This window comes from Anomaloglossus baeobatrachus, chromosome 3 (genome assembly GCF_048569485.1).
Source record: "Anomaloglossus baeobatrachus isolate aAnoBae1 chromosome 3, aAnoBae1.hap1, whole genome shotgun sequence".
NCBI classification, from domain to species: domain Eukaryota; kingdom Metazoa; phylum Chordata; class Amphibia; order Anura; family Aromobatidae; genus Anomaloglossus; species Anomaloglossus baeobatrachus.
In genome coordinates this window covers 20,670,362-20,814,540 of record NC_134355.1, presented here as the reverse complement: position 1 = coordinate 20,814,540, position 144,179 = coordinate 20,670,362, and the positions used below count along the sequence as shown (strand labels likewise).

At 50.7% G+C, this 144,179-nt stretch overlaps 1 protein-coding gene and 1 long non-coding RNA gene across 2 annotated transcripts; both read right to left on the bottom strand.

The window, feature by feature from the left end:
- Positions 1-10,957: 10,957 nt before the first annotated feature.
- On the bottom strand, positions 10,958-11,773 carry LOC142297148 (ankyrin repeat domain-containing protein 9-like). The gene has a single exon (XM_075341423.1). The coding sequence runs from the start codon at positions 11,771-11,773 to the stop codon at positions 10,958-10,960; it is 816 nt and encodes a 271-aa protein (XP_075197538.1).
- An 18,613-nt stretch (positions 11,774-30,386) lies between these two features.
- LOC142294874 (uncharacterized) lies at positions 30,387-128,245 on the bottom strand. Its single transcript, XR_012751313.1, has 3 exons — positions 128,162-128,245; positions 69,764-69,899; positions 30,387-30,625 (listed from the first exon to the last, which is right to left on the bottom strand). It is a non-coding gene; the product is annotated as an uncharacterized LOC142294874 (long non-coding RNA).
- Positions 128,246-144,179: the final 15,934 nt, after the last annotated feature.

Genomic DNA, 144,179 nt, shown 5'->3' with positions numbered 1-144,179 from the left:
CCTGTGTGATACTGTCTGCTGAGCTGTGTATCTAATCCTATCATGTGTGATACTGTCTGCTGAGCTGTGTATCTAATCCTCCCCTGTGTGATACTGTCTGCTGAGCTGTGTATCTAATCATCTCCTGTGTGATAATGTCTGCTGAGCTGTGTATCTAATCCTATCATGTGTGATACTGTCTGCTGAGCTGCTCTAAGGCATTCTGTGATACTCTCTGTTGAGTTGTGTATCTAATCCAATCAAGTGTGATATTTTCTGCTGAGCCATGTATCTAATCTTAACATGTATGATACTGTCTGCTAAGCCGTGTATCTAATCCTATCCTGTGTGATACTGTCTTCTGAGCTGGGTATCTACTGTAATTCTATCCTGTGTGATACTGTCTATTAAGCTGCTGTAGCTAATCCTATCCTGTGTGATCCTGTCTGCTGAGCCATGTAACTAAGCCTACAATGCGTGATAGTGTGGAGCTGCTGTATCTAATCCTCTCCTATGTGATGTCTGCTGAGCCGTGTATCTAATCCTATCATATGTGATCATGTCTGCTGAGCCGTGTATCTAATCCTATCATATGTGATCATGTCTGCTGAGCCGTGTATCTAATCCTATCATATGTGATCATGTCTGCTGAGCCGTGTATCTAATCCTATCATGTGTGATCCTGTCTGCTGAGCCATGTATCTAAGCCTACAATGCGTGATAGTGCGGAGCTGCTGTATCTAATCCTATCATGTGTGATCATGTCTGCTGAGCCGTGTATCTAATCCTATCATGTGTGATACTGTCTGCTGAGCTGTGTATCTAATTCTCTCCTGTGTGATACTGTCTGCTAAGCTGTGTATCTAATCCTCTCCTGTGTGATACTGTCTGCTGAGCCGTGTATCTAACCCTATCCTGTGTGATACTGTCTGCTGAGCCGTGTATCTAAGCCTATCCTGTGTCATACTGTCTGCTGAGCCGTGTATCTAAGCCTATCCTGTGTGATACTGTCTGCTGAGCCGTGTATCTAATCCTCTCCTGTATGTGATACTGTCTGCTGAGCTGTGTATCTAATCCTATTCCTGTGTGATAATGTCTGCTGAACTGTGTATCTAATCTTCTCCTGTGTGATACTGTCTGCTGAGCCGTGTATCTAATCCTCTCTTGTGTGATACTGTCCGCTGAGCTGTGTATCTAATCCTATTCCTGTGTGATAATGTCTGCTGAGCTGTGTATCTAATCCTCTCCTGTGTGATACTGTCTGCTGAGCCATGTATCTAATCCTCTGCTGTGTGATACTGCCTGCTGAGCTGTGTATCTAATCCTATCCTATGTGATACTGTCTGCTGAGCTGTGTATCTAATCCTATCATGTGTGATACTATGCTGAGCTGTGTATCCAATCCCATCATGTGTGATACTGTCTGCTGAGCTGCTCTAAGGCATTCTGTGATACTCTCTGTTAAGTTGTGTATCTAATCCAATCAAGTGTGATATTTTCTGCTGAGCCATGTATCTAATCTTAACATGTATGATACTGTCTGCTAAGCCGTGTATCTAATCCTATACTGTGTGATACTGTCTGCTGAACTGCTGTATCTAATCCTATACTATGTGATACTGTCATCTGAGCTGGGTATCTACCGTAATTCTATCCTGTGTGATACTGTCTGCTGAGCCATGTATCTAAGCCTACAATGCGTGATAGTGTGGAGCTGCTGTATCTTATCCTCTCCTATGTGATGTCTGCTGAGCCGTGTATCTAATCCTATCATGTGTGATCATGTCTGCTGAGCCGTGTATCTAATCCTATCATGTGTGATCCTGTCTGCTGAGCCATGTATCTAAGCCTATAATGCATGATAGTGCAGAGTTGCTGTATCTAACCCTCCCCTATGTGATGTCTGCTGAGCCGTGTATCTAATCCTATCATGAGTGATACTGTCTGCTGAGCTGTGTATCTAAGGCTTTCATGTGTGACATTGTATGCTGAGCTGTGTATCTAAGGCTTTCATGTGTGACATTGTATGCTGAGCTGTGTATCTAAGGCTTTCATGTGTGACATTGTATGCTGAGCTGTGTATCTAAGGCTTTCATGTGTGACATTGTATGCTGAGCTGTGTACAGGTCTGGACTGTCGATTTGTCAAGGTGGACATATGCCCGCTGGGTTGGCAGCATTGTATTACAAAGTGGGCCACCGGCCCTTTAAAACTTCGGCGTGGAGCCCTGTGTGCCCGCTTGCTCTGACAAAGGTGTGCTGCGGTGCCCACAGGGCTCCTTCTGTCTGATGCTGGAGAATGCCTGCGTCAGAATGTATTATTGTGGGCAGAGTCACCCTCTCATCTCACCAATCCTGGGGATCACACTCCACTGCACGCCCCATGCCCATCGCCCTATGCTGGACCCGCTACAGCTCTCTATCCTGCCCATCCCAGGGATCTAGGTGAGGTTTAATATTGATTTTTTTTTCATGTACATGCAGCAGTCGCAGTATCACCTATATAATGTACATACAACATTTGCAGTATCACCTATGTAATATATATACAGCAGTCGCAGTATCTCCTATATAATGTACATACAACATTCACAATATCACCTATGTAATGTATATACAGCAGTCGCAGTATCTCCTATATAATGTACATACAACATTCACAATATCACCTATGTAATGTATATACAGCAGTCGCAGTATCTCCTATATAATGTACATACAACATTCACAGTATCACTTATTTAATGTATATACAGCAATCGCAGTATTTCCTATATAAGATACATACAGCAGTCGCAGTATCACCTATATAATCTACATACATTTGCGGTATCACCTATGTAATGTATATACAGCAGTCACAGTATCTCCTATATATGATGTACATACAACATTTGCAGTATCACCTATTTAATGTATATACAGCAGTCGCAGTATCTCCTTTATAATGTACAGTACATACAACATTCGCAGAATCACCTATTTAATGTATATACAGTAGTCGCAGTATGACCTATATAAGATACAAACAGCAGTCACAGTATCACCTATATAATGTACATACAACATTTGCAGTATCACCTATGTAATGTATATACAGCAGTCGCAGTATCCTATATAATGTACATACAACCTTTGCAGTATCATCTATTTAATGTATATACAGCAGTCGCAGTATGTCCTATATAATAAACATACAACAGTTGCAGTATCACCTATATAATGTGCATACAACATTTGCAGTATCACCTATATAATGTACATACAGCAGTTGCAGTATCACCTATGTAATGTATATACAGCAGTCACAATATCAGCTATATAATGTCCAAACAGTAATCTATATAAATCATACTGTGACTGCAGACAGTGTCACCTATGTAATGTGTATATATAACTGTCTTGGAATCACCTACATAATGCATATACAGCAGCCTAAATACATTATAAAGGTGTTACTGCGGCTGCTGTATATACATTACAAAAGGTAATACTGCCTTAAGTCACAATGTCACCTGTATAATGTATATAGACTGCTGTATATACACTATGTAGGTGATACTGCAATATCTATTTGTTATATAGGTGACAATGCGTATCACCTATATAATGCATATATAACAGTCTGTCCCCAATGTAATGTATATACAGCAGTCGCTATAGTCAGCAGCTGGGGTGTCTCCTATATGAAGTACCATATATACAGTACATATAGTGGGGAATCCACACTACACACACTGGCGTATCTCTATACTATATAATATATACATACAGTAGCTCCACTCTATAGTTCTTAACACTGAATATATTGTTGCTCTGTGCATGTTGTGTATATTTCTCCTCTTCTATATACAGGGTGTAATTCTCAAATTCTCAGTATCAGCCCTAACTATGTACAGTATTTGTGTATATACAGTGGTATGCAAATGTTTTGGCACCCCTGGTCAAAATTAGTGTTATTATGAACAGTTAAGGAAGTTGAAGATGAAATAATCTCTAAAATGCATAACGTTAAAAAGGACACATTTCTTTTGAATTTTAAGCAAAAAAAATAGCTATATTTTCATGTTTTACATTTGTAAATTAACAAAAAAAGGCAAATGGGTCAATGCAAAGGTTTGTGCACCCTGCATGGTTAGTACCTGGTAGCACACCCTTTGGCAGTATCACAGCTTGTAAACGCTTTTTGTAGCAGCCTTGTTTCTACCAGTTCTTGTTTGAAGGATTTTCATCCTTTCTTCCTTAGGCCTCTTTTACACGTCCGTTAAAAACCACGCACATTTTTCGCGGACGTGTCAGAGGTGCGTTTTGCCTTCCGTGAGCCGTGTTTATGGGCTACCTGTGTTCTCCGTGTGTTATCCGTGATAACACACGGAGAACAGGAACTTTCTGCTCACCTGCCCCTGGCTTCGCTGTCCGTGGTGCTGATCTCCGGTCTCCGGTCCTGCCGACTCCCCGCTGCTGCCGCTTCCGGCCGCAGTGAAGTGAATATGCAATGAGCATAATGAGCGGTGGTCGGCAGCAAGTGACAGCAGCGGAAGAGACTGCAGGGCTGGAGAAGGTGAGTAAAGGTTTGGGGTTTTTTCACGCCGACATATGTCTTTTCTCCGTCGTGGGTCACCTGGAACACATCCGTGTGGTCCGTTTGTGTTACGTGTGACACGTTTGCATTCCGTGTGACACCCGTGATGCCGGAGAGAAAACGGACATGTCGGAGTGTGGAGCAAATGGACACACGTCAGCACGGAACGGACACACGCTCCGTTCGAAAATACTTACGTGTGTCCAAAACCATATGAAAACATATGTCAATGTGTGTACGTACCTCCGGTACGTGAGAAAACTGCCAACCACGTACCGGAGGCACGTACATGTGAAAGAGGCCTTAGAGACATCTTCCAGTTCTGTGAGATTCCTGGCTCATCTTCCAGTTCTGTGAGATTCCTGGCTCGTCTTTCCAGTTCTCTGAGAGTCTTTTCTTGTTTTGCATGCTCTACTCTTCTTTGGAGACGTCTTCCAGTTCTGTGAAATTCCTGGCTCGTCTTTCAATTCTGAGAGACTCCTGGCTTGTCTTCCAGTTCTGTGAGATTCCTGGCTCGTCTTCCAGTTCTGTGAGATTCCTGGCTCGTCTTGCATGCACTGCTCTTCTTTGGAGACGTCTTCCAGTTCTGTAAGATTCCTGGCTCATCTTCCAGTTCTGTGAGATTCCTGGCTCGTCTTCCAGTTCTGTGAGATTCCTGGCTCGTCTTCTAGTTATGTGAGATTCCTGGCTCGTCTTCCAGTTCTGTGAGATTCCTGGCTCGTCTTCCAGTTCTGTGAGATTCCTGGCTCGTCTTCTAGTTATGTGAGATTCCTGGCTCATCTTCCAGTTCTGTGAGATTCCTGGCTCGTCTTCCAGTTCTGTGAGATTCCTGGCTCGTCTTCTAGTTATGTGAGATTCCTGGCTCATCTTCCAGTTCTGTGAGATTCCTGGCTCGTCTTCCAGTTCTGTGAGATTCCTGGCTCGTCTTCTAGTTATGTGAGATTCCTGGCTCATCTTCCAGTTCTGTGAGATTCCTGGCTTGTCTTCCAGTTCTGTGAGATTCCTGGCTCGTCTTCTAGTTATGTGAGATTCCTGGCTCGTCTTCCAGTTCTGTACACCTGTCACGTCCCCACCAGAGCGCCTGCAACTTCTACTTCAGTCACCAGGCGACACCGTGTTCCCGCCGTGGATAGTGCTGGTGATAGGAGAGGAGTAGGTGCCAGTGGCTCTGGTGGGCACAGGCTCCGCCTATCCACTAAGCTGAGTTTCCCTGGGACCAGCGATACCACTGGATGACTGTAGGTGGCAACTGTCTTCCAGCTGAAGTTACCACCTTTCAGCTACAGACAATGGGAAGACACCGCACCCTTCTAATCACCCCTCCTGTCTGCTAGTCGCTGCCAGATGTGTTTTTGTAGTACTGCTTGTCTCTGGTTCTCGCTCTGTTTTGAATATTGATTCCTGTTTTGACCCCTGCCTGCTCTCTGACTATTCTCCTGCCTGCCGTTTTTGTACTTCGCTGCCATCTCCGGTTTTGACCTCAGCCTGATTCCTGACTATGCTCTTGTCTGCCGATTTTGTCCCTTTTCTCTGTCTCCTGGTTTGACCCTGCCTGACAACTACTCTTCTTGGAATTACAGCCTTCCACAGGTAGCGATCTCTGTGGCTTTGTAGTAATTCCAAATCCCTGTATAGGGGTTAAAGGGTTTCAGGCTTCTCGGGATCCTGCTTAGTGAGCGGCTTGCCTCTAGCCTGTCCGTGAAAGCCATCTTGACACTGTGGTTCCAGGCAAGCGTTACAACACCCCTACAGCGCCCCCTCCATAATACACCCTCATCACCGCCCCTCTCCATAATTTCTTTCCCACACTGCCCCATGTATAAATACCCACACACACAATGCCCCATGTATAATATACATCCACACAATGCCCCTCTGTATAATATCCCTACAACACACACTACTCCTCTGTATAATTCCCCCCACACACACTGCCACTGTGTATAATTCCCCCCCCCACACACTGCCACTGTGTATAATTCCCCCGCACACACACTGCCCCTGTGTATAATATCCCCCACACACACGCCCCCTCTGTATAATATCCCCCACACACATTGCCCCTCTGTATAATATCTCCCCGCGCACACACTTCCACACTTCCCCTTTGTATAATATCCCTCACATATGCTGCCCTCTTTTTTTATATATATATATATATATATATATATATATATATATATATATATATATATATATATGCAGTCATATGAAAAAGTTTGGGCACCCCTATTAATGTTAACCTTTTTTCTTTATAACAATTTGGGTTTTTGCTATTTCAGTGTCATATATCTAATAACTGATGGACTGAGTAATATTTCTGGATTGAAATGAGGTTTATTGTACTAACAGAAAATGTGCAATCCGCATTTAAACAAAATTTGACCGGTGCAAAAGTATGGGCACCCTTATCAATTTTTTGATTTGAACCCTCCTAACTACTTTTTACTGACTTACTAAAGCACTAAATTGGTTTTGTAACCTCATTGATCTTTGAACTTCATAGGCAGGTGTATCCAATCATGAGAAAAGGTATTTAAGGTGGCCACTTGGAAGTTGTTCTCCTATGTGAATCTCCTATGAAGAGTGGCATCATGGGCTCCTCAAAACAACTCTCAAATGATCTGAAAACAAAGATTATTCAACATAGGTGTTCAGGGGAAGGATACAAAAAGTTGTCTCAGAGATTTAAAATGTCAGTTTCCACTGTGAGGAACATAGTAAGGAAATGGAAAAACAGGTACAGTTCTTGTTAAGCCCAGAAGTGGCAGGCCAAGAAAAATATCAGAAAGGCAGAGAAGAAGAATTGTGAGAACAGACGAGGACAATCCACAGACCACCTCCAAAGCCCTGCAGCATCATCTTGCTGCAGATGGTGTCAATGTGCATCGTTCAACAATACAGCGCACGTTGCACAAGGAGAAGCTGTATGGGAGAGTGATGCGAAAGAAGCCGTTTCTGCAAGCACGCCACAAACAGAGTCGCCTGAGGTATGCAAAAGCACATTTGGACAAGCCAGTTACATTTTGGAAGAAGGTCCTGTGGACTGATGACACAAAGATTGAGTTGTTTGGTCATAGAAAAAGGCGTTATGCATGGAGGCAAAAAAACACGGCATTCCAAGAAAAGCACTTGCTACCCACAGTAAAATTTGGTGGAGGTTCCATCATGCTTTGGGGCTGTGTGGCCAATGCCGGCACCGGGAATCTTGTTAAAGTTGAGGGTCGAATGGATTCAACTCCGTATCAGCAGATTCTTGACTATAATGTGCAAGAATCAGTGACGAAGTTGAAGTTAATCAGGGGATGGATATTTCAGCAAGACAATGATCCAAAACACCGCTCCAAATCTACTCAGGCATTCATGCAGAGGAACAATTACAATGTTCTGGAATGACCATCCCAGTCCCCAGACCTGAATATCATTGAAAATCTGTGGGATGATGTGAAGCGGCTGTCCATGCTCGGCGGCCATCAAACTTAACTGAACTGGAATTGTTTTGTAAACAGGAATGGTCAAATATACCTTCATCCAGGATCCAGGAACTCATTAACAGCTACAGGAAGCGACTAGAGGCTGTGATTTCTGCAAAAGGAGGATCTACAAAATATTAATGTCACTTTTATGTTGAGGTGCCCATACTTTTGCACCGGTCAAATTTTGTTTAAATGCGGATTGCACATTTTCTGTTAGTACAATAAATCTCATTTCAATCCAGAAATATTACTCAGTCCATCAGTTATTAGATATATGAAACTGAAATAGCAAAAACCCAAATTGTTATAAAGACAAAAGGTTAACATTAATAGGGGTGCCCAAACTTTTTCATATGACTATATATATATATATATATATATATATAAATCTCAGCACACAGACTGCCCCTCTGTATATTGCCCCACACACACTTCGACTCTGTATAGTGTCCCCCACCACACAAATACTGCCCCTCAGTATAATATCCTACTGGTATATATGTCCTTCTCCTGGTATATTTAACCCCCTCCTTGAAAATATGTCCCCCTCCTTGTATATATGTCCTCCTCCTGGGCCCATCCTGCTATATATGTCCCCATCCTGCTTTATTTATCTGCATCCTGGTATATATGTTCCATCCTGGGCCCCTCCTAGTATTTCCCCCGGGCACATTCTGGTATATATGTCCCCATCCTGGTTTCTGCACCCTTCCTGTATATATGTCCTGCTCCTGGTATATATGACACCTTCCCAGCTCCCACGTTGCACAGCGTCCTCTCTGCACTACGATGCATTTCAGCTGGATGTGCGCCCTCTGATGCACATACAGCTGAAGCAAAGCAGGGGCTAGGGTTAGCGCCCCCTCCCCCCACCACTCATCGCGATCGCCCCTGGCCGGGCCCCTCACTTCACTGGGCCCCATACACCAGTCATGATTGTCATGCCCTGAGTCCATGCATTATGTTCTCTGCCAAACCAAATTCACGATAAGTGCTTGTATATTGCTCTCCCTTACACTCCCCAATTCATTATAAGACCCTTTATTATCCTCTTTCCATCCCTCCCCCCATTCATTATTAGTTCCTTTATTGTGCCCTCTTTCCTTGCCCAATTCATTATAATTTTTGTATTGTGTCATCTCCCCTTCCCCACAATTGATTATGTGCTCCTGTATTGTGCCATCTCTCTTCAGCTCTCCCCAATTCATTGAGGCCCTGTACTGTGCCCTCTCTCCTTTCCCAATTAATTGAGTCACTGTATTGTGCCTTCTCTCTCCCCCCTCCCCAATTCATTATAAGTCCTTGTATTGTGCCTTCTATTTCCCCCCCTTCCCAATTCATTATAAGTCCTTGTATTGTACCTTCTCTTTCCCCCCCCTCCCCAATTCATTATAAGTCCCTGTATTGTGCCTTGTCTCTTCCCCCTCCCCAATTCATTATAAGTCCCTATATTGATTCCTCTCTCCCATTCACCCCCTTTTTCATGCTCTCCATTTCTGTGTTAAAAAAAAAAATCACTTACCATTCCTGATGTTCCCGCACCCCTCCTGTCACGCCGCTCTCCTCCTCCGCATTATTATTTTATATTGGGGTATTCAGGGCATTATTACTCCAAAAGTGTCACTGGAAGAGAACCTTCAGAGGGGACAAAGAGGGAATCTAAGATAATGCGGCTGGTGACCACCTCTCGAAAAGGTTGGGGACCTCTGATCTAGATTGATACATTGTTACAAAGCCAGACGTGTGGACAGTAAAGAATCGATGCCTCAGGGTCTAAGCAAGAATGTATTAATTCACTGACAGCAAGCAGGAAACTAAAGAACCCAGGAATTATAAAAGAAAATAGGTTAGAAAGTTGCATAACTTTTAATAATTAATATAAATGTTAGAAATCAGTATATTATGTGTATACATATGTGAATCAGAACCTCTGGATAATACCTCTTCTAGCTGGAAGTAATAAGGATCAAATATCTTGAGAATCAGTGAATAGAAATAAGCCAGAAAAATACTTGAAATTCCCCCTAAGGTAAAGCTAAGGTAAAAGATGAAAGATTTTTACATCCTGACGAGAAACCAGAGCAGATCGGGAGGAAGCGAGTCCATTGTAAACTGAGGCAGAGCAACTAGATGTCGTGTACAAGGGCTCAGCAGCGCAGCAAAGCCCCTGCAGGATTGTAAGGCTGTGTGCACACCTGTTCAGATGCAGAAATTTCTGCAACTGATTTCTGCATGTCTTGGCACAAAAACGTGTGTTTTTGATACGTTTTTGCAGCATTCTTGATGTGTTTTTGCAGCGTTTTTGTGCGTTTTTGATGCAAAATGTGAAATCTGCTCCTGGGATGGATGGAAATCTGATACTTCTCTAGACCTAGAACGTCTGAAGGTTGGATACATTTCTATCCAGTCTGTGAGGACTGATACATTGTAACAAGCCAGATCAAATCAATTCATAACAGGAGGGAGATCTGTGCCGCAGAATTTATCTTACAGAGGATCCATACGGTTTCCATTCACTGACTGCAAGCTACAATCTTAAAAATGGGCGAAGAAGCAAAACACGAAGCATTAGGTCTGCAGAGGATTGAAAATTAACAATCAGAGGTCCTGAAAATACATTTAAAGCACAAAGAATGTTTCATATTACTTATAGCACCAACATATTCTACAGCGCAGTCTCACTGGTCACATCAGTTCTCATCCTCACAATCTTGATAAGGCTAAAACTATATAAAGTATGCTTAAGGAGTTCTCTAGGGCTTCAATGTTTAGTTGGTGTCACAACCCCCTACCTAAAAGTTGGCTCCTCAACAATCACTAATAGGTTTTCTATCCTAAGAATAGGTGATAAATGTTTAAAATCTGGAAAATCCCATAAAATATCACTTCTTATTGAATTTCTGATACTGTCCTAATGTCCCCTAGTATCCAAGGGTGAACCTGTTCTTTAAGCTATGAGGAATAGGAAGACTTTCTATAGACTTCATAAGCTTTGATGGTGGCAACTGCATCAGAGCCTTCTTCATGGACATCAAAGCTAGAGGAGCCGGCTGTTCTCCCAACAGATAGGCATAAATATCTTCTCCCAGTACCGTCTCCCAGTATTCCCCATTCTCCCGCAAGGCTTCTTTCATTTGTAAACTCTCAGGGGGTGTAAAGAGCAGGAGGAAATCTAAACACTGCATCTTCAGTTCCATGTTGTCCCTCGAGCTCCATATTTGGGTCAAGATGTCATCCATCGGCGTTTGTCCATTGTCGTCCAGTCTTGGTTCCGCTCCATAGCGTAGCAAGATTAAGACCAGATCGTTTTTGAGATGTTCACAGGCCCGATGCAGAGGGGTCTTCCCTTCATTTATAAAAAAGTAATTCTCCAGGTTTATGTAGGAATGGAGGAGTGGAAGCTGTTGACAGGTCTCCATAATCAGGGTTAGGATTTCTGGCCGGTTGTAGGTGACGGCCAACCCAAGGTGAAAAGCGTAGCTTGGGAATTGGTCGCCTTTCAGTCCCGAAACCTTTAGGCAATCCTCGGCGAAGCGGATCAAGAGGTATCGAGCGTAAGGGATCACAGAATAGAAAAGGGTGCTGGACGGAGAGTAGAATTGGTCTTCGAATTCTTCTTCCCATTCGAATAGTATTTGGACTCTCAGCTTCTCCAGCTTCCATACTGGATCTTTGCACTTGATCCTCCAACTAAACCTCTCTGACGCATGACAGGGGTTTGGCTCTGTAATGTCCATCTTCTATCCAGGCCAAAAGTAGAGGTAGCAACCGGGTCACCCTGTCTCCAGAATCCCCCGGCCTGGTCCTGCAGGTGCCGAGGTCCACAATGGATTATCAGACGCTCGGTCGTCAGGACGGAGGTGGCAGCTGTCTTAGTTGTGAATAAGCTGAATCTATAGATCCTGAAGATCATCTCCACCTCCCCACCTACTTTCTCTGGGGAGGGGACACGGCAAAACACGAAAATTAAGCCCTGAGCGACTTTGGCCCTGTCCCTTTAACCTCCTTACAAGGCAATTTTTTTTTAGAGGTCATCCACTCTTTGTGACCTTTTTCAGTCTTTTTCTGTATCATTTTATATAATTTCCACCTCTGTAGGGTACATACCCTGGGGGGGGGGGATATCACAACGTATATAAAGTCCAGAGCCGGAATCTCATACATTCCCTATAATAAAAGCACATATGTACGTGCCATACGTATAAGGACAACACGAGGAGCCTTAAAGAGCTAGGTCCACATTTGTTTCTTGCAAGTAGGTAAACATTACGTAACCAGTATGACCAGTTACTGCACCGGCTGAGGACATTTTTTTCTTAACCCATTATCTACCAATGTCCTTTTTTTGGGACGCCTAATCTTTGCTTCTAGCAACTAAGATTTTATAATTAGGTCCAATAATTATTTAATAATAATTATTATTAATTATGATTAGTAATAATTACTTATTAATTTAATAATTATTATTAATTATAATATGGCAAATTATGTTTCTGATTCATTAGGACCCAAATCATTAAAAATCTGTCATTTAATAAAAAAAAAAAAAAATGAAAATTGCTAATTTGGCAAGTAATGGGTTAAAAAAAGTTTAGCAGCAGATTTTGTTGCAGAAATACCTGGGATTGTTTCTTCAATCAAAATATCCATGTGCTGCTCCCCAAAAGAACCTCTCAACAACCCCAAAAAAATATTCTGGGTGGAAGAGGATGAAGGAAAGGCCGATCTGCTAAACTCCTTTTTTCTACAGTATTTATACAAGAAAATCCCATTTTAGATGACCTGATCAGGGAGACCATAAATTCCCCAATAAATGTCAATTAATCCCCAGGAAAAGATGGCATACACCCCCCATACTCCAGGAATAAGTGCGGTGATATACAGACCATTATCACTAATATTCACAGACTCCATAATAACCAGGTCTGTACCACAGGACGGCGCAGAGCACATGTGGAGCCAATATTCAAAAACGGGGCAAAATCTGGAACTGGAAATTATAGGGGTAAAATCCTTCTGGGTTTCCTAAGAAAAAAAAAGAATAACCTCATAATTCAGTATCAACATGAGTTTATGAGGGATTGGTCCTGTCAAGCTAATCTGATCAGCTTCTATGAAGAGGTAAGTTATAGACTGGACCAGAGAAATCCAGTGGATGTCATCTATATGGATTTTTCAAAGCTGTATGATACATAAAATTGATGGGAATATGGAAAAATATATGTAAATGGATTAAGAACCGTCTCACAAAGGGTAATAATTATTAATGAAACACACGCAGTCACAGTTATCAGCATGGTACTACAAGGGTCAGTATTGGGCCCTCTTCTTTATAACATTTATTAATGACTTTGTAGGGGGAATACAGAGTTTAATTTCAATATTTGCAGATACTAAACTATGCAAGGTAATTAATATAGAGGAGGATAATTTAATATTGGAGAGGGATTTGTGTAGGCTGGAGGTTTGGGATGTTTTTGGTTGTCATTATAATTTAAAAAGAGAAAACACAGTAGTTTGACAATAAATGGCTTCACCCAACCACTAACCTTGAGGGGGAAAAAGATGGTGTTATCATTCATATTCTCTGAAAAAAGGCCAAGAAAGCAAAAAATGTGCCGGGGTATGTAAACTTTTGAGCACAACTGTACATCCACATGGGCAGACAGACAACACCGTGCAAGCAGATGAGTAAGAATGCTCTGCCCGCCAGCCCCCATCTTCTGCAGAGCAGGCAGGCTGCATTTACCCGAGCCACAGCTCGGACTGCTTCCTCTGAGGGGCATAGACCCCTGCTGCCATTCACTTCTGCAGGTCACTCAGGTCCTGCAGCCTGTCACTCCCATGCCCTGCAGCTACAACACTCCTAGGATATTATACAGTAACTGAGTGCTGGTAGACGTTGGATCAGACAGGAGAGGCTGCACTGCGAAAAGTGAAGACGGACGCGATGGCGGTGCAGTCCTGTCCTCTGAGGTCCGGAGCACCTTATGTGGTCTAAAGTCTTCATCTGTCGAGAAAGCTGGGCTGTGAGTGTGAGTGTGAGTGTCTGTGCAAATATTGTGTATGTTAAAGTGACAGTATAAAGACACCCAAGACAGATTTCTCAGAAACCTTTAGTTTCCTTCCAGAATCCACATTTTCTATGAGATACCAGACTACAAAACTGTCCTACAAATCTGGGCCATTGATTGCAAACAAGATTTGTTTTTTTGCACATCCAAAAAAGTAAATCCATTCAAAACCATGTGTCACACCGGGACGAGGGAACGTCCGGGCTGCGGCGCAACACAGAGGGAAAACGAGGAGAGGCGTTAAAGGAAGGCCCTGGTGATAAGGAGAGGGGAGATGGGTCACCATCTCACACTCACCTGTGGCTGATCCCTGCACTCCCTAATGTTCCTAGATGGGTACTTCCCTGCGTTCACCATCACGTGCCTAGGCCCTCACTGACCCTAAACTTACCCTGGCAAATGAGTAGAGCAGCAAGACACTAGTCCCACTACTACAATAAGACAACATGAGAAAGGTAAGACAAATAAATGGGAAAAGACACAATAAATGTCAATCCTATGTTTCTCCAGCAGGAAATCTCTCTGCTGCAACTAAAATGACAACTCAGCTTCTCCAGAGACTGGGTCCGTCAAAGTGGTCAGTGTTATGATTCAGGGACCGGGGAAGATCAAATAATGCGGAATCCCAAAAGGTAACAGAGTGGCTGGAAACTTAACGGACTGCAGACCTAATCCTGACACACAACTAACAGTAGCCGTGGGACAAGCCTACGATGACCTGGACGCCTCGACACAGCCAGAGAACTAAATAATCTCACAGATAGAAATATAAGAAAGCTAATCTGCCTCGGAGTAGTCCCCAAAGATAGATAGATAGCCCCCCCACATGTAAAGGCTACGGTGATATAGAAAAATGCAATACAAAGCCAGAAAAGACAGATTCAGCAAAGGTGAGGCCCAAACTATCTTTATAGGAAAGGATAGGAAAGAGCAACTGTCTGCAGCCGTAAAACCCCTAATATACACCAGCACTACTGATATGGAAAAATTCTGAGGTCACACAACCTCTCCCCTACTGTACCAGCACTCAGATGTTACTGGGATCCAAAAACACTAATACAGATGAGGGACTGAATTAATACCAAGCATGACAGACACAAACCTTGCAGAATCATGGAACTAAGTATACAGTCACTCCCAGCAGGGAATGATCCCATTCCACCACAAACTCCACACAGACAAAATAGGAATCAAGCATTAGTATTAAAGCAGAAAAAAACAACAAGAAAGTGGAAAACAAACAGCAGAGGTACAAAGACCACTTATCTGAGAGGAGTTCTGGAAGTGAGCAGAGCTGGTTACAGAATGTCCTTAACACACAGGAGACATTGACCACCGGCAAGTAACAAGAGAAGACTACTCAGTTATATAGTCCCAATCTGACCCTGATTGCCAGTCCTCTGCAGGTGTGTCGCTTTCATTCCATACATCAACTGCACCGCCAGCACTGACCACAAGAGGGAGCCCCAAACTGAAAAACGTATTCACAACAGGTCAGTATTGACAATGTTTCACCAGCATGGAATAAAGCCAGGAGTGGATAAATATAGCGGAAGGGTGTGATGACATGATAAGTGATCAGGCTATGAGTAATCTCAGCCAGAAGAGCTTTCTCTTAAACCCTTCAGCATCAACTGAAAGTAAATCCATTCCAATACAAGATGTAACCGGCAGACGAGACACATTCGGGACAGCATGTTGAAAAGATGAGTACACCCCAAGGAAAGTCTTAGGAGTAAAATTTAACCACAGGTAAGTTTAATTCTTCATTACACTGCTTTCCTGTAGATGGGAGACTATAGAAGGGCAATATTTAACAAAGAAAACCTATTTCCATTCCCATTTCATGCTGTCAGCAATAGCACCACATGGAAGAGAAATGTTACAAACCTGAGAAAGAAAATAATGTATTTACACAAGAAAGGTGAAGGTTACAATAAGATCAGAAAGCTTTACTTCTCACTCAGAATACTGGAGAAAAAGTGGTAGAAAAATGTAACAAAGATGGAACTGCAGCATCTCACAGAGACGTCCAGGCGACCATGGAAGTCATCACCTAAACAAGAACGTCTTTGGAGAAGGTTGAAGATATCTAAAGAAGTAAAAAGTTTAACCGGGGTGAGTGTTTCAAGTGACACAATACAGCGCACATTACAGGGGACCGGCATATATGGGGGTCGTCCGTGGAGGAAGACGGATGAAGACGCTTCAAGTCCAGGCACAAAAAAGTTGCCTACAATTTGCTTGGGCCCATATGAAGATTCTGGGTCTCCATACTCTGGAGGGACGAGACCAAGAGAAAGGTTTGTGGGACTGATGGCTTCAACACTGACAGCATTGCAAAGAAAAATGCACGGTGCCCTCAGTGAGACCTGGTGGTGCCGGTGTCCTTATGCGGGTACATGAGCTGCTGGTGTCGGAGTCTACTTGTCATTAATGGTATCATGAACTCACAGATATGCTGCCCTATAGTGACAGAGAAGATGCCGACATCACACCGTGCCCTCGGTAGACAAGCAATTTTCCATCATGACAATGATCCAATACTCACATCTGCCGCATTTCTGAAGAACAGGCGACCATGATTCAGTGGCCGAGTGTCTCCTGATCTGACAACCAAGCTCCTATGGGGGATTCCAAGGAGACAAGTTGTCATCACTCTAGAAGAGCTCGTTGTATCATGTCACCACCTTGTTCCTTCCAGGGAGTAGAGCGGTGAGTATCCATTATTTAGTGTAGACGAATTTCTGACTTTGGGCAGCATTTAAGTTGTGTTACACAATCCTATTAAACTTTTTCCCCATATACTGTGTATTTTTTGTACTACACAAGTCTCCGAAAATTTAAAAAGAAACAAAACTTCGTTTTTTATATTATCATCCTCCAGGCATGGCAAAGTTATGAATTCCTGTAATGTACTTAATTCACGTTTTATCCATCCTTCTCTCTCATGCTGCAGTTCTGTTGCAATGTTCAGATCAGGCTCCTTTAGAAGCTGCTTTGAGCTGCTGCTCAGCATTATTATATTCAAGCAGCCTGTGCACCATACCTTCCCCTGTCTGAGCCGCTCTGCTCCCCACCCCCGTACTCAGGAAAGCTTCACTACTTTAAATCAGAGGGGTGGGCACAATTAATTTTCCTGAGGAGCCACATGAGAGACTGTGACAGGTGTGGAGGCCGGACCAAACGAATTATATTATTATATTAATTGTATCAATTAATATTGAGCAGAATTCTGACACCTCCCCTATATGATCCCCCACATAGCCTCCTATATACAGTATGAGCCCCCACATAGCCTCCTATATACAGCATGAGCCCCCACATAGCCTCCTATATACAGTATGAGCCCCACATAGCCTCCTATATACAGTATGAGCCCCCACCTAGCCTCCTATATACAGCATGAGCCCCCATATAGCCTCCTATATACAGCATGAACCCCCACATAGCCTCCTATACACAGTATGAGCCCCCACATAGCCTCCTATATACAGTATGAGCCCCACATAGCCTCCTATATACAGCATGAACCCCCACATAGCCTCCTATACACAGTATGAGCCCCCACATAGCCTCCTATATACAGCATGAGCCCTCACACAAGCCTCCTATATACAGTATGAGCCCCCACATAGCCTCCTATATACAGTATGAGCCCCCACATAGCCTCCTATATACAGCATGAGCCCTCACACAAGCCTCCTATATACAGTATGAGCCCCCACATAGCTTCCTATACACAGTATGATCCCCCACATAGCCTCCTATATACAGCATCAGCCCTCGCATAAGCCTCCTATATACATTATGAGCCCCCACATAGCCTTCTATATATGTCGCAGGCGGAGGAGGGGACGCTGCGCTCACCCACTGCTCGGGTCCGGCTACTGCTGCTGCTCGGTGGTGGCTCGAGCGGTGGGCCGGATCCCAGGGACTCGAGCGGCGCTCCTCGCCCGTGAGTGAAAGGGGGTGGTTTGGTTTAGGGATATTGTCCGTGACGCCACCCACGGTTGTGGTGAGGTTGTGACACCACCGCTGCTCTGGACGGGGATCCCGGGAGCGATGACAGGGAGCAGCTTGGATGTTGGTTCTCCCCTCCGTGGGTAGGGGGTTGGTTGTCCCGGGGCCCCGGTGAGGGTTAGGATGACAGGCGGGTTACGGGGCCTGGTGAGGTGCAGGGTTGCAGGGGCAGCGCTGTGCCGCACGGCACGGTGGTACTCACTCAGCCAGTAATTCACACGGAGTCTCTGGTCAAACAAACGGCTGGATGGACGGGTCCCACAGACGGCTGCGGTTGTTCTCCTCCCGGCAGGTTGATGGTGACTGCCTTTCCCTGCACCTGTGTTGTGTTTGCGGTTCCAATGGCTTCCCACCGGTAACCCGCTCCCCAGCTTGGATGGGTGCTGAGGAAGCCCCTTTTGCCCGCAGGCTCTGGCCCTGGGAACTGTAGCCTTGGCGGTGATTGTGTTTCCCATTACGATGTGAGCTGTTGCCTTCAATTGGGTCTTGACTGCTGGGAAACCCCGGAGGTTCCCTTCGCTAACGGATTTGACCAGTTTTACGGCGACTCCTAGCCTGGTCGGGGTCCGTAAGCCCTGCTGGATGGTGCTGGCTTCTCTTTGCTCTCCGATCCGGTACCGTCGGGCCACCGCCCGTCCACGGTCCGTACGGTTCGCACCAATCAGCCTCTCCTGCAGCCGGTCACCACCGTCTGCCAACCTTGCTGTATGTGCCTGGGCCACACACCCGGACACGGTCAGTCTCCTCTACTACCACTTCACTTCCTCTCACTCCAAAACTGAACTCTAAACTCCACTGACTCCTTTTCCCGCCTCCAGGGCTGTGAACTCCTCTGTGGGCGGGACCAACCGCCTGGCCCACCCCCTGGTGTGGACATCAGCCCCTGGAGGAAGGCAACAAGGATTTTTGTGTTTGACTTCGGTGTGCCTTACCGGGGTGTGGGGTGTGTTGGTGTAGTTCTGTGATGACCTGGCTTGTCCAGGGCGCCACATATACATTATGAGCCCTCACATAGCCTCCTATATACAGTATGAGCCCTCACATAGCCTCCTATATACAGTATGAGCCCCCACATAGCCTCATATATACAGTATGAGCCCCACATAGCCTCCTATATACAGCATGAGCCCCACATAGCCTCCTATATACAGCATGAGCCCCCACATAGCCTCCTATATACAGCATGAGCCCCCACATAGCCTCCTATATACAGCATGAGCCCCACATAGCCTCCTATATACAGCATGAGCCCCCACATAGCCTCCTATATACAGTATGAGCCCCCACATAGCCTCATATATACAGTATGAGCCCCACATAGCCTCCTATATACAGCATGAGATCTCACATAGCCCCTATATACAGTATGAGCCCCCACATAGCCTCATATATACAGTATGAGCCCCACATAGCCTCCTATATACAGCATGAGATCTCACATAGCCCCTATATACAGTATGAGCCCCCACATAGCCTCATATATACAGTATGTGCCCCCACATAGCCTCCTATATACAGCATGAGATCTCACATAGCCCCTATATACAGTATGAGCCCCCACATAGCCTCATATATACAGTATGTGCCCCCACATAGCCTCCTATATACAGCATGAGCCCCCACATAGCCTCCTATATACAGTATGAACCCCCACATAGCCTCATATATACAGCATGAGATCTTACATAGCCCCTATATACAGTATGAGCCCCACATAGCCTCATATATACAGTATGAGCCCCACATAGCCTCCTATATACAGTATGAGCCCCCATATCACCTCATATATACAGTATGAGCCCCCACATAGCCTCATATATACAGTATGAGCCCCCACATAGCCTCATATATAAAGTATGAGTTCCCACATAGCCTCCTATATACATTATGAGCCCCCACATAGCCCCTATATACAGTATGAGCCCTCAGATAGCCTCCTATATACAGTATGAACCCCATATAGCCCCCTATATACAATATGAGCCCCACATAGCCCCCTATATATAGTATAATACGCACATAGCCTACTATATACAGTATGAGTTGTCTCGGTCCGCTTACCAGACTGGAGCAGCCAGAGGGCCGCACTTTGCCCACGTCTGCTCTAAATGTTTGAATATAGTGTCCAGATCTTGCTAAGCAGCAGTTAAAAGCAGCTTCTAAAGCAGCAGGAACTGGGCATTAAAACAGTACTGCAGCATAATACTTGCTAGAGAAGTAGCAAAATGATGAAATGAAGTACAATTATAAAAATTCAGAACATCGCTGCACTTGTAGGATAACTAAGTTAAAAAAAAAAAGTTTATCTCCTGTTTAATGATCAGGCAGAGCAGTGATAAAGCACTCTGCCTAATCATTGAGAGAACTGTGCTGCTGTGCACTGGACATTCCTGACAGAACAAATCATTGGAGAATGACCAGGCCTCCCTCAGAAATTGATTTATTTCAGCAAAAAAACCTGTAATAATTGGAATGAAGAGCTTCCCTTATCGCTATTAATCCTCTGAGGTGTTTGTGTGGGTGTTGTCCTCATTGATTGATTATAAGCTATAAGGCTATGTGTCCACGGGAGAATGTAGCTGCGGAATTTTCTGCATCAAAATCTGCAGCTTTCCTGCAAAATCCGCACCTTTTCAAAGGTGCGGATTTGCCGCGGATTTACCGCGGAATTGCCGCGGATTTGATGCGGATTTTGGTGCGGATTTTTTTTTTTCCCCAATTTTAAAGCCAAAATCCGGATGAAAATCCGCAACAATAATTGACATGTTGCAGATTTTTCCGGACCAAAATCCGCATGAAATCCGCTGCGGAAAAATCTGCAACATGGGCACAGCATTTCCAAAATGTCATAGAAATGGCTGGGAAGTACCTGTGCTGCAGATTTTTGGGAAATCCGCGGCTTTTCCGCGAGAAATCCGTGGCAAAATCCACGCATTTTCAGCAGCGTGGGCACATAGCGTAAGGGTTTGTTCACATGTTGCATATTTGCAGCAGTTGTTTCGTTTTTCTGAAAAATTCCAGTTAGATGAATAGAGTCGATTTCTGGGAAATTCGCCCCATGTGGAGGAAACAATGGAAGAACTGGGGATGTAAAACCCAGGACCCCAGCACTGCGGCTGACATTGAGGGTCCAAAACATATACTGTATATAGTGTCAGGTTTACCATATATATACACTGGAGATCAAAATTAGAGAACAGCACACAAGTTCCTAAATGCCGCAGTCATTGTGTCGTCCTATATGATTATCTCCTAACATGAGGAAACTCGGAGGATTTTCCGCTTATTTCATAAAATGAATTTATTGTAAAGCAAATAATAAAAATGTAAATGAGATAAATTAAAGACACAGATCAAAATTAGAGAACACTGTCAGACACCTGCGAGTTATTGATGTTAATCTGCTCCTGGGGCTAATTTCCTTATTTATCTGAAAACCCTATGTATCTGGCTCCTAACTATGCAGTTTGCACTGAATTTGAAAAGTTCCAAAGTGACTGAAACCCTCCGGCAGCAGGTTGTCCAGATGGAGGCCAAAGGGGTGACCCTATCAGCAATAGCAAGAGAAGTTGGTAAAGTACATACACTGTGGTTACTGATCACAATCCCCTCACCTGGCTGAACAGAGTCTCTGGGGACAATGGACGCTTGTTACGATGGAGCCTGGCTCTGCAGCCCTATAACTTTACCATACAATATAGAAGGGGCAGCCAACACCAAAATGCAGATGGACTGTCCAGGCAAGAGGAGCCTTGAGTCCTGTCAGCCATGCCTGCGTGTACTTAACCAGCGACCTGTAGAGGTCCCTAGTACGTACACAAGTTGGGGGGGAAAGGGATTGTCATGATGTATGTGCTTTTCTCCATCCCATATTTTTTGTATAAGATGCCATGTGATGTATTTTACCTTCTCACTGTATTTGCTGTAATACTATGTCAGGATGTGATGTCACTTTCCTTTGGTTGTACTTACTGAACACTTTGAAATGTCTTGGGATGTAAGTAACCATACCTTCCCCCCATCTCCTGTGTCTCTGGGCCCATAATGCAATTATCTCTTGTCCACACAGCCAGGGGAACTTCCCATTGTTTCGTAAGCAGAGGATAACGCCAACTACACAAACCTGTAGACATCTCGGAGCCAACCTTCTAGAATCTTCTAGTGGGCCCAACCATTGCATAGACCCCTACCCTTGAGGGGCGGGCCCACGAGCTCAGACAATTCACTCCTGTTTCTAAGTGCAGTTGGGAGCTGAGCTTTGAAGAGGAAGGGAGCGAGATCTGAATCTGCGGACAGATCTCGCCATCCAGTGGATTGTGTGGGAATTCTGGGACTCTGAAAAGGACTATTACATCGTGATCTGGCACTTTGGATTATCGGGAGGTGCCCCCGAATCTGTTTTATTTGGACTTGTCGTGTGCTGTTCCTGTATTCCTGTTAGTAAACCTGTTGGATCATCCTCGGCCTGTTGTCTCTCCTTGCTCTGCTGTACACCCCGTCACAGGTAATTTCAAGTCTCTGATTTTGAGAAAATTGCATCTTTACAACATCACAAACTCTTTCAAGTCCTCCAAGAAGGCTGGTCGCCCTCGCAAGACAAATGCAAGAGAGGACAGGATAATGCGGGGAATCTCCATAGGTAATCCTTTCACCACTGCAGCTGGAATTGCTCAGCAGTTCAGCACTGAACAGGGTAAGGATCTGTCTCGTCATACAGTGTCACAACATTTAAGGGCATTTGGACTGAAAGCCCCACTCTGCAGTGACCAAACCTCTCATTAACAGAAAGAATCACAAGGCTAGACTCCCCTTTATTTGGTGAGGAGCATGTTGTGTGGACAGAGGACAAATGGCCACAGGTCATTTTAGTGATGAAAGCAAGTATAATTTATTTGGGTCTGATGGGAAACATTATGTTCATCAACAAACTGAGGAAAGACTGAAACCAAAGTGTGTTAAGAAGTCAGTGAAAGGCGGTGGAGGAAGGGTCATGGTTTGGGGAATGTTTTCTGCAGCAGGAGTTGGACCTCTCATACAGCTACATGGCAGAGTGAATACAAGTGTGGATCAGAACCTTTTTCACAACACGTGGTTCCTTACTTGTGTCCATCATTCAATCATCAGCAATGATCATGCAGGACAATGCCCCCTGTCACACAGCAAAACGGGGAAAGCAGCTCCTGGAAACAATGAAATGGCCACAGCCCAGAGTCCTGACCTAAACCCAAAAGAAAACCTCTGGAAAATCCTTTGTGTCAAAATTATGGCCAAGAAACCCACAACAAAGAAGTGTGGAAGAGACTGGAAGAAGAGTGGACCAAAGTCCCCCCAGAGCAGTGTGAGAGGCTAGTGATGTCCTGTGGCCGCAGATGTGCTGACGTCATTCACAGCGACGGCCGGTGCACGTCCTACTGATTGTGACTGTTGTTACCTGCAGAACATTTACTGATCATCTCTCTACAGTCATTATATACAAGAATATGCAGTTATTGCTGCTCTCTAATTATCAGCATCACGCTCTGGAGAAAATAAAGGTTTTATGTTAATAAACATTGGATCTTTTGTAAAACACTGCTCTAGTGGCATGGTGCACCCCTTACCCTGCTCTAGTGGCATGGTACACCCCTTACCCTGCTCTAGTGGCATGGTGCACCCTTTACCCTGCTCTAGTGGCATGGTGCCCCCTTACCCTGCTCTAGTGGCATGGTGCACCCCTTACCCTGCTCTAGTGGCATGGTGCACCCCTTACCCTGCTCTAGTGGCATGGTGCACCCCTTACCCTGCTCTAGTGGCATGGTGCACCCCTTACCATGCTCTAGTGGCATGGTGCACCCCTTACCCTGCTCTAGTGGCATGGTACACCCCTTACCCTGCTCTAGTGGCATGGTGCCCCCTTACCCTGCTCTAGTGGCATGGTGCACCCCTTACCCTGCTCTAGTGGCATGGTGCACCCCTTACTCTGTTCTAGTGGCATGGTGCACCCCTTACCCTGCTCTAGTGGCATGGTGCACCCCTTACCATGCTCTAGTGGCATGGTGCCCCCCTTACCCTGCTCTAGTGGCATGGTGCACCCCTTACTGTGTTTTAGTAGCATGGTGCACCCCTTACTCTGTTCTAGTGGCATGGTGCCCCCCTTACCCTGCTCTAGTGACATGGTGCACCCCTTACCCTGCTCTAGTGGCATGGTTCCCCCCTTACCCTGCTCTAGTAGCATGGTGCACCCCTTACTGTGTTTTAGTAGCATGGGGCACCCCTTACTCTGTTCTAGTGGCATGGTGCACCCCTTACCCTGCTCTAGTGGCATGGTTCCCCCCTTACCCTGCTCTAGTGGCATGGTGCCCCCCTTTCCCTGCTCAAGTGGCATGGTGCACCCCTTACCCTGCTCTAGTGGCATGGTTCCCCCCTTTACCCTGCTCTAGTGGCAAGGTGCACCCCTTACCCTGTTCTAGTGGCATGGGGCACCCCTTACCCTGCTCTAGTGGCATGGTGCACCCCTTACCCTGTTCTAGTCGCATGGTGCACCCCTTACTTTGCTCTAGTGGCATGGTGCGCCCCTTACCCTGCTTTAGTGGCATGGTGCACCCCTTACCCTGCTCTAGTGGCATGGTGCACCCCTTACCTTGCTCTAGTGGCATGGTGCACCCCTTACCCTGCTCTAGTGGCATGGTGCACCCCTTACCCTGCTCTAGTAGCATGGTGCACCCCTTACCCTGCTCTAGTGGCATGGTGCACCCCTTACCATGCTCTAGTGGCATGGTGCCCCCCTTACTGTGTTTTAGTAGCATGGTGCACCCCTTACTCTGTTCTAGTGGCATGGTGCCCCCCTTACCCTGCTCTAGTGGCATGGTGCACCCCTTACCATGCTCTAGTGGCATGGTGCCCCCCTTACTGTATTTTAGTAGCATGGTGCACCCCTTACTCTGTTCTAGTGGCATGGTACGCCCCTTACCCTGCTCTAGTGGCATGGTGCACCCCTTACCCTGTTCTAGTGGCATGGGGCACCCCTTACCCTGCTCTAGTGGCATGGTGCACCCCTTACCCTGTTCTAGTCGCATGGTGCACCCCTTACTTTGCTCTAGTGGCATGGTGCGCCCCTTACCCTGCTCTAGTGGCATGGTGCACCCCTTACCCTGCTCTAGTGGCATGGTGCACCCCTTACCTTGCTCTAGTGGCATGGTGCACCCCTTACCCTGCTCTAGTGGCATGGTGCACCCCTTACCCTGCTCTAGTAGCATGGTGCACCCCTTACCCTGCTCTAGTGGCATGGTGCACCCCTTACCATGCTCTAGTGGCATGGTGCCCCCCTTACTGTGTTTTAGTAGCATGGTGCACCCCTTACTCTGTTCTAGTGGCATGGTGCCCCCCTTACCCTGCTCTAGTGGCATGGTGCACCCCTTACCATGCTCTAGTGGCATGGTGCCCCCCTTACTGTATTTTAGTAGCATGGTGCACCCCTTACTCTGTTCTAGTGGCATGGTACGCCCCTTACCCTGCTCTAGTGGCATGGTGCACCCCTTACCCTGCTCTAGTGGCATGGTGCACCCCTTACTCTGTTCTAGTGGCATGGTGCACCCCTTACCCTGCTCTAGTGGCATGGTGCACCCCTTACCATGCTCTAGTGGCATGGTGCCCCCCTTACTGTGTTTTAGTAGCATGGTGCACCCCTTACTCTGTTCTAGTGGCATGGTGCCCCCCTTACCCTGCTCTAGTGACATGGTTCCCCCCTTACCCTGCTCTAGTGGCATGGTTCCCCCCTTACCCTGCTCTAGTGGCATGGTGCCCCCCTTACTGTGTTTTAGTAGCATGGTGCACCCCTTACTCTGTTCTAGTGGCATGGTGCACCCCTTACCCTGCTCTAGTGGCATGGTTCCCCCCTTACCCTGCTCTAGTGGCATGGTTCCCCCCTTACCCTGCTCTAGTGGCATGGTGCACCCCTTACCCTGCTCTAGTGGCATGGTGCCCCCCTTTACCCTGCTCTAGTGGCAAGGTGCACCCCTTATCCTGTTCTAGTGGCATGGGGCACCCCTTACCCTGCTCTAGTGGCATGGTGCACCCCTTACCTTGTTCTAGTCGCATGGTGCGCCCCTTACTTTGCTCTAGTGGCATGGTGCGCCCCTTACCCTGCTCTAGTGGCAAGGTGCACCCCTTACCCTGCTCTAGTGGCATGGTGCACCCCTTACCCTGCTCTAGTGGCAAGGTGCACCCCTTACCCTGCTCTAGTGGCATGGTGCACCCCTTACCCTGCTCTAGTGGCATGGTGCACCCCTTACCCTGTTCTAGTGGCATGGTACGCCCCTTACCCTGCTCTAGTGGCAAGGTGCACCCCTTACCCTGCTCTAGTGGCATGGTGCACCCCTTACACTGCTCTAGTGGCATGGTGCACCCCTTACCCTGCTCTAGTGGCATGGTGCACCCATTACCCTGCTCTAGTGGCATGGTGCTCCCCTTACCCTGCTCTAGTGGCAAGGTGCACCCCTTACCCTGCTCTAGTGGCAAGGTGCACCCCTTACCCTGCTCTAGTGGCATGGTGCACCCCTTAACCTGCTCTAGTGGCATGGTGCACCCCTTACCCTGTTCTAGTGGCATGGTACGCCCCTTACCCTGCTCTAGTGGCAAGGTGCACCCCTTACCCTGCTCTAGTGGCATGGTGCACCCCTTACCCTGCTCTAGTGGCATGGTGCACCCCTTACCCTGCTCTAGTGGCATGGTGCACCCATTACCCTGCTCTAGTGGCATGGTGCTCCCCTTACCCTGCTCTAGTGGCATGGTGCGCCCCTTACCCTGCTCTAGTGGCATGGTGCACCCCTTACCCTGCTCTAGTGGCATGGTGCCCCCCTTACCCTGGTCTAGTGGCATGGTGCACCCCTTACTGTTTTTTAGTAGCATGGTGTACTCCTTACCCTGCTCTAGTGGCATGGTGCACCTCTTACCCTGCTCTAGTGGCATGGTGCCCCCCTTACCCTGCTCTAGTGGCATGGTGCCCCCCTTACCCTGCTCTAGTGGCATGGTGCCCCCATTACCCTGCTCTAGTGGCATGGTGCACCCCTTACCCTGTTCTAGTGGCATGGTGCCCCCCTTTACCCTGCTCTAGTGGCAAGGTGCACCCCTTACCCTGTTCTAGTGGCATGGTGCACCCCTTACCCTGCTCTAGTGGCATGGTGCACCCCTTACCCTGCTCTAGTGGCATGGTGCTCCCCTTACCCTGCTCTAGTGGCATGGTGCACCCCTTACCCTGCTCTAGTGGCATGGTGCACCCCTTACCCTGTTCTAGTGGCATGGTGCTCCCCTTACCCTGCTCTAGTGGCATGGTGCACCCCTTACCCTGTTCTAGTGGCATGGTGCTCCCCTTACCCTGCTCTAGTGGCATGGTGCACCCCTTTCCCTGCTCTAGTGGCATGGTGCTCCCCTTACCCTGCTCTAGTGGCATGGTGCACCCCTTACCCTGCTCTAGTGGCATGGTGCTCCCCTTACCCTGCTCTAGTGGCATGGTGCACCCCTTACCCTGCTCTAGTGGCATGGTGCTCCCCTTACCCTGCTCTAGTGGCATGGTGCTCCCCTTACCCTGCTCTAGTGGCATGGTGCACCCCTTACCCTGCTCTAGTGGCATGGTGCTCCCCTTACCCTGCTCTAGGGGCATGGTGCACCCCTTACCCTGTTCTAGTGGCATGGTGCTCCCCTTACCCTGCTCTAGTGGCATGGTGCACCCCTTACCCTGCTCTAGTGGCATGGTGCACCCATTACTCTGCTCTAGTGGCATGGTGCGCCCCTTACCCTGCTCTAGTGGCATGGTGCTCCCCTTCCCCTGCTCTAGTGGCATGGTGCACCCCTTACCCTGCTCTAGTGACATGGTGCACCCATTACCCTGCTCTAGTGGCATGGTGCGCCCCTTACCCTGCTCTAGTGGAATGGTGCCCCCATTACCCTGCTCTAGTGGCATGGTGCCCCCCTTGCCCTGCTCTAGTGGCATGGTGCACCCCTTACCATGTTCTAGTGGCAAGGTGCCCCCATGACCCTGCTCTAGTGGCATGGTGCACCCCTTACCCTGTTCTAGTGGCATGGTGCCCCCCTTTACCCTGCTCTAGTGGATAGGTGCACCCCTTACCCTGTTCTAGTGGCATGGGACACCCCTTACCCTGCTCTAGTGGCATGGTGCCCCCTTACCCTGTTCTAGTGGCATGGTGCACCCATTACCCTGCTCTAGTGGCATGGTGCGCCCCTTACCCTGCTCTAGTGGCATGGTGCTCCCCTTACCCTGCTCTAGTGGCATGGTGCACCCCTTACCCTGCTCTAGTGGCATGGTGCACCCATTACCCTGCTCTAGTGGCATGGTGCGCCCCTTACCCTGCTCTAGTGGCATGGTGCTCCCCTTACCCTGCTCTAGTGGCATGGTTCACCCCTTACCCTGCTCTAGTGGCATGGTGCCCCCATTACCCTACTCTAGTGGCATGGTGCACCCCTTACCCTGCTCTAGTGGCATGGTGCTTCTTTTACCCTGCTCTAGTGGCATGGTGCTCCCCTTACCCTGTTCTAGTGGCATGGTGCACCCCTTACCCTGTTCTAGTGGCATGGTGCACCCCTTACCCTGCTCTAGTGGCATGGTGCTCCCCTTACCCTGTTCTAGTGGCATGGTGCTCCCCTTACCCTGTTCTAGTGGCATGGTGCACCCATTACCCTGCTCTAGTGGCATGGTGCTCCCCTTACCCTGCTCTAGTGGCATGGTGCTCCCCTTACCCTGTTCTAGTGGCATGGTGCACCCCTTACCCTGCTCTAGTGGCATGGTGCTTCTTTTACCCTGCTCTAGTGGCATGGTGCACCCCTTACCCTGTTCTAGTGGCATGGTGCTCCCCTTACCCTGCTCTAGTGGCATGGTGCACCCATTACCCTGCTCTAGTGGCATGGTGCACCCCTTACCCTGTTCTAGTGGCATGGTGCTCCCCTTTCCCTGCTCTAGTGGCATGTTGCACCCATTACCCTGCTCTAGTGGCATGGTGCACCCCTTACCCTGCTCTAGTGGCATGGTGCACCGATTACCCTGCTCTAGTGGCATGGTGCAGCCATTACCCTGCTCTAGTGGCATGGTGCGCCCCTTACCCTGCTCTAGTGGCATGGTGCTCCCCTTACCCTGTTCTAGTGGCATGGTGCACCCCTTACCCTGCTCTAGTAGCATGGTGCACCCATTACCCTGCTCTAGTGGCATGGTGCTCCCCTTACCCTGTTCTAATGGCATGGTGCGCCCCTTACCCTGCTCTAGTGGCATGGTGCACCCCTTACCCGGCTCTAGTGGCATGGTGCCCCCATTACCCTGCTCTAGTGGCATGGTGCACCCCTTACCCTGCTCTAGTGGCATGGGGCACCCCTTACCTTGCTCTAGTGGCACGGTGCACCCCTTACCCTGCTCTAGTGGCATGGTGCGCCCCTTACCCTGCTCTAGTGGCATGGTGCTCCCCTTACCCTGTTCTAGTGGCATGGTGCACCCCTTACCCTGCTCTAGTGGCATGGTGCACCTATTACCCTGCTCTAGTGGCATGGTGCACCCCTTACCCTGCTCTAGTGGCATGGTGCCCCCATTACCCTGCTCTAGTGGCATGGTGCACCCCTTACCCTGCTCTAGTGGCATGGGGCACCCCTTACCTTGCTCTAGTGGCACGGTGCACCCCTTACCCTGCTCTAGTGGCATGGTGCGCCCCTTACCCTGCTCTAGTGGCATGGTGCTCCCCTTACCCTGTTCTAGTGGCATGGTGCACCCCTTACCCTGCTCTAGTGGCATGGTGCTCCCCTTACCCTGTTCTAGTGGCATGGTGCTCCCCTTACCCTGCTCTAGTGGCATGGTGCACCCCTTACTCTGCTCTAGTGGCATGGTGCACCCATTACCCTGCTCTAGTGGCATGGTGCACCCCTTACCCTGCTCTAGTGGCATGGTGCACCCCTTACCCGGCTCTAGTGGCATGGTGCCCCCATTACCCTACTCTAGTGGCATGGTGCACCCCTTACCCTGCTCTAGTGGCATGGTGCCGCCCTTTACCCTGTTCTAGTGGCATGGTGCACCCCTTACCCTGTTCTAGTGGCATGGTGCACCCCTTACAGGAAACCTGCACATGGTCATCAATGGGGATTACATTATTTCTGAAAAAAGCAACTGATCAGACATTGTGCTCTAATTTTCTTCTCCTTTGTAGGTGTTTTTAGACTTACATCGCTTACTCAAAATCAACCACTAGATGGCGATGTTTACTTATTTATTTTTTAATGCATGAATCCGAGGACACAAGGTTCATCTGCAGACATTACTCTGCTTGCTGCAGTTAGGACAATGTTGACATTGTAAGTATCATGTATCTTCAGAGTATTGAAGCCCGAATTTTCATTTTTTCTTGTTAGGTTTTTTCCTTCCTTTCTTCATAGAGCGCTGCTTTTTTTTGTTCTTGTATGTTTTGTTGTTTAGATGCCACCTTTTAGTTTTGAGTGACGCTGTTCATGTTATGACATAAAGTCCTGAAAAACAGGGGAAAAATATGCGGTCAAATATTATTTTTTATTTTTGGAAGTGAAATGACAGAAAAATCAGAATTGCCAAAATATAGAAACGGGATAGTAAAGTGGGGGGTCGGTGTTCCCCCAAAATGTATAGGGCCTTGAAGAAGTTCTATGTAATGAGAAAAAAAGCACTTTTTAAAGAAGAAAAACAGCGCCTCTACTGTCATTGTGGCCATATCTGGTAGTGCAGCTCCGCTCCACCAGATGGGTGGGATTTGGTAGATGGTTTGGGGTCCCCCACTACTGGGATCCCCTTATCAACTTAAGGGATTCCTTAAATTTCATTCATGTGTTCTGTAAAAATTGTCTGGCAACCACTATGACCTCCATTACAGCTTGTATTGAGGTTGTCACCCAGATTTACCAAATTGCTTTTTTATAATGTGCCACTAGGTGGCGATCAAGAGTAACGCTTCATCAGGTTGATCCAATAATGAGGACTTCTATTTATGTGGACAACCAACGATCTCTTTTATATAACAAAGTACTGAATCCAGAAAATGAAAGGATATGGAAACCTTCAGAGGACGATTTATCTACTTAACTGCATGTATTTTGAGCTAAAAATAATATTTGCAATTGGGTTTTATTACAAAATTTGCACCGTTTGCCTTTTACGGCTCATTGATGGCTATTGAATGAGTTAACTGAGAATCATTCAGTGAGTTCAAACGGATGAGAAGTTTGTATCTAATTTATGGTGTAACTTCATTCTGCGGCTAACAAAGTGTTTGCAACCAGCAGTGGCTAATGGCGACACAATTTGTGAAGTAAAATAGTGGGACTTGAGATCACAGTGGACGCAGGTTCAGTGTAATGTGGCCAGGAACCGCCTCCGCTGTCGTTTAATAAACTCCTCTGATGACCATGAATCACACCAATTTCAGCTGAACTTTGATGTGGTTATAAATCAGCTGAGAGGAGCCCAAAAGAGGAGAGATAAAAGGGTCATTGCAGAACGAGCTCACTGACAGATTCTGAGTGCACTCAATCTGGAGCCGGAAATGTGCAGGGAAATAAAGAGCCGCTAGAAGACAAACGGGAAACATTTGTAAGGAAAACACAATTGCAAAATTATTTTGTAGCCCAAAATGCAAGCAAAACTAAAGGCACCCCAGAGGTACTGTGTAATGTTCTGCAAAGCAGCGTCACTTACAAGGTGCTGGTGATAGTGATAGTCATGGAGGCAGGAGATAGGGGCAGCGGGGGTGATGGCATCAATGGTGGAGGACGTAAAGGGGGCAACTGGATTGAATTTGGTGATGGTGATAATGGCAGTGATGGTGGAGGTGGTAATGATGGAGGTGGTGATGGTAGGGTTGGTGGAGATGGTGATGATGATGGTGGTGAATCTGGAGGTGGTGATGGTAGTGATGTTGGAGGTGGTGATGGTGGAGGTGGTGATGATGATGATGGTGGAGGTGGTGATGGTAGGGTTGGTGGAGATGGTGGAGGTGGTGATGGTAGCGATGGTGGAGGTGGTGATGGTAGCGATGGTGGAGGTGGTGATGGTGGAGGTGCTGATGGTAATGTTGGTGGAGGTGGTGATGGTAGTGATGGTGGAGATTGTGATGGTAGGGTTGGTGGAGGTGATGATGATGATGGTGGAGGGGATGATGATAGTAGTGATGGTGGAGGTGATGATGGTGGAGGTGATGATGGTGGAGGTTGTGATGATGATGGTGGAGGTGATGATGGTGGAGGTGGTGATGATGGTGGAGGTGGTGATGATGGTGGAGGTGATGATGGTGGAGGGGGTGATGATGGTGGAGGTGATGATGGTGGAGGTGATGATGGTGGAGGTGGTGATGATGATGGTGGAGATGATGATGATGATGGTGGAGGTGATGAATATGATGGGGGAGGTGATGATGGTGGAGGTGATGATGATGGTGGAGGTGATGATGGTGGAGGTTGTGATGATGGTGGAGGTGGAGGTGATGATGGTGGAGGTGGTGATGATGGTGGAGGGGATGATGATAGTAGTGATGGTGGAGGTGATGATGGTGGAGGTGGTGATGATGATGGTGATGATGATGATGGTGGAGGTGGTGATGATGATGGTGATGATGATGATGATGATGGTGGAGGTGTTGATGGTGGAGGTGGTGATTATGATGGTGATGATGATGATGATGGTGGAGGTGTTGATGGTGGAGGTGGTGATGATGATGGTGATGATGATGATGGTGGAGGTGGTGATGATGATGGTGGAGGTGATGATGGTGGAGGGGATGATGATAGTAGTGATGGTGGAGGTGGTGATGATGATGATGATGGTGGAGATGGTGATGATGATGGTGATGATGATGATGATGATGATGGTGGAGGTGTTGATGGTGGAGGTGGTGATGATGATGGTGGAGGTGGTGATGATGATGATGGTGATGATGATGATGGTGGAGGTGGTGATGATGATGGTGATGATGATGATGGTGGAGGTGGTGATGATGATGGTGGAGGTGATGATGATGATGGTGGAGGTGGTGATGATGATGGTGGAGATGGTGATGATGATGGTGATGATGATGATGATGATGGTGGAGGTGTTGATGGTGGAGGTGGTGATGATGATGGTGGAGGTGGTGATGATGATGATGGTGATGATGATGATGGTGGAGGTGGTGATGATGATGGTGATGATGATGATGATGATGGTGGAGGTGGTGATGATGATGGTGATGATGATGATGATGGTGGAGGTGGTGATGATGATGATGATGATGGTGGAGGTGGTGATGATGATGGTGGAGGTGATGATGATGATGGTACCTGCAGTATTACTCGTATGAAACCTCATGAATTCTTGACTTTTTCTTGCAGTTACAATGATCTGGTAAGTGAGGCTGAGTAGCTGTCACCGTTAGTCTTGTAGAAGGTGTCGGTGGTCACGATTGGATGGTTGGCTCGCAGAGTTGGCGATGGCCCATTATTGTCTTGCGCAGTTATTATGGCCAGTGATGGAGTGCACCCGTAATGCAGGCAGGATCAGAGGGCCGGCATTTACAGAATAAGACTACACAAATCTCCCCGGAGGTGACAGGTCTGCAGAAAAGGGTCCATGACTCCAGGACCTCCACGGTGTCCATCTTCATATGCAGAGACTTGGTGACTGGTGTAGAGTCACCGGACCCAGTCACCAGAACCTCCTGCTCTCTGCAGACCAGTATCGGATTGTCACTTGTTGTACAGAGGAGGACGCAATATTTTGAAATTTCTTATTAATCACTTATCTTGCACATTTTCATACTGCGGCATCAGGTCTTGGAAGATATTGAGGCTATAAAGTCATCTGCATTTTGCCGGCCGGTGCATGTGACGGCCTTTCTCTGCCATCACCTTCTAATTTGCAGCTGTTCGCTGTTATGTAGCAGAGGCCAATGCATTGGCAGAGCTGTAAACAGCGGGAAAAGTAAGTATTTGATCCTCCTCTGCCAATTTTTGTAAGTTTTCCACCTACAGAAAATGGAGAGATCTGAGTAATTTTTATCATAGGTAACTTCACCTGTGACAGAATAAGCCCCCCCTCCCCAGAAAATCCCATTGTACGATTTATAAATAATTAATTTGCATTTTATTGCATGAAATAAGTACGGTATTTAATAAAATAGAGAACAGAACTTAATGTTTGGTAGAAACCTTTGTTTGCAGAAACAGAGGTCGGATGTTTACAGTCGTTCTTGACCAGGTTTGCGCCCACTGCAGCAGAGATATCAGCAACTCCTCCATACAGATCTTCGTCAGATCTTTCAGGTCACTCCTCCATACAGATCTTCTCCAGATCTTTCAGGTCACTCCTCCATACAGATCTTCTCCAGATCTTTCAGGTCACTCCTCCATACAGATCTTCTCCAGATCTTTCAGGTCACTCCTCCATACAGATCTTCTCCAGATCTTTCAGGTCACTCCTCCATACAGATCTTCTCCAGATCTTTCAGGTCACTCCTCCATACAGATCTTCTCCAGATCTTTTAGGTAACTCCTCCATACAGATCTTCTCCAGATCTTTCAGGTCACTCCTCCATACAGATCTTCTCCAGATCTTTCAGGTCACTCCTCCATACAGATCTTCTCCAGATCTTTCAGGTCACTCCTCCATACAGATCTTCTCCAGATCTCTCAGGTCACTCCTCCATACAAATCTTCTCCAGATCTCTCAGGTCACTCCTCCATACAGATCTTCTCCAGATCTCTCAAGTCACTCCTCCATACAGATCTTCTCCAGATCTCTCAGGTCACTCCTCCATACAGATCTTCTCCAGATCTCTCAGGTCACTCCTTCATACAGATCTTCTCCAGATCTCTCAAGTCACTCCTCCATACAAATCTTCTCCAGATCTCTCAGGTCACTCCTCCAAACAAATCTTCTCCAGATCTCTCAGGTCACTCCTCCATACAGATCTTCTCCAGATCTTTCAGGTCACTCCTCCAAACAAATCTTCTCCAGATCTCTCAAGTCACTCCTCTGACTCGCCCACCCCAGGGCTATGGGACACCCGGTGCCGGGCCGGACTAGTCCGGTGGTAGTCAGTGGTGGCTGGGCCCGGCTCCGTGGCCCTGGTGGGTGTCAGTATAATATGTGGCTGATGACTTTAAGTTTGTGTTCGTGACGCCACCTGTGGTATGCGGCTATTAAGCCGCCGCTGCTGTGTAAGGCCTCCGGGGTGATGAAGTGGCAGCAATGGTGGTACTGCTCCCCACAGGTGGAGCGGTGCCCCGGGACACAGTTGGTGCTTGTGGAAGTCTATGGTGTTGTGTGACTAGCACGGTGCAGGGCCGACAAGCAATGAAAGAAACAGGCACAAACAGTAGTCTCTTTACCTTCTCCTCTTTTACTCGGCAGTAGTTTAGTCCAGGGAGACCGTCACAGATGGTAAAGATGGTCCGGCCGGCCTGGAAGTGCCTGGGGTGATCTTTGGCCAGTTGAGTATGAGGCCTACTCCTTAATCTTTCTTTGCTGTTTTAGGACACTGCACTTTGGGTTAGCAATTGCCCTCTTGCTGCTGGGACTGGTGGTTCGTCCCTTTTTCTGTGGGGTAGACTGCGCAGGCCCTCTCTGGTGCTTCTCTGCTGGAGTCCACACCAGGCCCTTGGGATGCAGCTGTACCTTCAGATTGCTTCTGGGCCAGGGGGCTTGCAGCTCTCCTGCCCTCCGGATTCAGCTACCAGGGATGGATTTTATGCCCTGGCAACCACAGACTCCAATGTCCGAGTCTCTGCTGTGCCTCGCTGCTCCCCTTGCTTCACTGGGCCAAGCTATCCCAGCTCTAGGCCCCAGTTTCACAAGGCAGCACTGCTCTGCGTCTGCACTCTTTCACTCCTGTCTCCAGACTAACCACTACTTCCTCCCTTCAGCCAGACTTAAGGAATGCTCCCTGAAGTTCCAGGTTCAGAGCTCCCTCTGCTGGCCGGAGGGAGAACTGTGTTGGGTGTTAACTTACTGGCCAATAGATCTCCCAATTACCTCCAGGCTCAGCATTAACCCTTTGGGAGGGCAATGCTGTTGTGGCGACCAGGTCCTGGGGCGCCACACTCCCCCTTAGTTAAATTCAGTACTCCCGGACTGTAGAAACAAACATGACATGTTAGAACATTTCATCCCATTATGGGAGGCGCAAATACTTTAACGTTACAAACTTAAACATTACTATAAGAGTCCAGTGTGGCTCCCTGCCGGGTGTCCATTACACTGCTCCATGGGGGACCCGCCGCGATCAAACCCCCAACGTAGGCTCTGGGCGTGCGTCAGAGCATTGATGACCCCACTCTATGCACGCCGGACGGGTTTTTCTTCAGGGGTGTTGAGCACACTGGTGCTAACTATGAACAATTTAGGTGTTGGCCACCCATAGTCCAGTGGCCCAATTGTCCATTTTCGCAATCAAAGAAAAAGAAAAACATTTTGTACACAACCTTACAGACATTTTGCATAACTATGTACATTCTAATAAATACTCCTTCTTTTTCCCTTATACAGTTGACTCTCTATACCTTGGAGGGGGTTGTCCCCGAGTGCTGCGTTGGGACCTGCGTAGCTCTGGTGTTTGCCCCTGACTACGTGGTGCGTCTTCTACCTCAGCACTACAGGTGGGCCTAACCCCGATAGGTAAGCGTGATGGTTGCCTATGTGGTCTAAGAGTCGCCAAGGGTATGACAGGTTCACCACTGACAGGGGGTTGATCCTCCTGTTCCACTGCTGGCATGTCATCTCGTGTGGGAGCAGACGGTTCTTTAGGTGGATCCGGAACCTTTTCTGTTTCTGGCTCGACCAACTGCGGAAACGTCAAAACTGGTACCACTATGGCATTGTTTATTCGGGTCCAAGTTTTGGGGAATTTTCCAAGGATGGTTTGAATCATCTCCCCTTCTTTCTCTTGACTTTGGGGACTTCCTTGTACTTCTTCCATTTCTCTTTGGATTCTGCACCGTTCAGGGCACGCTTTCAGGCGGTCTCGAGAAATTGCTTGATAGGTCTTGCCTTCATCCTTGCTTATGAGGCATACCTTACTATTGTCAAAGTTGGAGGGGATAATGGTGTAGGGCTCGTTTTCCCACTGATCATCCAATTTATGCGTCCTCCGCTTCTTCTTGAGGACTTGTTCTCCAGGTGCTAAGGGAGTTGCTGGGGCTGTTTGATTGTAATGCTGCTCTTGTCTCGTTCTTGCTTGAGACAGGCTCCTCTCTACGCACTCCTGGACCTTACGGTACCGCTGCTGCCGTTCTGTATCCCAATCCTCTATTTCTTGAACCGCCTCAGGCGACACAGTCCCCATCTCAAAGTCTACAGGCAACTTGCCAGGTCTGGCTCGCATCAGGTAAGCGGGGCTGCAGTTGGTCGAATTTACTGGGATATGGTTGTACAGGTCTACCAGATCTGGCAACTTCTCTGGCCATTGGTTCCTTTCTTCCAGCGGTAGGGTCTACAGCATATCAATAACCACATGGTTCATTTTCTCGCACAGTCCATTGGTTTGGGGGTGGTACGGTGTGGTTCGGATTTTCTTACAGCCGTACATGTTACAGAACTCTTGGAACACTTTGGCCTTGAATGCAGGACCTTGATCAGTCAGTACCCTTTCCGGATAACCGTGAGGTCGACAAAAGGATGCCTGGAACGCTCTAGCTGCTGTTCTGGCTGTCTGGTCCTTCACAGGCACTACTACCAGGAAACGAGAGTAATGGTCCACAATGGTGAGGGCGTACACATAGCCTGACCGGCTTGGTGTTAACTTCACGTGGTCCAGGGCCACCAACTCCAGGGGCTGCTTCGTGACAATTGGCTGTAGGGGAGACCTTTGGCTGGCATCATCCTTCCGCCTCAGGTTACACGGGCCACAGTCTCGGCACCACTTCTCGATCATCTTTCTCATGTGCACCCAATAGAACCGATCACGGAGTAGGGCCTCCAACTTCTTCCACCCGAAGTGTCCTGCGTTATCATGATACGCTGCTAGGACCATTGGAGCATCCCTCTGTGGAACCACTATCTGCCAGACGAGTTCATTCGTTCGCCAGTTGACATATCTCTTGCAGAGCTTGCCTTGGTAGGTGAACAGTCGTCCCCTCTCCTTCCACAGCTGCTGGGCTTCCTCTGGAGCGTCTGGGCCAAGATGGGTCTCAGCTTGCGCTAGCTTCTCTTTGACCAATCGCACGGCCGGGTCACCGTTCTGTGTCTCTTCCCAATTATGGTGGAGTAATGGGTTGACCGAGACCTCGTGCTGGCTTGAGCGCTTCACTCCCACAGCATGCTCACACTGGGAAACACCTTGGTGATGGAAAGCCGGTAACTCTATCTCTTCGAGTTCATCCAGGTCTTCTCCAGACTCGGGTAAGTGAGGCATTCTGGACAGCGCATCAGCATTGTTATTCTTCTTGCCAGCCCGATACTTGATGGTAAAGTCAAAGTTAGACAGCCGGGCCATCCATCGCTGTTCCATCGCACCTAACTTGGCTGTTGCCAGGTGTGTCAACGGATTGTTGTCCGTGAAGATGGTGAACTTGGCCGATGCCAGATAGTGCTTGAAGCGTTCAGTCACTGCCCAAACAATAGCGAGGAACTCCAGCTTGAAGGAACTGTAGTTTTCTGGATTCCTTTCTGTGGGCCGAAGCTTCCTACTGGCGTACGCTATCACCCTCTCTCTGCCTCCCTGTACCTGGGACAGAACTGCTCCCAGGCCCACGTTGCTGGCGTCTGTATACAGTACAAACGGTTGGCTGTAGTCAGGGTAGGCCAGAATTTCTTCTCCCGTGAGAGCCCCTTTCAGCCGGACAAAGGATGTTTCTAGTTGGCTGCTCCATTCAAATGGAGGGCTCTGCTTCTTAGCCTGCTTTGGCTGGCCCACCAGGAGATCTTGAAGGGGCGCTGCTATCTTAGTGAAACCATCAATGAACCTTCGGTAGTAGCCCACCAGTCCAAGGAACTGCCGCACCTCCTTCACTGTGGTGGGTCTTGGCCAGTCCTTGATTACAGTGACTTTCTCCGGATCAGGTGCCACACCTTCTGCGCTGACCACATGACCCAGGTACTGTACCTTTGGCTTCAAGAGGTGACATTTGGACGGCTTGATCTTCAGGCCATATTTCGACAAGGACTCAAACACTTCTGCTAAGTGCTTCAGGTGGTCCTCATAAGTCTTGGAGTAGACTATGACGTCATCCAGGTACAACAGCACGGTTTCAAAGTTGTGGTGGCCCAAGCAGCACTCCATCAACCTTTGGAATGTCCCTGGGGCGTTGCAGAGCCCGAATGGCATACAATTGAACTCACAGAGGCCCATTGGTGTCGTGAATGCAGTCTTCTCCTTGTCCGCCTCTGCCACGGGAACCTGCCAATACCCACTGGTGAGATCCAAGGTGGAGAAATAGTTAGCTGACTTTAAGGCTGTTAGTGACTCCTCTATTCTGGGCAGTGGATAAGCATCTTTATGTGTAATGCGGTTAATTTGCCTGTAATCTACACACATTCTCATTGTACCATCTTTTTTCTTTACGAGCACTAGTGGAGCTGCCCAGGGGCTACAACTATCTCTGATAACCCCAGCCTCCTTCATTTCTCGTAACATTTCCTTGGCACACTGATACTGTGCGGGGGGTACAGGGCGGTATCTCTCTTTAATGGGATGATGATCACCCGTGGGGATTTGATGTTTAACCCCTTTCACCTGCCCAAAATCTAGGGGGTGTTTGCTGAAGACCCGCTCGTACTCCTGTACCACCCGGTAAACCCCATGCTTTTGGTGCGAGGGGGTGGAGTCGGTGCCTACATGTAATTTTTGGCACCAGTCTTCCAGCTGCCCCTTGGAGCCATTGTCTTCCGCCTGGTCGGACGGGATCAAGGGTTCCACTGCTTTAATGGTATTGTTGCTGACAGTGTACAGTTTTGCTACAGTGGCGTACCGGGGCAATTTGGCCTCCTCCTCCCCACAATTCAAGACACGGACGGGCACTCTCCCCTTGCGGACGTCCGCTACCCCTCTGGCTATCAGGACTCCAGGCCTACTGTCTGAATACACCGGTTCTACCAAGGCATGGTAATCCTGACCCTTGAGGCCTATTGCTGCCCGACACCATATCAACATTTCACTTCTTGGGGGTATTGCAATGGGGAGGGGGTCACTTACCCTCACACTGCCAATTTCTCCTCCGGCTAGCTCTACTTGCTGCCTCCTACTCAGGGCTCTGATCTCCCTCTGTAGGGCACGCTGCTGCCCGGAGCTGGCAGTTTCAGACGCCTGTTGCAACAAAATTATCACTTCGGCAATACAATTTTCCATCACATTTGTACCAATGGTTAGCAGTGGGTCAGATTCTTTGCGATCAATATCTACAATTATCATCCCCTGACATGGCAATTCTACCCGCCCCACTTTAATGGTTACTTCTTTGTACCCAATTTGAGGTAAGGGCTGACCATTACTGGCCACAATTGTTAAATCATCATCTGGGCCATGGTCAATGTCTGAATCAGCCCAATATCTTTTGTACAGTTTATAGGGGATGGTTGTTACCTGGGACCCCGTATCCAGGAGGGCATTCAAAGGGATCCCATCCAGCACAATGGGAAGGACCGGGCGTCCTCCCACATACTTGCTGCGGCTGGGGTTTGAGCCGGGCTTCCTTACACCTGGGGGTTGGCTCCTGGCCCCAGGCTCAGCCCATTTAAAGGACAGCGTCGTGCAATGTGGCCCGCCTGGCTGCAGCGGCGGCAGATCGGTTGTCCTGTTGAATCATACCGGTCTGTGTCTCTGCCTCGGGTCGGCGGAATCCTCCTCTGTCGCATCCATGGGACGTCATCTGGGCTGGAGGCCAACTCGATTCTTGCAGGTGATGGGGTCACTTGTAGAGACTGCACGGTCTTGGCAAGGGCAGCTACAGTCTTGGTCAGCTCCTGGAACTGCTGTCTGAGCTCTGCAGTGGGATCCTTATCCAGGGACTGCGCCTCAGCTCCTGCAGCGGCTCGTGTTGCAGGCACCACCCCGGGGTATGTGATAGCAAGAGGCCGGAGGGGTACTGGGTCATTCGGTGTAGATTCTCTCAGTACCCGGATGGCCTGGTCCTTAAACTTTGCAAAGTCCAGAGCAGGGTTCTGCAGGACCAGGATACGCAGCTGGGACCTGTGGGCGTCTGACAGGAGCCCCTCTATGAACTGCTCAGTTAGGAGTTTGTGTTCTTCACGTACACTCTCTGGGTCCACCTGTTTAACTGCTTTCAGGGCCTCTTGCAAGTTTAAGGCATAGTCCCTTATGCTGTCTGTGGCCCGCTGCTTGCACCCAAAGAATCTCATCTTTATCTCTGCTGCGGTGCGGGTGTCAAAAGTACTCTTCAGCTTGGCCAGTATCTGGGCTGCTGTCCCTTTATCTGTATCAGGCCAGGACTTCGCTTCACGCTGGGCTGCGCCGGCTAGCTGTCCCATTACTATGCCCACCTTCTGGCTCTCAGTCAGCGGATACACCCGGAATAAGCTGTGCAGGCTTTAACTGAAGTCACTCAAGGTATGGGACTCCCCGGAGTACTGCGGCAGCCATTCTGCTCCCGGTATGTACGGCATGGTGATCGGCATTACCGGCGCTACAGTGGGGGCTGGGGCGACGGCGACTGGGATTGCTTCGGCTGGTGATGCGGCGTCTCGGGCTATGGCAGCCACCTGCTCTCCCTCTGAGTCGGACATCTTCCTCCCCCTTAGTGAACCTTACCAGGCTCCGTTCACTTTTCAAATTCCCTTCTGGGTCGCGCGGGGTTAACAGCGCTCTGCTCTGATGGCGCGCTCCCTTCGCGCTCTTTGTCAGGCACGCCCCCCTTCTTCCTGCGCTCGGCGCGGCTAATGGCGGCGGCAATTTACAACCAGTACACAGTCTTTTAAGCACAATTCCTGCAGGCGCACAGTACCCGGTGGGACCGGGCACGAAATCCTGTTCGTGACGCCAAAAGTTGACTCGCCCACCCCAGGGCTATGGGACACCCGGTGCCGGGCCGGACTAGTCCGGTGGTAGTCAGTGGTGGCGGGGCCCGACTCCGTGGCCCTGGTGGGTGTCAGTAGAATATGTGGCTGATGACTTTAAGTTTGTGTTCGTGACGCCACCTGTGGTATGCGGCTATTAAGCCGCCGCTGCTGTGTAAGGCCTCCGGGGTGATGAAGTGGCAGCAATGGTGGTACTGCTCCCCACAGGTGGAGCGGTGCCCCGGGACACAGTTGGTGCTTGTGGAAGTCTATGGTGTTGTGTGACTAGCACGGTGCAGGGCCGACAAGCAATGAAAGAAACAGGCACAAACAGTAGTCTCTTTACCTTCTCCTCTTTTACTCGGCAGAAGTTTAGTCCAGGGAGACCGTCACAGATGGTAAAGATGGTCCGGCCGGCCTGGAAGTGCCTGGGGTGATCTTTGGCCAGTTGAGTATGAGGCCTACTCCTTAATCTTTCTCTGCTGTTTTAGGACACTGCACTTTGGGTTTGCAATTGCCCTCCTGCTGCTGGGACTGGTGGTTCGTCCCTTTTTCTGTGGGGTAGACTGCGCAGGCCCTCTCTGGTGCTTCTCTGCTGGAGCCCACACCAGGCCCTTGGGATGCAGCTGTACCTTCAGATTGCTTCTGGGCCAGGGGGCTTGCAGCTCTCCTGCCCTCCGGATTCAGCCACCAGGGATGGATTTTATGCCCTGGCAACTACAGACTCCGATGTCCGAGTCTCTGCTGTGCCTCGCTGCTCCCCTTGCTTCACTGGGCCAAGCTATCCAAGCTCTAGGCCCCAGTTTCACAAGGCAGCACTACCCTGCGTCTGCACTCTTTCACTCCTGTCTCCAGACTAACCACTACTTCCTCCCTTCAGCCAGACTTAAGGAATGCTCCCTGAAGTTCCAGGTTCAGAGCTCCCTCTGCTGGCCGGAGGAAGAACTGTGTTGGGTGTTAACTTACTGGCCAATAGATCTCCCAATTACCTCCAGGCTCAGCATTAACCCTTTGGGAGGGCAATGCTGTTGTGGCGACCAGGTCCTGGGGCGCCACACCTCCATACAGATCTTCTCCAGATCTCTCAGGTCACTCCTCCAAACAAATCTTCTCCAGATCTTTCAGGTCACTCCTCCAGAGAGAATTAGTAGAGATCGGGTTTCTGAAGCCGCGCCAATGATCACCACCAGGACATCAGATTATGTGACTTTATTACAGCATCGGTCTACGCGTTTCATGAGCTCTGCTCACTTCCTCAGGACCATATAAAAGATATATATTATATGGTCCTGAGGAAGTGAGCAGAGCTCATGAAACGCGTAGACCGATGCTGTAATAAAGTCACATAATCTGATGTCCTGGTGGTGATCATTGGCGCGGCTTCAGAAACCCGATCTCTACTAATTCTCTCTGTTATCAGCCTTTTGGGTTGCCGCGGCCGGGATCCATTATTACATGCGAACATAGTAGTTGTGACTTTCACAACTGCATATGGTGAGTAGTATTGCTCCCCCTATCCGTGCCCTGTATCTATAAGGGTAAGACCCTATTGCGCTTTATTTCCACAGCTCCTGTTTGTAGGTCACTCCTCCATACAGATCTTCTCCAGATCTCTCAAGTCACTCCTCCATACAGATCTTCTCCAGATCTCTCAGGTCATTCCTCCAAACAAATCTTCTCCAGATCTCTCAGGTCACTCCACTATACAGATCTTCTCCAGATCTTTCAGGTCACTTTTCCATACAAATCTCCAGGTCTTTGAGGCCACTCTCCCATACAGATCACCTCCAGATTTTTCAGGTCACACCTCCATACATATCTTATCCAGATCTTTCAGATCGCTCCTCCATACAGATCTTCTCCAGATATTTCAGATTTCGGGGATGTCAGTGGGCAATATTGAGTTTCAGCTCCTCCGAAGGTTTTCTCTTGGGTTCAGGTCTGAAGACTGGCTAGGCCACTCCAGGACCGTGAAATGCTTCTTATGGAGCCGCTCCTTAGTTGTCCTGGCTGTGTGTTTTGGGTCATTGTCATGCTTGACTACCCAGCCACGATCCATCTTGAATGCTCTTACTGAAGGAAGGAGGATGTTTCCACCCCCATGCTTCACAGATGGGATGGTGTTCTTGGGGTTGTCCTCATCATTCTTCTTCCTCCAAACACCGCGAGTAGAGTTCATACCAATAAGTTCAATTTTGGTCTCATCTGACTACATAACCTTCTCACATGCCTCATTTGGATCATCCAGATGGTCATTTGTGAACTTCAGATGGGCCTGGACATGTTCTGAAGTGAGCAGGAGGACCTAGTGTGACCTGCAGGATTTTAATACATGATGACGTAGTGTGTTACTAATGATAGTCTTTCAGACTGTGGTCCCAGCTCTGTTCAGGTCATTGACCAGGTCTTCCCATGTAGGTCTGGGCTGAATCCTGATCTCTCTCTGATTTATCTTTACTCCATGAGGTGAGATCTTACATGGAGCCCCAGACGGAGTAAGATTGACTGTCATCTTGTGTTTCTTTCATTTTCTAATAATTGCGCCAACAGTTGTTGCCTTCTCACCAAGCTGCTTGCCTATTATCCTGTAGCCCATCCCAGCCTTGTGCAGGTCTACAATTTTAGTCCCTCCCAACCTCATACAGCTCTTTGGTCTTGGCCATGGTAGAGAGGTTGGAGTGTGATGATTGAGTGTGTGAACAGGTGTCTTTTATAGAGGTAACGAGTTCACACAGGTGCAACTAATACAGGTAATAAGTGCAGAGTAGGAGAAATAATAACAGGTCTGTAAGAGACAGAATTGTTGCTGGTTGGTCGGTGATAAAATACTTATTTCATGCAATAAAATGCAAATTATTTAAAAATCATACAATGGGATTTTTATTTTCACAGTTGAAGTTACCTGCAATAAAAAGGACAGCCCTCTCCACTCTGTGTAAGTGGGAAAACCTGAAACATTGAAAAAAGATCAAATACTTATTTTCCCACACTAGGAGTAGGAAGCAAGGAGCCCCGTGTGGTGGCAGCGAGAATGACATATTACCTGAATACTCAGGTGGCATGCCGCTGACTGAGTTGGCCTTAAAGGCCTAGAAATGCGATATCAGAGGAGAGTGCACAGAAAGGGAGATAGCTGCTGGAGGAGGAGGATGGAGGGCCCGGCGCTGCGGCTGGGACTGGTGAGTAACACTTGTTCTGCTCAGTTTCACAAGCAAAAACATATCTTAGGTAAGATACTAATAAAGGGCCTTGGGCAAAATAAGATAACCTATTAAAAGTTTTTTTCTGCCCCAACTGAGAGCAGCATGATGGAGGGGCAGAGATCCTGACAACAGTAATGTGTTACTTACTAGGCTGCTTGCTGTCAATTTGCTAAAATCACTGTTTTATCTGTTGCATATCTACCAGTTATCTGAATGTTGTACTCTGTAGAAGTCCACCCACACCACTGATTTGCAGATTCTATGTATACTGTGCATAGGCAGAAAGTTGCCAAATAAGTGGTGTGGGCGTCGTTATACAGAACCACAATGGCAGACAATGAATTCATAGAGTCCCACATGGATCTAATCATGTCCCCTTACACAGGGATGTGATTCACCACCGGGTGGAGCTCCTTCACCACTGTCTGTGACAACCTCCTCGCCTAGGTCTATGTTACCTCACGCTGAGACCGGTCCTATGGGAGTCAGTCGCTTCACAGAAGTCCGACTAGAACCAAGGACGGTTACTTCTGAAGATGGGCAGTGCTCTATATCTGACCCCGGCTACTGAAGAGTTTTTTCCTACTTGATCTGGGTTTCCTGGGGTGACCCTGAGGGTCTGGCAAAATTCATACTTGACTTCTCCCCTAAGCTAAGGAACTGGCTACCAGTGACATCTAGTGGTGGCTGAGAACAGTGCACCCGAGAGCACACACATAGAAACATTTCATATAAATATACATAAATTATCCTTGACGTCTTCAGGGGGGCTGCAGGGCACCGGACACCCCCCTACAACTGGATGATGGGTTCTGATACAGAATAGGGAGCATAATATGTTGAAAGAATATAGAATGATAAGTAATGTTTTGAAAACGTTAATAAAATTGCCTATTTAATCCCTGAAGAAGTAACCGGATTTTCTGCCAATTACTTTATAATGTTTTATATGTTTGATAAAAATGGACCTTAGCTGCAGGACTGGCAGCAGCCAACACAGACAGGTGTTATTATAAATAGTTGCACCAAGTGTGCCCTCCAGAGTAATTCCATCTTTGACCATCGGGACACTGATACCACCACCAAGGAGAGGAAGATTGGAGGAAAGGTCTGGGATAGAGATGGCCCAAGCCTGGTCACCAAAAGAACAGGTGATCTGCATCCTTAGAGGGTTCTGGGGTTCAGGACCTTTTTGAGTGGTGGGTTGAAGGGGAATGCTTCTGGTTGCAACGTTGAAGAGAAATGCCTCCCCTGCGTGGGAAGACTGTTATGTATATATTAACCTTTTTCCTTTCAATAAACCTCTACTTGCTTACAGACCGAGGACGTGCTGTGTTTAATCAAGGTGGAATGTAGCGCCCCTGAGCCACTCAGGGCACTACAGGGCACTGCATCCTCTAGGGGATGCAGGACCTACCCTCTGGGACCTGGAGCATTAGTGCCGATACCACCAAAGCACAAACAAAATCCTTGTTCTCCACTCCACACCGGGAATATTATTATTTATTATTATAGCGCCATCAATTCCATGGCGCTTTACATGTGAAAGGGATATACATAATAGGGACAAGTACAATAATCATAAACAATACAAGACACAGACAGGTACAGGAGGAGAGCGGCCCCTGTAACAGGGTTAATCAAGTAAGGGGATGGTCACCTAGAGGTTGGAGCCAGCCCAGGGATTATCCAGCCTTGTGGGAGGGGACAGGAGTCTGCAGAGGAGAACAGTGGCACACAGAGACGTGTGCGGACGTGCTCGAGCTGGGTCCGTGTAAGGGTGACCCAGGGGGCACAGGAGAGAGGTCGCCAGGGCAGGTACGGCAAGTACCGCTGGGACCGGAGCACGCACAGAGCACAGGGCCCTAGATCAGACGCAGTTCCATACGGTCTGGTAAATACCTGCACGGTGGAAAACCTCTAAGGACTTCACCGAACCCAATAATCCAGGAGCAACAGCAGTATATAGGATCGGAGTTTGGACACTTACCTCCCCACAGGGTCCGCACTGCCCGCTGTACGGAGAAGGAGACTGCTAACTCAAAAAGGGACAGTTGGGGTCCCAAACGCTTCATGTCAAGGGACTCAATCTACAACGAGTGCCAGGGACAGAGCAACCTGAGTCACTACATTGGCACTGATACTCCTGGGACCTGAACCAGTGGTCCAGAGGTCGGAGTGAGTGGAGACTGTTCATTCAGCTGTGTGTGGTCTCAATCATTGTGCACCTACCCGTCTCCCAGGCATGGCCTTACCTGCGGGGGGCCCAAAACCTAGCTGCAATCCTTACCATCCCTGGGAGTACCTACATTTAGCAGCGGCGGTTCCTATCTCTAACCGCAACCCGCAGGTGGCGTCACATGAACACTAACTTTATCATCCCCTGTAAATACCCCTTTTTATTAAGCGTCTCCAGGGCACGGGACCGGGCAACGGCCACCAGCAGTGACATTCCCTATTTGTAACTGCCCGGGACCGAGTACCCCCTTCCCTGGGCGACTCACACGCTCCTATAAGGAGAGTGTGCGGTTGCCGAGTGATGCGATGCTAGACTCGCGCAAGTGTGATACTAACACTTGCACTGCTTTCCTCGCCCACCGGCCGTCCTGTCGCTTGTGATTGGGTGCAGTCAGCTGACACGCTGCCATTCAGGGTTGGGGCGGGTCTAACTGCAACCAATTACACCCGCCGGTGGGCGAGGAAAGCAGTGAATATTCAATGAGAGTTAATTGTCGGCTTCGGGAGGGAAAGCGTGACCTGGAAGTAGCTTACCGCCATGGCAAAGGTTCGGTGAGTATGTGGCGCCCCTGAGACTTCAGTCGCCACAGAGGTAGTGCACCTCAGACAAAGGTGTGGTATTTCATCTCTGGGTAAGGAGGGGGGTCATCCACCAGTAGACATAAAACACACAACACTCTCAGTTAGCAGCTCCCACCGGGTCAGGGTTAGGGCTTGGTGCCATTAATGCTATGTATAGCCACTGTGGGTGATGGCATCTTCCTCCCCCTAATCCAACGGACCTGGGGTGGAGTCTAGTGAGTGAGGGAAGTCTGTAGTGGAGGAGTGAAGACCTGTGGTATGGAGCTGGTGCAGCTCGACCCAGGACCAAGAGAAAAGGGGACTTAGGGTCCACGGGGAGTGTGCCAAACCCCCGTGGACTTGTTCCACATACAGAACATTGGAGTAGAGGCACTTGGCTGCAAACAGGGATCCGATTGCTAGACTAGAGGAGAAGAACGAACATGCCCATCTAGTAAAACCGGAGGCTGAGGTCACTTCAAAGGCCGAAGCCAAACCCACACACAAATCCGCTGGAAGGGGACCAAATAGGACCAAAGGGGCCAGGCCGACAGGCTCCCCTTGTGAAGGATCCGCGGACACCGGCTAAGGGCACTTTGTGCATAGGCGCGGGACAGGAGCGTGAGTAGTCAGCGCAGGAAGACGACCAGGGAAGGAACACATGAAGGGTGTGTGGCGCCCTGGACAAGCCAGGGGCCACAGATAACTACACTAACACACCCTGGTTAGGCACACCAAGGCCAAACATAAAATCCTTGTTGCCTTCCTCCAGGGGCTGATGTCCACACCAGGGGGTGGGCCAGGCGGTTGGTCCCGCCTGTGACGACATGGAGTCTCATGGGTTAAAGTTTCTTAAAATTCAGCCAGACGTCATTGTTCTTCTGTGTGCTATCTCATGTTTGCTTAGCTATTGTTCTCCAGACTTTTCCAGTAACCATTGTATTGTAGTTGTGTATTGCTAATGTGATTACCTTAGTAGCCATTGTCTAGTCGGTGACTTGCTGACTCCATGTAGATATACTGAGTCTTTCTATGCACATCATTTAAATGAACATTGTCCATGCAGCTTGAAATTCATCCAATGGGAGAAGCAATCTTGTCCAACCAATCGATGAGGACGCAGTGTATCCTAAGGGAAGGTTATGGCTATAAAAGGGACTTCTTTAAGCCACCAGGGTTGATGAAGGTTGTTGGATGCTAATGGATCCAGTCTAAGCTATTTGGAGCTGACTAGAGGATCAGGATATCTTATGGCTTCAATCTAGGGGCTCCGGTTCCGGTTGGAGACCATATCCACAGCCTAGGGATTTCGACCCCGGCTGCCAGGATTGTATCATCATACCAGGACTACCTAAGGAGAACACTCAGGTTGGGACAGCTCAGTCACCTGTTACAGACTTTGCAGACGTCACACAGCTTCCTAAATCTGGCATTATTCTTTTCTCGGTGGGTGCCCGCCAAAAGCGGGGTGCTGCTGGATTTGAGTAAATAGCCCTGGAACCTCTGAGGCATGGACATTCTAAATCCCTGGTGAGCCAGCAGAAGGGTGAGACTCTGTTGCCTGTTACATTTGTGTGTTTTGCTGGTTATGGGTTATGTGCCGTTAATTGTTTGGGGATCCAATAAAGTCTAATTATTGTGGTTCCCTCATCCTGTGTTGTCTGAGTAGTGTTACGCCCACAGTTAAGGAGGCCGGCGTTCAGTTGGGATGAGCCCTGAGCCACGCTGTCTTTCTAAAGGCGGCGGGTTTTAGTGGACGAGAGCACCCACTGAGCCCCGTGTCTCCACAATTGGTGGCAGCGGTGGGATACTACTCAGCCTGGTTTACCCAGGGGAGCTGCAGCGGACTGGTGTTCATGGACACCGTCCAGGGCTCAACAACCAGGGAGGCACATAAGCATACCCAGCAGGCCATAGGGGAGGCATTCAGGTTTCGGACGCTGCCATGTCCAACCCCACCAGCTCAGCCATGGGACAAGGACCAGAGAGGAGATATGACCGCTGCAGTAAATGGATGCTACAGGATCTGTGCCAGAGGCGAAAGATTATCTACTGGAACGCTGAGACTCGGTCAGACTTGATCCAGAAATTAGTCCGTTGGGATGCCCAGAATGATGCAGAGGACGATGAGGATCCCGCCGATATTGACCCAGAGGATTTAAACTATGTGCCACATTATGGATCTAGTGACAATCGGGAATCAACTTTGTCCAAAATGGCCCAAGCCACAGTGTTGTTGGATGCATTGGGGCCTAGATCCTCAAGAGAAGAGAGGGCTTATGTTCTGGAATATGTTTATGGGATTCCAGCTGCAGTACTGCTAACACCAGCCGGTCGAGAAGGATGGTCCCGCTACCCAGCAAAAGCTGCGCCAAGACAAAGGACTACAAACAGGGCCTGTGACTCGCCCAATCTATGGCGCTGTTATACATGTGGGCGCCATGGACATATAGATAAAGATTGTCTCCAAAACTGAGGCCGCATGCTTGGAGCCCATCTACCAGCTCAGCCGGTCAAGAGCCAGGGACTACGAGACACTGGTTCCTCCATTACCCTGGTAAGCCCAGTTATTGTTTCCCCAGAAGACCCTGTACCAGATTCCCAATTATCCATCTCCCTGGCTGAGGGCCAGCGCTCAGACGTCCCTCTGGCATGTGTGCAGTTGGACCTAAGGACCGACCAGGGAGAGGTCGAGGTGGAGCTTGTGGACAGCCTCCCCACACCTGGTATTTTGGGGACCAACCAGGAAGTTATCGATGTGGGGATTGTGAACAGCCTCCCCATACCTGTCATTGTGGAAACTGACCAGAGCAAGGCTGGTGTGGAGCTTATGGACACTGTCCCCACACCAGTTATTTCGGGAAAGGACCAGGGAGAGGTTGATGTGAGTCTTGTGAACAGCCTCCCCACACCTGTCATTGTGGAGACTGACCAGAGCAAGGCTGATGTGGAGCTTATGGACACCGTCCCCACACAAGTTATTTCGGGAAAGGACCAGGGAGAGGTTGATGTGAGACTTGTGAACAGCCCCCCCACACCTGTCATTGTGGAGACTAATCAGAGCAAGGCTGATGTGGAGCTTATGGACACCGTCCCCACACAAGTTATTTCGGGAAAGGACCAGGGAGAGGTTGATGTGAGACTTGTGAACAGCCCCCCCACACCTGTCATTGTGGAGACTAAGCAGAGCAAGGCTGATGTGGAGCTTATGGACACCGTCCCCACACCAGTTACTTTGGGGTCTGACCAGGAAGAGGTCCATATGGAGTTTATGGACAGCCTCCCCACACCTGTTGTTTCGGGGACTAGCCAGGAGGAAGTTGAAGTGGGGTTCATAGATGGCCCCACCAAGCCTGTTGTTTCGGATACCACTCAAAGGGAAGTGAAAGTGGGGCTTGTGAATTACCTGCTCACACCAGTCATTTTGGAGAATTACCTAGGACAAGGACTATCCAGTAAGTTTGAAGCAGCCATCACCCACCTCCAAGCCAAGCAGGACCCTGATGTGGATCTTTCTAACATCTTTTCCAGGGATGGTTTGCATTCCCGGTCTCCATCATCCACTTCTGAGCCAAGAACCGTGAGTAAGCCTAACCACACTTTGGCTATTGACTGGGGGAGGATTGATAGTGGGAGATTTGTGCAGGCCCAACTCATGGACCCCACCTTAGTGCTTGTCCACAATATGGCTGCTCAACTTGGGGGAGGTAATCAGGGGGAGGTGTATAGATGCAAGCCTCTGTTGCTGACTTCACCATTAAAAAGGACAATGCCGTCAAGAGGAGAAGGATGATCGGAAGCCTATCATGTCTGGATAATATTAAGAAGGGGGAGGTATGTGACGACATGGACTCTCATGGGTTAAAGTTTCTTAAAATTCAGCCAGACGTCATTGTTCTTTTGTGTGCTATCTCATGTTTGCTTAGCTATTGTTCTCCAGACTTTTCCAGTAACCATTGTATTGTAGTTGTGTATTGCTAATATGATTACCTTAGTAGCCATTGTCTAGTCGGTGACTTGCCGACTCCATGTAGATATACTGAGTCTTTCTATGCACATCATTTAAATGAACATTGTCCATGCAGCTTGAAATTCATCCAATGGGAGAAGCAATCTTGTCCAACCAATCGATGAGGACTCAGTATATCCTAAGGGAAGGTTATGGCTATAAAAGGGACTTCTTTAAGCCACCAGGATTGATGAAGGTTGTTAGATGCTAATGGATCCAGTCTAAGCTCTTTGGAGCTGACTAGAGGATCAGGATATCTTATGGCTTCAATCTAGGGGCTCCGGTTCCGGTTGGAGACCATATCCACAGCCTAGGGATTTCGACCCCGGCTGCCAGGATTGTATCATCATACCAGGACTACCTAAGGAGGACACTCAGGTTGGGACAGTTCAGTCACCTGTTACAGACTTTGCAGACCTCACACAGCTTCCTAAATCTGGCATTATTCCAGTCACGGTGGGTGCCCGCCAAAAGCGGGGAGCTGCTGGATTGGAGTGAGTAGCCCTGGAACCTGTGAGGCATGGACATTCTAAATCCCTGGTGAGCCAGCGGAAGGGTGAGACTCTGTTGCCTGTTACATTTGTGTGTTTTGCTGGTTATGTGTTATGTGCCGTTCATTGTTTGGGGATCCAATAAAGTCTAATTATTGTGGTTCGCTCACCCTGTGTTGTCTGAGTAGTGTTACACCCACGGTTAAGGAGGCCGGCGTTCAGTTGGGATGAGCCCTGAGCCACGCTGTCTTTCTAAAGGCGGCGGGTTTTAGTGGACGAGAGCACCCACTGAGCCCCGTGTCTCCACACCGCCCACCGAGGAGTTCACAGTCCTGGAGGCGGGAAAAGGATCAGATCAGTTCTGGAGGTAGAGAAGTGAAGTGGTAAAGGAGGAGACTGACCGTGTCCAGGTGTGTGGCCCGGGCACAAGCAGCAAGGTTGGCAGACGGTGGTGACCGTCTACAGGAGAGGCTAATCAGAGTGAACCGTAAGGACCGTGGATGGGCTGTGGCCCAGCGGTACCGAACCGGTGAACAAAGAGAGGCCAGCACCAACCGGCAGGGCTTACGGACCCCGGCAAGGCTAGGAGTCGCCGTTGAAATTGCCAAATCCGTTAGCGAAGGGAACCTCCGGGGTTTCCCAGCAGCCAAGTCCCAATAGAAGGCGACAGCTCAAACCGTGAAGGGAAAGACAGTCACCGCCAAGGCTACAGTTCCCAGGGCCAGAGCCTGCGGGCAAAAGGGGCGCCTTCAGCACCCATCCAAGCTGGGGAGCGGGTTACCGGTGGAAACCCATTGGAACCGTTCACACTACACAGGTGCAGGGAAAGGCGGTCACCATCAACCTGCCGGGAGGAGAAACACCGCAGCCGTCTGTGGGATCCGTCCATCCAGCTGTTTGTTTCACCGGAGACTGTGTATTCGTTACTGGCTGAGTGAGTACCACCGTGCCGTGCGGCACAGCGCTGCCCCCGCGACCCTGCACCTCGCCAGGCCCCGTAACCCCCCTGCCAACCATCCTTACCCCATCACCGGGCCCCGGGACAACCAACTTCCCCTACCCATTGAGGGGAGAACCAACATCCAAGCTGCTCCCAGTCATCGCTCCCGGGATCCCCGTCCAGAGCAGCGGTGGTGTCACCAACTTCACCACAACCGTGGGTGGCGTCATGGACATAAATCCCCAAAACCATTCCCCTTTTCACTCACGGGCGAGGAGCGCCGCTCGAGTCCCCGGGATCCGGGCCACCGCTCGAGCCACCACCGAGCAGCAGCAGCAGCCGGACCCAAGCAGTGGGAGAGCACAGCGTCCCCTCCTCCGCCCGCGACAGGTGCACCAGTATTGACCTCCGAACTATCCGGCATCAATTGGAGCCCATCACAGTGAGCCCCAGCATTCCAAGGGCAGCATTTGATCGTCCAGACGTGATAATCTGGAACCTGCCTCAGTGAGTAAAAACATTTTGAGACTGCATCCCTGTGTCGCTCCGTTATTTGCCTGCACCTCTGCCCCTGCACCCCTGCCACCATAGACTACTATTCCCATCAGCCCTGGGGCACAGCTCTACCTGTGGAGAGCTATACCAACCAAGCTGCGCCATCTGCCCCAGAGGTCCTGTACCGCCCCGCCGGCTCGGCTGCGACCGCTGAGCTGCTCGGATCCGTGCTCGTACTGCAGGTGGTGGCTCGAGCCTCTCACGGACCCGGGGGTCACATCGCTCTGCAAGGGAGTTGGCGCTACATGCGGGGACTTGGGTGATGAGTTCCAGGGCCGGGGCCGCAGTGGTTTGGTTTGGGATGTAAGTTCGTGACGCCACCCACGGGTTGTGGTGATTGTAGACACCACCGCTGCGGTGAAGGTATGGGGGCTCCCGGGAGCAGTGTAATGACGCAGCTAGGTGTTGACCCCTCCGTGGATAGGGGGTGTTGGTCCCGGGGCCCGGTAGGCGAGGGCCGGGGTGCAGGGTGAAATGTTGCGGTGTGGTGCCTGATGGCACTGTTGTACTCACTCTGACACAAGACACCGAGTCTCTGGTAAACCAAATGGGGTGATGAACGGGGCCCACAGCCGGCTGCAGCTTCTCCCAGAATAGGTTGGTGGTTTCCGCCTTTCTCCTGCACCTCTGTGTGTAAACGTTTGACTCCTATGCCTAGACACCGGTAGTCCGCTCCCCGACTTGTATATGCCATAGGAGCCTGTTTGCCCGCAGATGCTGGCCCTTTGGGTCTCTATGTCTTGGCGGTGGCTTTACCCTGTATGGTTGGGCTGTTGTCTTCTAACGGGGCTTATGTGGGATAGGTCCTTAAGTCCAGTCCACAATCAGTTGATTTGACTCGGCCCTGTCGGTTCAGGGCTTTGTACTGAGTCTGAGTACCCCTCCTGGTGCTCCGGTTTCCAATCGGTTCCCCGGTTCGGTACCGGTGGGCCACTGCCCGACTCCGGTCCCTACGGTTCCACCGGCTGTAATCCCAGCTCCTGCAGACAGCCACCACCATCTGCCTCCTTGCCAATGGTGACTGGGCTTTGACCCAGACACTTGGTAGTCTCTTGGCAGGCCTGGACACAGGACTGCCCATGAACTTGACTGCTCTCTACCTCCTCTAGAACTAGACTCTCGTGTTTTCCCGCCTCCAGGCCTTTGAACTCCTTGGTGGGCGGAGCCAACCGCCTGGCTCCGCCCCCCTGGTGTGGACATCAAACCTGGAGGGTGGGGACAAGGCTTTTAGTTTGACTGATGTCACCTAACCAGGAGGGGGGTGTGGTGTTGTGTGTGACTACCTGGGATGGCCTGACTAGTCCAGGGCGTCACAGTCCCATCCGTCAGCGTCGGCTATTGTGACGCCCTGGACTAGCCAGGTAGTCACATACATACCAACATACACACCCCCCACCCTAGACAGTTACAACAGTCAGACACAAAACCCTTGTTGCCTCCCTCCAGGGTCTGATGTCCACACCAGGTGGGGCGGAGCCAGGCGGTTGGCCCCACCCACCGAGGAGTTCACAGGCCTGGAGGCGGGAAAAGGAGACAGATCAGTTTAGGAGGTGAAAGTGAGAGGAACAAAACGTCTGTGTGTGCCTGGGTAGGGGCCCAGGCACTGACAGCAAGGTTGGCAGACGGTGGTGGCCGTCTGCAGGAGTTGGTGGAACTCCGCAGAGCCGTAAGGACCGGGGTCGGGCGTCGGCCCGCCGGTACCAGACCGGGGAACGGAGTGAAGCTAAGCACACAGGCAGGGCCATCGGACCCCGACCAGGCTTGGAGCCGCCATCAATAGTCAAATCCGAATGTGACAGGAACCCCAGGGGTTTCCTAACAACCAAGTCCCGATTGAAGGCAACAGTCCACCCAGAGAGGATATACATCCACCGCCACAGGCTAGAGATCCAAGGGCCAGAGCATGCGGGCAAAACAGGCTCCTACGGCACCTATACGCCGTCGAGCGGACTACCGGTGGGCAACCACAGGAGTCAAGAACATCTTCACAGGTGCAGGGAAAGACAGCCACCATCAGCCGTCCGGGGAGAGCACAACAACAACACTGCAGCCGGCTGCGGGACCCGTCCATCCAGTCGTTTTGGTTTACCAGAGACTCTGTCAGTGATTGTCTGAGTGAGTACACCAGTGCCATCCGGCACCGCGCCGCGCAGTCCCTGCACCCCAGCCATCCAGCCTCCCCATTACACCACCGGGCCCCGGGATCACCAACCCTACCCACGCAGGGGACAACATCTCAGCTGCACCCTACCATCTCTCCCGGGATCCCTGTTACCAGCAGCGGTGGTGCCATCATCCCCACGTCCCGTGGGTGGCGTCACGAACAATCTCCCTAAACATACCACCCCCTTTTCACTCACGGGTAAGGAGCGCTGCTTGAGACCCTGGGTCCGGTCCACCGCTCGAGCCACCGAGCAGCAGCAGCAGAAGCCCCGGACCCGAGAGTGGCGAGCATGCCCCCTCTGCCCGCGACACTATCACTGGCCGAATACCACAGGTTGCGTCACAAACTACCATCCTAATCATCTTCCCCCTTTTACCTGACACCATCGGGGTCACGGAACCGGGTCTTGACACCACGGCATCCCAAAAGCAGAACTGCGGCCCGGTAACGAGTGCCCCACCGCCCCGGTGGGCGCGTCATGTACACAGTCAGCGCTCCTACCCCCATATCCCTTCTGCCAACATTTTTAATCTCCGGATTCTGTTCCCATAGACTTATATGGGTACCAGATTCTGGACCGGATCCGGCGTTTTTTCTAAATTTAGCCGGGACCCGCCAGTCCCGGTTTTCTGCAAGTTTGCCCAGCTCTAGACAAGACCTCTGCTCCTGCACATATCGACATGCAAGGGGCAAGCGTGTACACATGGTGTCTGTGTAGTCGGGGCGCAGGCAGGCAGGGGCGGAAAAAGATAAGACCAGATCCACATATTCCCTTCCTGTTGCACCTGTCAATCTAATAGCAGTGCATTGCTGGAACTTTACTTGCACATATTTCTGAAATAAAACATCCAATCTCTGAACACAAGCTATGCTAACATTCAGCATCCTAGTGCCAGTACAGCACTGGCTTTACTTTATATATGAAGATCCAGCTGGTTGGTTCCCTTTAAAGCTGTTAGCGGCCAGAAATGACAGGGGATACGTGTATGACTGTGCGTAGACATCTGCCAGGAGCCGGCTGTGCCATGTGGAGTATGCGAGGAAGCCGGTGGTGACGGGATGTTTAGGACTGGGTCACGTCTCTGTAACTTAAGTGCACTGTAAAAAGACAGAAGTGGACATCCACATGGAAAGAGCTGCCCAATACAGATCCTGCACAGTGCGAGAAGAAGGTCATGAGACAAGTGGATGGGCAAATACAGAGGGAAGGCAGAAGGTGCAGCCGTCTACAGCTACCTGGAGGAGGGGGCACATCGCAATGTCTTCCCTTATATCCAACAGGAAGGCGGACAGCCAATCCATCAATAACATCATTATTATTATTATTATTATTATTAAAAGGAGCACCACGAAAGCGAATACAAAGAGTCTGGAGCATGAGGAATCTGGAGATGTGAATTATGGGCACCTCTATAGCGATATGGAGAGGCCTCCAGCAGGGGTGCATTGACTTTATCCGCTGCCTTGTTGTGTATCTTGCCCATTGTCTCAGTGTTTGATTTATCCGCTGTCTCACTGCTTGGCTTATCCGTTGTCTTGCTGCTTGGTTTACTCGCTGTCTCGGTGTTTGGCTTATCCGCTGTCTCGGTGTTTGGCTTATCCGCTGTCTCGGTGTTTGGCTTATCCGCTGTCTCGGTGTTTGGCTTATCCGCTGTCTCGGTGTTTGGCTTATCCGCTGTCTCGGTGTTTGGCTTATCCGCTGTCTCGGTGTTTGGCTTATCCGCTGTCTCGGTGTTTGGCTTATCCGCTGTCTCGGTGTTTGGCTTATCCGCTGTCTCGGTGTTTGGCTTATCCGCTGTCTCAGTGTTTGGCTTATCCGCTGTCTCGAAGTTTGGCTTATCCGCTGTCTCAGTACTTGGCTTATCCGCTGTCTCGGTGTTTGGCTTACCCGCTGTCTCGGTGTTTGGCTTATCCGCTGTCTCGGTGTTTGGCTTATCCGCTGTCTCGGTGTTTGGCTTATCCGCTGTCTCGGTGTTTGGCTTATCCGCTGTCTCGGTGTTTGGCTTATCCGCTGTCTCGGTGTTTGGCTTATCCGCTGTCTCGGTGTTTGGCTTATCCGCTGTCTCGGTGTTTGGCTTATCCGCTGTCTCGGTGTTTGGCTTACCCGCTGTCTCGGTGTTTGGCTTACCCGCTGTCTCGGTGTTTGGCTTACCCGCTGTCTCGGTGTTTGGCTTATCCGCTGTCTCGGTGTTTGGCTTATCCGCTGTCTCGGTGTTTGGCTTATCCGCTGTCTCGGTGTTTGGCTTATCCGCTGTCTCGGTGTTTGGCTTATCCGCTGTCTCGGTGTTTGGCTTATCCGCTGTCTCGAAGTTTGGCTTATCCGCTGTCTCAGTACTTGGCTTATCCGCTGTCTCGGTGTTTGGCTTATCCGCTGTCTCGGTGTTTGGCTTATCCGCTGTCTCGGTGTTTGGCTTATCCGCTGTCTCGGTGTTTGGCTTATCCGCTGTCTCGGTGTTTGGCTTATCCGCTGTCTCGGTGTTTGGCTTACCCGCTGTCTCGGTGTTTGGCTTATCCGCTGTCTCGGTGTTTGGCTTATCCGCTGTCTCGGTGTTTGGCTTATCCGCTGTCTCGGTGTTTGGCTTATCCGCTGTCTCGGTGTTTGGCTTATCCGCTGTCTCAGTGTTTGGCTTATCCGCTGTCTCGAAGTTTGGCTTATCCGCTGTCTCAGTACTTGGCTTATCCGCTGTCTCGGTGTTTGGCTTATCCGCTGTCTCGGTGTTTGGCTTATCCGCTGTCTCAGTGTTTGGCTTATCCGCTGTCTCGAAGTTTGGCTTATCCGCTGTCTCAGTACTTGGCTTATCCGCTGTCTCGGTGTTTGGCTTACCCGCTGTCTCGGTGTTAGGCTTATCCGCTGTCTCGGTGTTTGGCTTATCCTCTGTCTCGGTGTTAGGCTTATCCGCTGTCTCGGTGTTAGGCTTATCCGCTGTCTCAGTACTTGGCTTATCCGCTGTCTCGGTGTTAGGCTTACCCGCTGTCTCGGTGTTTGGCTTATCCGCTGTCTCGGTGTTAGGCTTATCCGCTGTCTCGGTGTTAGGCTTATCCGCTGTCTCAGTACTTGGCTTATCCGCTGTCTCAGTGTTAGGCTTATCCGCTGTCTCAGTGTTTGGCTTATCCGCTGTCTCGGTGTTTGGCTTATCCGCTGTCTCGATGTTTGGCTTATCCGCTGTCTCGGCATTTGGCTTATCCGCTGTCTCGGTGTTAGGCTTATCCGCTGTCTCAGTACTTGGCTTATCCGCTGTCTCGGTGTTTGGCTTATCCGCTGTCTCGGTGTTTGGCTTATCCGCTGTCTCGGTGTTTGGCTTATCCGCTGTCTCGGTGTTTGGCTTATCCGCTGTCTCGGTGTTTGGCTTATCCGCTGTCTCGGTGTTTGGCTTATCCGCTGTCTCGGTGTTTGGCTTATCCGCTGTCTCGGTGTTTGGCTTATCCGCTGTCTCGGTGTTAGGCTTATCCGCGGTCTCAGTACTTGGCTTATCCGCTGTCTCAGTACTTGGCTTATCCGCTGTCTCAGTACTTGGCTTATCCGCTGTCTCGGTGTTAGGCTTATCCGCTGTCTCGGCGTTTGGCTTATCCGCTGTCTCGGTGTTTGGCTTTCCGCTGTCTCGGTGTTTAGCTTTCCGCTGTCTCGGCGTTTGGCTTATCCGATGTCTCGGTACTTGGCTTATCCGCTGTCTCGGTGTTTGGCTTTCCGCTGTCTCGGTACTTGACTTATCCGCTGTCTCAGTACTTGGCTTATCCGCTGTCTCAGTGTTTGGCTTATCCACTGTTCCGCACACCCAGCATCACACCAAAAAGTTCCCCAAACTGAAACTTTCCATAATAACCTCGGAACCAGCACCATTCCATAGTGTCCCCCCACACCCTGCACCACTCCGCAGTCTTCCCCCACACCACGTCCAAAATGTTCCCCCATACACCACACCACTTCATAATGTCCCCCTGCTCCGCTCCATAATGTTCCCCACAGACCCCACACCTCACCATAATGATCCCCACACACTCCACACCTCTCCATAATGTTCCCCCAAAGAGATATGGGGCCATCATAATGTCGCCCCTTCATGGACTCCATAGCGGTGATAGATCAGATTGGATTGCCGCTTCACAATCCAAGTAATTTTAGAGATGTAACTTGAAGCTCCCGGACCCCGATGTAAGATCTTCGGCCAGACCCCTAGTACTATTAATAATGTTGGGGTCTTCTTGTGTTATAGATTGGCCTCAGGGCCCCGTCAGACATCATCATCTCCCCCAATTCTCCTCCTTCGTTATCTGGACACAGGATGAATCCTTTCGGTGTAGTTATCCCTGGCTTCTTACACTGTCATATCCAATAAGAGCGCCCCCGTATGGCGGGAGCGGAGTGCAGACCTGTCTACAGTCATCCTTGTTTATCAGTCACAGATCCGCCCGCTGACGGCTAATTGATCCCGATCTGTCATCCTCCTGTTTGTTTCTGGGATGTCTCTATAATATTGATAGCGGCATGAAACGTCTCCGTCGGGTGTTATGTTCTCAGCGCGGCTCGTAACGAGCTGCAGAAGGCCGGGAAATCCCAGCAGAGCCTCCTCCACACCGGCTGATAGTGTTTATATAGAGAAGAGGAAAATGAGCTCACGGCGGAGGGGGCGGAAATCGAGGACCCCCACCGGTGCTAATCCCACAGCCCCTCTCATCTCTTGTAGGTGGCTTCTGATAATTGTCTTCCATTTTTCTATTAACGCATCCTCTGCTATTGTACCGCCCTGAGAGGGGCCCAGCCGCTTCTCCGCAGCTCGGGCCGAGCCGCTCGAGGTCCGGGCTCGGGTTGTCGGTAGCACAAGCGCCTCCGGATCGGGCGCCACGTCGCTCTGTTAAGGGGGAAGGCAGTAGGGTGGTGGTGGTGGTGGGACGAGGCGCGCAGCCGGGGAGAGCCGCATTGTTGTCTAACGGGTCGTGACGCCACCCACGGGTCGTGGTGACGGGATGCACCACCGCTGTGGCTGGAGTGAAGGCAGGCTCGTCCGGGATCGGTGTTGCGGCCGCAGCTTAGATGTTAGCCCCTCCGTGGGTAGGGGCGGTGTGTCCCGGGGCCCGGTGGGGACTGGGCGACGGTATTGTTGTCGGGGTGCAGGGCGCCGTGCGGCGGTGCAGTGTCGTGCCCAGATGGCACTGGTGTACTCACGATTAATTCACACTCAGAGTCACTGGTAAACCAAAGTTCGGGTATGGTCAGGTCCCGCAGCCGGCTGCTTGTGTCCCCTTGTGAGGTTGATGGTGGCCCCTTTCCCTTGCACCTCTTGTTGTGGTTTTCGGCTCCCCTGCCTGGGCAGTGGTAGCCCGCTCCCCGGCGTTTAGTTGCCGGAGGAGCCCTCGGTTGCCCGCAGGCGCTGGCCCGTCGGATGTTTGGCCCTTGGCAGTGGCACTCACCCGCTATCGGTGGGCTTTTGCCTTCTTTCGGGACTTTGGGTGAGGATGAACCCGTGAGGTCCAGCCTGCAATCAGTTAATTTGCCTATACTTAGTGGCTTCTAAGCTAGGACGGGGTCTGAGTACCCGGATTCTGGTGCTCCGGTACACGGTTGACTCCCCGGTACAGGGCCGGCGGGCTCCAACCCTGGCCCGGTCCCTACGGTTCCGCTGGTTGCTGTACCGGTACTCCTGCAGACGGCCACCACCGTCTGCCTGCCTGACGGTTCAAGGGTCCCAGGCTCCTACCCAGGTCCCTGACAGCTCTACAACTTCGCTTTTCTCACTGTCACTCTACAACTCCTTCTTACTTGTTCTGTTTGTATTTCCTGCCTCAGGACAGTAGTCTCCTCGGTGGGCGTGCCTTTCCGCCTGACGCCGCCCACCTGGTGTGCCCTACTGCCCTGAGGGAGGCATCAGGTCTCCCTTTCGGGTGATGGGTGTGTCCTCACAGGGGATGGGGGTGTGTGTGTAATGTGGTAGGTGTTGTTATCTGTGACCCCTGGGGTCCAGGGCGTCACACGAGCATGGTAGTGCCCGCTCATCACTAATCAGCACTGGTTCCACCAGTGGTAGTGGGTGGATGAGCAGTGTCCTATGGGTCCCCTCCTCAGTAAATATATGTATCACTCAGAGATGAGCAAATCAATTAAATCTAAATCAAATTTTCATCAAATTTTATCCTACAATTTAGATTTGCCTGAATCCCAGTTTTTTGCAATTTGCTTCACTTAAATGCAGCAAGATGGAGGCTGGACACCATTTTTCAGAAATTAAAGGAATTGAGGATGGGTTAAAAAACAAACTTACTCACCCTTGGTACTTACCGTACCTTCTCTATGATGCTCATTGCCCCGTCCCAGTCCCGGCAATTTCGGCAGAGTGTTTAGACTCCAGATATATTTAACCCTTTAACGACCGCGGGCCGTAAAATTACGTCCTAGCGGTCATAATGTTACTGCCCGCGGTCTGCCGGCAGCATCATGCTGCGATCGGCACAGATCTCAGCTGATTTTCACAGCTGAGATGTGTGCCTGCTAGGCACGAGCAGAATCGTTATCTGCTCGTGCCGTTTAACCCCTTATATCGCGCTGTCAGTATGTGACAGCGCCATTATAAGCGCGATCGCGGTAAACTTTTACTTACCGCCCGATACCGGAAGTCACGTGACGCGATCACGTGACTTCCGATAGTTGTCATGGTAGCACAGGGTCATGTGATGACTCCTGTACTACACATGACTTGCTTTCACTTTCGCTGTGCCAGTGGCACAGCAAAAGAGAAAGAGAGCGTATCTGCTGCTTACAGCCTTGTAGCTGTGATCAGCAGATACTGCAGAGCGATCGGATTGCTGATCGCTATAGCCCCCTAGGGGGACTAGTAAAATTAAAAAAAAAAGTTAAACAAAAAGTTTTAAAAAATTAAAAAAAAACAAAAAAAACTAAAAGTTCAAATCACCCCCCATTCGCCCCATTGAAAATTAAAGGGTTAAAAAAATAAAAAATATACACACATTTGGTATCGCCGCGTTCAGAAACGCCCGATCTATCAAAATATAAAATCAATTAATCTGATCAGTATACGGCGTAGCGGCAAAAAAATTCCAAACGCCAAAACGACGGTTTTTTGTCGCCACAACTTTTTCGCAAAATGCAATAAGAGGCGATCAAAACGTAGCATGTGCGCAAAAATGGTACCGTCAAAAACGTCAGCTCGAGACGCAAAAAATAAGCCATCACTGAGCCACAGGTCCCGAAAAATGAGAACGCTACGGGTCACGGAATATGGTGTAAAACGTGCGCCACTTTTTTCGGACAAACTTCCGATTTTTTTTAACCCCTTATATAAAAGTAAACCTATACATGTTTGGTGTCTACGAACTCGCACTGACCTGAGGCATCACACCCGCACATCAGTTTTACCATATAGTGAACACAGTGAATAAAATATCTCAAAAACCATAGTGCTATCGCACTTTTTTTGCAATTTTTCTGCATTTGGAATTTTTTTGCCGTTTTCCAGTACACTATATGGTAAAACTGATGGTTTCATTTAAAAGTACAGCTCGTTCCGCAAAAAATGAGCCCTCACGTGACCATTTGACTGAAAAATAAAAAAATTACGTCTCTCAGAAAAAGAATGGCGAAAAAAAAAAACGGAAGGCGAAAAATCGGCCGGTCATGAAGGGGTTAAGCGGGCTTTACACGCTGCGACATCGCTAGCGATGGCTAGCGATGCCAAGCGTGATAACACCCGCTCCCGTCGCACATGCGATAAGTGGTGATCGCTGCCGTAGCGAACATTATCGCTACGGCAACATCACACGTACATACCTGCTCTGCGACGTCGCTGTGACCGGCGATCGTTCGTGCAGCGTCACAGCAACGTCACAGCAGCGTCACTGAAACGCCGCCCAATAGAATAGGAGAGGCGGAGATGAGCGGCCGGAACATGCCGCCCACCTTCTTCCTTCCTCCTTTTCTGGTTGACGCAGGTAAGGAGATGTTTGTCGGTCCAGCGGTGTCACACACAGCGATGTGTGCTGCCGCAGGAACGACAAACAACATCGTACCTGTCGCTGCAGCGATATTATGGAAAGGAGCGACGTGACAACGAGCAACGATTTTTGACATTTTTGTGCTCGTTGATCGTCGCTCATTTGCGTTACACGCTGCAATGTCGGTAACGCCGTCGGATGTGCGTCACTAACGACGTGACTCCGACGATATCTCGTTGCCGATGTCGCAGCGTGTAAAGCCCCCTTTAGTCTTTCTCCTTGGTCCCCCGTCTGGACTTAGACCCACTCATACCATGTGATGAAGTTGTGCGTTCCTAACAGTCCTGGAGGGAGAGAAGACCAGAAGGGACCCATGAAGAAGACCAAAGACCTGCTGTGGCTGAAGACTAGACCGGAGCTGAGTGACGAAGACAAGAGTTGGATATTAACCTCGTTTATTAGGCTCCTGGGTCTGGAGAGAACGTTAGATTTGCAGCAAAAAAACAATTGATGTAAATTAAATTTCCTGGACAAATTCAGACCAGTCTGTAAATCTGAATAATTTGCAGGTTCACGCGTCAGATCTGAAGCTCATGGTCATAGCTGAGATTTCCTTTCCCCTGGGAAAAGTTTGAGTTTGCTGCCAAATGCTACTGTCGCAGGCGGAGGAGGGGACGCTGCGCTCTCCCACTGCTCGGGTCCGGCTGCTGCTGCTGCTGCTCGGTGGTGGCTCGAGCGGTGGGCCGGATCCCGGGGACTCGAGCGGCGTTCCTCGCCCGTGAGTGAAAGGGGGCGGTTGGGTGTGTGGTTTAGGGATATTGTCCGTGACGCCACCCACAGTTGTGGTGATATTGGTGACACCACCGCTGCTCTGGACGGGGATCCCGGGAGCGATGACAGGGAGCAGCTTGGATGTTGGTTCTCCCCTCCGTGGGTAGGGGGTTGGTTGTCCCGGGGCCCGGTGAGGGTTAGGGAGGACAGGCGGGTTACGGGGCCTGGTGAGGTGCAGGGTCGCGGGGGCAGCGCTGTGCCGCACGGCACGGTGGTACTCACTCAGCCAGTAATTCACACGGAGTCTCTGGTCAAACAAACAGCTGGATGGACGGGTCCCACAGACGGCTGCGGTGTTTCTCCTCCTGGCAGGTTGATGGTGACTGCCTTTCCCTGCACCTGTGTTGTGTTACGGTTCCAATGGCTTCCCACCAGTAACCCGCTCCCCAGCTTGGATGGATGCTGAAGGAGCCCCTTTTGCCCGCAGGCTCTGGCCCTGGGAACTGTAGCCTTGGCGGTGACTGTTTCCCTATGCCATGTGAGCGGTTGCCTTCAATCGGGTCTTGACTGCTGGGAAACCCCAGAGGTTCCCTTCGCTAACGAATTTGACCAGTTTTACGGCGACTCCTAGCCTGGTCGGGGTCCGTAAGCCCTGCCGGATGGTGCTGGCTTCTCTTTGCTCTCCGATCCGGTACCGTCGGGCCACCGCCCGTCCACGGTCCGTACGGTTCACTCCAATCAGCCTCTCCTGTGGAAGGTCACCACCGTCTGCCAACCTTGCTGTATGTGCCCGGGCCATGCACCCGGACACGGTCAGTCTCCGCTACCACTTCACTTCTCTCCAACTCAAAACTGATCTCTCATCTGACTCCTTTTCCCGCCTCCAGGACTGTGAACTCCTCGGTGGGCGGGACCAACCGCCTGGCCCACCCCCTGGTGTGGACATCAGCCCCTGTAGGAAGGCAACAAGGATTTTGTGTTTGGCTTCGGTGTGCCTAACCGGGGTGTGGGGTGTGTTGGTGTAGTTCTGTGACGACCTGGCTTGTCCAGGGCGCCACACTACTAACAACCGAGGTAAGGTGAATTGTTGGTTCCACCCTCCAGGAGCTTGGGATAGGGGACCTCATGTCCCGGAGGTCTTCTCCAGCCCCACCCCTGCTCCAAATTGTCAGATGGGCATTTACCTTCTATTCTTACAGCTTCGCGCTGGGGTTTGTGGGTTTTGGGTGCTTTACTCCATACCTTCCAAGTTTTGAAAAGAGGAAGGAGGGAGAAAGTTTGCGTCGCACATAGCGCGCTGCGTCAAGTTTTGTCCACACCCATTTGTCAGTAAGTGTCATTCAGCAGATGCCCCGGACTGTTCATTCATAGTCATAGCAGCCAGAATGTTCTTATATTTATGTGTCACTATATGACATGTTCCTCATTTGTGCCTATTAGGCCGTGTTCACACGTTGCATAAATTTATGTTTTTTTTGTGTCTGCCGCTGTCTACACCAAACTACACAATAACAATCTTCTCTGATTGTTCCATTTTTGCTGCATTTTTTTATGTCTTTTCTCCATTATTTAATGCGTTTTTGGTTCAGATGTGAATCTGCGTTTTTAAGTGTTTTATTGCACTGAGAAGCTTTTTCCTTAGGCTCCACATAAAAACGTCTAGAGAAAAAAAAGTGTGGCGCCCCTGAGTGTCAGGTGCCACAGGGTACTACATCTAACCCCAGATTACTGGAAGACCAGTGCTGGTAAACACCACAACACACACAAATACACACCATTTTCCCCAGACTGGGTGACAGACTAGAGACAGAATTGATGGATGGCCACCTATAGGCTGCGACGCATCCAATCCACTAGTCAGAAACCTGTGAGGAGAGGGGCTAGTCAGTGGAGTGATGGGAGACGGACATCTTGTCAGACAGAAGTCAGTTGGACATTCAGTCAGAAGTCAGTACACAGACGGAAAGTGTAAAGTGACTGATTGAGTAAAAGGAGTACAGTTGCCAGGGAAAGTACGGTGTTGTACTCACTGGACCGAGCACAGGCGGGGTGCAGAGCCCTAGTTCAGGAGGACGCTACAAGCTCACTTGATAAATCTGCCTGGTGAGGGGACCATTAAGGACCTTACCGACATTAGTTGTCGCGGGCAGGGAGGACGCCGCCGCTGCGCTCACTAACGCTCGGGTCCGGCGCTGCTGCAGCTGCTGCTGCTCGGTGGCTCGAGCGGTGGGCCGGATCCGGGGACTCGAGCGGCGCTCCTCGCCCGTGAGTGAAAAGGGTGGTTGGTTTGGGGGATTTAGTCCGTGACGCCACCCACGGGTTGTGGTGAAGATGGGCACCACCGCTGCTGGTGAAGGGGATCCCGGGAGCGATGGTAGGGAGCAGCTGGGATGTTGTTTTCCCCCTCCGTGGGTTGGGGTCGGTGGTCCCGGGGCCCGGTGGTGTGACGGGGAGGCAGGGTAGGTGAGGTGCAGGGTTGCAGGGACAGCGCGGCGCGGTGCTGGATGGCACGGGTGTACTCACTCAGTAAGAGATGCACAAAGTCCTCGGTAAACCAAACGGCTGGATGGACGGGTCCCGCAGCCGGCTGCAGTGTCTCTCCCCGGACAGGTGATGGCGGCTGTCTTTCCCTGCACCTTTGTGTACTTGTTTGACTACAGTGGATCCCCAACGATAGTCCGCTCCCCGGTGTATGGATGCTGGAGGAGCCCGTTTGCCCGCAGGCGCTGGTCCTTGGGTCTCTAGCCTCAGGCGGTAGCTGTATACCCTCACGGTGTGGGCTGTTGCCTTCTGACGGGTCTTTGGCTGTTAGGAAACCCCTGGGGTTCCTGTCACATTCGGATTTGACTGTTGACGGCGACTCCAAGCCTAGTCGGAGTCCGATGGCCCTGCCTGTGTGTGCTGGCTTCACTTCGCTTCCCGGTCAGTACCGGCGGGCCCGATCCCGGTCCTACGGTTCCGCATCGATCCACCACTCCTGCAGACAGCCACCACCATCTGCCAACCTTGTTGTCAGTGCCTGGGCCACAAACCCAGACACTCTTCACTTCAACCTCCTCTGCACTCACTGCACTCCTGGACTCAACTCCTAACTTTTCCCGCCTCCAGGCCTGTGAACTCCCCGGTGGGTGGGGCCAACCGCTTGGCTCCACCCCACCTGGTGTGGAAATCAGACCCTGGAGGGAGGCAACAAGGGTTTTATGTTTGGCTAATGTTACTGTCTAATGGGGGTGGGGGTGTTTGTGTGTTACCTGTGACGACCTGGCTAGTCCAGGGCACCACATTAGTGTCCGGGGTACAGCAGCAAAGAGGGAACCTGGAACGGGGACAGAGGTCCAACCCACGAGAGGTTCAAGCTGCCTGCCATACAAGCCAGGACTGTGACAACAAGAGGGGACCCCCAAAACGCTCCAGACCACGGGGACCCACCAACTACAGACGGGTGCATTGAGGTAAAGCTCACCAGGTCAGTACACTGGCACTGGAACAAAGGGAATACCGGACAACCTAAGGCCCAGATTGGTAGAGACCAGCACAAGTCCAAACCAGTGAGTGAAGCACAAGTTAACATGCAACCCCTGTGTTTTCTGAATTCTTCCTACACCTCTGCATCTGTGACGCCCTGGACTAGCCAGGTAGTCATAGTTAGGCCATTGCACAAACACCCATCCCCAAATAAGGTGACAGCAGCCAACCTACTAAACCCTAGACACCTCCCTCTGGGTTTGATGTCCACACCAGGTGAGCGGAGCCAGGCGGATGGCCATGCCCTACGAAGAGTTCACATGCCCAGAGGCAGGAAAAACCCGTTAGATTAAGTTTGGAGGTTGAGGAGTAGAGTTCAAGTACAGACCTGTGTCAAGGTCTGCTACTGTCTAACAACAGTGTCCTGGGTAGGAGCCCGGGCACTTTGGTTAGGAGGCAGACGGTGGTGGCTGTCTGCAGGAGCCGGGAAGACAGCCCGGTGGAACCGTAGGTAGCCGAGACAGGGTAATGGCCCGCCGGTACCGAACCGGGGAACCAGCTGGAAACCGGAGCACAAGTTGGGGTTACTCAGACCCTTAAACGCGGTCCCGAATCTACCGGACCCCGTTAATTAACTGATTGAGGTCTGGACTTTAGGTGCTTTCCCGCCCAAAGTCCCGAAAGAAGGCAACAGCCCACCGATTCCAGATAATGGCCACCGCCAAGGGCCAAGAGGTCCAACGGGCTAGCGCCTGCGGGCAAACGGGCTCTTCCGACATACACGCCGGGGAGCGAGACTCCCATCGCTGAAGCGCAGCTGTCCATTTCTACAAAAAGGTGCAGGAGAAAGACGGACACCATCAACCCGTTTGGTGACCGAAGCAACCGGCTGTAGGCACCGACCATCCTCCGTTTGTTTTACCAGAGACTCCTGTGTATTTGTCAGAGTGAGTACCACTGTGCCTGCGGGCCACGCACCAACACTGCACCACATCAACCGGGTCCCGGGGCCACTACCCCCTGCCCACGGAGGGGTTAACATCACAAGTTGCCCCCAACATCTCCCCCGGGGAGCACTGTAACCGGCAGCGGTGGTGCTACATTCACCATGACCCGTGGGTGGCGTCACGAACTCTAATCTAAACAAAAACCCCTTTCAACACGCCAGCCCCCCCTTGCAGAGCGACGTGACCCCCGGTCCGGAGGCGCTCGAGCCACTGACACACGAGCCCGGATTCGAGCGGCTCAGCTGCGGCCAAGTGCGGGGTGGTACACATCGACTCTTCTGGCGTCACAAACAGGATTGAACCAGTCCACTTACCTGTGGAAGTGCGCCTTGAAGTCAGCGGTGATCTGTTGCGAAAATTGCGAAGTCCGCCATCTTGTGGTGCGAAAATTCCCGCCAAAGCCGTCTTCCCCGCAGAAAGGGCACAAAAGCGAAGCCCCGCTGTTATGATCTGGAACCATGGAAGACCACCACAAATCATTGGCAAAAGATGACAAGAGCATTGGCAACTAATCTGCACCGCGAACCCAGCCGGAGAACTAACTATCCTAAAGGTAGGAAAGATGAATAACTCTCTGCCTCAGAAAATAGACAAGAATAGCAAGCCCCCCACATTCAAAGACTGCGGTGATATAGGAAAAACACAATACACAGGTAGATGACAGGATTAGCAAAAGGTGAGGCCCCCGCTAACTAAAATAGGAAAGGACAGGAAAGGGACTGATGGTGGCCAGAGAAAAACCCTGCAAAATACCAACTTCCTGATAGTACAAACAGGCCCTCAGATCGCTCGATCTGAACTCCGTCCTATACCAGGTGCCCTTGTCATACCAATGAACAGAAAACAAGAATCATAACAAAGTCAACAAGCCACAAACACATGGACCCAGAGGAGCTATACTCCACACAGAACTGCAGGGAGTTCCCCAACAATCCACTGAGGGGGAAAATCCCTGCAAGCAAATAAACTGAAACCAACCACAACAAATGACAAACCCAGATAAACAAAAGAACCAGACAATAAATAAAGAGCAAGCACTTATCTGGGGAAGATGTGGTGTAGAGCAGGATCAAGCAGGCTAAAGATACAAAGAACAACTGACATCCGGCAACAGCCTGCAATCAGACCAGTATGGGGAGATAAGGTATGCACACCAGTGACTATGTAAGGGGAATACATGAAATAGCAGAAACTGCTGTGTGAATACTGACTTAAAAAATCCAATAGCTATATGTAAGAGTGAAAATGTGAAAAATGGAATCTGCATTACTGCCATGAACATATGAATCAAGAGAAATTTAGCTACTGAATTGATCAATGCAATAGAGCCCCAACACTACGCCAAAGTATTTCTCTACGTTGGGGTCCCTAGCTTGTGTGTGTCCTCTCATGCAGTTAAAAAACTTACCGTGTATGGGAAGCTGAGACCCAGGCTATTTATGCGTATGATATGGATTGGCAATAGGTGTGGTTGGGGAGGGTTCACAAACGAAAAACTACTAACAATAAGAAATAACGTTTGGAACTCCATTCTATGTCTGAACTGGGTGCAAAAACCTAAAAAAAATCACTATGTTAGTAGTTTTTCGTTTGTGAACCCTCCCCAACCACACCTATTGCCAATCCATATCATACACATATATAGCCTGGGTCTCAGCTTCCCATACACGGTAAGTTTTTTAACTGCATGAGAGGACACACACTAGCTAGGGACCCCAACGTAGAGAAATACTTTGGCGTAGTGTTGGGGCTCTATTGCATTGATCAATTCAGTAGCTAAATTTCTCTTGATTCATATGTTCATGGCAGTAATGCAGATTCCATTTTTCACATTTTCACTCTTACATATAGCTATTGGATTTTTCAAGTCAGTATTCACACAGCAGTTTCTGCTATTTCATGTATTCCCCTTGCATAGTCACTGGTGTGCATACCTTATCTCCCCCATAGTGATATTTTTTTAGGTTTTTGCACCCAGTTCAGACTTAGAATGGTGTTCCAAACGTTATTCCTTATTGCAATCAGACCAGGACTTAAATAAGCAGAGAGTTAGCAAAGGAAACACCCACTGCACAACACACCTGGTCCAAGTCCAAACCATTCCTGGCCACCAGAGGGAGCCTCCCAGCAGCCAAAACATAACTAACATTCACAACACCCCACTCCCTGGGAACAGTGAGTGTCGGAGAGCACGTGGCTGCAAAAGAAGCCGTGCAGAAGGTGTGCTGTGTAAAGACCAAGGGGGAGCGGGCGAGAATGGCGGCATGTAACATCACAAGCTGCCCCCAACATCTCCCCCGGGGTGCCCTGTAACCGGCAGCGGTGGTGCCTACATTCACCACGACCCGTGGGTGGCGTCACGAACTCTAATCTAAACAAAAACCCCTTTCGACACGCCAGACCCCCCTTGCAGAGCGACGTGACCCCCGGTCCGAAGGCGCTCGAGCCACCGACACACGAGCCCGGATCCGAGCGGCTCGGCTGCGGCCGAGCGCGAGGCGGTACACATCAATATACTACAACTGTGGCGCCCTAGACAAGCCAGGTTGTCACAGGTACTGCAACAACACACCCCACACCCCGGTTAGGCACATCAGCTGCACACACAAATCCTTGTTGCCTCCCTCCAGGGGCTGATGTCCACACCAGGTGGGGTGGAGCCAGGCGGTTGGCCCCACCCACCGAGGAGTTCACAGTCCTGGAGGCGGGAAGGGAAGTCAGTGTAGTTAGGGAGAGTGAAAGTGAAGGAACAAGTAGTGGTAGTTGAGGAGAAAGAGCAGACTGACCGTGTCCGGGTACGTGGCCCGGGTACATATGGCAAGGTTGGTGGCCGTCTGCAAGAGTGGCCTATCGACGCGGAACCGTAGGGCCGGGGCTGGGCTGTGGCCCACTGGTACCGAACCGGGGATTGAAGAGAAGCCAGCACAAACCGGCAGGGCCTACGGACCACGACCAGGCTTGGAGTCGCCGTTAAACTGGTCAAATCCGTTAGAGACCGGAACCTCCGGGGTTTCCTAGCAGCAAAGACCCGACTGAAGGCAACCGTCCAAACTGAGAAAGGGAAATACAGCTACCGCCACAGCTAGAATTCCCAGGGTCAGAGCCTGCGGGCAAAAGGGGCTCCTCCGGCACACATCCAAGCTGGGGAGCGGGTTACCGGTGGGAAGCCATCGGGACCGAAGACACACAACAGGTGCAGGGAAAGGCAGCCACCACCACCTGTCCGGGAGTAACCACCGCAGCCGGCTGCGGGACCCGTCCATCCAGCCGTTTGTTTTACCGGAGACTCTGTATTCATCATTGGCTGAGTGAGTACCACTGTGCCGTCAGGCACTGCGCTGCCCCCGCGACCCTGCACCTCGCAAACCCTGCCTCCCCCGACACGTCATCGGGCCTCGGGACCACCAACCCCCTACCCACGGAGGGGAGAGAAACATCCCAGCTGCTCCCTACCATCGCTCCCGGGATCCCCGTCAACAGCAGCGGTGGTGCCCAACCTCACCACAACCCGTGGGTGGCGTCACGGACCAAATCCCCAAACCGAACTACCCCCCTTTCACTCACGGGCGAGGAGCGCCGCTCGAGTCCCCGGATCCGGCCCACCGCTCGAGCCACCGAGCAGTGGCGAGCAAGCAGCAGCCCAGAGCCGGACCCGAGCGCGGTGAGCGCAGCGCCCCCCTCCCCGCCCGCGACACAACCACCATTATCCTCCCGTGGGACCTAGCTCTACTTGCGGAGAGCCATAATATCCAAGCTGCTCAATACCACCAGCCCCAGCAGTGAGAGACTTTGCAGCGGCGGCTTCTCCTATATAGCCACATACCACAAGTGGCCTCACGAAAAACACTTTATTTTCCCTTGTACAATCCCCTTTTTAAGTGACCCCCAGGGTCATGGAACCGGGCAACGGGCACCCGTGATACGTCCCACTGAATACAAGGCCCGGGACCGAGTAGCCCAAAGCCATGGGGTGCGTCAGCAGCATCATACTGTTTGGAGGGTTGGAGGGCTCTGTGATGAGCATCATGCTTTGAGGGGGATATCGGGGGCATCTACTGTGTTTGAAGCATCAGACGGCATCATATTGTGTGGGAGTGAATCTACTATGGGAGTATTACAATGAAGAAGGTGCATTGTGGGTGTCATGGAAAGTGTATCATACTATGTGGGAAAACTAGTGGGCCTGACCAGGAGAATTTTTTTTGGGGGGGGGGGGGGCACATACTGTATAAAGGACTGGGCAAGGTTGGGGTTAGTGTAAGATACAAATTCTGGAGTCATGCACCGACGTATGTGTCCCTCTTTCCGAGTTGGCATGTCGTGATGGCGCATACTCCGATACCTATGATGCTGTCCTGCTCCTCTGGGTGCATTGCTCTCGCTGACTATTATTTTGACTCATGTTCAATTAGACGATATATTTCAACCTGACAAAGTTAAAACCCCCCAAACTGAAGTGACTCAATGTAATAACTTCTCCGGTGCAAGAAAGAATTACGACTCAATCTGCGGGGACTTTACTTAATAACCGAGCTCCTGGAATTTGACAGAAATAAAACCATCAAGCACCGTGCAGAATGCGCAGGAGCCTCCATGAGTCAGAGGACGAGGCAGGAGAGAGAAGGTCCATGTGCACCACATGGCCACAAAATTACATTTCTCTTCATTCGTTTGGTAACAGCTTCTGGCAATTCATGTTTAGGACTAATTAAAAAAAAAAAACACATCTAAAACCCGGGCGCTGTGCTCCTCTAATTGTGCTCCTCTAATTGTGCTCATATTTCTCTCCCCAGAGTTACATGACGACAGACTCATTACATACAATGTTGTCAGCACGTCAATATCCCAGATTAGTGTCACCTGGGGCAAAAATTACCAGGATTTACAGCACTTGGGTATAGAAAGTCCGAGCTCTGATTGTTGCAATGCAAAAAGCAAATCGGAACGCCAAGAAGATACAAAGACACATAAAAGCCGACGCACGGGACCCGATTCATCAGAGCCGCTTTCCTTTGTCACATTCCTATTTTCGTCATTTGCTATTTGTTGATGTGCCAAATTCATCAAAATCGCTCATGCGGTTTATGAATTTGGCGCAAAGTACAAAAAAATGGGCTTCATTACTGTCATGATCCGTTTTGGACAGTTTTTGAGCTAAAAGTTCCATCTTGTTGTAAAACTTGTAACTTTCGAAAAAGATGTGCATAAAACTACATCAGGGTCGAATGGAGGGAAGAACAGCAAATTGTAGGACTTTAAAAAGTGGCAATTCATGAACATTTGGAATTGTTGAACTCTGCCCACAAAAGAAAGAAAAATGACTTGCGAGCATACACAATAGACATAAAAAAGGCGTAAGTAGAATAATGAACTGGGTGCAAGAAACAATAAGGGGCAAAACACACAAAACTCGGCGAGAAAAAGGCACAAAGGCTTCAATGAATCAAGGTCAAGCTGAAGGTTATACAATGGACATCACAGTCCCCTGATCTGAAAATCATTGAAAATCTGTGGCTAGACTTCAAAAGAGCAGAGCATGCAAGACGAGTCAGGAATCTCACAGAACTGGAAGATGTCTCCAAGGAAGAGAAGTGCATGCAAGACAAGCCTGGAATCTCACAGAACTGGAAGATGTCTCCAAGGAAGAGCAGTGCATGGAAGACGAGCCTGGAATCTCACAGAACTGGAAGATGTCTCCAAGGAAGAGAAGTGCATGCAAGACAAGCCAGGAATCTCACAGAACTGGAGACGTCTCCAAGGAAGAGAAGTGCATGCAAGACAAGCCTGGAATCTCACAGAACTGGAAGATGTCTCCAAGGAAGAGCAGTGCATGGAAGACGAGCCTGGAATCTCACAGAACTGGAAGATGTCTCCAAGGAAGAGAAGTGCATGCAAGACAAGCCAGGAATCTCACAGAACTGGAAGATGTCTCCAAGGAAGAGCAGAGCATGGAAGACGAGCTAGGAATCTCACAGAACTGGAAGATGTCTCCAAGAAAGAGCAGAGTGTGAAGCCCTGGTGCCGCCAGGCGGTTACACAGTTTAGGCCCCCGCACAACACCTTCCCTCACAGGGTTAAACCTTGCCAACCAAATCCTAGTCACCCCCCCCAGGGTAGGAAAGGCACACCAGTGGGCTGGACCAGGCGGATGAGAAACGCCCACCTAGGGGTCTAGAGCAGAGGTTCCCAACTCCAGTCCTCAAGGCACACCAACAGTGCATGTTTTCAGGATTTCCTTAGTATTGCACAGGTGATAATTTAATCACCTGCAAAGGTGCTGAATCCAACACCCATGCAATGCTAAAGAAATCCTGAAAACATGCACTGTTGGTGTGCCTTGAGGACTGGAGTTGGAAACCTCTGGTCTAGAGAACCCGGGGCGGGAAAACAGTCAGTTCAGTTAAGTTTTTAGTCAGGTAAGTCAAGGTCAGTGAAGTGGTAGTAGGAGTGTGGAGGAGAGGAGATAGATTTAGCTCAAGTTCACTGGCGCTGAGGTTGGAGCCCCGGGGTATTGGCTAGGTGACAGACGGTGGCCCGTGTCTGATAGGAGACGGGAAGACGGCAGCCGGAGATCCGAGGTGGATCGGGGCAGGGTTGGAGCCCGCCGGTACCGACACCGGAGACGCAAACCGGAAACCGTGCACAGAGCGGGTACTTGGACCCTGAAGCCAGGACCGGAACCAACGGCCTAGCTAATTAACCAATTGAGAGCAGAATTATAGGTCCTGTCCCAACCAAAGTCGCAAAAGCAGACTACCAGCCACAGAGAGGGATAGGGCAACCGCCAGGGCCCAGGAGATCCCACGGGTCAGCGTCAGCGGGCACGGCTCCCAATTAAAAATACCAGGAGCGGACTCCCGTGTTCCACACTGGGAAGTCCCTTTTTTCAAAACACAGTGCATAGGAAAGTGACCAGACCATCATCCCGGGTGGGGGGCCGGAGTACACCCGGCCGCGGCTGCCGGCCACCAGCACCTTGGTTAACCATTGGACTTGTCTGATTTCTTTAAGCGTGAGTAAGCCGAGACTCCATGGTCTGACCAGGCACGCCGGCCCCTGCCATCACCGTCCCCTGCACCGAGTCACCAGGCCCCGGGGCAACCATCCCTACCCACGGAGGGGTTAACATCTAGCTGCCATCCCATCGCCCCCGAGTGCCCCACAACCGCAGCGGTGGTGTCCCACTTCACCACACACCGTGGGTGGAGTCACAGACTGACTACGGCAAATCCCGTACAAACACTCGCTTTTCATTTGAAGTGTCCTCGTGACCCCCGGGTCCGGAGAATCCCTCGAGCCACACTACGGGTCCGGATCCGAGCAGCCCGGCTGCTACCGATGTGTGGCGGCACAAGAGCATGGAAGATGAGCCAGGAATCTCACAGAACTGGAAGATGTCTCCAAGAAAGAGGAGAGCATGCAAGACAAGTCAGGAATCTCACAGAACTGGAAGATGTCTCCAAGGAAGAGCAGTGCATGGAAGAGGAGCCAGAAATATCACAGGACTGGAAGACGTCTCCAAGGAAAAGCAGTGCATTCAAGACGAGCCAGAAATATCACAGAACTGTAAGATGTCTCCAAATAAGAGCAGTGCATGCAAGACGAGCCGGGAATCTCACAGAACTGAAAAACGAGCCAGAAATCTCACAGAACTGGAAGATATCTCCATAGAAGAGCAGTGCATGCAAGACAAGCCAGGAATCTTACAGAACTGGAAGATGTCTCCATAGAAGAGCAGTGCATGCAAGATGGGCCAGGAATCTCACAGAACTGGAATATGACTCCAAGAAAGAGGAGAGCATGCAAGACAAGTCAGGAATCTCACAGAACTGGAAGATGTCTCCAAGGAAGAGCAGTGCATGCAAGACGAGCCAGACATCTCACCGGACTGGAAGACGTCTACAAGGAAAAGCAGTGCATGCAAGACGAGCCAGACATCTCACCGGACTAGAAGACGTCTCAAAGGAAAAGCAGTGCATACAAGACGAGCCAGAAATATCACAGAAATGTAAGATGTCTTCAAATAAGAGCAGTGCATGCAAGACGAGCCTGGAATCTCACAGACCTGGAAGGCGTCTCCAAAAAACAGCAGTGCATTCAAGACAGTGCATGCAAGATGAGTCAGGAATCTCACAGAACTGAAAAACGAGCCAGAAATCTCACAGAACTGGAAGATGTCTCCATAGAAGAGCAGTGCATGCAAGACGAGCCAGGAATCTCACAAAACTGGAAGACGTCTCTACAGAAGAGCAGGACATGCAAGATGAGCGAGGAATCACACAGAACTGTAAGATGTCTCCAAGGAAGAGAAGTGCATGCAAGACGAGCCAGGAATCTCACAGAACTGGAAGACATGTCCATGGAAGAATGGATGGAAATCCCTCAAACAATAATTGAAAGACCCTTGGCTGCTACAAAAAGCGTATACAAGCTGTGATACTTGCTAAAGGGGGTGCTACTAGGTGCTAACCATGCAGGGTGCACAAGCTTTTGCATCGGTCCATTTTCTTTTTTAATTAAGTTAAAAATATAAAAAATGAAAATATTTTTTTCCCCTTAAATACAAAGGAAATGTATCATCTATAACCTTACACCTTTTAGAGATAATCTCATCCTCAAATTGCCTAACTGTTCACAATAACAGGAATTTTGACCAGGGGTGCCTATAGTACAATGTACAAAAATATAGCTATAGTCCTTAGCCTTTGCAGACATTAATTTATAGATTATTAAATCTTAGTTTAATGCCATTTATGTGCTATATATATATATATATTATTGCGCCCTTTTCGGTATACAAATCATAGCTGGCTGATGTGTGGCGGCGTTATCTCACATTACATGGGGCTGCCGTCTGCTGTACGTTGTAGATGAGTAACTGCAGAGATTTCTTAGTTGGAGGTAATGAAATTGAAGACGTAATTTAAGGGAAATTTGACATTCTGAAATGTTGTAAAGAAGGTAACACACGAGAAGGGTCTCCCTAATGAGAGGAGCAGATCAGACAGTAATTATGCCATTGTGATGTCTGCACACAATTAACCAGTCCCAATTACACGTAATAACCCGGCTGTGAAATGTAATAAAAGGGCCCAAATAGAAATTGAATTTCTGGAAAATTTGATAAACAGAAGACAAACCAATACTGTTGAATCGTGTGGGTCACAATGGACAGGAGATTCCCGGCAGCAGATGCACCGAACAAAAAGGTAAACACAGCACTTTTGTTTTTCTCCCATTTTTCACGAGTTGAACTCTAAGATTTACGACTTTTTCCACGAACACAAAAGGCTTTTTGTTTCACGCAGTGGTGTGATCAGTGAGACACGTGCCAGAAAAAAACGTGCACATAAAATAAAAATCATTTTTACTCACCCGGCTCCAGCGACGCTCTGTGCAGCCCGTCCTCCCTGCTGCTTCTGAGCCGGCTCATTATTGTCGCGCATATTCATAATGCACGACACAGCCGACCCGGAAGCAGCTGCTGCAGGGGTCAGCGCCGGCCGTATTGACTACTTACCAGTACTGAGCACCCGAGCATGGTAGTGCCCGCTCATCACTAGTTACCAGTACCGAGCACCCGAGCATGGTAGTGCCCGCTCATCACTAGTTACCAGTACTGAGCACCCGAGCATGGTAGTGCTCGCTCATCACTAGTTACCAGTACTGAGCACCAGAGCATGGTAGTGCCCGCTCATCACTAGTTACGAGTACAGAGCACCCGAGCATGGTAGTGCCCGCTCATCACTAGTTACGAGTACAGAGCACCCGAGCATGGTAGTGCCCGCTCATCACTAGTTACGAGTACAGAGCACCCGAGCATGGTAGTGCCCGCTCATCACTAGTTACGAGTACAGAGCACCTGAGCATGGTAGTGCCCGCTCATCACTAGTTACCAGTACTGAGCACCCGAGCATGGTAGTGCCCGCTCATCACTAGTTACCAGTACTGAGCACCCGAGCATGGTAGTGCCCGCTCATCACTAGTTACCAGTACAGAGCACCCGAGCATGGTAGTGCCTGCTCATCACTAGTTACCAGTACTGAGCACCCGAGCATGGTAGTGCTCGCTCATCACTAGTTACCAGTACTGAGCACCAGAGCATGGTAGTGCCCGCTCATCACTAGTTACGAGTACAGAGCACCCGAGCATGGTAGTGCCCGCTCATCACTAGTTACGAGTACAGAGCACCTGAGCATGGTAGTGCCCGCTCATCACTAGTTACCAGTACTGAGCACCTGAGCATGGTAGTGCCCGCTCATCACTAGTTACCAGTACTGAGCACCTGAGCATGGTAGTGCCCGCTCATCACTAGTTACCAGTACTGAGCACCCGAGCATGGTAGTGCCCGCTCATCACTAGTTACCAGTACAGAGCACCCGAGCATGGTAGTGCCTGCTCATCACTAGTTACCAGTACTGAGCACCCGAGCATGGTAGTGCTCGCTCATCACTAGTTACCAGTACTGAGCACCAGAGCATGGTAGTGCCCGCTCATCACTAGTTACGAGTACAGAGCACCCGAGCATGGTAGTGCCCGCTCATCACTAGTTACGAGTACAGAGCACCTGAGCATGGTAGTGCCCGCTCATCACTAGTTACCAGTACTGAGCACCTGAGCATGGTAGTGCCCGCTCATCACTAGTTACCAGTACTGAGCACCCGAGCATGGTAGTGCCCGCTCATCACTAGTTACCAGTACAGAGCACCCGAGCATGGTAGTGCCTGCTCATCACTAGTTACCAGTACTGAGCACCCGAGCATGGTAGTGCTCGCTCATCACTAGTTACCAGTACTGAGCACCAGAGCATGGTAGTGCCCGCTCATCACTAGTTACGAGTACTGAGCACCCGAGCATGGTAGTGCCCGCTCATCACTAGTTACGAGTACAGAGCACCCGAGCATGGTAGTGCCCGCTCATCACTAGTTACGAGTACAGAGCACCCGAGCATGGTAGTGCCCGCTCATCACTAGTTACGAGTACAGAGCACCTGAGCATGGTAGTGCCCACTCATCACTAGTTACGAGTACAGAGCACCCGAGCATGGTAGTGCCCGCTCATCACTAGTTACCAGTACTGAGCACCCGAGCATGGTAGTGCCCACTCATCACTAGTTACGAGTACTGAGCACCAGAGCATGGTAGTGCCCGCTCATCACTAGTTACGAGTACTGAGCACCAGAGCATGGTAGTGCCCGCTCATCACTAGTTACGAGTACTGAGCACCCGAGCATGGTAGTGCTCGCTCATCACTAGTTACGAGTACTGAGCACCCGAGCATGGTAGTGCCCGCTCATCACTAGTTACGAGTACTGAGCACCAGAGCATGGTAGTGCCCGCTCATCACTAGTTACCAGTACTGAGCACCCGAGCATGGTAGTGCCCACTCATCACTAGTTACGAGTACTGAGCACCAGAGCATGGTAGTGCCCGCTCATCACTAGTTACGAGTACTGAGCACCAGAGCATGGTAGTGCCCGCTCATCACTAGTTACGAGTACTGAGCACCCGAGCATGGTAGTGCCCGCTCATCACTAGTTACGAGTACTGAGCACCAGAGCATGGTAGTGCCCGCTCATCACTAGTTACGAGTACTGAGCACCCGAGCATGGTAGTGCCCGCTCATCACTAGTTACCAGTACTGAGCACCTGAGCATGGTAGTGCCCGCTCATCACTAGTTACGAGTACAGAGCACCCGAGCATGGTAGTGCCCGCTCATCACTAGTTACGAGTACAGAGCACCCGAGCATGGTAGTGCCCACTCATCACTAGTTACGAGTACTGAGCACCAGAGCATGGTAGTGCCCGCTCATCACTAGTTACGAGTACTGAGCACCAGAGCATGGTAGTGCCCGCTCATCACTAGTTACGAGTACTGAGCACCCGAGCATGGTAGTGCCCGCTCATCACTAGTTACGAGTACTGAGCACCAGAGCATGGTAGTGCCCGCTCATCACTAGTTACGAGTACTGAGCACCCGAGCATGGTAGTGCCCGCTCATCACTAGTTACCAGTACTGAGCACCCGAGCATGGTAGTGCCCGCTCATCACTAGTTACGAGTACAGAGCACCCGAGCATGGTAGTGCCCGCTCATCACTAGTTACCAGTACTGAGCACCCGAGCATGGTAGTGCCCGCTCATCACTAGTTACGAGTACTGAGCACCAGAGCATGGTAGTGCCCGCTCATCACTAGTTACGAGTACTGAGCACCCGAGCATGGTAGTGCCCGCTCATCACTAGTTACCAGTACTGAGCACCCGAGCATGGTAGTGCCCGCTCATCACTAGTTACGAGTACAGAGCACCCGAGCATGGTAGTGCCCGCTCATCACTAGTTACGAGTACAGAGCACCTGAGCATGGTAGTGCCCGCTCATCATTAGTTACCAGTACTGAGCACCTGAGCATGGTAGTGCCCGCTTATCATTAGTTACCAGTACTGAGCACCTGAGCATGGTAGTGCCCACTCATCACTAGTTACGAGTACAAAGCACCCGAGCATGGTAGTGCCCGCTCATCACTAGTTACGAGTACAGAGCACCCGAGCATGGTAGTGCCTGCTCATCACTAGTTACCAGTACTGAGCACCCGAGCATGGTAGTGCCCGCTCATCACTAGTTACCAGTACTGAGCACCCGAGCATGGTAGTGCCCGCTCATCACTAGATACGAGTATTGAGCACCCGAGCATGGTAGTGCCCGCTCATCACTAGTTACCAGTACTGAGCACCCGAGCATGGTAGTGCCCGCTCATCACTAGTTACCAGTACTGAGCACCCGAGCATGGTAGTGCCCGCTCATCACTAGTTACCAGTACTGAGCACCCGAGCATGGTAGTGCCCGCTCATCACTAGATACGAGTACTGAGCACCCGAGCATGGTAGTGCCCGCTCATCACTAGTTACCAGTACTGAGCACCCGAGCATGGTAGTGCCCGCTCATCACTAGTTACCAGTACTGCGCACCCGAGCATGGTAGTGCCCGCTCATCACTAGTTACCAGTACTGAGCACCCGAGCATGGTAGTGCCCGCTCATCACTAGTTACCAGTACTGAGCACCCGAGCATGGTAGTGCCCGCTCATCACTAGTTACTAGTACTGAGCACCCGAGCATGGTAGTGCCCGCTCATCACTAGTTACCAGTACTGAGCACCCGAGCATGGTTGTGCCCGCTCATCCCTACTTACCAGTACTGAGCACCCGAGTATGGTAGTGCCCGCTCATCACTAGTTACCAGTACTGAGCACCCGAGTATGATAGTGCCCGCTCATCACTAGTTACAAGTACTGAGCACCCGAGCATGGTAGTGCCCGCTCATCACTAGTTACCAGTACTGAGCACCTGAGCATGGTAGTGCCCGCTCATCACTAGTTACCAGTACTGAGCACCTGAGCATGGTAGTGCCCGCTCATCACTAGTTACGAGTACTGAGCACCCGAGCATGGTAGTGCCCGCTGATTACTAGTTACGAGTACTGAGCACCCGAGCATGGTAGTGCCCGCTCATCACTAGTTACGAGTACTGAGCACCCGAGCATGGTAGTGCCCGCTCATCACTAGTTACCAGTACTGAGCACCCGAGCATGGTAGTGCCCGCTCATCACTAGTTACGAGTACTGAGCACCCGAGCATGGTAGTGCTCGCTCATCACTAGTTACCAGTACTGAGCACCCGAGCATGGTAGTGCCCGCTCATCAGTAGTTACGAGTACTGAGCACCCGAGCATGGTAGTGCCCACTCATCACTAGTTACCAGTACTGAGCACCCGAGCATGGTAGTGCCCGCTCATCACTAGTTACGAGTACTGAGCACCCGAGCATGGTAGTGCTCGCTCATCACTAGTTACCAGTACTGAGCACCCGAGCATGGTAGTGCCCGCTCATCAGTAGTTACGAGTACTGAGCACCCGAGCATGGTAGTGCCCGCTCATCAGTAGTTACCAGTACTGAGCACCCGAGCATGGTAGTGCCCGCTAATCACTAGTTATAAGGTATCATCTTCAGTGAAATCACATCACACATAAATCCGTATAGGAGCTGTAAACACAAAACGGTAGGAGATCTTTTTTGAATCAAATCTACTTTTGGTATTTTTGGCGGTGTGGAGCACTAATTAAAAGTTTGAAATTAATTTCCCAGAGGTTGATTTCTTGGGCAGTTCCCTCCTAACGGTGAAATACAGATAATTATCATTGCCCGCTCTTTCTGGATTATGAAGCGTTTTACACAGACTTCAGACAGAGCCAATGTCAGGCTGCCGAGATCTCTGAGGTGACCGGAAAGTAGCGATATTTGATTGCAGGGAAAGCTTTTAAGGAACGGTGAGTGACAGGGTTATGGCCGACATAAAAGAAGACGTGTTCCCGTGTCCTGCGCTGACATCACCCAGACGAGCAGCCGTTGTCTCAGGACACACAAATGGCGGCAATGAAGGCGGATGCCGCGTGCACTGTATGATTAACGTGTCCAGAATAACCTCTAGGGGGCGGAAGTCTGTGCTTAATGTTCTAATGACGAGAACCTGTCCCAGGTGCATGAAGGAATAAAGTAAATGCCCCCCTGACTCAGCTCCCACCTCCAACAAGCACTAGGATCCAGAATTTGTGTGTGGACATTTGCAAGTTGTGACCACCAGCGGTCTTTTGTCCATAAAAAAACCCTATAGTGGGGTGTTTAGGCTCACCTAAAAAAAGCCCATCTCTAATCTGCTCAGGAACATGAATTCTTCCAGAAAACACCATTATGGAGGAGATTTTGCTTAAAGCGCACCAATCACCAGGATTTTCCTATATAACCTAAAGCCAGTGCTATACTGGCATTATCAGGCTGATTCTATACATACAGTGCTATACTGGCACTATCAGGCTGATTCTATACATACAGTGCTATACTGGCACTATCAGGCTGATTCTATACATACAGTGCTATACTGGCACTATCAGGCTGATTCTATACATACAGTACTATACTGGCGCTATCAGGCTGAGTCTATACATACAGTGCTATACTGGCACTATCAGGCTGATTCTATACATGCAGTGCTATACTGGCACTATCAGGCTGATTCTATACATACAGTGCTATACTGGCACTATCTGGCTGATTCTATACATACAGTGCTATACTGGCACTATCAGGCTGATTCTATACATACAGTGCTATACTGGTGCTATCAGGCTGACTCTATACATACAGTGCTATACTGGCGCTATCAGGCTGATTCTATACATACAGTGCTATACTGGTGCTATCAGGCTGATTCTATACATACAGTGCTATACTGGTGCTATCAGGCTGATTCTATACATACAGTGCTAGACTGGTGCTATCAGGCTGATTCTATACATACAGTGCTGTGCTGTTTCTATTTGTTTTAGGTAACACTGTTATTTAATGTTTTTCATGCTTGTCTCTGCTGCCATCTACTGGTCAGACCTTTCAGCTCCTCTGTTTCTTTTGCCCAGCCCATGGGAGTGTCTGATGACCCTCTTGCATCACATCCTGGGATGTTCATTCCAAACCAGAGTTTGTGAGAGCAAGATCCCTTATAGGAGCTACTAGGAGCAAAGTCTTCTGACCACGTAGTAGCTTCAGAGGCAAGCATCACTGGAGAATTACAATGCCAAGTACTTGGATTACTGCACTCTGCATGTCCTAACCTTTGGAGAAAATAAACCACCATTGTTTCATCTCAGCATGTGCATGTTTCACTCTGGAGCGCTCTGGTCCTGTCTGCCCCACCTATAGGAAAAACGAAGGTAAGATTCTCACAACCTCTCACAACTACGCACCTTCCATCGCCTTTAAGTGGGGACAGAACAGTCAGAAGACTGCTTAAGAGCCCAAAGCAAAACTTCCCTAAGAGCCCTGTAACTTCCCATGTAATCTGCCTAGCAACAAGCCTTGTGCACTAGTCTGCCTGCACAGTGCATGCTTGGACAAGCCTAAGGGGAAGCTCTCCCATCTGCCACGTCCTGTGTCACCTCTGCTGCATTGTAAAGGGACAGTTTATGCACCTGCTGTTTCTCTCTTGCTATACTCCTTCTATAGACTTGCAGTACATTATACCTCATTACTGCACATTGCTGGACTGCGAACCCCAAGTTTTGCTAAAGACACCTTGGGAATCTCATCAGGGAGTCCTTGCAGAGCTGCACAACGATTTTTGGACCCCTATTCAAAAGTCAGGTTTAGTTTCTTAAAGAGACAGACACCTTAAATCAAAATGGCCGAAAAAGACCTTGGACAGTTCCCCACTGCTGAAACAGAGCAAATACAACCTGATACTGTCCATTATGAAGCCCAGGAGGCAGAGCCCACGCTTTCAGCAGACCAAGTTGTCCGACCGAAGCGCTCTTCCAAACCCACGATAAAGGCCACTGAAAACTATCACACTATGAAAGATGAGCTATGTGAACACCTGGAAGAACAGTGGGAACGAGTCACCTATTACATGTCAAGACTTGAATCCTCATCAGGTGATGCCACATGCTTACAAGCCGCTCTGGAACGGCTGAACACAGCTCATGAAAGATACAAGAGACTGTCAACAAGGTACATTACCTTTCTAAAAGACTCTAAAATTGATGAAGCTCTTTCAGATCTGAGCAAGGCAGAAGAGGTGGACAAGGAAAGAGATGCCAAGGTGCAAAATGCCATAGACAAGGCCGAACACCGTATCTCTCACCAGCAAGAAACCAGATCACACCGATCAACCTCATCTAGACGTTCCTCTCGGTCATCCGGGTCATCATCCTCAAGAAGCTCAGCCCTGAGCGACAGGATACTAGAGGCCCGCAGAAGAGCAGAAGAATCCAAGGTGAGACGTTCCTTCACAGAAAGAGAAGTAGAGGAAGAAGCCAAAAGGGTAGAAGCAGAAGCCAAAAGGGCAGAAGCCCTTGCAAAGGCAGAAACTGCTAAAGCAGAAGCCAAAAGGGCAGAAGCGGAGGCTCAGATAAAGATTCTTCGGTCACAGATGGAAGAGGAAGTTGCGCTAGCTAAAGTGAGATTACTTGAGCAAGCATTGATCCAAGGTCCTGATCCAGCTCATTCGCCACCACTGGTAGCAGACAATCCAGTTGATCGCACAAGAGACTATGTACTGAATCAGTTACCTGTAGCAACCCCGGTTTGCAGTACCGTCCAAGCCGACAACACCGAAACCTCCCAACTTACCTCTACCAGTGCCAGTGCCACCTAAAGCACCCGAGCAAATTAATAACAGTCACCAAGAGGTGACCTCTCAAACACAGTCACCACGGCAAGATGGCAACCAAGTGTTTCCTGACCCACTTCCACAGCTCAAGCAGCGGTCATCAGAATCTACAGAGGCTAAACCACAGCTCAACCCTGCAGCAACGTCATTTTACCCGGGAACATCTCATCCATTCACGCCAGGCAGCCCATACGCCCCAGGGGCATCACGAGTTGTCGTGGCAACAAGTGGTGAGAAATCAGATATGTCTGAGTTTGCCAGGTTCATGGTGAGCAGAGAGCTAATCAACACTATTCTCACGAAATTTGATGATCGTGCAGAGAGCTGCAGGGCCTGGAAAGCAACTTTCAAGGCAGCCATCGCCAATCTCAACTTCACTGCAGAACAGGAGCTCGACCTCCTGATCAAGTGGTTGGGCCCAGGCTCTACAAACCGTATCAAGAGCCTCAGAACCGTCTATGTGGGACAAGCAGAAGCAGGTCTCGCTGCTGCATGGCAGAGACTGGAACACACCTTTGGCAGCGCAGAAGCAATAGAGAAAGCCCTATTCAAGAGACTGCAGGACATCCCAAAGATCAACCTTAAAGAAGTCCACAAGCTTCAAGACCTAAGTGATCTGCTCATGGAGCTGGAGCTCGCCAAAAGAGATCCTCGTCTGTCTGGGCTGTGCTACCTGGATACAGCCCATGGAGTGAACCCAATCGTGGTGAAGCTGCCATACAGTCTGCAGGAGAAATGGGCAACGTCAGTCTCAAGGTACAAAAGAATGCATGACGTCACCTTTCCCCCATTTATTCAGTTCTGCAAGTTCATCGATGAGCAGGCCCAGATGAGGAACGACCCCAGCCTCGACTTCCTAGAGTTCAACACTTCGGCAGCTGCAACATCATCATCATCAAGGTATGAAGGTGCAATACATAAACGCAGAGACATTAAGAACACTGAGTGTCAGGAAGACTGAGCTACCATCACCTGCAGCACGCACAGATAAACAGAACACCATCTCATCACGAGATAAGTCTTTCAATCAAGAATGTCCCATCCATAAAAAACCGCATTCACTGAACAAGTGCAGAGGGTTTAGATCCAAAACCCTACAGGAGCGCAAGAAAGTCCTCACAGAGCTTGGGATTTGTTTCAAATGCTGCGCATCACTTGAGCACATGGCCAAGGACTGTAAATCCATCGTCAAGTGTGAGGAGTGTCATAGTGAAAAACACGTTTCAGCCATGCACCCAACCCAGCTAGCTAGAGACACACCGGCTGCAGTCACCACCACTCCCACTCCAAGTCATGGCGGGGAGCCCAAGAATCAGACTGACACCACCACAGCCATCTCCTGCTCATGCTCAGAGGTATGTGGAGAGGGCCAAACACAGCAATGTTGTGCCCGAATATGCCTCATCAAGGTTTATCCCGAGGGACATCCAGAAAAGGCAATGAAGGTGTATGCCATCATAGACGACCAAAGCAACCGGTCCCTAGCAGGAACCAAATTCTTTGAAGCCTTCGGAATTAATGGACCATCAGAACCCTACACCTTGAACACCTGCTCGGGTCGCATTGAGACTAGCGGCAGAAGAGCCCAGGGATTCATTGCTTCTCCTATCAATGGGAAGACTGAAATACCTCTACCAACGCTCGTTGAATGTGACCAAATACCCAGCCACAGGAATGAAATTCCTACCCCAGAAGCTGCATTTTATCAACCACACCTAAGACACCTCGCTAGTGTTATCCCACCTCTGGACAATAACGCAGAGATTCTACTCCTGCTCGGCAGAGACAATCTAAGGGTACACAAGGTGCGACAGCAGTGTAATGGGCCTGACTATGCACCATACGCCCAGAGACTGGACTTGGGATGGGTAGTCATAGGAAATGTGTGCGTTGATCGATCAAAAATTGATTCCTTCAAGACTTATGTGCATGGAGATGGGCGCACAACCTGCTTAAAGCCATGTCCTCATCACTATGGAGTGAAAGAGAAGTCTCCAGACACAATACAGCTACCTGACATCGCTTCTTCTCTGCATATCGACAACTTGGGAAGATCAGTCTTTCACACAACCAAGGACGACGATAAAGTAGCCTTGTCAGTAGAGGACAGAGAATTCATCGGAATAATGGACTGTGAGTTTTCTAAAGACAAAACCAACCATTGGGTCTCTTCATTACCCTTCCGATCTACCAGGGGAAGACTCCCAAACAACCGAGCTCAAGCTCAGACCAGATTTAACTCTCTTCAGCGTTCCATGAACAGCAAACCTGAAATGAGAGAACACAGCGTCGCCTTTATGGACAAAGAAGTCTGCAACAACCTAGCAGAACCTGTACCAACTGAACTGAATCCAGCAGATCACGCAACTAGACCTATGTCTATAAGTTCTTTTGCTAACTCTTCTTGGCTTACAGGTCCAGAGTTCCTGCTAAGACAGTCAGAAGAGGGTGTCCAGGAAGCCTTCAGCATCCTAGATCCAGACAACGATCCAGATGTCCGAGCTGAAGTCAATACCCTGGCCACCAGTGCAGAAAAAACTTCCAACCTCGGTTGCCAACGTTTTGAACATTTCTCCAGCTGGATGAGGCTCGTCAGGACTGTCGCTAGGTTAGTGCATATCGCCAGATGCTGTCGTACTGACCTTAAAACCAAAGACTGTCATCGCTGGCATGTCTGCCACAAAGCCCTTTCTGCTGAGGACATCTCCCATAGCGAGTCCCTCATAATACGCCACCTCCAACAGAGTGAATTCGCCATAGAATGGAAGTGTTTATACAACAAACAGCAGATTCCATTAAGAAGTCCTCTCGCCAATTTAAAGCCAGTCATCGACAGTTTCGGCTTACTGAGAGTTGGTGGTCGTTTAAATCAGGCTCATCTTGGAGTTGCAGAACAAAATCCTCTCATCATTCCCAACAAACACCATGTTACAGTCTTGCTCATCCGACACCACCATGAAAAGACTGAACACCAAGGCAGGCAAATTACAGAAGGTGCTTTACGGTCTGCAGGCCTCTGGATTATTGGAATGAAGAGATGTGTAGCACAAATACTACACGATTGTGTGCACTGTCGTAAAGCGAGAGGAAAACAACTGTACCAGCAAATGGTTGACTTGCCTACAGACAGACTTTCTACAGAGCCACCTTTCACCTACGTGGGCCTAGACGTTTTCGGACCATGGATGGTGTCCACACGCAGAACTCGCGGAGGCCAAGCAAACAGCAAGCGGTGGGCTGTGTTATTCACCTGCATGAGTGTTCGAGCCGTTCACATTGAGGTGTTAGAGTCCATGGATACCTCCAGCCTAATCAACGCCTTGAGAAGGTTCCTTTCCATCAGAGGACCAGTGAAACAGCTGAGGTCTGACCGTGGAAGCAACTTCGTCGGTGCATGTAGAGAACTGAACATCGACACTAAACCTATCCAAGATCAGCTGGCAGAGAAAGGTTGCACCTGGATCTTCAATCCCCCTCACAGTTCTCACATGGGAGGCTCCTGGGAGAGGATGATCGGGATTTCACGCAACATCTTGAACTCCATGCTAATGGACGTCAATTCCTCAAGACTCACACATGAGACTCTAGTTACTCTTTTAGCTGAAGTCTCAGCCATTATCAATTCAAGACCCCTTGTGCCGGTGACCATGGATCCAGAAACACCAACCATATTGACTCCTACTATTCTTATTACCCAAAAAACTGACAACGCGGTAATGCCCAGCGGAGAGTTCACCCACGCGAACACTTATCAAAAACACTGGAAACGGGTTCAATACTTGGATGACTACTTCTGGAACCGATGGAGGAAGGAATACCTCACCATTCTTCAAGGAAGAAAGAAGTGGCGACATCCCAAGCCGAACCTCAAGGAAGGAGACCTAGTCCTCATGAAAGATCAGACCACAGAAAGGACTGACTGGCCTATGGGACTAATTACTAGGATACTGCCTAGTCAGGACGGCAATGTTCGGAAGGTGGAGCTAAAGGTCATCAGGAAGGGTGAGACGAAGACCTTTGCAAGGCCAATCTACGAACTTGTTCTGCTTTTGCCCATAGAGAGCGTCCCTACAGGATGAACGCTACCGGACCTGAAATTTGAGCCATCCTTCTTGTTTTGGACTCAATTGAGCTTGTTTTGCATTTAACATGCCTTTCCTTTCAGGTTGTATTATGGACTTAATAGTGAAATCCCCAAAGTGAATTTCAGACGGGGAGTGTGCTGTTTCTATTTGTTTTAGTTAACACTGTTATTTAATGTTTTTCATGTTTGTCTCTGCTGCCATCTACTGGTCAGACCTTTCGGCTCCTCTGTTTCTTTTGTCCAGCCCATGGGAGTGTCTGATGACCCTCTTGCTTCACATCCTGGTATGTTCATTCCAAACCAGAGTTTGTGAGAACAACATCCCTTATTGGATTGGAGCTACTAGGAGCAAAGTCTTCTGACCACGTAGTAGCTTCAGAGGCAAGCATCACTGGAGAATTACAATGCCAAGTACTTGGATTACTGCACTCTGCATGTCCTAACCTTTGGAGAAAATAAACCACCATTGTTTTATCTCAGCATGTGCATGTTTCACTCTGGAGTGCTCTGGTCCTGTCTGCCCCACCTATAGGAAAAACGAAGGTAAGATTCTCACAACCTCTCACAACTACGCGCCTTCCATCGCCTTTAAGTGGGGACAGAACAAGTGCTAAACTAGCTCTATCAGGCTGATTCTATACATACAGTGCTATACTGGCACTATCAGGCTGAATCTATACATACAGTGCTATACTGGCATTATCAGGCTGATTCTATACATACAGCGCTATACTGGCGCTATCAGGCTGATTCTATACATACAGCGCTATACTGGAGCTATCAGGCTGATTCTATACATACAGCGCTATACTGGCACTATCAGGCTGATTCTATACATACAGCGCTATACTGGCGCTATCAGGCTGATTCTATACATACAGTGCTATACTGGCGCTATCAGGCTGATTCTATACATACAGTGCTATACTGGCACTATCAGGCTGATTCTATACATACAGTGCTATGCTGGCGCCATCAGGCTGATTCTATACATACAGTGCTATGCTGGCACTATCAGGCTGATTCTATACATACAGTGCTATACTGGCGCTATCAGGCTGATTCTATACATACAGTGCTACACTGGCACTATCAGGCTGATTCTATACATACAGTGCTATGCTGGCACTATCAGGCTGATTCTATACATACAGTGCTATACTGGCGCTATCAGGCTGATTCTATACATACAGTGCTATACTGGCACTATCAGGCTGATTCTATACATACAGTGCTATACTGGCACTATCAGGCTGATTCTATACATACAGTGCTATACTGGCACTATCAGGCTGATTCTATACATACAGTACTATACTGGCACTATCAGGTTGATTCTATAAATACAGTGCTATACTGGCACTATCAGGCTGATTCTATACATACAGTGCTATACTGGCACTATCAGGCTGAGTCTATCCATATCTTTAGTTGTCAGCTCGAATATATAGGTTATGAAACACAAGCAAGTAAAGTTTGTAAAATGAGCAGCTTTTTGAGTGACAGCAGCTACCGATCAGATAATAGCTGGGGTGAGTTTTCATAGTGATTCCTGCCCCCCTGCCTGTCCGTCCTCCCCGTTATTTATGCTAATTCTATTATAGAATTGTTTTACTAAGTGACTAGAAGGACCTGTGCTGATGTCATAGCCATGTGACCAGAAGGGGTGTGGCCTCAGCCAACATAGCTGATACCAGGAAGCAACATTATTTTTCTGTTTGCTGAGGTCAAGCCCCTTCTGGTCACATGGGTATGAAATCAGCACAGGTCCTTCTAGTCACTTAGTAAAACAATTCTATAATAGAATTAGCATAAATAACAGGGGGAGGGAAATCACTATGAATACCGACCCCAGCTATCAGCCAGCTGATTGGCAGCTGCTGCCAATCAAAAAGCTGCTCATTTTACAAACTTTACTTGCTTGTGTTTCAAAACCTATACATCCGAGCTGACCATTAAAGGTCTATATAGAATCAGCCTGATAGCGCCAGTATAGCACTGGCTTTAGGTTATGTTGAGGTGAGACTACAAATTTATCTCTTAAGGTCTGACTGCAGTGTTCAAATTATAATGTCATGAGTGCACACGAGACTAAAATAACGGACTACGAGTCAGTTCTAACTATCTTCATGACAGACGCTGAGCAACTGGCTCTCTTTATTGTTTGAAACTTTTTATAGCAAAATACAGTCCAATCAAGTATCGCAGGCTGGATTCAGGACGTATAGGAATTTACATAATCTCGGCTGGATAGGTCAGTCCAAACTTTAGGAATTCTCCTTTGTTCATCATCTTGGGTGTAGACAGGATGTGGCAGCCATCTTCAAGTTACATATAGTTTCATAATTTTTTAAGGTTGAAGGGAGACTCTAAGTCCATCTAGTTCAACCCGTAGCCTAACATGTTGATCCAGAGGAAGGCAAAAAAACCCCAATGTGTCAAATAAGCTCCAATGGGGAAAAAAAATTCCTTCCTGACTCCACATCCGGCAATCAGACTAGTTCCCTGGATCAACACCCTGTCATAAAATCTAATATACATAACTGGTAATATTATATTTTTCAAGAAAGGCGTCCAGGCTCTGCTTAAATGTTAGTAGTGAATCACTCATTACAACATCATGCGGCAGAGAGTTCCATAGTCACTGCTCGTACAGTAAAGAATCCTCGTCTGTGGTTATGATTAAACCTTCTTTCCTCGAGACGTAGCGGATGCCCCCGTGTTCCAGTCGCAGGCCTAGGTGTAAAGAGATCTTTGGAAAGGTCTCTGTACTGTCCCCTCATATGTTTATACATTGTGATTAGATCCCCCCTAAGCCTTCGTTTTTCCAAACTAAATAACCCCAAGTTTAATAACCTGTCTTGGTACTGCAGCCCACCCATTCCTCTAATAATCTAGGTCGCTCTTCTATCTACCTGTAAGATTATGCTATTTATAACCTTCTATACTTTTGCTATCAAGAAAAGCCTCCATTTCTTAAATTCATTCAGTGAGTGGCCATCACCACTTCCTCAGGAAGAGAGTTCCAGAGCCTCACTGCTCTTACTGTGAAGAACCCTCTTCTATGCTGATGTAGGAATTTTCTTTCCTCCAATCGAAGAGAATGCCCCCTTGTTCTTGTCATAGTCCTTGGTACAAACAGATCATGGGAGAGATCTCTATATGGCCCTCTGATATATTTGTACATATTTATTAGGTCTCCCCTAAGTCTTCTCTTTTCTAGAGTAAATAGACCTAATTTTGATAACCTTTCCGTGTATTGTAATGCACCCATTCCATTTATTATTTTAGTAGCCCACCTCTGAACCCTTTCAAGTTCAGTAATGTCTTTCTTGAGCACCGGCGCCCAAAATTGCACACAATACTCCAAGTGTGGTCTGACGAGTGATTTGTACAGAGGGAGAATGATGTTTTCATCTCGTGCCCCCAGACCTCTTCTAATGCATCCCATCACCCTATTTGCTTTGGTGGCTGCTGCCTGACACTGGGCACTCCAATTTAGATTCTTATTGACTAAGATGCCTAAGTCTTTTTCCATGTCTGATTTCCCCAGCGGTTTCCCATTTAGTAAGTAATCGTAGCATCTGTTTCTCCTTCCCATGTGCATAACCTTACACTTATCTGTGTTAAACCTCATTTGCCATTTTTCAGCCCAATTCTCCAATTTACTCAAATCCATCTGTAGTTGCAAACTGTCCTCCTTTGTGTTAACTACCTTACATAGTTTTGTATCATCTGCAAATACTGATATTTTACTCTGTAAACCATCGTCCAGATTATTAATAAATTTATTAAATAGTAGGGGGCCCAATACAGACCCCTGTGGCACCCCACTAGTAACCCTGGCCCAATCTGAGTATGCACCATTAATAACCACTCTTTGTTTTCTACCACTAAGCCAGCTACCTACCCATCTACACACATTTTCCCCGAGCCCAAGCTTTCTCATTTTACTTAGCAGTCTTATGTGGGACAGTGTCAAATGCTTTACCGAAGTCGAGATAAATGACATCCAATGATTCTCCTCGGTCCATGTGAGAGCTTACATCCTCATAGAAGCTGATCAGGTTAGTTTGACAGGAGCGATCCTTCATAAATCCATGTTGATATGGAGTTAAACAGTTATTAACATTGAGACATTTCATAATAGTATCCCTTAAAAACCCTTCAAACATTTTACCCACAACAGATGTTAAGCTTACCGGCCTATAGTTTCCAGGTTCCCTTTTACACCCTTTTTTGAATATTGGTACCACATTTGCTAGCCGCCAATCCAGTGGAACAGACCCAGTTTCTATAGAGTCTTTAAATATAAGGTAGAGAGGCCTGTCTATCACATTACTTAACTCCCTTAATAGCCGAGGGTGAATGCCATCAGGGCCTGGTGATTTGTCAATTTTAATGTTACTAAGTCGGTTCTGCACTTCTTCCTGGGTTAGGCAGGTCATACTTAATGAAGCGTTTACATTATCACTCTGCATTTCCCCTGGATTATCCTTTTCCTGTGTGAACACAGTTGAGAAAAAAGTATTTAAAACATTTGCTTTTCCCACATCGCTTTCTATGATTTTACCCTCATTATTCTTTAAAGGGCCAACACCATCAATTTTAATCTTTTTTCTGTTTATATAATTAAAGAATAGTTTGGGATTTGTTTTGCTTTCCTTAGCAATGAGTCTCTCAGTTTCTACTTTTGCTAAATGTATTTTGTTTTTTTACACATTTTATTTTTTTCTCTATATATTTTTAATGCTTCTTCGCTGCCTTCTTGTGTTAGCTTTTTAAATGCTTTTTTCTTATTATTCATTGCCCCTTTTACATCCTTATTTAGCCACATTGGTTTTCTCCTGTTCCTAGCCCTCTTATTTCTGTATGGTATGGCTCGCTCTCAGTGGGTGTTTAATACCGATTTAAAAATGTCCCACTTATTTTCTGTGCTCCCATTTTTGAGGACATCGTCCCAATCAATGGCGAAGGTCTTCTCTAAGCTGATCAAACTTTGCTTTGCTGAAATTCAGCGTTTTTGTAACCCCCCTCCAAGGCACCTTACTGAAGGACAAGTGGAATTGTATTATATTGTGGTCACTATTCCCGAGGTGCCCATCCACTCGTACGTCTGTTATTCTATCTGGCCTGTTGCTTAAAATTAAGTCCAGAAGGGCTGCCCCTCTATCCGGCCTCCAGAAGGGCTGCTCCTCTATCCATCCTCCAGAAGGGCTGCCCCTCTATCCGGCTTCCAGAAGGGCTGCCCCTCTATCCGTCCTCCAGAAGGGCTGCCCCTCTATCCGTCCTCCAGAAGGGCTGCCCCTCTATCCGTCCTCCAGAAGGGCTGCCCCTCTATCCGTCCTCCAGAAGGGCTGCCCCTCTATCCTTCCTCCAGAAGGGCTGCCCCTCTATCCGGCCTCCAGAAGGGCTGCCCCTTTATCCGGCCTCCAGAAGGGCTGCCCCTCTAGTTGGGCCCGGCACAAGTTGGGACAGATAATTATCCTTAGTTACTGACAGAAGCCGGTTTCCTTTCTGAGATACGCAGGTCTCAGTTTCCCAGTCTATATCGGGGTAGTTGAAGTCCCCCATAATAATCACCTCATTGTGATTTGCTGCTTTGTCTATTTGTTTCAATAATACATTTTCAGTGGTTTCTGTTATATTTGGTGGCTTATAACAAACCCCTATGAGGATTTTATTAGTTTTCCCTCCTTGTATCTCCACCCATAGAGACTCTACCTCTTCATTTCCCTCTTGAATATCTTCTCTTAGTCTGGGCTTTTAACTGGACTTTATATATAGACAGACTCCACCCCCTGGACTTTATATATAGACAGACTCCACCCCCTGGACTTTTTTTACGATCCCTCCTAAACAATTCATATCCTTGCAGGTTAGCCGCCCAGTCATAACTGTCATCTAACCATGTCTCAGTTATTCCTACTATGTCGTATTTTTCCTCATACATTACCAGCTCCAGTTCCTCCATCTTATTGGTCAGGCTTCTTGCATTGGTCAGCATGCAGGAAAGAAGTTTTGCTCCCCTTTTCTCAGCTTCCTTCTTAGTACCCTGTCTTGGGTCCTCTTTACGGCATCTAGTATCCTTGATTAGTTTGTCCTTCTGTTGCATGTTCTTGTCTGCTGTTTTTTCTCCCATCCCCTCTTCTTCTAGTTTAAAGCCCTCCTGATGAGTGTGGCAAGCCTTCTGGCGAACGTGTGTTTCCCAGGTTTTGTGAGGTGTATCCCGTCTCTTGCGAGAAGTCCATCGTAGAGGTAATTCACTCCATGGTCCAAGAATCCAAATCCTTGCTGCCTGCACCACCGTCGTAGCCAGTTGTTCAAATCTAGTATCCTATTCCATCTTCTGACACCATGGCCATCGACTGGGAGGATTGATGCGAAAACAACCTGTACGTTCCGTTCCTTTATTTTCTTCCCCAGAATTTCAAAGTCTTCACAAATAGTTGGTAGATCATTTCTTGCCGTGTCGTTTGTTCCTACATGTATCAATAGGAACGGGTATTCGTCCTTGGATCCAAGGATAGTTGGTATCCTGTTGGCCACATCCTTGATTTTTGCTCCCGGGAGGCAGCATACTTCTCGTGCGGTTATGTCCGGCCTGCAGATAGTTGCCTCCGAGCCTCTTAGTAGTGAGTCGCCCATAACTACCACTCTTCTTTTCTTTCTGTATATACTGGTATACTGGTATATACTGTGTTAAGGAAAATCACTAAATATGCAATATACATATATACATGTTAGTAAGAAACAAAAGCATTCATTAATATGTGTGTTAGGCTACATTAATTAAACTATATACCTGAGTCTATGAAATGGCTGAATTAAGTATTTTGGTTACTTAATTCTTATCCTCAACAGTTATATAGGAAAATCCTGGTGATTGGTGCGTTTTAAAGTTTAATATCTATTTCATGGGATAATCCCACAAAAAAATCAGGGTCAGAGCCAAGCCACATTTTAGAGTTTGAGTGCAGCTTGACCCCACTATAGTCCCAGGATTCACCATTTTTTACGGTAATATTCTGTGCTGCCGCCACCGCCGTTCTTACTCCCTTCAACATTTCATCATCTTTCCGGCAGGGATACTGTGAAATGATGGGATTCTTGTATTTTCTGTCCCGTACTCAGTGTCGCAGCCTCCTGGGGCTCTCACAGCAGATTTGATTCAGTTTATTACATTTTTTTCCTGATTTCCCCGGTGAGTAAATTTCATTGGATTAATTCATCGCTTATTGTGAAAGCCTTCGGATTATCATAAAGGGACGCACGCTCGGCCTGAATGACTATGTAATACCATATAAATGTTTGGGTCACACCACGACCCTCCTCATTCATTATAAGATGCCGCTAAAGGGAACATAGAAATAGACATCACTCAACACGAGCAAAAATCAGACGCGAGGAACGAAGGCAGAACGCAGGAGACATATACTGGGACGGTCAACATCGGCCTGAGCTACAGCACCGTGCACAATGTATGGACTGGGTGGCACTGGTTTTGGAGAAAAACCTCCATATTTTTCTAATCCTGTAAACTAGGGATGATTGAATATCACAAATATTCGGCAGTATTCGGCTTCACGAATATTCGATGAATAGGTTGCCGCTATGCGAATATTTGATGCGCAATGGAAGTCTATGGAAAACCCGAATAGTTGCTATTCGGCAACTATTCGGGTTTCCCATAGACTTACATTGCGCATCGAATATACGCAAATAGTCGAATAGCGCCGACCTATTCGTCGAATATGGGTGTAGCTGAATATTTGAGGTATTCGATCATCCTTACTGTAAACCCATTGCTACATTCATAACTCTAGAAAACCTGCACATGTGGCTATAATGGGGTCATACTGGTTGGATTGCCATGGAATTTTTGGGCCTTCATCATCTATGATGAGGAGGCTGCATGGTTTAAGGCTTTGGTACTGGTTTTTTTAAGTTTTTGATAATGTATATAGGATATTTCTACAGTTTTAAAGCGCACCAATCACCAGGATTTTCCAATATAACCTAATGCTAGTGCTATACTGGCACTATCAGGCTGATTCTATACATACCATCAGTTGTCAGCTCGGATGTATAGGTTTTGACACACAAGCAAGTAAAGTTTGTAAAATGAGCAGCTTCTTGAATGACAGCAGCTGCCGATAAGCTGATAGCTGTGGGGGGTTTTCATAGTTATCCCCTCCCCCTGTTATTTATGCTAATTCTATTATGGAATTGTTTTACTAAGTGACTAGAAGGACCTGTGCTGATGTCATAACCATGTGATCAGAAGGGGCGGGGCCTAAGCTAACATGGCTGATACCAGGAAGCAACATTATTTTTGCTTAGTACCAGCTGACTTGGTACTAAGTTTAGGGTGTTGGTACAGAGTTTAGGGTCTTGGTACTGAGTTTTTCATCTTGGTACTGAGTTTAAGGTCTTGGAGCTAAGTTTAGGCTCTTGGTGCTGAGTTTAAGGTCTTGGTACTGAGTTTAAGGTCTTGGTACTGAGTTTAAGGTCTTGGTACTGAGTTTAAGGTCTTGGTACTGAGTTTAAGGTCTTGGTACTGAGTTTAAGGCCTTGGAGCTAAGTTTAGGGCCTTGGTGCTGAGTTTAGGGCCTTGGTGCGGAGTTTAGGGCCTTGGTGCTGAGTTTAGAGTCTTGGTACTACGTTTAGGCTCTTGGTACTACGTTTAGGCTCTTGGTACTACGTTTAGGCTCTTGGTGCTGGGTTTAGGCTCTTGGTGCTGGGTTTAGGGTCTTGGTGCTGGGTTTAGGGTCTTGGTGCTGGGTTTAGGGTCTTGGTATTCAGTTTAGGGTCTTGGTACTGAATTTAGGGTCTTGGTACTAACATTATGGTCTTGGTACTGAGTTTAGGGTCTTGGTATTAAGATTAGGTATTAAGATTAGGCTCTTGGTATTGAGTTTCGCATCTTAGTACTGACTTTAAGGTCTTGATACTGAGTTTAAGGTCTTGGAAATAAGTTTAGGGTCTTGGTACTGAGCTTAGGGTCTTTGTACTGAGTTTAGCATCTTCGTAATGAGGTTAGGGTCTTTGTGCCGAGTTTAGGGTCTTGGTACTGAGGTTAAGGTCTTGGTACCAAGTTTAGTACTTTAGCTCTATTTTTAATGTCTGGTGCTTGGGTTTAGGGTCTTGATACTGTCTTTAACCCCATGAGAGTCATAAGTAGTTTGCTGTAAGAATCTCCCTCTAAATCCCATAAACCAGTCTCACTGAAATGGGTAATGAAACGTATCGGTCACGACGGGAGAAGTATGCGGCGGCTGCCAAAACGTCCATTACTCACAACACTGAAATTAGGCAACAAACTGCGGGGTTCTTCTATCCTCGATTGCTTTTCTTTCCCCTTTAAGTATTATTGGGCTCCTTTCTTCGCTGGACTCCGCTGCCAAAAGCTTCATTCATCTTTCCCCGTGACCATGGCTGAAATTTATTTTTCTATTTGAAGGGCCATTTCATGGAAGTTTCTGGAGATTTCTCACAATGTTCTGGAAAAGTATTTTTATTTATGACCTAAGTCCTTGACGTTTTACATGGTGAGAGGATTTATGGGACGGAGAATAAGGTCCTTTCACGACACGATCAAAAATGAACCGTCAGGTGTGGTTTCTCATTTTTAATAGACGTTATGTCAGTGCGGTCTCTAGACCTCTTAATTACCGTGTTTTTCAGATTATAAGACTCACTTTTCTTACCAAAAATTTGGGAGGAAAATGAGGGGTGCGTCTTAAAACCCGAATGTAGCTTACCCAGGGGGTGGTGAAGAGGGGTCAAATGAAGCAGGGGCAATGCGATGCAGTGTGCTGCGGGTGCTGCTCTGTGGAGCGGATGGCACTGCTCTGTGTTGGGGCTGTTGGCGCAGCACTGCTCTGTGCGATGCTGCTCTGTGTGGGCCTGCTCTGTACCGGGGCTGTGGGCGCTGTTCTGTGCGGTGTTGCTCTGTGTCAAGGCTGTGGGCGCTGCTCTGTGCAATGCTGTTCTGTGCAGGCCTGCTCTGTGCCAGGGCTGTGGGCGCTGCTCTGTGCAATGCTGTTCTGTGCAGGCCTGCTCTGTGCCAGGGCTGTGGGCGCTGCTCTGTGCAATGCTGTTCTGTGCAGGCCTGCTCTGTGCCGTGGCTGTGGGCGCTGTTCTCTGTGGTGTTTCTCTGTGTCAGGGCTGTTGGCGCTGCTCTGTGCAGGGCTGCTCTGTGTCGGGGCTGCTCTGTCTGTGCCGGGGCTGTGGGCGCATAGCTGCTATTGTGACGCCCTGGACTAGCCAGGTAGTCACATACATAGTAACACACACACCCCCACCCTAGGCAGTCACACCAGCCAAACCAAAAACCCTTGTTGCCTCCCTCCAGATTCTGATGTCCACACCAGGTGGGGCGGAGCCAGGTGGTTGGCCCCACCCACCGAGGAGTTCATAGGCCTGAAGGCGGGAAAAGTGACAGTTCAGTCTTGGAGGTGAAAGTGAGAGGAGTGAACACTTGGGTGTCTGGGCTGGAGCCCAGGCACTGACAGCAAAGTTGGCAGACGGTGGTGGCCGTCTACAGGAGTTGGTGGAACTCCGCAGAGCCGTAAGGACCGGGGTGGGGCGTCGGCCCGCCGGTACCGGACCGGGGAACGGAGTGAAGCTAAGCACACAGGCAGGGCCATCGGACCCCGACCAGGCTTGGAGCCGCCGTCAATAGTCAAATCCGAATGTGACAGGAACCCCAGGGGTTTCTCAACTACTAAGTCCCGATTGAAGGCAACCGTCCACCCAGATAGGATATACAGCCACCGCCACAGGCTAGAGATCCAAGGGCCAGCGCCTGCGGGCAAAACAGGCTCCTACAGCACCTATACGCCGGGGAGCGGACTACCGGTGGGCAACCACAGGAGTCAAGAACATTCTCAAAGGTGCAGGGAAAGACAGCCACCATCAGCCGTCCGGGGAGAGCACAACAACAACACTGCAGCCGGCTGCGGGACCCGTCCATCCGGCCGTTTTGGTTTACCTACGACTCTGTCAGTGATTGTCTGAGTGAGTACACCAGTGTCGTCCGGCACCGCGCCGCGCAGTCCCTGCACCCCAGCCATCCAGCCTCCCCGTATCACCATCGGGCCCCGGGATCACCAACCGCTGCCCACGGAGGGGACAACATCCCAGCTGCACCCTACCATCTCTCCCGGGATCCCCGTTACCAGCAGCGGTGGTGCCATTATCACCACGACCCGTGGGTGGCGTCACGAACAATCTCCCTAAATATACCATCCCCATTTCACTCACGGGTGAGGAGCGCTGCTCGAGTCCCCGGGTCCGGTCCACCGCTCGAGCCACCGAGCAGCAGCAGCAGAAGCCCTGGACCCGAGCGTGGCTGTTCAGCAGGCAGTGAGGCACACAGGCTGTTCTGAAGATGTCGGTGGTGAGGACTTCAAATAATGGCACACAGAATCGGCATGTGTGCAGATGGCGCTCTCGGCTAAAGCTCGCATCTGCGCATGCACCGACTCCAGCCGCCATTTCCTTGAAGTCCTCACCGCCGACATCTTCAGAATGGACCGTGCCGCACAGAGCAGCCCCGCACAAAGCAGAGCCGCGTCCACAGCCCCTGCACAGCACAGCCGCGCACAGTGCAGAGCCGCATCCACAGCCCTGGAATAGAGCAGCCCCGCACAGAGCAGAGCCACATCCACAGCCCCGGGACAGAGCAGAGCCGCATCCATAGCCCCGGCACAGTACAACCCCGCACAAAGCAGAGCCGCATCCACAGCCCTGGAACAGAGCAGCCCCGCACAGAGCAGAGCCGCATACACAGTCCTGGCACAAAGCAGCCCCGCACAAAGCAGAGCCGCATACACAGCCCCGGCACAAAGCAGCCCCGCACAAAGCAGAGTTGCATCCACAGCCCTGGCACAGAGCAGCCCCGCACAAAGCAGAGCCGCATACACAGCCCCGGCACAAAACAGCCCCGCACAAAGCAGAGTTGCATCCACAGCCCTGGCACAGAGCAGCCCCGCACAAAGCAGAGCCGCATACACAGCCCCGGCACAGAACAGCTGCGCATATGTGTCGCCCGGGGACCAGGGGTACTCAGATCCGGGCCACGGGGTCACTTCGGTGGGTATCACGGTGGCGTGACCCGGTCTGTGATCCCAGGCTCCACAGTAAAAGGGGATTTGGTAAGGGAGATTGTCCGTGACGCCACCCACGGTTGTGGTGAGGTTGTGACACCACCGCTGCTCTGGACGGGGATCCCGGGAGCGATGACAGGGAGCAGCGTAGTTGTTATGTCCCCTCCGTGGGTAGGGGGGTTGGTTGTCCCGGGGCCCGGTGATGGGGTAAGCAGGGAGCAGGGCGCAGTGCTGCAGTGCGGTGCCCGAGGGCACGGGCGTACTCACAAGTAAGTCACACGGAGTCACTGGTAAACTAGGAATTGCCGGTGTCCGCAGCCTTCGGTACGGGGGTGTTAGTGTCCCACACACGGTGCAGCAGCTCCTGTTCTTTCCCTGCAGCCAGGTGCCTTTCTCTCCACTCTCGTCCTCTTTCTCCTCAGCCGGGAACGGGGAATCCACTCCCCTGTAGTGATCCGGGTACCCAGGTACCGAGGGGTCACCGCCCTGCTCCGGCTACCTCTGGCCCCTTCCTCACTACGGCTTGTCCCGGCTCTCTCGGAGCACGCTTCACTATCAGCCTGAGAGCTACAACTCCAGGCTCCTCTTCTGTCTCCTCTCCACACGCTCTCTGCTCCAGCCCCTCCCCTCTGCTCTGCTTTTCCCTTACCCTGGGGGATGTGGTTTGTCTTGCTGCACCGGTGTGAGATCAGATTACCAAGGAGGATTAACTCTTTCTGTGACAACCTGGCTGTGCCAGGGCGTCACACACCCCCTTGGTAAAACACGGCCCGTCCTCGGGCCGTCTGGCCACCAACATTTATTAAACTGGGAAAAGAATAAAACATTTTAAACATTTTCACACATGCATTTTCAATTTTCCCACAGCGGGATGCACATTGCTTCAACGTTGAGACAACAATTAACATTTTTAATAATGGCAACGTAACGGGTCCTTTAGTCACCCACCCAAACAACCTAGCCTTGGTGCTGCCCCTAGGAAGTGGGCAGCACCCCTTGACCCCAGTCCAGAAATGGTTCCAGATTGGTCAACGGGACCAGTACTTCGCTGCCGTTGCGGCCGGGCGGACTGCCGGAGCCGTCGTCATCTCCGTCGCAGCCGGGCGGACTGCCGGGGCCGTCGTCATCTCCGTCGCGGCCGGGTGGACTGCCGGGGCCGGTGGCAGGGCGGTGACAAAGGTGAGGCCTGGGGACCCCAAGTCTGGGTCCTCCCCCCCAGGCGCTGCGGGCTCCGTTACCGGTAACAGGGTTAACGGGTCGGTGCATCGCTGCGGCGGCCTCTTCCAGGAACCAAATGCTGGCAGAGTCCTGGCGTCCCTGCCTTTACAGTCCTAGTCACATAAACTGCAGTTCCTTCTTTCTGCTCCCCCTTGGTACTCGGGAGCAGTCCTTCCAGCAACTTTTAAAGTTTCCCTTTCGCTTCCGGTCCTCCGGAGCTTCACTTCCGCCCGCGTTCTCAGGGGGCGGAGCCTCTTTTTCGCACCCGCCGCTCGGAGAAGAAGGCGCCAAGCTGTTGTTTTTGGCGCCTAAAATGGCGGCTAAAATGGCGGACTTCGGGATTTTTCCTCAGCGGGACACCGCTGAGGGATGGGGCAAGGCGCACTTCCTCCAGGTAACTGGATGGGTTCGATCCTGTTCGTGACGCCAAATGTGTCGCCCGGGGACCAGGGGTACTCAGATCCGGGCCACGGGGTCACTTCGGTGGGTATCACGGTGGCGTGACCCGGTCTGTGATCCCAGGCTCCACAGTAAAAGGGGATTTGGTAAGGGAGATTGTCCGTGACGCCACCCACGGTTGTGGTGAGGTTGTGACACCACCGCTGCTCTGGACGGGGATCCCGGGAGCGATGACAGGGAGCAGCGTAGTTGTTATGTCCCCTCCGTGGGTAGGGGGGTTGGTTGTCCCGGGGCCCGGTGATGGGGTAAGCAGGGAGCAGGGCGCAGTGCTGCAGTGCGGTGCCCGAGGGCACGGGCGTACTCACAAGTAAGTCACACGGAGTCACTGGTAAACTAGGAATTGCCGGTGTCCGCAGCCTTCGGTACGGGGGTGTTAGTGTCCCACACACGGTGCAGCAGCCCTTGTTGTTCTTTCCCTGCAGCCAGGTGCCTTTCTCTCCACTCTCTTCCTCTTTCTCCTCAGCCGGGAATGGGGAATCCACTCACCTGTAGTGATCCGGGTACCCAGGTACCGAGGGGCCATCGCCCTGCTCCGGCTACCTCTGGCCCCTTCCTCACTACGGCCTGTCCCGGCCCTCTCGGAGCACGCTTCACTATCAGCCTGGGAGCTACAACTCCAGGCTCCTCTTCTGTCTCCTCTCCACACACTCTGCTCCAGCCCCTCCCCTCTGCTCTGCTTTTCTCTTACCCTGGGGGATGTGGTTTGTCCTGCTGCACCGGTGTGAGATCAGATTACCAAGGAGGATTAACTCTTTCTGTGACAACCTGGCTGTGCCAGGGCGTCACACATACTGCAGCCCCGCACAGAGCAGAGCCGTGTCCACAGCCTCGGCACAGAGCAGCGCCCGCAGGGAGCATCTACGCCCCTCTCTGCACCACCCGCAGCATCGCCGTACTCCAGCACCGCCCCTGCCTCATGTGACCCCGCTCCACCACTGCTGTCACCCACCCTTCCTCTCTGGTAAGACACCACCGGATTATAAAATGGACCCCTTTTTTACCATTTTTTTTCCTCTAAATTTGGGGTGCGTCTTATAAAACGAAAAATATGGTAAATGCAGAAGACACTTAAAACTGCAATAACTACAATGTAATAAATTCCAAAACCTATGTCTCTCTCAACTAACCTTGACGTGTCACTCATCACTGGATGGAGCCTCCTTTCTAAACCTTCCCATGGAGCACATTACTGGTGATAAGTGAACAACATTCATGTCAAATATTACGAAATTTGCATTAAAATTCTAACAATTTGGGGATTTGATTCACCTGAATCCACCCAACTTGCCCATGTCATATAAACCAGAAGATGGCATCAGCCACAGAAAGCTTTCAAGACCTTGGGTGCGGACGCATGTGTCGCGGGCGGAGGAGGGGACGCCGCGCTCTCCCACTGCTTGGGTCCGGCTGCCGCGGCTGCTGCGGCCTGCTGCTGCTGCTCGGTGGCTCAAGCGATGGGCCGGATCCCGGGGACTCTAGCGGCGCTCCTCGCCCGTGAGTGAAAAGGGGGGTTTGGGTGTGGGGATTGTTTATTGTCCGTGACGCCACCCACGGTTGTGGTGATTGAGTGTAAACCACCGCTGCTCTGGCTGGGGATCCCGGGAGTGATGGTGGGTAGGGGGTCGGTTGTCCCGGGGCCCAGTGATGTGGTGGGAGATGCAGGGCTTGGTGGGCGCAGGGACGCGGGGGCAGCGCTGTGCCTTGCGGCACTGTGGTACTCACTCAGCCTGAGACAATGACATAGTTCTCGGTAAAACACACGGCTGGAAAGACGGTTCCCACGGACGGCTGCACTTGCTTTTCCCCAGTAGTTGATGGTGACAGTCCCTTTGTCCTGCACCTAAGATGATGATGGTTGCGATGGGTTCCCACCGGTAACCCGCTCCCCGACTTGGATATGGGCCGGAGGAGCCCTACTTTGCCCGCAGGCGCTGGCCCTGAGAAACTGGTGCCCTGGTGGTGGCGGCGGTGTCTCTCCGTTACGGTTGGACTGTTGCCTTCAATCGGGACTTGGTTGTTGGGAGACAGACGTCCCCTTCACTGACGGATTTGGCCAATTATGGCGACTCCTAGCCTTGCCGGGATCCGAAAGGCCCCTGCCCTGGTGCTGACTGTTCCTTGTATACTGCTCCAGACCGCCGGGTCACCACCCGTCCGCGGTCCTTCCAGCAACCTCCGAGCAGTCCCCTTGCAGACTATCACTGCCGTCTGCTGACCTTGCTGTCACTGTCCGGGGCACACACCCGGACCAACTTCAGGCTTTACAAAACTGTCACTACTCCTACTTTCCTCCTTTACCACTTCACTTCCTTCTACTTTCACTTCACTGTTTACTCCTTCACTTCCCTAACTTGACTGCCTGGTTTTCCCGCCTCCAGGGCTGTGAACTCCTCGGTGGGCGGAGCCAACCGCCTGGCCCACCCCCTGGTGTGGACATCAGCCCCTGGAGGAAGGCAACAAGGATTTTTGGTTAGCCTTGGTGTTCCTAACTGGGGTGTAGGGTGTGGTGGTGTTATGACCTGTGACCCCTGGCTTGCCCAGGGCGTCACATTCCCCCTTAGCAAAATGCAGACCGTCCGCGGGCTGCCCGTCCAACACCGGTCTTATTTTCTGAAAATATATAAAAAGAATAACACACATTCAACTTATGACATCATCCCACATCGGGAGGTTCAGTTCTTAAACGTTGCAAACGGTTTACGGTTACGGTCTCCGCTCTCTCCCACCCAAGTAACCTGGCCCTGATGCTGCCCCTAAAACCCAGGCAGCACCCCTTGACCCAAGTCCAGCACAAGTTACCCGAGCGGGATCTGTCCTTCCCCTCCAGAGGGTAGCCACCGGTTCCTGTGGTGGCTGGGCCCCAGCCGGCTCTACTGCGGGCCCTCCCTCCAACCTGCCTCTCCGGAGGCGGCAATGCGGAAACGGTAACGGTAAAACAACTTATTTACATTCCACTAACGTTTGTGGTTGCCCTGCAAGTTCACGGGCTTGTCCATAAGGAGTCCCTTATGCAACTTTTTAAACGGTCTCCACGGGGACAACGGTGCCGGCAACGGCCGATTTCAAATCACGGTAAATCAGGTGACCTTCGGTTCCATTGTTGCTTATCATTACTTTAAACTTGCAAACAAACACACTTAACACACCTGTTTTCTTTTCTCTCCCCCTTTAAAGAACGGTTTCCCTGTACCTAAGTGGGGGCCTACCTAGGTTGGGACGGGTGGACCTCCGGGGTCCGGTGTCAGTGGGGCTAGGCAGTGGGGCAGAGGGAACAATCGGTTCCTCCTCCCGGCTATCGTGTGGGGCAGGCGGAGGCATAGGGGAGCTGGGCACAGGTTCATCCCTGGGCACTGGCACTGGTTCTGGCTCACGGTTGACCGCTTCCACCACTTCTTCATCCACAGGTTGTGGGAACAGTATCACTGGAAGAATCACCGCGCCGTTCTGTGTAGGCCAGTCTGCTGGGAAGTCTCCCATCGCAGTGTGGATCACCTCTTTCGCCTTATCCGCTGTTAGGGGAACCGGTACTTCTGCTGCCGCTCTTAGGACTGGTGGGCACCTTTTCAGATGGTCCCGGGAAACTGTGGCCAAAGTGCCTCCTTGGTCACGGCTGATTTGGTAGGCCTTCCCATCTTCCCATCCTGTGGGCTGTATGACGTACGGGTTCTGTTCCCATTGATCATCCAGCTTGAGGGTTCTCCTCTTCCGCTTCAGTACGACATCTCCGGGCTGAAAAGGGCCAGCAGACGCCTTTTGATTAAAGCGCTGCTCCTGCAGTTCCCGACTCCGACTTAAGTTTTTCTCGACATATTCTTGAATCTGCCGGTATTGTGCTCTCCGCCGAGTTTCCCATTCAGCTGTCGAAGGGAGTGCTTCTGGGGCCTCCAACCCCATTTCCAGGTCCACCGGCAGGCGGCCGGGGCGGGCCCTCATCAGATATGCTGGGGTGCACTTTGTTGAGCTGGACGGGATATTGTTGTACATATCGACCAAGTCGGGTAGCTTTTCCGGCCACAGGTTCCGCTCTTCCAGCGGTAACGTCTTGAGGAGTCCCAGGACCAAGTGGTTCATCTTTTCACACATGCCGTTGGTCTGGGCATGGTAAGGGGTGGTCCGGATCTTCTTACAGCCGTACAACTGGCAGAACTCATGGAACACCTCCGCTTCAAAAGCCGGGCCTTGGTCAGTAAGCACCTTTTCTGGATATCCATGTGGTCGGCAGAAATAAGCCTGGAACGCTCGAGCGCCAGTTAGGTCCTTGACGGGGACAACCACCATAAATCTTGAATAGTGGTCTACGATGGTCAACGCGTAGGCATACCCACTTCGGCTGGGGGTGAGCTTGACATGGTCTAGGGCGACCAGTTCCAGCGGCTGATGTGTGATGATTGGGTGTAGGGGCGCCCTCTGGCTGGTCTCGTCCTTCCTCCTCAGCGTGCAAGGACCACACTCTCGGCACCAGGCTTCTACCGACTCCCGCATCCCACTCCAGTAGAACCGCTCTCTCAACAACATCTCCAGCTTCTTCCACCCGAAGTGTCCGGCACCATCATTGTATGCCCGCAAAACAGTAGCAACATCGGCTTGGGGAATAACCAACTGGCAGATTTTCTCATGAGTCTTCGGGTTGATCAGCTCACGGTACAGCTTCCCTTGATGCAGATACAGCCGTTTCCATTCCTTCCACAAGCGCTGGGCTTCAGCTGGAGCGGCAGGGTCCATTCCAACAGCACCTTGTTCCACCAGGGTCTTGACGAGGCGGACAGCCGGCGCCTGGTTTTGAGCTTCCTGCCACTCTTGACTGGGCCGTGGGTCCAGGTCCACCCGTTGTTGGTGTACCTGTACCTTCTCAGTTGGTGGCTGGTGAAATGCAGGCAACTCAATCTCCTCGAGGTCGTCATCCTCGCACCCTTCTTCTGATAAATGGGGCATTCGGGAGAGTGCATCAGCATTAATGTTGACACGACCAGCTCGGTACTTGATAGTGAAGTCATAGTTGGCTAACCGGGCTACCCACCGCTGCTCCAACGCGCCCAACTTGGCCGTGTCCAGGTGAGTCAACGGATTGTTGTCCGTGAAAGCGGTGAATTTTTCTGCAGCCAAGTAGTGGCGGAACCGCTCTGTGATAGCCCATACCAATGCCAGGAGCTCGAGCTTGAAGGAGCTGTAGTTCTCAGGGTTCCTTTCAGATGGCCGAAGCTTCCGGCTAGCATAAGCAATCACTTTCTCCTTCCCATCCTGGACTTGGGACAGGACTGCTCCTAGTACCACATTGCTGGCGTCTGTGTAGAGGATGAACGGGCAGCCATAGTCAGGATACGCTAGGACCTCTTCTCCGGTCAAGGCCGCTTTCAGCTGGCAGAAAGATTCCTCATGCTTTTCCTCCCACACCAGTGGGGCTCCGATGGGCCTACCACCTTTGGTCTGTCCCACGAGGAGATCTTGCATGGGGGCAGCCATCTTCGTGTATCCCTTGATAAAGCGCCGGTAGTACCCCACCAGGCCCAGAAACTGCCTTACTTCCCTCACTGTGGTTGGTCTCGGCCAGCCCTGGATGGCAGTGATCTTATCAGGGTCGGGGGCGACACCTTCTGCACTTACCACGTGCCCCAGGTACTGCACTCTGGGTTTCAGCAGGTGACACTTAGAGGGCTTCAATTTCATCCCGTATTTGGCAAGGGACGCGAACACCTCGGCCAGGTGCTCCAGATGGGCTTCATACGTCTGGGAGTAAACAATCACATCATCCAAGTACAATAGGACGGTCTCGAAGTTTAGGTGTCCCAGACAGCACTCCATCAGCCGTTGGAAGGTTCCTGGGGCATTGCACAGCCCGAACGGCATACTATTGAATTCACAGAGCCCCATCGGGGTGGTGAAGGTGGTTTTCTCCCGGTCTTCCGGGGCCACGGCCACTTGCCAGTATCCACTGGTGAGGTCAAGGGTAGAGAAGTAATTTGCAGTTCTCAGTGCGGCCAAAGACTCTTCAATACGGGGCAGTGGGTAGGCATCTTTATGGGTTATCTGATTAATCTTCCGGTAGTCCACACACATCCGCATGGTACCATCCTTCTTCTTGACCAGTACCAACGGAGCGGCCCAGGGACTACAGCTGTCCCGAATAACCCCTGCCTCCTTCATATTCCTCAACATATCTTTGGCACACTGGTAATGTGCAGGGGGAATAGGCCTGTACCTCTCTTTGATAGGGGGGTGTTCACCGGTGGGGATATGGTGTTGGACCCCTTTGATCTGCCCAAAGCAAAGTCTAGTGGATATTTGCTGAAAACCTGTTCATACTCGCGCACCACCCTGTATACCCCTGCTTTGTGATGTGTGGGGGTATCATCAGTGCCCACATGTAGCTGTTGGTGCCACTCATTTACCTCCCCTTGAGGCGGGGAAGTGCTGGTAGTAGGTGGGGAGACTGAGGGACTGGCTTCGTGGATGGTGTGGGGATCCAGGGTGAGCAGCTTGGCAATGGTGGCATACCTGGGAAGCCTGACTTCTTCCTCCCCACAGTTCAGCACCCTCACGGGCACTCTCCCCTTCTTCACGTCTACCACCCCTCGGGCGGCCATTACAGTGGGCCAGTGCTCGGAGGGTATGGGCTCCATCATGGCAGGGTAGTCACGCCCCTGAGGCCTTACTGCTGCCCTACACCAAATCATCATCTCACTCCTAGGGGGCACAATCAACGGAGCAACATCCATCACTCTCACTCCACCAATCTCTCCTCCTGTTGAGTTTACATGCTGGCGGTACATCAAGGCTCGGATCTCACGCTGCACAGCTCTTGTCGCGGGCGGGGAGGAGAGTGTCAGCACACTACGCTCACCCCTTCTGCTCGGGTCCGGCGGCTGCTGCTCAGTGGTGGCTCGAGCGGTGGGCCGGATCCCGGGGGTTTCTCGAGCGGCACTCCTCGCCCGTGAGTGAAAGGGGGTTGTTGGGTGTGGGGATTGTTTATTGTCCGTGACGCCACCCACGGTTGTGGTGATTCCACCACCGCTGCTCAATACGGGGATCCCGGGGATGGTGATGCGGAGCAGCCAGGTGTTGTGTTGCCCCTCCGTGGGTAGGGGTTGGTGATCCCGGGGCCCGGTGATGGCTTGGGAGGTGCAGGGCCTGGTGGGCGCAGGGACGCGGGGGCAGCGCTGTGCCTTGCGGCACTGTGGTACTCACTCAGCCTGAGACGTTGACACAGTTTTTACGGTAAACCAAACGGCTGGTAAGACGGTCCCACGGACGGCTGCACTTGCTCTCCCAGTAGGTGACGGTGATGTCCCTCTTCCTAGCACCTTTGTGTACGTGTTGGTTGTGATGGGTCCCCACCGGTAACCCGCTCCCCGGCTTCAAGCTGGACCGGAGGAGCTCTACTCTTTGCCCGCAGGCGCTGGCCCTGAGAAACTGGTGCCTTGGCGGTGGCGGTGTCTCTCCTACACTGGCTGGGCTGTTGCCTTCAATCGGGACTTGGATGTTGGGGGATCTACGTCCCCTTCACTGACGGATTTGGCAAATTCTGGCGACTCCAAGCCTTGCCGGGGTCCGAGAGGCCCCTGCCCTGGTGCTGACTGTCCTTCGGAACACTGCTCCAGACCGCCGGGCACACAGCCTACGGGGTCCTTCCAGGAACTTCCAAACGGTCCCCCTCCAGACAGTCACCGCCGTTGCTGACCTTGCTGACCCGTCCTGCACACAGCTGGACTACTTCAGGCTTTTGCACACTCCTTCTGTTCTGTTACCACTCTTGCTTTCCTCCTTTACTACTTTTCTTTCCTTCACTTTCACTTAGCTGTTTTCTCCTTTCTAGCCCTCAGCTAGACTTCACTCTTGCCCTGCCTGGGCTCCACTCTCCAGCTCTTCCCTGAGCTAACTAACTGGTTTTTCCCGCCTCCAGAACTGTGATCTCCTCGGTGGGCGGAGCCAACCGCCTGGCCCACCCCCTGGTGTGTATCATCAGCCTCTGGAGGAAGGCAACAAGGATTTTTGTTTAGCTTTGGTGTTCCTAACTGGGATGTAGGGTGTGTGGTGTGTGACCTGTGTCCCCTGGCTTGCCCAGGGCGACACATTCCCCCTTAGCAAAATGCAGACCGTCCGCGGGCTGCCGTCCGACACCGGTTTTATTTTTCTGCAAAAGATAACATGGTAAATCAAACATAAATACATTTTTAATAACTCTTCCCTTACGGGAGGCACATTTCTTAAACGTTGCATAACGGTTTACGGTTACGGTTTCCGCTCTCTCCCACCCAAGCAACCTGGCCCTGATGCTGCCCCTAAAGCCCAGGCAGCACCCCTTGACTCACAGTCCAGCACACGGTACCCGAGCGGGATCTGTCCTTTCCCTCCAGAGGGTAGCCACCGGTTCCTTTGGTGGCTGGGCCCTAGCCTGCTCTGCTGAGGGCCCTCCCTCCAACCTGCCTCTCCGGAGGCGGCCTGCGGAAAACGGTAACGGTAAACAACATATTTACAAGCCACTTAACGTTTGTGGGTGCCCTGCAAGTTCACGGGCTTGTCCATGGATAGTTCCCATGCAAAACTTTTTAAACGGTCCCCACGGGGACAACGGTGCCGGCTCCAGCCGGTTCAATCACAAAGACAATCAGGTTACTGTTCGGTAATCATTTTCATCATTGGCAGAACTTTCAAACTTTCAAACAAACAAACAAAGTGGTGGTCCCAACGGGGACTGGACAACGGTGCTCCGCTGCCCTACTCCAGGCCTTCAGCTTCATCCGAGGGAGGGGGTGCCGAGCTCACTCTGCTCTCCTGGCTGCCCCGTAGTTTCACATCCAGGGCAAACCACCCCCTCTCTCCGCAGTGTCGGGTGTACCGCACAAGGTCTCCCGGCATTAGGTTGCGGCCAGGATGCTCCTCGGGCAGGTGGGCATTCACATCCCGCTGGGCTACAAACACTTCGGCCTCCAGGCCCGGCTCGTAAATGAACCCGTAGCTCCGGCGGACATCAAACCGCCTCACCTGTCCCTCGTACAGCGGTCCCCGGACACGGAACGTGGCCTGGCGGAGATTTTCTTTTTCTCGGATAGCTCTGGCCACCAGCTCGGCCTTCTTCCGCTCCCTCTCGGCGATCTCCAGGCCCAGCGGTACCGGCTCCCTATCCCAATACGGCGCTGCCGCCAGCGCCGGCGCACGGGTCGGGCCCCGCGGGACATCCTGGACGTTGCCCACTGTCAGGAATCAAGGCGGCATGTCCCGCGGTGTCTTGGCCTTGGGCGCTGCTTTGCAACAACAACCCGGCGCTACCTCAGCCGAGGTGTGGGGGATGGGCATAGGGGCTTTCCGCTGCTGGGCCTTCGGCTCGGAGCGGGTTATCGGCTCCGGCTCGGGGGATTTTTCAGGGGATGCCTCCGATTCAACTTTCGGGATCTTCCACGGTAACACCTCCGGTGTACTGCGGGCTCCGGCTACAGGTCGGCCCGCCTGGGCGGGGTCGCTGGGTACTGCTACCGGTTGCGGTGGTAGCAGGCCTAGTGGCGGGGTCACGGCCTCCGGGACGGGTGGCGAGGGAGGCGACGGGGGGAGAGGGCTTGGACCGGGCCCCACAGCCGCGATCACCGGCCCTTCAAGGGCATCGGGACGTGGGTCACTCACCCTCCCTTTCTCCGCCTCCTCCTCGCGTCTCCGCACGGTGGCTACAACGTCTGCCAAGTCGGCCTCCCACTCCTCCATGAGGAGCTGCATCCTGACCTGCAGCCTTTGGTAGAGCTGCGCAGTTCGGATTTCCACCCACGCCGCGGTTCCAGGCGCGGGGGCTACGGTGTCGCGGGACGGCATCCACATGATGGCTTCTTTTTCCAGGAACGGTATGTCTGCAGAGTCCTGGCGTCCCTGCTTTTATAGCTGCAGCTACATGCGTCCAGCCGCCATCGCGTCCCCCTTAGCTCTTTCCGGCCCCTCCTTTTTCGGGGCGGGGTTTTGGCCTTCGCGCCTCTACTACTCGAGAAGACGCTCGAGCGAGAACTTTTCGCGCCAAAGATGGCGGCTTCTGAAATTTTTCTGCCGGATATCTCCGGCGGTAACAAGGTGCACCTCTACCAAACGGCAGAGCGGTAAGATCCTGTTCGTGACGCCAAGTTGTCGCGGGCGGGGAGGAGGGTGTCAGCACACTACGCTCACCCCTTCTGCTCGGGTCCGGCGGCTGCTGCTCAGTGGAGGCTCGAGCGGTGGGCCGGATCCCGGGGGTTTCTCGAGCGGCACTCCTCGCCCGTGAGTGAAAGGGGGTTGTTGGGTGTGGGGATTGTTTATTGTCCGTGACGCCACCCACGGTTGTGGTGATTCCACCACCGCTGCTCAATACGGGGATCCCGGGGATGGTGATGCGGAGCAGCCAGGTGTTGTGTTGCCCCTCCGTGGGTAGGGGTTGGTGATCCCGGGGCCCGGTGATGGCTTGGGAGGTGCAGGGCCTGGTGGGCGCAGGGACGCGGGGGCAGCGCTGTGCCTTGCGGCACTGTGGTACTCACTCAGCCTGAGACGTTGACACAGTTTTTACGGTAAACCAAACGGCTGGTAAGACGGTCCCACGGACGGCTGCACTTGCTCTCCCAGTAGGTGACGGTGATGTCCCTCTTCCTAGCACCTTTGTGTACGTGTTGGTTGCGATGGGTCCCCACCGGTAACCCGCTCCCCGGCTTCAAGCTGGACCGGAGGAGCTCTACTCTTTGCCCGCAGGCGCTGGCCCTGAGAAACTGGTGCCTTGGCGGTGGCGGTGTCTCTCCTACACTGGCTGGGCTGTTGCCTTCAATCGGGACTTGGTTGTTGGGGGATCTACGTCCCCTTCACTGATGAATTTGGCAAATTCTGGCGACTCCAAGCCTTGCCGGGGTCCGAGAGGCCCCTGCCCTGGTGCTGACTGTCCTTCGGAACACTGCTCCAGACCGCCGGGCACACAGCCTACGGGGTCCTTCCAGGAACTTCCAAACGGTCCCCCTCCAGACAGTCACCACCGTTGCTGACCTTGCTGACCCGTCCTGCACACAGCTGGACTACTTCAGGCTTTCGCACACTCCTTCTGTTCTGTCACCACTCTTGCTTTCCTCCTTTACTACTTTTCTTTCCTTCACTTTCACTTAGCTGTTTTCTCCTTTCTAGCCCTCAGCTAGACTTCACTCTTGCCCTGCCTGGGCTCCACTCTCAAGCTCTTCCCTGAGCTAACTAACTGGTTTTTCCCGCCTCCAGAACTGTGATCTCCTCGGTGGGCGGAGCCAACCGCCTGGCCCACCCCCTGGTGTGAATCATCAGCCTCTGGAGGAAGGCAACAAGGATTTTTGTTTAGCTTTGGTGTTCCTAACTGGGATGTAGGGTGTGGTGGTGTGTGACCTGTGTCCCCTGGCTTGCCCAGGGCGACACACTCTCTGTCAGCTCCCCGCCGCCATGGCGGCCAGCTGCTGCAGTAGGGCCAACACATCACCCATACAGTGCTCCATCACATTGGTTCCTAGCACTATCTTCGGGTTATGATCACTGGGTTCATTCATGATCACAATCATACCCTGGTGTTGCAGTTCAGCTTGCCCTACCGTCATAGCCACCTGTTTATACCCCACTTGGGTCAATGGGAGTCCATTGGCAGCAATTAGCGTTATACTAGTATCTGGGGGTGCCAGCTCGTCTATCCCCCAATACCGCTGGTACAATGTGTATGGTATGGTGGTTACCTGTGATCCAGTGTCCAAGAGAGCCATCACCGGTATGCCGTCCACAGCCACGGGGATGATGGGCCGGGCCCCGATATACCGGTCCCGCCAGTCCGGGGGGCCACGGGGTTCTACTCCTGAGGATTGGCCCGGGGCCCCAGGGGTTGCTCGTTTAACGGGCACTGTCGGAAGTAATGCCCAGGCTTACGGCACTTGTAGCAGGTTGGAGGTCTGCTCCGCGGGTTGCTGTTACTTCTCCGCTGCATCCAGGGGACATCCTCAGGGCTGTCGGCAAGCTGTATCTGTGCTGAAGGCTGAGACCTGGTCAAAGGTTGGAGTGCAGCAAGAATCTTGGCGAGGTCTCCGTCCATGCGACGGACCTGGGCTGCTAGTTCCTCCATCGTGCTGTTTGGGGCTGCAGGTGTTGGAGAGGTTGGTAGGGCAGGGGCCACCACAACGGGGGCCGTCTCAATGGGCCACGGGGCTGGCTCCAGGACTTCTGAAGCTGGGGGCTGTAGTGCTTTAATGGCCCGTTCCTTTAACACAGCAAAGTCCACATCAGGGTGTTCTAGGGCCCACAGCCGGAGTTGTTTGCGATCCTCAGAGGATCTCATCCCCTGCACAAATTGCTCTACTAACATCTTGTTGCTATCCGCCTCATTGATAGGATTCACCCGCTTTAGCGTGCGGAGGGCGGTTTGCAGACATAAAGCATAGTCCCGAATGCTATCCACAGCCCGTTGCCGGCACTGGTAAAACTGCATCCTCAGCTCAGCTTCAGTCCGGGTCTCAAAGGCAGTCTGTAGCTTCTCAAAGATGGTGGCTACAGAGAGCCGGTCCCCCTCGGCCCAGGTCTCCGCCTCCTGCTCAGCCGCACCGGTTAACTGGCCCAGCACTACCGCCGCACGTTGCTTATCGGTCAGGGGGTACAGCTCTAGCAACGGGTTAAGCTTTTTCCGGAAGACCTGTAAAGCATCAGGTTTCCCGTCATACTGCGGTAGCCAGGTAGCTCCGGGCGCATAGGGCAAGGAGAACGGCATCACCTGAGCGAGCGCGGGGGCCGCGGCACCTCCCGCCAGCGCGGCCGGGACCTGGGCAGGCCCATTCCCATCCGCGGGTGCCACTGCGGCTACGACCACCGCTCCTCCAGCGGCTCCGTCGGGCGCAGACATCTTGTTTCCGTCCCCCTTAGCTTCTTTCCGGCCCCTCCTCTATTGGGGCGGGGTTTTTGGCCTTCGCGCCTCTGCTACTCGAGAAGACGCTCGAGCGGGAACTTTTCGCGCCAAAGATGGCGACTTCTGAAATTTTTCAGCCGGATACCTCCGGCGGTCACAAAGCGCACCTCTACCCAACGGCAGAGCGGTAAGATCCTGTTCACAGCGCCAAGTTGTCGCGGGCGGAGGAGGGGACGCCGCGCTCTCCCACTGCTCGGGTCCGGCTGCCGCGGCTGCTGCGGCCTGCTGCTGCTGCTCGGTGGCTCGAGCGATGGGCCGGGTCCCGGGGACTCTAGCGGCGCTCCTCGCCCGTGAGTGAAAAGGGGGGTTTGGGTGTGGGGATTGTTTATTGTCCGTGACGCCACCCACGGTTGTGGTGATTGAGTGTACACCACCGCTGCTCTGGCTGGGGATCCCGGGAGTGATGGTGAGGAGCAGCTAGATGTTAGTCCTCCCCTCCGTGGGTAGGGGGTCAATTGTCCCGGGGCCCAGTGATGTGGTGGGAGATGCAGGGCTTGGTGGGCGCAGGGACGCGGGGGCAGCGCTGTGCCTTGCGGCACTGTGGTACTCACTCAGCCTGAGACGATGACACAGTTCTCGGTAAAACACACGGCTGGAAAGACGGTTCCCATGGACGGCTGCACTTGCTTTTCCCCAGTAGTTGACGGTGACGGTCCCTTTGTCCTGCACCTAAGATGATGATGGTTGCGATGGGTTCCCACCGGTAACCCGCTCCCCGACTTGGATATGAGCCGGAAGAGCCCTACTTTGCCCGCAGGCGCTGGCCCTGAGAAACTGGTGCCCTGGCGGTGGCGGTGTCTCTCCGTTATGGTTGGACTGTTGCCTTCAATCGGGACTTGGTTGTTGGGAGACAGACGTCCCCTTCACTGACGGATTTGGCAAATTATGGCGACTCCTAGCCTTGCCAGGATCTGAAAGGCCCCTGCCCTGTTGCTGACTGTTCCTTGTATACTGCTCCAGACCGCCGGGTCACCACCCGTCCGCGGTCCTTCCAGCAACCTCCGAGCAGTCCCCCTGCAGACTATCACCGCCGTCTGCTGACCTTGCTGTCACTGTCCGGGGCACACACCCGGACCAACTTCAGGCTTTACAAAACTGTCACTACTCCTACTTTCCTCCTTTACCACTTCACTTCCTTCTACTTTCACTTCACTGTTTACTCCTTCACTTCCCTAACTTGACTGCCTGGTTTTCCCGCCTCCCGGGCTGTGAACTCCTCGGTGGGCGGAGCCAACCGCCTGGCCCACCCCCTGGTGTGGACATCAGCCCCTGGAGGAAGGCAACAAGGATTTTTGGTTAGCCTTGGTGTTCCTAACTGGGTTGTAGGGTGTGGTGGTGTTATGACCTGTGACCCCTGGCTTGCCCAGGGCATCACACATGGGCTTCCCCATAATGTATTGAGGTGATCACATCACATGATGTTGCACAGCCAATAATAATATAATAGCCTGTATAAAAGCCAAAGCAAGGACTGTAGTGGCCATAGTGGGATGAATCTGGACAGGAGAGGACGTCATAGCTTAGCAATAGACATACAATGGATATAAAAAGTCTACACACCTCTGGTAAAATGCCAGGCTTTGCTTATGTAAAAAAAAAGATCCTACTGTGAAGCCCACCTGCAGTAGTCACCTCAGGGACACCACAGGGTCTTCTTTTAGGATATTTGGCAACACGTATGTTGTTTTTGTTTGTATGTGTCGTGACGCCACTCACGGTTTGCGGTCAGGGATATAGGTGACCGCCACTGCAGGTTTAACGAGCTTCTGGGGCTGATGGGATCTGCAGTCTGGTGGTGTGGCCTCCCGTGAGTGAGGAAGGTCCCAGGGGCTCGGGTGTGTGGAACAGGTCCCAGAATAACTCAGTCTCAGTCCGGAAAGTCTTTCAACTGCTCTTTACTCACTTTTAGATGTTTCTGTGAGGTAACCCGCGTGATGCTGAGATAAACCAGGTGGAACCAGGTATCCTTTAGGCCGGTCTAAGGGTAACCGTTAACTCGCCTTCCTAGCACTTCTTATTTCGGATAACCCCTGACTTGAAGTACCGTGGAAGTCGCTTCTGCCTTTTCTCCCCTTTTTGGACCGTTTGCCGGCAGCGTGGACCAAACCAAGGGAGATGGCTCCAGGCTTGATCCCCCTTATGGGCCCCCTCGCTGCTGCTGAGGCTCGGACTCTAGATGGTTGGTGAGGTGCTTGTAGTTCCCCTCACCGGCAGGTTTAGCAGATCAATAATGGACGTCTACTCTAGGGACCTGTTCCCCGTGCGTGCCTAGTCACCAGAGTCCCCGTACTCGACCACCTCTCTTCATGTGTCTTTCAGACTGACTCTCCGGTAACTGTTCTCACCCGCTAACAGCTACTCCACGTGCAGGGTCTGACTAGTGTCTCCGCGCGCTTGCGTTTCCTAGCAACCACTCCCAGACTGGCTCACTCCTCCTACTTTCCTGACAGCCTCTGCATCTTAGCTTCCAGCCCCTCCACTACACCCCTTGATAAGAATTGGAGGTCAGGTCCCTCTAGGAACTGCCCAAGGGTCCCATCTAATGGTGTGGGAGACCTGGTTGATATGTGTCTGTGCGTACACCCTATTCCAGCCTTTAGGATTACCTGGAAGTACTGACCCAGCATGGGTGCAGTACTCAGTGGTGCCTGACCAGGTCAGGGGCGCCACACTACCAAGAAGATTAATTTAAGGAAGCTTTACCACTTTGAATGTTGCCCACAAAATCCATTGAGAAACAAACTGAAATAATTTTAGGGAGGAAAATAAGAAATAAAATAATGTGGTTGTATAAGTGTGAACACCCTCTTAGACTGGGGGATGTGGTTGTGTTCCCAGTTGGCAGAAAAGGCAGCTGTATTCACCAGCTCAGAAGCTAATGCACTGCAGGATTGCCACGCTATGTACGGGGAAGTAACAAGTGAACAGCGAAAGAAAAGGGAAGGGAAACCCTGCGTCTAGAAAAGGGGGGGGATGGTGACCCCTGACCAAGCCTACTGCTGGGTTCCCTCACCACCTTATGCGCCGAGAAGGATGCCTGACCCTGACTGACCCTGGTCTGGGCCCTGGGTAGGGAGTGGATGAGATGAGCTACTCGTCAACCCCACTAGGCGCTAAAGGACACACAGGGATAACAAAAAAGGGAAAACAACTTATCTCTAGCTGTCTCAGGGAAAGAAGCTGCAACAATCACCAAGATTCTCCTGATGTATGCAAGCCGCCTGCTTGCACTGAAGAATTGATAAAGGTGTATCAAATATCACCAGCACCGAGTAATAGGAAATTAAGGTATATAAAGGCAAGGAAAGTACTGATAAACAGCAGCTGACAGGCTGAACGACGCCACAGGGTCCTAAAGGGGAAAGGATGAAAATCAAGCAGAAAAGATAGAAGTTCACGGAGCAGTTTGTGCAGCCAAACGCTGTGACCTTCTATAGCCGGACACCACAGGACTGTCACCTGTGACACACCCATGACAAGGATGCAGCAGCACCTTGATAAAGGCGGAGGCAACACAGGTGCAAAAACACAAAGAGACAACCAATCACAACCTACCAATTCACGGAGGGGGTGTTTGTTTAGTCTTCAGATCAAACACAAATAAGGCTTGTATAGGGTGCTGGTCACACACATGTAGTGTCAGGCTTACAGCCTATAACACCCATAGGTAGGCTGCCCAGCAGTCTGTAAGAGCAGCCCTCCTGGACAGACACCCTAGTTTACAAGGCAAAACATAGATGGGCTTGGCTGCATCTTGCATAAAAATACTGTATAACATGCACAAAAATATTATATATGAGATATTGGTCGATACAATGAGACAATGTGTCACGGAAGAGTCACAGGTGACGGGCAGTCATGTGGTTTCTGGCCATAGAAGGTCACAGTGTTTGCCTGTGCAAAATGCTCCCTGACTTTCTATTGTTCCTCCTGTCAGTATACATTGGTATAGGTAGCTTTCCTGCTGGATTTTCATCTATTCCCCTTTAGGACCCAGCGGAGCCCTCCTTCTGTCCAGCTGCTGATTATCAGTATTCCCTTTATGCTTAAATACTCCCATCTTCCTTGGATTGGTGCTGGTGATATTATTCAGTTCATTCAGCTCTGGATGCAAGCAGGTGGCTTGTACTCATCTGTAGTATTGTTGCTGTAACTTTGCTGAACTTCTACCTGAGTCATCTGGAGACAAGTTGCTCATGCTTTTTCCCCTGTGTCCTCCTTGTGTCTTCTATAGAGTTTTCAGTGGGTTAACAAAGAGCTCAACCCACCCGTGCACTATTTAGGGACTAGCGCTAGGCATCTCTGGGGTCAGGTATTCAGCTCGGTGCATAAGTGCGGAACCTATCTAGGGTGGTGAGCGACACCAGGGACCAGTGGTAGATGTGGTCAGGGGTCACTACGTCCCCCTTCCCTTTCGCTTAGTACTTCCTTGTACCTAACGTGACGCGATGAGGACCCTTGACGTGGGTTGCGAGCTTATATATTTTGGCCACAATATCGACCACTACCTTAGATATATTATAGAATTTTTTGCATGTTATGTTTGTGATCGAATAGTTCTACACCATTTACTGTGACTTCTACTCTGCTTTATTGGTTCCAGTTCTGCTCCTCCAGTTTCGGTCCTGTTGCATCGAGCTCCTCTGTTCCAGCTATATTGTTTTTCAGCTGTTGTGCTCCATTAGACCTGCAGACCTCCTTCCTGCTGGCATCTTTCTTGGTTACTTGGCCCAAAACAATGTCATACAAGTGTGACACCCTGGACCAGTCAGGTCGTCCCAGGTAGTCCCATGCACACACACCCCCTCCCTAAAAAGGTGACAGCAGCCAAACTTCAAAACCTTGTCACCACCCTCCGGGTTTGATGTCCACACCAGGGGGGCGGAGCCAGGTCGTTGGCTCCGCCCACCGAGGAGTTCACAGCCCCGGAGGCGGAAAAGACAGTAGATGAAAGTCTAGTCTGACAGTGAAGGAGAGAGGTTGAGTTCAAGGACAGACCTGTGACCAGGCCTGCCAATAGTCTACTCAGGTGGCTAGGTTGGAGCCCGGTCACCTCTGGCAAGGAGGCAGACGGTGGTGGTCGCCTGCAGGAGCTGGGATTACAGCCGGTGGAACCGTAGGGATCGGGGTCGGGCGGTGGCCCGCCGATACCGAACCGGGGAACCGATTGGAAACCAGAGCACCAGTTTAAGGGTACTCAGACCCTGTACGAAGCCCAGAAACTACTGGACCGAGTCAAATCAACTGATTGAGGACTGGACTTTAGGACCTATCCCACACAATACCCGTTAGAAGACAACAGCCCAACCATTAGGGTAAAGTCACCGCCAAGGCATAGAGACCCAAAGGGCCAGCGTCTGCGGGCAAACAGGGCTCTTCTGGCACCCAGCAAGTCGGGGAGTGGACTACCGTTGCTTAGGCATAGGAGTCAAACATTCACACAAAGAGGTGCAGGAGAAAGGCGGAAACCACCAACCTGACAAGGGAGAAGCTGCAGCCGGCTGCGGGCACCGTTCATCATCCCATTTGGTTTACCAGAGACTCCAGTGTATTGTGTCATAGTGAGTACACCAGTGCCTTCGGGCCGTGCACTGCGCTGCACTGCACCAGCATCCAGCATGCACCAGTCCCCACGCCTCAGCACCTCCCTCGGGCCCCCGGGACCATCACTCCCCTACCCACGGAGGGGTCAACACCAAAGCTGCGCAACACCGTCCCTGGGAGGCCTAGTTAACGGCAGCGGTGGTGTCCATCCATTCGCCAAAACCCGTGGGTGGCATCACGAACTTACATCCCTTCCAAACCACTGTGGCCCCCCGGCTGTGGAACTCCCCACCGAAGTCCCTGCGCGTAGCGCCAAACCCCCCCCTTGAAGAGCAGCGTGACCCCCGGGTCCGTGAGGAGCTCGAGCCACCCACCGTAAGAGCATGGATCCGAGCGTCTCGGCGGTCGCAGCCGAGCCCGCGGAGCGGTACACAAGGTCCACTACTCCTAACCTAATCCTCAGAAGTAGAATTGTTATTTCAGCTCTAGATGTGGCTGAAGAAGAGTCCCCTACGGCAGATAATTTCGAGCAGAGTAGAAGTCTTTTCTCTCCTTGCCTCTCTGCTGCGCCCCGTCCTGTATGTGCCGACGTCGGGCAGAATTTTGGTGGCGGTAGTGAAGGTGTGACGCCCTGGGCAAGCCATGGGTCACAGGTCATGACACCACCACACACCCCACATTCCCTGCAGGCACACCAAGGTCAGAACACAAAACCCTTGTTGCCCTCCTCCAGGGGCTGATGTTCACACCAGGGGGTGGAGCCAGGCGGTTGGTCTCCACCCACCGAGGAGTTCACAGTCCTGGAGGCGGGAAAACCAGTAGATGAGTTTGAGAGGTGAAAGTGTGAGGAGTGAAGTGGTAGGAGAGCAAACACAACTGACTGAGAGCGTCCGGGTGTGTGCCCCGGACAGAGACAGCAAGGTTGGCAGACGGCGGTGACCGTCTGCAGGAGTGGCTTATTGGAGTCTACCGTGGGGACCGTGGACGGGTGGTGGCCCGGCGGTACCGGACCGGTACACAAAGAGAAGCCAGCACCATTGGCAGGGGCCTTTCGGATCCCGGCAAGGCTTGCAGTCGCCGTACAATTTGCCAAATCCGTCAGTGAAGGGGACCTCCGGGTCTCCCAACAGCAAAGTCCCGATTGAAGGCAACCGTCCAACCATATTGGAGAGACACCGCCACCACCAAGGCACCAGTTTCTCAGGGCCAGCGCCTGCGGGCAAAAGAGGGGCTCCTCCGGCTCATATCCAAGCTGGGGAGCGGGTTACCGGTGGGAATCCATCGCTACCAACAACCGTATTTAGGTGCAGGGAAGAGACAGTCACCGCTAACTTGCAGGGAACATCAACACCGCAGCCGTCCGAGGGACCCGTCCAACCAGCCGCTTGTTTACCGTGAACTGTGTCATCATCCTTGGGCCGAGTGAGTACCTCTGCCCCTGCGTCCCTGCACCTCAACAGGCCCCATAGCCCGCCTGTCAACCATCCCAACCCCCATCACCGGGCCCGGGACAACCAACCCACGGAGGGGAGAACCAACATCTAGCTGCTCCATACCACCACTCCCGGGATCCCCATACAGAGCAGCGGTGGTGTCCACACAATCACCACAACCGTGGGTGGCGTCACGGACAATAAATCCCCAAAACCAAACCCCTTTTCACTCACGGGCGAGGAGCGCCGCTCGAGTCCCCGGGATCCGGCCCATCGCTCGAGCCACCGAGCAGCAGCGGCCGCGGCAGCAGAGGCAGCCGGACCCGAGCAGGGGGAGAGCGCAGCGTCCCCTCCTCCGCCCGCGACAAAGGCACGTCTCGCTGTCTGGTGATCCATACTGATAGGACCATGTGAATTACATCCCGCTCTCATGTTTGACCCTTTCTTCTCCTGGTCCTCAGAGGACTCCCAGACTATGAACGGGCGCCGGATCAGCCGTCTCATCAGCAAACAAAAGGCCCGTTTGTTTCTATTGATTTTACAGAAATCGAGATAAAATATACTCTGGGTCCGGAGTGTAAAGTAACCGGCTGTATATTTATGAAGGTCGTACGGCTCTCGGCATTGATCAGGGATTGTGGTGTTGTATATTCTATAAGCCCAGAGACCCGAACAAGAGGAATTACCATAACCCGAAGCTCGAAATCACATAAAATAGAAATGATTTGTGCACCGAGGAAAGAAAATCTCCTGAAAGAGGGGCTTCACTTCGGACAATCCCTTCTTGTTAGGGGGGTCCCTTGACAATAGGCAGATTACAAAGTGTCCTACAGCAATTATATGTAATCTGCCGGGGAATAGGACTCTAATAAGATCGGAAGCCTAAACCCCAAGAGATGTGTCTGCCCATACACCCCACCATTAACACATAAATATCGTTACCGTATGTGTATATATCTACACAAAAGCAAAATACACTCTACAAAATCCATTAATACGACTATACCAGGCCGAAATAATACCGCCACACACCATGGTCACTATCATAACCACTACATAGTGAATATGCAGCGGATAAAATAGTTATTGAACACGTCAACAATTAAGTAAATATATTTCTAAAGCTGTTATTGACATGAATTTCTCACTGGATGTGGGTAACAACCCATCCAATCCATACAAACAAAGAAATTAAACGTTAGATATCCATAAATTAAGTGATGTGTAATAATGAGAAATTACACACAGAAAAAGTATTGAACACGTTGCTCAAATGTATTTAATACAAAAACCTTTGTTGGTGATGAAGCCTCCTGTATGGAGACACTAGTCACCTGCATTGCTCAGGTGGATTTGGGCCATTCTTCCCCACACACTCCTCACATCCTGTATGGAGACACTAGTCGCCTGCATTGCTCAGGTGGAGTTTGGCCCATTCCTCCGCACACACTCCTCACATCCTGTATGGAGACACTAGTCGCCTGCATTGCTCAGGTGGATTTTGGCCCATTCTTCCGCACACACTCCTCACATCCTGTATGGAGACACTAGTCGCCTGCATTGCTCAGGTGGATTTTGGCCCATTCCTCCGCACACACTCCTCACATCCTGTATGGAGACACTAGTCACCTGCATTGCTCAGGTGGATTTTGGCCCATTCTTCCGCACACACTCCTCACATCCTGTATGGAGACACTAGTCGCCTGCATTGCTCAGGTGGAGTTTGGCCCATTCCTCCGCACACACTCCTCACATCCTGTATGGAGACACTAGTACCTGCATTGCTCAGGTGGAGTTTGGCCCATTCTTCCGCACACACTCCTCACATCCTGTATGGAGACACTAGTCACCTGCATTGCTCAGGTGGAGTTTGGTCCATTCTTCCGCACACGCTCCTCACATCCTGTATGGAGACACTAGTACCTGCATTGCTCAGGTGGATTTGGGCCCATTCTTCCACACACACTCCTCACATCCTGTATGGAGACACTAGTCGCCTGCATTGCTCAGGTGGAGTTTGCCCATTCTTCCGCACACACTTCTCACATCCTGTATGGAGACACTAGTCGCCTGCATTGCTCAGGTGGAGTTTGGCCCATTCTTCCGCACACGCTCCTCACATCCTGTATGGAGACACTAGTCACCTGCATTGCTCAGGTGGATTTGGGCCCATTCTTCCACACACACTCCTCACATCCTGTATGGAGACACTAGTCGCCTGCATTGCTCAGGTAGATTTGGGCCCATTCTTCCGCACACACTCCTCACATCCTGTATGGAGACACTAGTCGCCTGCATTGCTCAGGTGGATTTGGGCCATTCTTCCGCACACACTCCTCACATCCTGTATGGAGACACTAGTCACCTGCATTGCTCAGGTGGATTTGGCCCATTCTTCCGCACACACTCCTCACATCCTGCAGGGCCCAGCTCCTTCTATGATCTCTGAGCTTTAGTTTCTGCCAGACATTTTCTATTGGATTCAGCTCTGGTGATCGGCTCGGCCATTCTCTCTATGAAACCAATTGAGCCTTGACTGTGTTTTTTGGTTCATTGTCTTGCTGAAATGTCCTCCCTTGTTTAATCTTCATCTTCTTCATCATTTTGGTCTCCAAACATGGTGTGTATTATGGCCTAAAAATGGTTAAAGGTTTGATCTGACCAGATTATATTCTCCAGTATTTCACAGACTTGTCTAAATGTTGTTAAGCAAACTTTAAACACTCTTGAATCTGCTTTTTATTCAGCAGTGGAGCCTTGCGTGATGAGCGTGCATACAGGAGCATGCATACAGGATCATGCATACAGGAGCGTGCATTACTTGTGCATTCTGTGAAACAATTGTACCTACTGATTTCAGATCGTTCTGAAGCTCTAGACAGGTGTCCTTGGCTCTTGGACAACTCTTCTGATAATTCTCTTCACTGCTCTGTCAGAAATCCTGCGTGGAGCACCTGGTCGTGGCCGGTTTATGATAAAATGTTCTTTTCCACTTCTGGATTATGACCCCAACAGTCAGTGAAACCTTCGTAGGTTAAACATTTTTCTGTAACTAAAGCCATCAGTATATTTTCCAACAATAAGTCTGTGAAGGTCTCGAGACAGCTCACTGGTTTTACTCATCATTAGATGTTTCTTGTGTGGCACCTTGGTAATGGCCATTGGTTGAACCCGCTGATATTATTTTTCACTAAGTGGTAGGATTGCTTTCTAATTACTGATAGATTACAGCTGGCTTCAGGACCTTCCATGGCTTTTTGCACTTCTTTTTATTCATGTGTTCAATACTTTTTCCCTGTGTCATTCACTATTTTTACACAACACTAAATATTGACATCTATGGTTCGATTTCTTTGTCTGTGCAGTTTGGATGTCAATAGCTCTTTTAGAAATATGTTCACTTAGAAAATTAGCGCCGTGTTCAATACTTATTTAATCTGCTGTATAATAAATATATCTGGAGAACAAAACACATTGTACAAAAACCATTATCAGGCAATAATACCACTATTCGATACCATATACTCTATACCACTGAAAAGTGACTGGATAGCCCCTCTAAACCGGTAATAAAAAAAAAAAAAGACCAATATTACCATCAAACAGTGACCACACAGTGGTAGATACTAATGGTGAGTGAATCTGACAAAATTAAAATTCAGCAGAGTCACGTGAATCCAATGATCTTTATTATGTTCTGGGGTCTCCATAGACCCCAAAGCAAAATGAACATGAGGTGATAAGAAAAAAAAATGCTTACTTGTTCCGCTGCTGCAGCGCCCCCATATCATCTTCTGTATGTCCTCATTGGCTCCTCACCAAACATGAAACAATGTGAGTATTCTTTTCTCAGCCTCATTTATCACAAATGTGTAAGAGAAAAACTGTTGTGCAAAGCAACCAATCAGAGCTCAGCTTTCATTTTTTAAATAGCTCTGGTAAAATGAAAGCTGAGCTCTGATTGGTTGCTATGGTAAAATGAAAGCTGCACTTTGGTTACTCTGGTAAAAATGAAAGCTGAGCTCTGATTGGTTGCTAGGTAAAATGAAAGCAGCACGGTAATTTGTTACTCTGGTAAAATGAAAGCTGCACTGTAATTGGTTATTCTGGTAAAATGAAAGCTGCACTGTGATTGGTTACTCTGGTAAAATGAAAGCTGAGCTCTGGTTGTTTGTTATTGGTAACTAAGGCTACTTTCACACATCCGGTTTGAGCCGTGCGGCTCAATCCGGCTGTGAAGCCTATGCAACGGATGCGGTGAAAACACCGCATCCTTTGCATAAGTTTTTTACATGCGGCCGGTCCGGTTTTTGCCGCTTGCGGCATGCTACTGAGCATGCGCAGTGGCAAAAACCGCATGCGGCGGCCGGATGCGGTTTTTGCCGCATCGTGCCGCATCCGGCATCCATAGGGATGCATTGGGAAAAGAGCCGCATCGGCCGGATGCGGCGCGATGCGGTTTTTTTTGCCGGAGCAAAAAACGTTGCAGGGAACGTTCCATCCGGCCGCCGCATCGGCTAAATCTGCCGCATGCGGCAAAAACTGGACCGAACGCAAGCCCATGCGGCACTAATTAAAGTCTATGCAGGAAAAACGCAACCGGCAGCAAAAAAAACCGGTTGCGGTTTTCCTGCAAAGTGCCGGATTGTGCCGCATTGCAAAAGCCGGAGGTGTGAAAGTAGCCTAAGGCTACTTTCACACATCAGTTTTTTCCCATCAGGTACAATCCGGAAAAAAAAGGGTAAACCGGATCCGGTATCGCATCCGGTTTATCCCCATAGACTTGCATTGTAACCGGATTGTACCTGATGGCTTTGCGGTGCATCCGTTTTTTTCCGGATGCGGCAAAATAAATAAATGCGGCGGCCGGATAGAACATTCCCTGCAATGTTTTTTGCTCCGGCAAAAAAAAACCGCATCGTGCAGCATCCGGCTGCTGCGGCACATTTTCAATGCATGCCTATGGATGCGGCGCGATGCGGAAAAAAAACGCATCCGGCCGCCGCATGCGGTTTTTTCCACTGCGCATGCTCAGTAGCGTGCCGCAACCGGAAAAAAACGGACCGGCCGCATGTAACAACTTATGCAAAGGATGCGGTGTTTTCACCGCATCCGTTGCATAGGTTTCACAGCCGGATTGAGCCGCACTGCAAAAACCGGATGTGTGAAAGTAGCCTAAAGCAGATTTTCACATAGATAAATCTGTGACTTAAAGCCGCCACACGGCAGGAGGAGTGTGTGAGGGCAGGCGCGTCGGGAGGGACAGAGATGGCTGCCACATTATTCCTCTGCCATTTGGCAGCATGAAGACGTCCTCTGTCATCTGCGCTTCTCTCACTATGAATTTACGGTTTTGTCCTTTAGTGCCTGCGGTTCTTCTTCCATCACAGCTGAGGCCCGGGCTGAAAGGCATTTACTATCGGCCGCTCACATTCCCGTCAGCGACCCTTTCGCACCCGGAACTTCTCGGCTCCGTGATTCAGCTGTTTATCATGGATGCCGCAGTCACCTCCCAGCATCCGACGACCAAACAAAGGGAATTAGGAGCCATTGTGTAAATGATGACCGCTGACAATATGGGAGTCATCAGGGAGGGCATGGGGCCGCCGGACTTCACACATAAACGTTGGCCAAGGTCAACGATGTCGTCTGTACCGGGCAGTCTTCTGGTGTGTCTGGCCTCAACTCTTCTAGACATAAGGATTGGATTATCAAAACCATTAGTAATCTCCATTTTTCACAGTTACATAGAATATACAAAAAATCTTCGGTCCATCAAGTTCAACCTTTCTCCACCATTATACATTCTTTGTCACTAAATTATTTATAACATACAATGTTATGTACTGAGGAAATCTTCCAGCCCTTTTTTAATAGCTGTTAGGCTACTTTCACACATCAGTTTTCTGCATTCAGGCACAATCCTTTTTTTTCCTGATGCAAAGGATCCGGCAAAAACGGATGCAAACTGTATCCACCGGATCCGGTTTTTAACGGATCCGTTATGCCGGATGCGTACAAAACCGGATCCGGTGGATACGGTTTGCATCCGTTTTTGCATCCGGTTTGTCCTTTTTTTTGAAGGATCAGCTTTTTTAATTAATTTGGTGCATGCGCAGTTTACAAAAACGGATCCGGTAGCCGCATCCATTTTTTACCGCATTGCGCCGGATCCGGCGTCCATAGGCTTTCATTGTAAAACAAGCCGTATCGCGCCGGATCCGGCGCGATGCGGTTTTTTTGCCGGACAAAAAAACGTTGCAAGATACGTTGCCTCCGGCCGCCGCTTTGATAAATTTTGCCGCATCCGGAAAAAAACGGATGCAACGCAAAGCCATCCGGTACAATCCGGTACCAATGCAAGTCTATGGGGAAAAAACGGATGCGGTACCGGATCCGTTTTACCCGTTTTTTTCCGGATTGAACCTGATGGCAAAAAACTGATGTGTGAAAGTAGCCTTATAGTGTCTGCCTCCACGAAGTCTTGCGGTAGGGTATTACATAGTTGGACTGCTCTAACTGTAAAGAATACTTTCCTATTTAGCAGCTGGAGTCTTTTATTCTACTTGCGTGGAATAAAGTGAGTGCCCCCTGGTCTTTTTCTTTGCTTGTGATTAGATTTGCATTAATCCAGGAAAATGGCAGCCATATAGTTCTGAATTTGCTGGATTTTTTGTAGGACTGAAAAGGGCTAAGACAACATAAAAGATTATACTGTAATAGCCTGACCTTCATCTGTCCTGGTGCCACATTTCCCCGGAGAGTCCTCTGATCTTTGGTTTGGATCTTCTGGCCTCTGGTCTTGGGATCCTCCCTTCCGGCCTCTGGTCTTGGGATCCTCCCTTCCGGCCTCTGGTCTTGGGATCCTCCCTTCCGGCCTCTGGTCTTGGGATCCTCCCTTCCGGCCTCTGGTCTTGGGATCCTCCCTTCCGGCCTCTGGTCTTGGGATCCTCCCTTCCGGCCTCTGGTCTTGGGATCCTCCCTTCCGGCCTCTGGTCTTGGGATCCTCCCTTCCGGCCTCTGGTCTTGGGATCCTCCCTTCCGGCCTCGGGTCTTGGGATCCTCCCTTCCGGCCTCGGGTCTTGGGATCCTCCCTTCCGGCCTCGGGTCTTGGGATCCTCCCTTCCGGCCTCGGGTCTTGGGATCCTCCCTTCCGGCCTCGGGTCTTGGGATCCTCCCTTCCGGCCTCGGGTCTCTCCCTTCCGGCCTCTGGTCTTGGGCTCCTCCCTTCCGGCCTCGGGATCCTCCCTCTGGCCTTCAGATCTTCCGGCCTATGGTCTTCGGAGCTTCAGGCTTCTGGTTTTCCAATATTTTGTCCTCTGGTCTTTGAGTCATTCAATTTGGACCATGTCTCATTCGGTCTTGTGAAGCACAATGCATGTCAAAGAGCCAGAATTGTAACCCCTCCTCATCCCGTACACTGTATTTGGTCATTAGAGCCAATCATACCGTATGATATCCGCAACAGCCCCCAATGTACACTACGATGTCCACCACAGCCATCCATGCAGAATTATGCCCACCACAGCCCCCAATATACAGTATGATGGCCATCACAGCACCCTATACAATATGGTCAACACAACCCCAATATAGTACAGTCACCACAGCCCCCTTTACAGTATTATGTCTCCACAACCCTCAGTGTAACGTCCCCCGCAGATCCCTATACAGTATGATGTCCCCACAGCTCCAGTATCATGTTCCCCACAGTGTATATGAATATATATATATATATATATATATATATATATATATATATATATATATATATATATATATATATATATATATATATATATACACACACACACATACACACACATACATACACAGTGCCTACCAGTAGTATTCAACCCCCTGCAGATTTAGCAGGTTTACACATTCGGAATTAACTTGGCATTGTGACATTTGGACTGTAGATCAGCCTGGAAGTGTGAAATGCAACAAAAAAGAATGTTATTTTTTTTTATTTTTATTTTTTTTTAAATTGTGTAAAGTTTATTCAGAGGGCCATTTATTATTCAACCCCTCAAACCACAAGAATTCTGTTTGGTTCCCCTAAATTATTAAGAAGTATTTCAGGCACAAAGAACAATGAGCTTCACATGTTTGGATTAATTATCTCTTTTTCCAGCCTTTTCTGACTAATTAAGACCCTCCCCAAACTTGTGAACAGCACTCATACTTGGTCAACATGGGAAAGACAAAAGGAGCATTCCAAGGCCATCAGAGACAAGATCGTGGAGGGTCACAAGGCTGGCAAGGGGTACAAAACCCTTTCCAAGGAGTTGGGCCTACCTGTCTCCACTGTTGGGAGCATCATCCGGAAGTGGAAGGCTTATGGAACTACTGTTAGCCTTCCACGGCCTGGACAGCCTTTGAAAGTTTCCACCCGTGCCGAGGCCAGGCTTGTCCGAAGAGTCAAGGCTAACTCAAGGACAACAAGGAAGGAGCTCCGGGAAGATCTCATGGCAGTGGGGACATTGGTTTCAGTCAATACCATAAGTAACGTACTCCACCGCAATGGTCTCCGTTCCAGACCGTTACTGTCAAAGCGTCATGTCAAGGCTCGTCTACAGTTTGCTCATGATCACTTGGAGGACTCTGAGACAGACTGGTTCAAGGCTCTCTGGTCTGATGAGACCAAGATCGAGATCTTTGGTGCCAACCACACACACGTGACGTTTGGAGACTGGATGGCACTGCATACGACCCCAAGAATACCATCCCTACAGTCAAGCATGGTGGTGGCAGCATCATGCTGTGGGGCTGTTTCTCAGCCAAGGGGCCTGGCCACCTGGTCCGCATCCATGGGAAGATGGATAGCACGGCCTACCTGGAGATTTTGGCCAAGAACCTCCGCTCCTCCATCAAGGATCTTAAGATGGGTCGTCATTTCATCTTCCAACAAGACAACGACCCAAAGCACACAGCCAAGGTGTTGTGCAGTGGCCTAGTCAGTCTCCTGACCTTAACCCAATTGAAAACTTGTGGAAGGAGCTCAAGATTAAAATCCACATGAGACACCCAAAGAACCTAGATAACTTGGAGAAGATCTGCATGAAGGAGTGGGCCAAGATAACTCCAGAGACCTGTGCCGGCCTGATCAGGTCTTATAAAAGACGATTATTAGCTGTAATTGCAAACAAGGGTTATTCCACAAAATATTAAACCTAGGGGTTGAATAATAATTAACCCACACTTTTATGTTGAAAATTTATTAAAATTTAACTGAGCAACATAACTTGTTGGTTTGTAAGATTTATGCATCTGTTAATAAATCCTGCTCTTGTTTGAAGTTTGGAGGCTCTAACTTATTTGCATCTTATCAAACCTGCAGGGGGTTGAAGACTACTTGTAGGCACTCTAATCTAATCTAATCTAATCTAATCTAATTATATATATATATATATATACACACACGCATACATACACATATACATACATACACATGGCACCCTGGACAAGCCAGGACGTCACAGGTACTGCAACAACACCCCACCCCCACCCCGGTTAGGCACATCAGTCACACACAAATCCTTGTTGCCTCCCTCCAGGGGCTGATGTCCACACCAGGTGGGGCGGGGCCAGGCAGCTGGCCCCACCCACCGAGGAGCTCACAGTCCTGGAGGCGGGAAAGGAAGGGAGTTGAGTTAGGGAGAGTGGAAGTGGAGGAGCGAGAGGTAGTAGTGGAGGAGCAAAAGCAGACTGATGGTGTCCGGGTACGTGGCCCGGGCACTCAAGAGCAAGGTTGGCAGACGGTGGTGACCGTCTGCAGGCGAGGCCGATTGACGCACAACCGTGAGGACCGGGGACAGGCGGTGGCCCGCCGGTACCGAACCGGGAGCAAAGAGAAGCCAGCACCATTCGGCAGGGCCTACGGACCCGGACCAGGCTTGGAGTCGCCGTTAAACCGGTCAAATCCGTCAGCGATGGAACCTCCGGGGTTTCTCAGCAGCAAAGACCTGACTGAAGGCAACCGCTCAACCGTGTAGGGAAATACAGCTACCGCCACAGCTAGAGTTCCCAGGGCCAGAGCCTGCGGGCAAAAAGGGGCTCCTCTGGCAAATACACCGCTGGGGAGCGGGTTACCGGTGGGAAGCCATCGGAGCCGAAAACACATCACAGGTGCAGGGAGAGACAGTTACCGCCAACCTACCGGGAGTGACCATCGCAGCCGGCTGCGGGACCCGTCCATCGAGCCGTTTGATTTATCAGAGACTCCATCTGCGTCATTGGCTGAGTGAGTACTACCGTGCCACCTGGCACCGCGCTGCCCCCCGCGACCCTGCACCTCGCCAAACCCCGCTATCCACCTTACAGTCACCATCACCGGGCCCCGGGACTACCAAAAACCCCTACCCACGGAGGGGAGAGAAACATCTCGGCTGCTCCCTGTCATCGCTCCCGGGATCCCCGTCCAGAGCAGCGGTGGTGCCCCCAACCTCACCACAAACCGTGGGTGGCGTCACGGACTAAATCCCCAAACCAAGCTACCCCTTTAACTCACGGGCGAGGAGCGCCGCTCGAGTCCCCGGATCCAGCCCACCGCTCGAGCCACCGAGCAGCAGCAGCAGCGCCGGACCCGAGCGTTAGTGTGCGCTCACTGTGTGCGCAGCGCCCCGCCGCCCACGACAACTTGGCGTCACGAACAGGATCTTACCATTCTACCGCCTGGTAGAAGTGCGCCTTGTGTCCCGCCGGAGGTGTCCGGACGAAAATTTTCAGAAGCCGCCATCTTGGGCGCGAAAAGTTCCCTGCTCGAGTGTCTTCCCAAGCAATGGAGGCGCGAAAGCCGAGGCTCCGCCCCTGAAGAGGAGGTGCCGGAGAGAAACCAAGGGGGGACGGATGGCGTCTGGCCGCATGTAAGCCGTGGCTATAAAAGCAGGGACGCAAGGACTCTGCGGCCATCTTTGGTTCTTGGAAGAGGCCGCTACAACGATGCACCGTCCGACCAGCAACACCGTAGCCCCCGCGCCTGGCACCGCGGCGTGGGTGGAGGTCCGGACCGCCCAGCTAAGTAGCCGTCTGCAGATCCGAGTGCAGCTCCTCTTGGAGGAGTGGGAGGCCGACATGGCGGATATGGTGGCGGCCATACGGAGACGCGAGGTGGAGGAAGTTTTGGAAGAGGGGGTAAGCAACCCACTCCCCTGTATCCCTACCGGGTCGGTCGTCGCGGCTGAGGGGCCCGGTCTGCGCCCGCTCGCCCTGCTGCCTCTCCCGCTGCCCGTGTTGGCTGCTGCTGCCGCGCCACTAGGCCCGCTACCACCGCAACCGGTAGCGGCACCCTGCCTATCCACCCAAGTGGACCGATCTGCAGCCGAAGCCTGTGGCCGCCCTGAACCGCTTCCATGGCAGCTGCCGAAGACCGAACCCGTCAGCGGAGGTATACCGGAGGCACATGTAGTGACCGTGCCTGGTCCCGTACCGACTCCGGCAGCTCGCCCCATGCAGGAGGAGGTGGAGGTCAAGCGGGAGAGGACCCCTGTACCCATCCCCCATGCCTCGGCTGAGGCTGCGCCGGGTCGCCGCTGTGAGGCAACACCCCAGGCCATGACACCGCGGGACCTTCCACCCAGAATGCCGGTAATGGGCAGCATAAAGGAGGTCTCGCGGGGCCCGACCCGCGCGCAGGGGCCCGCAGCAGCCCCTTACTGGGACAGGGAACCGACCCCGCTGGGCCGAGAGATTGCGGAGACCCCGCCGGGCCGAGAGATTGCGGAGAGGGAGAAGAAGAAAGCGGAGCTGGAAGCCCGCACCATCCAGGAGAAGGAGAGCCTCCGCAGAGCCACCTTCCGAGTACGGGGCCCGAGATATGAGGGGCAAGTGAGGAGATTTGATGTCCGTAGGGGATACGGATTCATCTTTGAGCCGGGCCTGGAGGCCGAAGTTTTTGTGACCCGAAGGGACGTGAATGACCACCTGCCGGATGACCACCCGGGCCGCAACCTGCTCCCCGGTGACCTCGTCACCTATACCCGGCACTGCGGGGAGAGGGGTTGGTTTGCCCTGGATGCTAGGCTGAGAGGAGGCCAGGGGCCTCAATCACCAGCACAGCCCCCTCCCCCGGTCTGTGGGGTGGACCTAAAGTGAGGCAACGGTCCTCCATTGCAAGTTGTCCCCGTTGGGACCACCAGTACCGTTAAGTAGTTGAATGATAGGAAAAGTAATCAGCCGAAGATGTGATCTGATTTGCAACCATGATTGAACCGGCCGTTACCGGCAACTAGTCCCCGTAGGGACTGTTTGCACCGTTTGCGTAAGGAACTACTTACGGACACGCCCGAGAACTTGCAGGGCAACCACAAACTTGTGGCATGTAAATAATTGTTGGCATGCATCCGTTACCGCCTCCGGAGAGGCAGATTGGAGGAAGGGCCCGCAGTGGAGTAGGCTGGGGCCCGGCCACCACCTGGACCGGTGGCCATCCTCCGGGGGTCAGGGGTCCCCCATGGACGTGGGTCCCCTGAAAGAGACCGTACCCACTCGGGCAGCTTGGTAATGGACTGGGGCAAGGGGTGCTGCCCACTTCTTAGGGGCAGCATCAGGGCCAGGTTGTTTGGGCGGGAGAGAGCGGAAGCCATTACCGTTGATAAAGTTAACTACCTTTAGTAACGTTAAAGAACGTGCCTCCCGTTAAGGGAAGATTGATAAAATTGCTTGTATTAATGTTTGTGTTTTTTTTTACCTTTTTCAGAAAAAAAAAATATAAAACCGGTGATGGACGGGCAGCCCGCGGACGGTCTGCGTTTAACCAAGGGGGAATGTGGCGCCCTGGACAAGCCAGGACGTCACAGGTACTGCAACAACACACCCCACACCCCGGTTAGACACATCAGTCACACACAAATCCTTGTTGCCTCCCTCCAGGGGCTGATGTCCACACCAGGTGGGGCGGGGCCAGGCGATTGGCCCCACCCACCGAGGAGCTCACAGTCCTGGAGGCGGGAAAGGAAGGGAGTTGAGTTAGGGAGAGTGGAAGTGGAGGAGCGAGAGGTAGTAGTGGAGGAGCAAAAGCAGACTGATGGTGTCCGGGTACGTGGTCCGGGCACTCAAGAGCAAGGTTGGCAGACGGTGGTGACAGTCTGCAGGCGAGGCCGATTGACGCACAACCGTGAGGACCGGGGACGGGCGGTGGCCCGCCGGTACCGAAACGGGGAGCGAAGAGAAGTCAGCACCATTTGGCAGGGCCTACGGACCCCGACCAGGCTTGGAGTCGCTGTTAAACTGGTCAAATCTGTCAGTGACGGGAACCTCCGGGGTTTCTCAGCAGCAAAGACCCGACTGAAGGCAACCGCTCAACCGTGAAGGGAAATGCAGCTACCGGCACAGCTAGAGTTCCCAGGGCCAGAGCCTGCGGGCAAAAAGGGGCTCCTCTGGCAAATACACCGCTGGGGAGCGGGTTACCGGTGGGAAGCCATCGGAGCCGAAAACACATCACAGGTGCAGGGAGAGACAGTCACCGCCAACCTACCGGGAGTGACCACCGCAGCCGGCTGCGGGACCCGTCCATCGAGCCGTTTGATTTATCAGAGACTCCATCTGCGTCATTGGCTGAGTGAGTACTACCGTGCCACCTGGCAGAGCGCTGCCCCCGCGACCCTGCACCTCGCCAAGCCCCGCCATCCACCTTTCAGTCACCATCACCGGGCCCCGGGACCACCAAAATCCCCTACCCACGGAGGTGAGAGAAACATCTCGGCTGCTCCCTGTCAACGCTCCCGGGATCCCCGTACAGAGCAGCGGTGGTGCCCCCAACCTCACCACAAACCGTGGGTGGCACCACGGACTAAATCCCCAAACCAAGCCACCCCTTTCACTCATGGGCGAGGAGCGCCGCTCGAGTCCCCGGATCCAGCCCACCGCTCGAGCCACCGAGCAGCAGCAGCAGCAGCGCTGGACCCGAGCGTTAGTGAGCCCAGCGCCCCGCCGCCTGCGACACATACATACACACACACACACACACACGCACGCACGCATACAGTTTCCCCACAGCCCGCCTCTTTTGAAATGTCCCCACAGCCAGCCCCACATAAATCCCCACAGCCAGCCTCACGTAGGTCACCACAGTAAGCCCCATGTCTCCAGAGTCAACCCTCTTGTCATGTCCTCCATTTAGTAGTAAATGTTAGAAAAACATAAAAGAAAACGCTATACTCACCTAATCCAGACTCCCCGTCCAGCGCAGCTTTGTCTCCTCTTTTATCCTGTATAGCCGGGCCACTGGATGGCGCGATGACGGCACTGCACTGCGCCATCCGACTTCCCCTGCATACACAGTCTCCAGCAGGGCACAGGCCAGAAGTGACCCGCGTTCTGCTGGAGCTCCTGCAGGGGAAGGGAGCTGATTACAGCTGATCACAGCTCCTCCTCCGCGGCTTCTGTCCCGGGCGGTGCTCACAGGAATTGTACTCCCATCTGATGAGAATTCAGATGAGTGCAGGGAAGGAGCGATGGCTGCGGCGCAGAGAGCGAGGGGTGAGCGATGTCACCGACCCCGCTCACCTCCATGACTGCGCCCCGGCCGTCTGTGTGCTGTACAAAGGTGCCAGACGGCCGCAGGCATTCAGCAATATCACTTTTTTTTACCCCCAAAGTGTGCCCCCCTTGAGGAGGCAGAAGCTCATGCCCTAGGCGGGTGCCTACTCTGCCTACCCCTCGTCCCGGCCCTGCTTCCATAAATTGGACAGTAACATTTTGGGTGATATGGCTTTTGGATAAACATTCAGTAATTTGTCATAAATGGTGTTTTGAGATTATTTTGACTATTATTACATTTTGCTTTACAATCAGAAACATCTCAGTGTGACATAATGACAGTGAAAATGGTTATAGGGTGGGGGGGGGGCGCTAATACTTTGCCATATCACTCAACACAAAAATGGCTGATTTCAATATCTTTAACATATGGAAACTTATATATGACTGGTAATTGTGTTCTCAATATCTGTCACAGATGTCACTTGATATTCCGCGGAAGCAATGGAGAGTCGGAATAATTACATTCAGAACTTCTAAAAATGTGATGGAAATCCGCGAAATGTGCAGAGAATTATAACATAAAAAGGCTCAGATTACACGAAGCATTTACTTCTGTAAGGAGAAGACAAGATGATGGGCTGACGGCTTCTAGAGACCCTCGTCATTACCCGAGATGGATGGAGACATAATAGAGGGACCACCGTGGAGCTGGATTTTTAGTTCATGCATGTGGCCACATTACAGATCTATAAAACGTGGCTCATACTTAACCGCCATATTCCTCACTTTTAGAATCTAGACAGATAGCAATGGTTGGAAAATAGGCTTTGCCATGTTCCAGTGCATGTTGTTTTACTGTGATATTGACTTAAGGGGGCTTTACACGCTACGACATCGCTAATGCAAACTCGTTGGGGTCACGGAATTGGTGACGCACATCCGGCTGCATTAGCGATGTTGCTGCGTGTGACACCGATGAGCGATTTTGCATCGTTGCAAAAACGTGCAAAATCGCTCATCGGTGACATGGGGGTCCATTCTCAAATATCGTTACTGCAGCAGTAACGATATAGTTCGTCATTCCTGCGGCAGCAGACATCGCACATTGCCATTATGGAGCCTGCAGATGTGCTGGAGACAGGATACTGTATGCCATGTGTAATGTTCTATTACTGATTGTACGAGATTGATGAACAAGCACCGAACTATTGGAATATAGCTAATCGGTGACAGAATCCACTTGTGTAAATACAGCGTTTCTGTGCAATTGTGCAGGGTTCGCATTGTGTAAAACCGGCCCAGACCATCACCCAAGCACGTCCCACTAACCACAGCCCCGGGCTCAGGACCATCACCCGAGCACGTCCCACTGACCACAGCCCCGGGCTCAGGACCATCACCCGAGCACATCCCACTGACCACAGCCCCGGGCTCAGGACCGTCACCCGAGCACGTCCCAGTGACCACAGCCCCGGGCTCAGGACCGTCACCCGAGCACGTCCCAGTGACCACAGCCCCGGGCTCAGGCCCGTCACCCGAGCACGTCCCAGTGACCACAGCCCCGGGCTCAGCACCGTCAACCGAGCATGTCCTACTGACCACAGCCCCGGGCTCAGGCCCGTCACCCGAGCACGTCCCAGTGACCACAGCCCCGGGCTCAGCACCGTCAACCGAGCATGTCCTACTGACCACAGCCCCGGGCTCAGGACCGTCACCCGAGCACGTCCCAGTGACCACAGCCCCGGGCTCAGGACCGTCACCCGAGCACGTCCCAGTGACCACAGCCCCGGGCTCAGGACCGTCACCCGAGCACGTCCCAGTGACCACAGCCCCGGGCTCAGGACAGTCATCCGAGCACGTCCCAGTGACCACAGCCCCGGGCTCAGGACCGTCACCCGAGCACGTCCCAGTGACCACAGCCCCGGGCTCAGGACAGTCATCCGAGCACGTCCCAGTGACCACAGCCCCGGGCTCAGGACAGTCATCCGAGCACGTCCCAGTGACCACAGCCCCGAGCTCAGGACCGTCACCCGAGCGCGTCCCACTGACCACAGCCCCGGGCTCAGGACCATCACCCGAGCACATCCCAGTGACCACAGCCCCGGGCTCAGGACCATCACCCGAGCACATCCCAGTGACCACAGCCCCGGGCTCAGGACCATCACCCGAGCACATCCCAGTGACCACAGCCCCGGGCTCAGGACCATCACCCGAGCACATCCCACTGACCACAGCCCCAGGCTCAGGACCGTCACCCGAGCGCGTCCCACTGACCACAGCCCCGGGCTCAGGACCGTCACCCGAGCGCGTCCCACTGACCACAGCCCCGGGGGACAACGCCTGTAGGGTATTCATGTGCGATATCAGACATTAAGATTTGTAGATATGAAGCAAAATTAGTATCAGAATTCACATTAATTGGAAAAATTCTAAAGAAAATTCGTAATCTCTCCACAACAGAAGGTGACATTGCTGAATTGAGGGGTCATCAGCAGCTTAATATTTTGTGACACATTTTCAACCTGTGACAAGTCCTCAAACTTCACACTAGACACAATATAGACGACCTCTTGGCTTTATTGTTATAGACCCTCAGCAAGATACAAGCTGCATGTTAAAATGTTAATAAAAATATATATATAATTTTTCATCTTAAACTGTAGAAAGAGTCTCCATCTCCAGCTCTTCCATTATTGGGGAACTTGAGGTTACGGCCCCTGATGGAGACAAAATACAAGATGTCAGCGCCATCGACACCCAGAGGTCCCAACACCAAATTCAGGGCATTTAGGCCTTGAACCCAGAAACACCCAATTTTTTTTTTTTTTTGCACAAAAACTTTTTAGCCATTGTTTACAGGACAAATAATAATTAGTATTATTATTATTATTATTATTATTATTAAAAAAAAGAGATTCTGTACTACCAGTATATGAAAACCCACTTTAAAAAAAAAAAAAAAAAAACACCACAAAAAAAAAAAAAAATAAATAAACCACACCCTCACAAGAAAATAAAAAAACCCTACTCACAATTTAACATCCAAACATGACCTTACATACACCAAAAAAAACCCAGATATCGCATAAAGATGGGAGAGCAGGACACAGGTGACATCACACCACCGCCAATTCCTACCTGGAGGAGGACCCTTCGTTGTCCTCAATCAGATGCATCGCCCCTCCAGTCCTCGCAGTCATCACTCCCGGGCTTAGGATGGTTCTCCAGATCCTTCACACTCATCTCAGCCTCCATGGAAGTCTCATGTTCCAGCATGGCTTCTTCCTCCCTCTTCTCTCTCGGATGTCCCACCGCTGGTCCACATATACCACATTCCTCAGGGTCACCACCATCATGAGATAGCTGTCCACAACTATGACACATCTTCTCGAAAGGACAGTACCCAGAGGGCTGCATCTTCTTGTGGAAGCTCGGCTGACCAGGATACACCAGGAAACCTCTTGTACCTGCGATGGAGAAGTTCGCAGGCGGGTGCTTGATACCGGAGGTATAGGCAGGCTCAAACTTCAGACAGACCCATAGCTTGTACTTCCCGTTAAATATACCAAAGACGTTCTTCTGCTTCACACCGCCACGTACGGAGTCACAGTATCGCTCCAGGTAGGTCATCACCACCTTAATGTCTGCCAAGGGGTTGAACAGGTGCACGATCACAGGTCTCTCCCGCATCCCAAATAGTGGGAAAAACTTAATGTGCTCCAAAACGGACCTCCGCTTGTGGATCTTCAAACAGGCAAGGAAATGAAGGCAGCGGCTCTCCTTGTGGAAGGTGATATCATACACACCCTGCCTGGGAGAGTCCTGCAAGCAGAAGACCTCAGACTTCTCAACTCCAGCCAAACTTTCCAGGATCACACAGACAACATAGGTCAGGCCGATGCAATCTTTTTTTGCAGGGTCTACCAGGAGCCGGACAGTGTTCTTCACCCCAGCCATCTTCATCTCAATACTTCACTGAAGACCAGAGCTCCTCCACTCAGCCATCACTCTTATATAAGGAGTAATGGGTCATTTTAGGGTTAAGTTAACCCTAAAATGACCCATTACTCCCTACATAAGAATGATGGCTGAGTGGAGGAGCTCTGGTCTAAGTGATCACCACACCTGAGATCACACAAGAAATCCACTGGACACCTGACCTGTCAGTGACCCTAGGCTGAGCTCAGACGTCCAGTTTTGGCTTACGACTGTTTCCCATGGTTCTCACGAGTAGCACTCCTACCTGTGATATTATAAGGTGTGTGATTTTTCGCAGAGGTGTCCGTGGAAAATCGCAGAGACATATCCAGTTTGGTTCCAAAGGTCAGATCAAAATCGGCAATGCAAGTCTGAGTCCATGAGAAATTGGATGCCATTGGATGCCAAGTGCAGACCAATTTTCATGGACTTTCGGAAACAAGAAGACGAAGAAAATTTTTTATTTTTTCTCTACAACCAAGAAAAACTGATCAAACTCTGATCAAAATGATTGATCCGTATTTCTTGTACGTGAGAAATCGGACGTTTCGATGAAGCCTTCGGCTACGATCACACTGAGGTTTACTTAAGCAAATCCTCTCCAAAATCCTCCTCAAAAACATTTAGAAAATTATTTTTCTTCATTTCTTTTTTTTTTTGTTTTGTTTGGGGTTTTTTTCTCCCTTTTTTTTTTAATTTAAAAAAAAGCCTGTTGGAAAAAAAAAAAAGTGTATGCCCTTTCTATGAAACGTCTCTTTAGGCCTCTTTCACACGTTCGTGAAAAACCACGCACATTTTTCGCGGACGTGTCAGAGGTGCGTTTTGCTCTCCGTGAGCCGTGTTTATGGGCTACGTGTGTTCTCCGTGTGTTATCCGTGATAACACACGGAGAACAGGAACTTTCTGCTCACCTGCCCCTGGCTTCGCTGTCCGTGGTGCTGATCTCCGGTCTCCGGTCCTCCGACTCCCCGCTGCTGCCGCTTCCGGCCGCAGTGAAGTGAATATGCAATGAGCATAATGAGCGGCGGTCGGCAGCAAATAACAGCAGCGGCAGAGACTGCAGGGCTGGAGAAGGGGAGTAAAGTTTTTTTTTTTTTCTCGCTGACACATGTCTTTTCTCCGGCTCGTGTCACACATGGTCCGTTTACATTACATGTGACACGTTTGCGTTCCGTGTGACACCCGTGATGCCGGAGAGAAAATGGACATGTTGCCGTGAGAAACACACGGACACACGTAAGTACGGAACGGACACACGTTCTGTGCAAAAATACATACGTGTGTCCCAAACCATAGGAATAAATAGGTCTACGTGT

Excerpts from the sequence above, each read along its gene's own strand:
- LOC142297148 (XM_075341423.1), bottom strand. The coding sequence starts at position 11,773 with ATGGACATTACAGAGCCAAACCCCTGTCATGCGTCAGAGAGGTTTAGT.